The sequence below is a fragment of the Phaethon aethereus genome (assembly GCF_964289735.1).
Source record: "Phaethon aethereus genome assembly, chromosome: 1".
Lineage (NCBI taxonomy): Eukaryota > Metazoa > Chordata > Aves > Phaethontiformes > Phaethontidae > Phaethon > Phaethon aethereus.
Window position 1 is genome coordinate 124199833 of NC_138575.1, and position 144179 is coordinate 124344011.

The 144179-nt window shown below is 43.2% G+C and overlaps 2 protein-coding genes across 2 annotated transcripts; one reads left to right on the plus strand and one right to left on the minus strand.

Moving 5' to 3' along the window:
* Window positions 1–13595: 13595 nt before the first annotated feature.
* LOC309415994 (amine oxidase [flavin-containing] B-like) lies at window positions 13596–65316 on the plus strand (the record flags this gene model as incomplete). Its single annotated transcript, XM_082013732.1, has 15 exons — window positions 13596–14072; window positions 32544–32638; window positions 33610–33747; window positions 46049–46153; window positions 46905–46996; window positions 49880–50021; window positions 52321–52470; window positions 53134–53293; window positions 54771–54867; window positions 55671–55724; window positions 59986–60043; window positions 61847–61944; window positions 62994–63105; window positions 64692–64754; window positions 65161–65316. The coding sequence occupies exons 1-15, from the start codon at window positions 14027–14029 to the stop codon at window positions 65314–65316; spliced, it is 1566 nt and encodes a 521-aa protein (XP_081869858.1). The 5' UTR covers window positions 13596–14026.
* A 13861-nt stretch (window positions 65317–79177) lies between these two features.
* LOC309406579 (amine oxidase [flavin-containing] A-like) lies at window positions 79178–118011 on the minus strand (the record flags this gene model as incomplete). The annotated part of the gene is made up of 15 exons (XM_082001844.1): window positions 79178–79333; window positions 79804–79866; window positions 81309–81420; window positions 82880–82977; window positions 83407–83464; window positions 84383–84436; window positions 87239–87335; window positions 88628–88787; window positions 90115–90264; window positions 92119–92260; window positions 95275–95366; window positions 96642–96746; window positions 103856–103993; window positions 106467–106561; window positions 117933–118011. The coding sequence occupies 15 exons, from the start codon at window positions 118009–118011 to the stop codon at window positions 79178–79180; spliced, it is 1599 nt and encodes a 532-aa protein (XP_081857970.1).
* Window positions 118012–144179: the final 26168 nt, after the last annotated feature.

Consider the following 144179-nt stretch of genomic DNA (forward strand, 5'->3'; position numbering starts at 1 on the left):
GTTACAAATATTTACAAGTAATTCCTCTTGTACAACACTAATAATGTTGAAATACAACTGCAGTTAGAATCATAGAATCATAGAATAGTTTGGGCTGGAAGGGACCTTTAAAGGCCATCTAGTCCAACCCCCCTTCAACCAGATCAGGTTGCTCAGAGCCCCATCCAACTTGACCCTGAATGTTGCCAGGGATGGGGCACCTACCACCTCTCTGAGCAACCTGTGCCAGTGTTTTACCACCCTCAATCTGAAAAACTTCTTCCTTAGATCTAGTCTGAATCTCCCCTCTTTTAGGATAAAACCATTACCCCTTGTCCTATTGCTACAGGCCCTGCTAAAAAGTCTGTCCCCGTCTTTCTCATAAGCCTCCTTTAAGTACTGGAAGGCTGCAATAAGGTTTCTCTGGAACCTTCTCTTCTCCAGGCTGAACAACCCCAACTCTCTCAGCCTGTCCTTGCAGGAGAGGTGTTCCATCCCTCTGATCATTTTGGTGGCCCTCCTCTGGACCTGCTCCAACAGGTCCATGTCTTTCCTGTGCTGAGGGCTCCAGAGCTGGATGCACGACGCCAGGTGTGGTCTCACCAGAGCGGAGCAGAGGGGCAGAATCCCCTCCCTCGACCTGCTGGCCACGCTGCTTTGGATGCAGCCCAGGATAGGGTTGGCCTTCTGGGCTGCTAGCGCACATTGCCGGCTCATGTCCAGCTTCTCACCCACCCGTACCCTCAATCCTTCTCGGCAGGGCTGCTCTGATCCCTTCATTGCCCAGCCTGTACTGATACCAGGGGTTGCCCCAACCCAGGTGCAGGACCCTGCACTTGGCCTTGTTGCACCTCATCAGGTTCACACAGGCCCATTCCTCGAGCTTGTCCAGGTCCCTCTGGATGGCATCCCATCCCTCAGGTGTGTCAGCCGCACCACTCAGCTTGGTGTCATCTGCAAACTTTCTGAGGATGCACTCAATTACACTGTCTATGTCACTGATGAAGATATTAAACAGTACTGGTCCCAGTACTACAGCCTATGACTAATATTACTGCTGGATAGGACGGGACTAATGCTAACTGCAGCATAGATGCAGTGACAGCTCTCTTCTGAAATACACTGTTTGATGCTGTGTGTGGCATGCCTGAATTTTAAGCTATAGCTTGCATCTGAAAGAACTGGAAGTATTTCTTCACAGTAAGACATTCAACTCTTACACTATTTCTAGTGGATAGAACTGAGGAATGAACTTCACATCAGACAGCAAAAGACAGACATTTATTTTACAGAAAAGCCTTCTTTTTTAAAATATCTCTAATCATAATCAAAACAATTCCTCTCAGAAAGAATTTTGTTCCATACTTAGGAATTAACAATATAATTTAAATATTATGCTGTATCATTAAGCTCTCCCCAGACATAAATATTCATTTGTATTTTATTTTCACTCCTCCATAACACCCAGAGGTTACAGAGTCTGGCATTCTTTGCTTGTTGATTTCCAGATTTTTTTATCCCTAAGGCCCATATCACCTCTTAGAATTTCTGTAGCAACTACGCATCTTCAGCACAGTTTTAATTTGAAATACTGCGAAGGTGATGTTAACTCCATGGTCATCTGCAGATCATTTGCCGCAGTGTCACACAACACCATGCTTTGAAGACAATTCCTCAGGATTCGTTTACAGGGTACAAAGAGTAATTTCCTTCAAAATTCAGAATGACAGTATTTGGTAGCTAATAGGCAACACCATTATCTCTGGAACAGGTCCGTGTTCAGGATGCATTTTACAGTTGCTAGAATGATGAAGACCAGCAGGCTATGAATGTTGGAAAACTGTTTTAAAGAAATTACACGGTTATTGCCCATGACATCATATTATCTAACCTTGGTCATTTGGGGAAAGATTATTCTGAATGCACAGTGCCATCTTAAGACATAAACCCCAGAGCCAGGTTCCAATGTTCCCAAGCTTAAAAAGGTCCTCAAATCCAACAGTGAGTGCCCTGGCTACATAACTTACTGTATGCCTGCAAGATTATCCACAGAGGAACCGTGCTCTGGGTCTGCAGAATCCCCGTGCTTACCTTTATTGGAGCATGTCCTACCCACAGGTGCCATACCTGTTTCTGCGATCATTGGTCAACGCTCATCTAGAGCTCAGAACACTTTGCACAGGCTGTTATCACGAATACTTTTCAGAGGGGGTTGAAAACAAATTACAGCTATTTCTAATGGAGAAATCAATTAACATCGAACAGCTCTCATGATCATATTCCATGTCTGGATCAATTAAATGCCACTACATTTACTCCTCTAGAGCACCCATGCCAACATTTGTGCTATCTTAACCTCCTGTCACCATAAAGTCTTTCATCTAAGCTTTATCTGCATTTCACTGTGTGCTGTTTGTTGCCAAAGTCTTGTAACCTCAACCTCTTTTTCAACCACGGCAAACCACTGTGAAAGTAGGTATAGCAACACTGCTATATCGCAGCAAGATGAGAACTAGACACAAAACTTCACAACACAGTTTAGAGGGCATGAACACTGTTTACTTTATAAAGGCTTGTGCAAAGGAGCACATGACATGGAAAATTCCAGGCATGATCTTGGGAGAGAGAAATGAAACTTTTAGATAGAGCAGAGTTCCCTGCCTGAGTCTGTTGTGTTCAGAGTCTGTTGTGGTTTAAGGCATGACTGCCATCTCCCTTTCCATTCAGAGCGGCCAGAAAGACTGTCCAAATGAACAACAGCACTGCTTATTTTGCTGGGTTCCTTTACACTTTCTTTGGCCAAAGTCTCACTATTTCCTCACGTGGATTAGCAATGTGTTCAGGATCAGCACCACCTGAAACAGTGTGAATGCAGCCACCATCCTGGCTTCGGGAGGCCTCTCTGACCCTCCAACACAGAGCTAATGTGAAACCTGCGAGTTAATCTCTGACTTTTTGATCAACCTGAGTAAATACAGACACTACCAGCCATCCCAGCTCTGCAACACAGTTTGCAGTAGTAGGGAACCTAGAAGACAGCTTTATGCATAGTGATCTCCTAGGGACATGAAAATGGTGCTGGCTTTCCCCGGGAGACAGCTCAAGGGCAGAACAGAGGGTTTTAAGAGTTTGACTCCCAGCTATATAATTCAGTGGCTACTGGCTAACTTCTGCAAGATCTCTCACCACTCACCATGGGACCAAGTCTACGGAGCCCAGGCCCCAGCACTGGAGTGCTAATCCATGCTGTGCAACACCTTTTTCAGAGGAAAACCTATACTCATTTCTCAAGGTAATAATATTTTATAATGCAGTGACAGACAGTGTTCATGGGGATATGGCTACTGAGTGCCAGGTTAAAAGGTACAGGTACATCAAAGAATCTCACTTCAGAATACATTCCCTTATTAAGCAAGCCTCATGGTTATTTAATATTTACAGTCCCAGAGCCTCCTATGAAAATGTCAAGATTTTTCTCAGAAATACCATATATATTTGTTAATTAATCATAGCGTGTTTACTTTGCTTATCTCTACTATTTTTATTGGTCAGTCAATCCCAGACAAAATGCTGACTATTCTAATGAACTCAGGGTATTTGAAATCACTAACCAATATTCAAAAGGCCATTTCTTTGCGGTATTGTCTATACATATTGTCCAAGTATGAAATTATGCAAATATACTTTGTTTATTAAAATCTTACATCAGTGCTAAGGCATTTATGACTGTGAATTCATAAGACCTGACTGATGGAATTACTTCAATTGCTTCACTTGACTGACATAACTTAAAAGTCACATTTATTTGCCAGAAGAATTACCAGATGAGATACTTCTTGTACCTTTGTCCAGGTATCTCTAGACAGTTTCCAATTCCAGAAACCTATGTGGTTTAGACAAAAGTCTGTTTAACTTCAGTGAACTTCTTGCACACATGAATGTTCTTTTCATCTAAAATCATGCATGAAAAGCAAACCAGTTTTTTCAAACACAGAAATTTTATAATAGCAATAAAACCCATAACACAGTCTCTCAGAAAACAGCCCCTGACACCAGTATGAATCTCTCCACTGACTCTGACATTCATCAGAACAAGACCACAAAATACACTGGTGATCAGAAATACATCAAGCAAAAAAATGTGGCAGAAGTTGCAGATGGCTACAAACTAGCCCCTCACACCACAGTCTGCAATACTAAAAAAATCCAAACAATGAAACTTATTTTGTGACCTGTCTCCAAACTGGCAGAGAGACAATAGAGGATGAGCCAACCCACAGCTGAACTAGCCATATACACAACATAAACAAGAGCAGTAAGCAGTGCTACCGTATTCAAAAAGAGGTCATAGCAGTTCCCCTGACCATTATGCTTATATCGCAGATACATGCAGGTAATGGGAATAAAGACTGAAGAAGTTAGGTCTTACTGAGTAAGAGTAGAGAATCCCAACAACGGGGAACCAGAAGAAAATAATGCAAAACAAAGAAGACCAAAAGGATATTAGGGGAGCAGGAGAGACTTCAAAAAGAGTATAGACTCAAATCAGTGCATGGTCTGATTCCAGGGCATCATTTGGAGTCCTAATAGAACATTTAAAATAAAAAGATGTCTGTGTGAACAAGCAAAGCAGACAGAAATAGCTTTGCAGAGTACTCCACTGCAAGTGCCTGCATACAATGAGTTACACATCACCATCAGGTATCGACCATGCCCCAGAAGGTCATGAGAGAAAGCAATGGCCACTGCATACAGAAAGGAGGCAATCAATCAAATGCACACCATGGCTCAGGACCAAGATTTTAATCCCAACAGAGAAGATGCAGAAAGCTCACCTTGATTTTGTCTGCCATCCACTGTGAAATGATGATTGCCAGAAGATGAAGAATCACTGCAATTCTTCTCTCAAGCATGCAGAGAGTAGGGTCAAGTATTTGAACATGACAAGCTTCTGTTTTCACACTGCAACTGGACGGTTAATGATATTCTAGATGATATTCTGACTCAATAATCTAGTTCATGAAGATAGAGCCAGGACCTGGTGAGGTAAAATAGCTTAGGTAAATTAGTTAAAGTTGCTCTCAGCCCTGACAATTCCATTCCATGCAGTCACCAGCAACAAGAAACTAGATCTCCTTGAGCTGAGGAATGGGGCAGAGACAAGGTCCCCTGGTGCTGTCCAGCTGGTTGCTCATCTCTGTGAAGTACCAACATTTTAAAATATCCTTTCTAGTACTGACCACCTCTAAAATCTACCTTTTGTGAAACATAACCCACAGTAACAATAACTGCATGCTGGCTACCTCATGAAACCAAAATACTGCTCATGAGAAATGTGAGAGGAGATCAAATAATATTTTTATCTGAAAGTATTTTTCAGTGTCTGTATGTGACAGCAGTTAAAATTCTGATGTATCTAAACTCAAAATATTTTTATTTCTTTGAAACTAGAAGATAGGCTTCTGTAGATCTGTATACATAAAGTGAATGCAGCAGGCTCATTTTGCAGAAAACAAAGAGACTTATGACTGATCCTAGCTGCACTGTAGAGAAGTGCTAATATAAAAAAAACACCTTTGCAAGCTAGGCTTTTTAAAATAACCAAGCATTTCGAAAGAAGCAAGCTATAAAATGGAAGACAATAAGTGAAGACGGACCTAAATACTTAGGGAAACAAAAAATACCATGAAGACAATATGAAAAGCCCTGCTTATTGTTAGACTGAGATTCTATGGGGTTTTAACTATTGTACATCTAGTAAGTGGATGCATATGTATTTTTTTAATTCTCTGGAGGAGGTTTGTCTTTTATGGAAAGTTAAAGGAAGTATACAAAGAAAAGATGATGAGGAGCTGGACTTGGAAATTTATAGAGTAATTAAGGATTTTGGAGAAAGTTTAGGCCTGAAAAGAATGAAAACTGTGTATACAATAGGAAGGAAAAATAACATGAGTATGGAAAATTTACCCCAATCCTCAAAGAACAGGATCAAGTCCTGACCCCAGAGGATTTAGTACAGAAAGATTTGGATTAAACTCAGCACTTTGCAATGCCAAGATTTTGAATGTTTAGAAAACACAGAGTGCAAAGAACAATTATAAGAGAAAAACTTGATTCTGGTCCAGCATACAAGCTAATGCTGTTTGTGTCTGCGGGTGCTTAAAATCTGTGCTATGAGGTTAACAATTAGCAAGGCCCCAGTCTTCTTATGTAAAGGGGTTCTCCGCACCCATTCAGGAAGCTGTATCAGCTTTGCTTCAGGGCACGGAGGGGCACTAATGAACGGCACAGAGGATGAGCAGGACAACACAGGCCTTTGCAGAGGTAGTCCTAGCCTTCACAGAAGAGCAAGGAACCAACTCATCTTGAAGTCACAACCTGCTGCTGCTTCTCAGGAGCAAAGGCAAGATCCTATGGTCTGTACAAAATAATCTGAGTGATAAATTTTCAGGGAAGATCTGTATTAGTTTCTCATCTGGAGACCTCATCTGGAGTATTGTGTCCAGTTCTGGGCTCCCCAGTTCAAGAGAGACAGGGAACTTTTGGAGCGAGACCAATGGAGGGATGATTGAGGTATCAGGAAAGGCTGAGAGCCCTGGGGCTGTTTAGTCTGGAGAAGAGAAGGCTGAGAGGCGACCTCATCAATGTCTACAAATATCTGAAGGGTGGCTGTCAGGAGGATGGAGCCAGTCTCTTTTCAGTAGTGCCCGGTGACAGGACGAGGGGCAATGGGCACAAACTGCAGCACAGGAAGTTCCATCTCAACAAGAGGAAAAACTTCTTTACTGGGAGGGTGACGGAGCACTGGAACAGGCTGCCCAGAGAGGTTGTGGAGTCTCCTTCTCTGGAGACCTTCAAAACCCGACTGGACATGTTCCTGTGCAACCTGCCCTAGGTGATCCTGCCTTGGCAGGGGAGTTGGATCAGATGATCTTCAGAGGTCCCTTCCAACCCCTACCAGTCTGTGATTCTGTGATTCTCTTTTTCTTCTAGGTTAGAAGTATTAGCACTTCTGCCACCTTCACTGAAGAACTCTATGAGTAGCTCTTTGCTCCCTAGGTACATAAATGGAGTGGAACTTAGTTCACTAGTTCTAATCATCTGAAAGTTTATCTAGTCTAAATCAATTAGTTAAGTGTCCTTGGAGAGAGCCAGGCTTCTCAGGAGAAAACTTGTCCCACCTCCCACCCATTGTTCTTGCACCAATGGCTCTGTGTGCTCAGGAGTAATGTGTTTACATTCACTCATTGCTTTTACTAATAGGCTTAATCTTGTAGCTTTTATATTTAATGATCAGTCCTACTTTGAATGGAATCTGACTGATAGAATATTCAATTTTTGCTTATTAGCTCTAGATTAATGTCAGACTGTTGTATGTTGGCTTAAAAACCTTGGCTATTAATGTTTAGCCTCTCGAGTTAACAGTTGCTGCTAATCAAGATACATTTCTGTCATGGCTGATGCTGCTGTAGGGCGAAGGAATGGACTAGACAAACTCCTGAGACTCCTTGCAGCAGTTTTCCTTCATTGGAAAGCCTGGCATGGAGCTTATGCTCATTTAATTGTACAGTATTTCAAAATCACTGACATGTGCTTTCACAATTTCTGCACTGATTGCGTTAGAGAAATTTGAAATTATGTAAAATATATGTTTAAAAATGTATTTAAATCTGCCTGTCTTCTGTAACATCAGTATTCAGCAGACATGAAGGTACTAACCAGAAGAACAGCATGACTTGGTTGCAGACTAGAGAGGTAGCAAGCCATGTTCTCCCTACCTTCAAGGGTTTCTCCACCACAAAACAGTAAGGTACTACATGCACCAAATTCACTAGGTGCCTGAAAGCAACAAGGTCTCAATGTGTGCTCGTGGCTGATGGAAGACACAATCTTGCTCTTCACAGCCAAGCTTTTTGTCATCTTTGCCTTAGCAGTTTCTCTGTATGTGATGGCAATGTCCTAAGGTTGTATCTAGGCTTACCTGTGCTCCTGAGTCTGAACCTCTGACCATCAAACAGCCTAAAACCTGTCAGGTCCTTGTGCCGTGACCCCAATTATGAAGATCTGGGACACACTGTCATGTGCCATGATGTCCACCTAGCCTGTGTGCCCGGGCTTCCTCCCTGTATGGTAGGGGATGGTGGCAGTGGCTGGATGATGGGAGGCAGGACTAATGCCCAGAGCTCACTGCTGTGGACCTGGTGCAGTGGGAGTTTGGATCCAGACCCAGGAATTTAGAAGAATTCCTGGCTCAGATCATATCGCTGTTGCTGAAGCACCCTAGCGATGTAGGTGCTAATATAGCTTGTGGGTAACAGAGGAATCCATTCCGATGCCTTGATTAAAGGTGATGTCAACATGTATTACCTGCCAGCAGGAAATTTCAGAAGTGAAAACTGGCTTGTCCTGAAGCAGAGACTTTCCCATTGAATACGATGAAGAGAGACTGTAACGCGTAACAAACAAAAAGCTGGCTTATTAAATGCACTGCTTTTTAAGGAGCAGAAGCTGAGAGGATGTGTAATTTAAAATGCCGCACTGTGTTTTTACCAGCCACTGACCAGAGAGTCATGAATCACGTGCCTAAATTCTACCTCTTAGTCTTCGTAAATTTGGAGATCTTTGGCTTTGACCCCTACTTCATCTACTTCCCACTAATTTCTCAAAATTTAGTCCAAGGCTGTCAGTACATCATCTACCAGACACTATAGCTATTTATGTCACCACATTGTCACAGTGTTTAAGTGCCTAACAAAATTTATGAAAACAATAGACTTCATCTCAGATGAGTTCTCTTCCAAGGTGAGAAAATGTGGAGGCACTCAGTTGCTCTGTTGTCTCAGAAAGTTTGCTTTGCTTTTAACATTATGCATTCAAAGGATAATGCACCATAAAGGCAGAAGGCTCTTTATCTGTTTAATTAGTTAGAACCACATGGGATGAAAGAAGAAATGAGGCCAATAAAAAAGAGACAAAATCCTAATATAATTAGAAGAGAAGGTTCCAAACAAAAAAAAATCTTTATGCCATTGAAGAGGCTTTATTAGGATTATGTCCTTTATTAGGACCACTTTGGTCATACCTGTTGAAAAGACATACTTTTGGACTGAGACAGGTGTATAAAAGGATAGTTTAGGATTGTTTAGGATCAGCAAATGTGTATCACAGTGTGTGAGGATACTAAAGTGCTTGACAAGCATCAACACTGCAAACAGAAAAGCAGAAAAAGGAACATGGTATCTGTTTAAATGCATCATGGTATAAACATTTTGGAAGCAGAAGCTACTAAGATGAAAAAGATCAACCTTTGAAACAGACTTATTTTGAGAGAGAGGACAGGAAAACTACCGACTTTGCTTTGGGAGAGGTTTGCTTGCTCTAGACAGAGCTAGATTTATTCATTAGAAGGATTGTATAATGTGTCCATGATGATAGAAAAGTAGACTTAATGACACAGATGTTTGCTCTGTTGCATCTCAACAGAAGCCCTTTGAGGGCTTCGTGCTCTCAAACACTCCCATGGACCTTCACGTGCACGTGCCTCCAGGGCATGCACCATGTACCCTCAATTGCAGGCGATACAGCCCTCTGTTTCAAAACACATTAAAAAAAAAAAAAATTGTTCCTTAGAGCCACAGGAGGAAGATAGGTACCAGAGGAATTCCAGGAATAAGTGTTATATATTGTGCACACTGGGAATCTGTGGCACTTGGAATTAAGTACTGTCATGGTTTAGCCCCAGCCGGCAACTAAGCCCCACGCAGCCACTCACTCACTCCCCCACGGTGGGACGGGGGAGAGAATCAGAAGAGTAAAAGTGATGAAAGTCATGGTTTGAGATAAAGACAGTTTAACAGGTAAAGCAAAAGCCACGCACACAAGCAGAGCAGAACAAGGAATTCATTCACTGCTCCCCATGGGCAGGCAGGGGTTCAGCCATCTCCAGGGAAGCAGGGCTCCATCACGCATAATGGTTTCTTGGGAAGACAGACGCCATCACTCTGAACGTCCCTCCACCCCTTCCTCCTTCTTCGTCCCAGCTTTATATACCGAGCATGATGTTATATGGTATGGAATATCCCTTTGGCCAGCCTGGGTCACCTCTCCTGGCTGTGTCCCCTCCCAGCTCCCCGTGCACCCCCAGGCTGCTCGCTGGCAGCCCAGCACGAGAAGCTGGACTGTCCTTGACTGCTCAGCAACAACCCAAAACATCAGCACCTTATCAACATTTTCTCATCCCAAATCCAAAACATAGCCTCACACCAGCCTCTGTGAAGAAAAGTAACTCTACCCTGGCTGAAACCAGGACAAGTACATAGATGTAACCACAGCTACCCTTGCAACAGCCCAAATAAAATTACCCACTTCTGCTTTTGAAATAGCCTTCCCTACCTTTCAGTGTTTCATATGGGGTTTGAAATAATCTCTACAACTATTATTTCTGACAGCCATTTGATAATTGTGTGTGTCTCAGTATGAAGAGGTCGTGGAGTTTGATTTAACCATCCTTGAATCAGATTCTTTTAATCAGAGTAAGAATATGTATTTCTGAGCAGAAAATAAAAAATGGCATCTTCTATCAATTCAGTCTCATCAGTCTCCCAGTAACTTTTTATTCAGGTTCTTTGGAGACACCTCTTTCTCTCTTCTCCATTAGCCACTTCTTTCAAAGATAAGGAATTTCACCCTGTAAATGATCAGCCATGTAGCATTGCTTCCTTCAGGCAGGGCAGGTATCACTCAGATATTTATGACACTTTAATGAGGCAAAGGTTCTTGTCTTCACATATCTTCTAGGTAGAAATGCAATAATAAAAGTAAAAACGTAGATGGCCTCATTAGACTGCTTTCTTTAGTAAGAAGTTGATACATATATGGCCTTCACAAGGAAGATATCACATCTAAAAGTACACAAAAAGGGCAAGCAAGCAGCTAGGCAAAGATCTAGAGAACAGAACTCAGATAAGGAATGAGAGCGATAGAGAAAAACGGGGTAACAGGCAATAAATTTTTTTCACAAATTTTCATAATTTTTTTACGCAAAAGATAAGTTTGATCAAAGCAGACTTCACCAGCACGAAATAGAATCAAATGTCTAAAATTATCTGGAAGTGCAGTTCCAGATACAGTACCTAACCACAGTTACGATATTCATAACTACAGTGATGAAATGAGACCCAAATCTCATATACAATAAAATATCCTAGATGTTAAACATATTAGGTATGGTAATGCAGCTTACTGCTGACCCCATCAAAAGGAATATATGTACTAGCTAACTACTTCTTAGGACTAGCATCCTCAGAAAGAACTCCAGTTCAAGTTCTGAAGTATATTGGTTGATTTCTCACATTCAGAAAATTAAAAGTGAATGAAAAAAAAGTGCACAGACAAAAGACAAATAAATTAGGGCCACTGCCCTCTCCTCTTCCTCGTTTACTCCTTTTTCTTCTCCCCTTATCTACCCTGATCTCTCCTTTTGCCAGCAACCAGCCTGAACTTCAGAAATATAAATGTAGCATTCTGCTAAGCGTATAAAGAAACAGTACCACATGTCCCTTGCCTTGTAATGAATTTCCTTGTACATTCCAAGAGGTGACCTGGTCCTCCAGACGACGGCTCAATCCCTAGCACTCTGATATCCCTTGCCCCTCTGGCATGCCTCCTCCCAGTCAGAACAGAAAATACTCATGATCATAGAGGAATCGCATTCCCAAACAATAAGTGCTGCATGTGTTTTATGGGTAACCACTGCTGCAATTATTAATCTAATAGTCACAAAGTAATAAAGATATCAGGTAAATCAAATGAAAATGTCATACTTCAGATATTGAGAACTGTGATAGGTATTTACTCTTTCTCTAGGTTTTTGGTTTTTGTTTGTTTTTTTAATTTAATTTAATCTTTCCTTTAACCCAAAGTTCCCCTTATGCTGAAATCATGGGGTTTAGTTCACTAGTTCTTCAGGTTCTTCATCCTAAAGGCTGGACTTTATCTGTCAGTTGGCACACAGCTTGGACAAATACTGTGTAAGATACAAGGAGAGGAGGTATCCTGGTGAAAAGGGCTGGAAAAGGAATTAAAAAAAGGGCAGGAGAAGTATGGAGAGCACATCTTTAGGGCATGAGAGATGAAGCAGAGCTGAGGAGGAAAGTGAGGTGGAAGCATATGGAATTTTATTTTAATGGAAGAAATGTTTTATTATAAGGGTGGTGAGACACTGGAACAGGTTGCCCAGAGAAGTTGTGGGTGCCCCATCGCTGGAAGTGTTCAAGGCCAGATTGGATGGGGCTCTGAGCAACATGATCTAGTGAAAGGTGTCCCTGCCCATGGCAGGGGTAGTTGGGCTAAATGATCTTCAAAGGTCCCTTCCAACCTAGACCATTCTGTAAGTCTTACAAAAAATATAAGGGAACAGAGAACGCTTATTAGACAGTATACTTTTAAGATGAAGGGTAGTTCATCCTGGAGTATCATGAAGATGCTAGAGCCTTAGCACTGGACATTAAACTTAGTGCCCACAAACAGTGTCATCCACCGTGCGCGAGATACAGGGTACAGGTCTTCTAGCAAACCAAGCATGCCCAGGACACATGCTCAGGCAGTGCCCTGTGATGACCTTACTGTCCGTTAGCACACCTCCTGGCGCTGTTTGGCCCGGGCCACCTAGCACAGTGGCACACAGTGCCTGGGCAGGACACAGGGAACAGCACAGAGCAGGAACTGCTCCCAGCAGTGAAAGAGAGGATGGGTCCATGAATGATTATTAGCTTTGCAGACAGTTGATCTAGACCTATTTTTATTCTGCTTCCCGACACCTACATTTTCTTCCCTCCCATTCTCCCTAAAAAGGCAGGACTGTACCTACTGTAGTCAATAATTGTGACTTCCATCACAGGTGCCCCTGCCTCTGTACACCATAAACTATCGCTTGAGGAGCTATGGAAGAGGGGCAGGGAACCCTGCCCAGACTCTCATGGCCTGTTTCTTCTGATATACGGCTCCAGGAAATGGAGAATGACACAGACTGAACAAGTATCTTTGGCTCAGAGGACTCTTGGTGCTGAGTACCTTCTTGGTACTTGGAGCCTTGAGCCCGCTGAGCATGGAAGGTCGGGTATGACTGACAGGACTGCTGGATGTGATCTTTACAGATACACCTGACGAAACATATTTGCATGCTTCAACTATCCCCAAAGCCAGTTCTCCTGGGGCCACGCTCATGGTAAAGTAGAAACACAAGCGATGGAAAACCCTGTTCGTGTGTGTAGGGGACCAGCCGAAAGGCTCCAGTTGAATTTGATGACACTCTTGCTTCTGGATGAGCCTGTCCTTCTCCCTGCAAGTGACCCTCTTGGGGGTCTCAGCAGAGTACTCTCAGTGTGGAGGCTGGTCTGGAGGAGCGTTGATGCATGCCACTGTTGCACAGCACAAACTGTCGTTGGTACCCGGCGCTGCCCATTTTAAGGCGTTCTCAAGGAAAGCACTAGCTGGTCCTCCAGAGTCCATACCGCCAGCCTTGGTGGCCACAGGTCCCCGCTGGTGGCCCCAGGGTGGCTGCAGAGAGTGCAGAAGTAGACTCCAACATCTCCATGGCCTATGGAGAGCGGAGGGCTGCGAGCCCACAGCTGCTGTGCCTTGGGGGCTGCGCTCCACAACCAAGGGCACGCTCTCCCCAAACCCTCTGGGAGGTAGGAGAGAAAACACCCAACACTCACGGCTCCGGCTGTGGCTGGGCAGGGCCGATGCGAGAGGCCAGCCATCATCTGGAGGGTCAGTGGACCCTCAGCAGGAGCCCTGTTCGTCACCCCGGGGCGGGCCTGCCGCCCCACGAGGCGGGCCCCCTCACCGGGCAGGCCCCAGCACAGCCGCGGGAGCGCGGCGGGGCGCGTCGCCGCCAGCCCTCGGGCCTCGCACCGGGTAGCGGGAGGCGGTGCCCATCGGCGGGGCGGGGCGGAGCGGGGCGGGGCGGGGCCCGCCCGGGGGACGCCAGAGCCGGGCCGGAGCCGCCGCGGGAGGGAGCAGGTGGCCGGTGCGGGGCAGCGCCATGGCGGAGAGATACGATGTGGTCGTGGTCGGGGGCGGCATCTCAGGTGGGTCCGGCGGCCCGGGGCGGGGGGTATCCTGTCAGCCTCTGAGGCGCCGAGCCCGGCCAGCCGGCCGGCCGCTCGCCGGGCAGGGTGGTGGCCCCCGGGGCGCAGCCTGCTCCGGCGCCGTCGCCCAGCGCCCCGCATAGCCGCTGGCCCGCAGGACTGGGGGGAGGCGGCGGGGGCGGTGGCGGGGGAGCGGCTGCGCCGGTGCTCGCCTCCGCCTCGGCCTGAGCGGGTCTGCTCCGGGAAGCCCGAGGTGCGAGCCATCCCCAGCAGCTCGGTGAGGCTGGCTGAGTCCCCGTTATTCAGGCTGAATGCCACACAGAGTCATTAAGGTTGGAAAAGACACATGGTGCAGGCAGTATTTTAGCATTTGTCATTTCACATTTTAGCATTTGTCATTTTAGCATTTAATTTTTTTTTATGGTTTTTTTTCCACCCCCCCGGGTTCTTCCACTGTCCAGCGCTGGCACCCCCTCAACCTGTGTAATTCTTACTGGAGCCTCTGGAAGTTTTGGGCAGGCGAGGCTACCCTCTGCACTGAGTCCAGGGGTGTAATGCAGAGGCCCTCAGTCACGCATAGCTAATTTAAATCTTGGGGTGCCTTCTGTTTAGAGCACGTAGAAGCATAAAGGAAAAATGCCTGAAATCAGCTGGACCGTTTAGTAAGTTTCTAGTTTCTCATTCAGCACAGATGCAGATTTGGGAGCATGAGCACTCCATCAGAAATGAACAGCAGGCCTGGAAACCTTCTTGAAGTGAGTGGCCATCTGCTGTTTTTAACCTAATCCTGGCTAGAAGACCTCTGTGCCTGCCCAGAGTGAATCTCTCTCTTATGTGTTTTGTTCCTAGATACGCATGCCAAATAAATTGTGTATGTGCAGTAGAATTTTTTTTCTGTGCTTCTGACATATCAAACAGTTGCTTTTTGGCCTGTTAGCACTGGGAGGTGTGCAGTGTGATAGCTCCTGTGCTGTATGTTAATCTCAGTGCATAATGAGTATGCGTACATCCACAGATCCAAGTAGTAGCTCTTGCCAAACTGCAAAGAAATTACTCAAGATGTGCTACAAAACATGATTTCGTTCATCCTTGTTTTACATGGCTTTTAATTTCCACTATTCATTTATATTTAATTCTAGATGTCTGTTTAATCATTATATTAAGGTGTACAGCGTGCAATTTGAACGATATATAAAATGCAGTGAACAAAATCATTGACATTATTTCCTAAGAACGATTCTCTGATAACAAACCGCTGAATAGTTATTGAACATTTCAAGTATGTTTATTCAATTAGCAAAAATTAACCATTGCTTCTCTATAAAGCACAGCTGATTCTGAATACAGTGTTATGGCTAATTTTAAACTTACACAGTGTTTCACAGTGGAAGTCGATTACAGGAAAATTAACAAGTGGTAACTGTCTCTTCATGCCTTTGACACAAAAACATTTCCAGTGCCATGTTTTTGCACAATAGTAGTGCTACAAGTTCCCTCTATTAAGTGAATTGGAGTGAAAGAGTTAGTGTAACAGCTTTTAATATGCCCTTGTTTTTCACAGTTGCCATGGGAATATTTTCATGGCAGGCCTGCACAGCCCACGTATGTTTTTCTGAAAGAGCAGTTGGAACAGAGCAGCAGTGCTATGCTCTATTAAATGGTGTACTTTGCTTTTTGCTACCTGCAGACAGCAGCAAGTGGTGAGGGGTGTAAGGAACGAACCAGTTTTTTATTTACTTCTTTTTACACCAAAGCACTCTGGTTTCATGCTGTAACAACTCTTCTCCTGTCCGCAAACAGAGTCTGGAAAAACATACATGCACAAAAATTACTAATGACTAAGCATGTCTCTTGAGTTACTTTCCTTTAGCTGCTGTGCACCACTCCCGATTCACCTCTGTCTTCTGCCCTACACGCCTCTCTAAAACATTGACCTTGCAGCCAGGTGATGAAGCTGCGGTTTTATACCTCCTTGCTCTGATTAAAAACTCCTGCTGATGTGCCAGACTGTATCGGAGATCTGTCCACTGGAGGATGAAGTATATGACTTTTAAAATGGGTCTCTCCTTGGAGTCCAGGTTTGTTATTCCTCCAGATTTGATGTGCGTTCCTTCAGGAAGTCACTGTTTTTGAGGTGCAGCCGACTGAGACTCTACGGTTACTGCCTGTTGGTGAGGAAGGTATCGGTGCACAGCTTTAAGAAAGCGGAAAGCTGTCCTAACGTTCAATTGTGCTTGAGTAGCAGCTGCTACAGCCCTAAGCAAAGCAGGTAACCACAGAAGAAATGAAGAGTTGCTGTGCCGATGTAAGGATGCGAACAAACGTGTTGCAGAGGTGCCACTCAACTATCTCTTTTCTATTTATTTATTTAGCTTAATGCTAGCTGTCCCTTTGCAGTGCTCCAGCCGTCTTTGGCAGCAGTTCTGCCTATCTTTTTATCCAGATTTAATTAGTAGGGTCTAAAGTTTAAAGAGTAAAAAAACTTGGTAAAGGAATAGCAGTGCAGAGGCCTTCACAGCCCTGGCAGTCACTGTTCTCCTCTGAAGGGGCTGATGTTTTATCTGAAGATACCACTTCCTTCCTTTGCTGTCTTTTATTGCAAGTTTGTTGAAAAGCAAAGAATAAAACTAAAGAACTGGCTATTTTGATTGTTATGTAATGAAAATCTATTAAAAAATTAGTTGTCAATAATTTCTTTTAAGTCTAAAAAAGGTCTGTGGTTTCTCTGAAGATTTCAGATGAACTCAGTATGGTTCATGACAGTGAAGACCTTTGAGGAACAAGAGGATTTACTAAGGAGTAGATTCTGTTCTATGGGTAAAACTTCTGCTGAAGTCTTTGAAATTTTTCTGAATGGTATAGATTAAAAAGGAATATTTTAAAATACAATTTCCCAATGTAAAAATGCATGTATGAAAATGCTTAGCCACACACTGTGTGTAGTATGCTTGGTGCTAAAGAATATTGAGATCAGAAATATAAAAGGTCCTCATAGAGCTGGAACTTGTATCCTGACAGGTTCTTCTGTTTGCTCAGAGCTGTCTCTTTTTCTTTGAAGGGCTCCTTAAGCATGAGGATGAAAACAACTATGAGAAAACTATGAGGTTGTGTCATCAAACTTGCTTATCTTCTTAATTGAAACACCGATGACAGAAAATTTCTTAAAATCAAATATTGGAATCTGTTCAGAGGTTTCATTTAAAAACTTCCTCCACATGTTTTCAAAAGTGCCTTCCTGTCTCTGCTTTTGCCACGGGGACCTCTTTCCTTTCTTTGTTTTCAAAGAAGTTGTCAAAGTTTATCCTAATGTTATGCCCATCCTACTTAAGAAAATGCTTCTCTTATATTTCTGGTGCACAGATTTTACAATCAAAATGAGATTAAGTGATTATTTTTTTTTCCCCTGAAAGGTGAAGCCTTTTCTTAATTATGGTGAATGTTATTTGAAGTATGCTTAGTGTTTTCCTGTTCACAAGTGATCTATTATGTTCCTGTAAGTTTAGAACCAAAACTTACTGTAAGATAAAATATTTTTGTTGAAACATTAGGTTTTTAAAATATTTAGATACCTATTCTTGTGTTACTGAGATACCACTGTGCTCTGTACTCTTCTTCTTAAGCCTTGCTTTGTATTTATATGACAATCTAATACACTGTATAATTACAGTAGCTCTCACTGCATCTGTGAGCAAGTTTCAAATTACTTAAAAACAAAACCCCCAAAAAATCAAAAACAGATCAGGTGTTTTGGGGGATATTATCTGTAGATGTTCAATCTGTTCTAAAATACAGTGAAGCAGAGGGCAAAATTCTTTTTGAAAACGAAACTGGGACATGTTATAAGAAAAGTATATACGACATGCATAACCTCCACTGGTTACTTGTTTCTCTTTGCTCTCTGGTAGTATCGTAATACTCTTCCTTTGAAAAGATAGTTTGCCAAATGAGATGCTATTTTTGGAGAACATTACTAGTCTAGCAGTCCTATACTCGGTGCCCGTTTGGAGAGGAAAAAGTGCCAGACCAAAACAAGATGCAGGCACAGATGAAATAGCATTGCATGATGAAGTGGAACGGATCCATCCGTGGGAGGACTGTGACCCTCTCCGAGGGATACCGCCCTCTCTGGGATGCACTGGGGCAAAGGGAAACCGGATCCTTTCCCGCTCAGTTGACAATGATGAAGCTTTTCGTTCACGTTTTCAGTTGTCCGTCTCTGTATTTGCCATCAGGGGGTTCTTCCTTTCGTACTCAACTACTCTCGTGACTACTGCAAAGGAGTATGAGGCAGTTAGGTGGAGCCTGCCATTTGACTTCTAGATTTTTCACAAAAAAAACTGGCAATACACAGTAAACAGGACAGAAAGCAGTTGCGTAATGTTGTGAAATAGTTTGGTAGCCTAGGCAGCAGGGACAGCCCTTGTAATTCATTGACTGATACCTCCTAATTGGTCTGAAAGTTGATTTAATAAGAAGCTTTCCAATCTACTTGCAGGAGCCATCTCGTCTCCCAAGGCTCAGTGTGATGCATCATTAAGGAAATAAGCTTATTTAACCACTATGAAAGGGTGGTATTAGGGAAAATTCATTCAGTCTGTTCAGCAAAATGTGAAAACCACTCTGGAAGGGGCAAAAGAAGGTAAGTTAGGATGGCAAAACTTTGGGCAAGGGATTCCTGGGTAGCTATTATGGAAATAACTGGTGGAGAATCCAAGTTTGTGTGTAACAGCTGATGTTAGGCTTACAAACTGCAAAGTCCACAGGATTTTCCTATCAGTACTGCTGAATTGCGTATTTTTTTGACAAACAAGATTAGACACAGGAGAGGCTGAAAGTTCATTGTAAGAAAGTTCAGTGCATTGGTTACTTGGACAACCACCTGTCGTGGTGCTTTTAGTTCATTACATTTGTCAGTCTAGTCTAGCACTCCACTAGAACCTAATCATGTTGCAGGTGATGGTGAGTATTCATCTGCACGAGTGTATTGGTTTGGATCAAGTGCGTACCTTGAGCAAATGTCCTGATTGACCCTACTTATTGCTCTACGGTGTGCACCACAGAGCAGCACAGAGCATATGCATTGGATTACTTTTTGCACAAGACCGAGTGGGAGGACAGGCTCTAGGAGCTCACCTTTTGGGCTTCAGCCCCTAATGGGGTGTTCGACCTGTAGGATCATAAAAGAGGTAGTGTGAAATAAAGGCCCTCTCATGCATATAGTATGGATACTGGGTATGTAGGGTACAACTGTTTTACTCTGTGGGTCTTCTGCTGCTCTTCACTAGTGGCTGATGTAGACACTGCAGACTTGCTGTCTTGGGGTACTTTTAGTTTTGGATATCAAAGGTAGTAGCATTGAAAGAGTAAGCATTTCAGTTTTGTGCTCTTCTTCCATGAAGACACAGTTAAAAATAATTTACTTGGTCATCCTGACCACAGATGTGCATCCTCTGTCTCCATCCTCTATGTCGTCTCCTTGCCTACTTTTTTTTCTTTATTTAATTTCTTCTAGCATCAAGAGATTGCCAAAAGATCACATTCTGTGTACTTGTGAATTTTGATTTGCTCATTTCACTCCTTGGCACCATCAAGGATAGAAGTAGTTTTGAAGACAAGCGATTCAGCGTGCTTCCCTGCCCCGTAGTGACTGACCATCGTGTGAGCCTCCGGCAAATAGCAAAATGTCAGTCACCACAGTGATACACGTCTGCATCAGCCGCTGGTATCTGCAGTCCCAGAGGCTCTGAGGAGCAGCCCACCGCTCTGGCTCCATCTTGGGAGTGTTCAGGCTGTCTAACATGATCTCAGGGGTATGCGAGGACTTAAGGGTAACTGGCGAGTGGAGGTAGTCTTATCAAAAGGTGAAGTGTGGCAAAAAGCTAAGCAGGCATGCTTGTACTGCCAAAGTAGGCAGCCTGGGCACTGTGGGCTTACACAGCGTTCATAGTCTCAGAGGGAAACTTCTAGCGCTCCTTGTAGCATCATAAACCAGCAGAGAATTTGCTCTATATTTACATATCTTGCACAGCAGCTAATGACAATGAATTAGGTCTTATGCATAACTTAGTCAACTGAGAAGGCTTTTCTTCTTCAGAAGCTACTATTCTGTATGTAAGCAATCTGGGTGATTTTGGCATGTTTCCTACTGGCACCATTTCCTTCTCTATAGCACAGCAGACAACTGTAGTTAAGTAGTTCTTTTATTTGAAGATAAAAAGCTATATTGTCTCACTGCCCCTTCCCAGAACAGGAGTCGCTTGCCTTTGTGTTTTGTCTCAGTTCTGTAGCAGCTACTTTACAGAGTGCACTGATACAATAGTGAAGTTTACTATGGTTATAAAAGTTTGCTGAGCAATGCCATAGTGGACTGAAGACATACCTTTGGTTTTCCTTTACAGAGAATGTGTCTTGATGCACTTACAAAGCTCTCAGTTATGTTACTCAAATCAGTCATCATTCACAGAATCATAGAGTCATAGAATAGTCTGGGTTGGAAGGGACACTTTAAGGCCATCTAGTCCAACCCCTCTGCAATGAGCAGGGACATCTTCAACCAGATCTGTTTGCTCAGAGCCCCATCCAACCTGACCTTGAATGTTGCCAGGGATGGGGCATCTACCACCCCTCTGGGCAACCTGTGCCAGTGTTTCACCACCCTCATGGTGAAAAATTTCTTCCTTATATCTAGTCTAAATCTACCATCTTCTAGCTTAAAACCGTTACCCCTTGTCCTGTCGCTACAGGCTCTGCTAAAAAGTCTGCCCCCATCTTTCTTATAGGCCCCCTTGAAGTACTGAAAGGCTGCAAGAAGGTCTCCCTGGAGCCTTCTCTTCTCTAGTCTGGACAACCCAAATCTCTCAGCCTGTCCCTACAGGAGAGGTGTTCCACCCCTCTGATCATTTTTGTGGCCCTCCTCCTCTTGAACCTGCTCCAACAGGTCCATGTCTTTCCTGTGCTGAGGACTCCAGAGCTTCAATCAGGCTTCAATTTCTTGAGGAAATTCCATTCATCTCATTCCAGTTTCAATCACTTAATTTTTATATAGCAATTTTTGAACTTAACACGATTTTACTTCTGGGCTCATAACCTATTTAATGCTTGTAAAGTTATGTCAGATATTAAGGTCCTTGCTGCCTTGTGAGATGGTTTGTCAAAATGTGATCATTCATCTAATTGGCTAGCTTTATTTCCTTATGGGCTGATTTGTGTCTAAGGCTTACGATTTTGTGATACTGTATGATCCTTGTTTAAAGTTTTTGGTTTTTCTCATTTCTGTGGTCAATGAGAGTGCACTAGAGCACGTTGGTATTTAAGCCATGGATATCTAGTATTCTTTTAAGTAACCCACCCATGCACTTGTATTTTGCATAACCTTTTCTGTCCTGTCAGTCTTCTGTTCAAACAGCTTGCTTACAACTTGTTTAACTTAACATTTAACTTAATGTCAGTGTGCAGTCTCTTAGAAACTGTATTTGCTCCACTAAGAGTTATGACCAGTATTTGGGGCTGGAGTGCTGTAAGCAAACAGAAAGAGGAAAGGCCATCAATATCTCCGTTGTGGAGACCCTGAGTTCTGGATAAGTTAGCAAAAAAGGAGATGCTGCAAAGTGCCTGTCAAGCCACAGTGGAGTTGCATTGACTTAGTCAAGAGACAGTGATGTTAGTTATGGGAAGAGCAGGCTTCCAAGGAGAAAGAGTGAAATATTTTCAGGGACAAAGCTGCCCAAGGGAATTCAACCCATCCGTTTCTTCTTTCCCATCTCTTCTCTCCCCGTCCTTCTTCGTACTGCCCCCATTGCCAGACAGATGTTCCCACCTCACTAGCAAGTATGTAGGGCTGCTTGTCCCCATGCCACCCACAGCCCCACAGGACTCAGCTGCATGGACTTAGTGTAAGGAGGGATGGGCTCTCGATGGCATCAGGAGCAGCAGCATCTATGGATGGAGAGAAGGAAAATGCTCAAGGAAATGACAGGCGTCAGGACTTTTGTAGGGGGTCTGTGTGTGTTTGTGTAGAAGAAGGGAGGGCAGGGGACAGAATGGGGGAACACCAAAGTGCAGACTATCCCCAGAAGAACAGGTAGTCCAGTCTAGAAAGTTGGAGACCTCACAGGCTACTTCTGGTAACTGGTGTATATAGCAAAATATGTCAGATGCACTAATTTTTAACACTGGCTTAACACTGAGGAGTCTGGCTGTGGTTCATTAGAGCTGCTGACACCTTGCAATTGCAAGGTTTAGGTTATGGTGATGACCACTGTTAGGCACTTCATGTTTCAGGTCATTAAAGAATTCCATGAAGTTTTAATTAATTTGAAACCTGTTCATCTTACAAATATTTGTACTTTTCAACTACTTCACGTTTTCCAGTTTCCACTGTATAACTCAACTGGGAGTGAGGGTGGTGGGGAGGAAAAATGCCTTTGTAGCCTCCTGCCTCCCAGCCAGCTGGTCTTTAAATTGATGGTATAATTCATATATAAAACATTGAATGCAGTCTGTTCGCTTGACTGCACGTGGCAACAGCTGATCAAACAGCCAGTTCATACTATGCATCATGATTACCTGGATAGCTTGCTTATAAACTTGCATCCTGTTTGCTTGAGTGATAGATCTGTGTTTGAATGCATTAAATCTTGGAGCAAGACACATCTTCTGTTCCAAAACCCAAATTTTTTATGAGGCTAGCTTGTCCAGAGGCTCAGTGAGTTATGCTAAATAGTGGGCACAAATGACGAAAGAGTGCAAATTCTTTTATTTTACACCTTAGATACTTCTCTTTTCCTCTCTGCTTCCTTCATCTTTCCCCCCCCCACCCCGTGCATTGTATCAGAATGGTACAAATCTAATGGTAGCATTTTTTTCTTTCATAACACTGATGTTTTTATGAGCTGTTTGGCTCAAACTTTCTCCTGCCTGCACTTAGAGATGGAGGAAAGACTTCTTACTCAGTTGTTCCCTTTTGGGCTTCTCTGGATGACATCTGAGTTAGCCAGGGATTGGTTTGTCCTGAGCTGGCCGTCAAGAAATGAAGTGATCTTTTGGGGCTATCAGCAAAGAGTGGGCTGGCATGTAGAGTGGTTATGTAGGGTGCTCGGAAATGGTGGCGTTCGTCTTCATTTTTCAGTTGTTCAAATAGATAAAATGTTCACAAATCTTTGTAAGCTTTGCAAGCTAGCAGTATCTAGCCTGCATGTGCCTGTGGGTATACACTTACCTACTGTGTGCTGTCACGATGACAGGAATTTCCAGAGAGTCGCTGGGGCATAGCTTGGTGGATATTCAAAAGTGACACTGAGATACGCTCAATATAAATCCATAATTATTAGGTGCAACTTGGTGAAAATCTGAAGCTTGTTTTCACCAAACTTCTTGGTGAAAAGCTGAAGATCAAAGAAAACGTGAAACAAAATGGGTAGCCACGGAATGAGGGTATGGTGGCTCTGCTGGGGGCTTTGCTAGCTGCCATGAGAAGTGAGCTTCTGTAGGTGGGTGCCTGTGAGTCACCAGATACTGAGAAATCTGTGAAATTACATGTTATTCTTTAGTGTCAAGATATGAGAATGATAGTCTGTTTATTTTTTAAGTTCACATTGTCTATGTGATCATGTATTTTGAGCATTTGCTTTTCTCAGGGGACTTAAAAAAAATGAATTCTTTGCTTGAGAACATGCAAGACTTAGTGAAACAGATAAACATTTCTCTTCTGAGGCAATTGCTGCATAATTTTGCAAAATTTTCCAGCTGTAGCTTAGTCTTTTTTTTTTTTTTCCCCGCATTGCTGTGTATGGAAGTCAAAACTCTTTTTCAGTGTAAATCTGGCTGGCATTTTATTTGCTTGTATATCTCTTTGTAATAGTAATGCCTAAAAGGATGCTTTTAGTAAACTACCCCTATAGTGCTTCAGCCAGTTGATTATGCTAAGCTTTGTTTGTTCCAATGCTATGGTACGTTTGTTGTAGTGCTTTCTTGTCTTTCAGTTCTCTTTATCTCCTTTGTTTCTTCCTTCTGTCTGTTGTCTTCTGAGGCAGCCTAGGTTGTAAACTAGCAGAAAGGGATGACCTAAGCCAAAGGAGGCCCTAGGATTGAAAGTGTGAGATAATACTGCAGTACAGATGATAATAATAATAATGCAATTAACTTTAATTCTTCAGTATCTCCTGGGGCCATAACAAAGGACATGCAGAATATGGGGTGTTTGGTTTTTTTTTTTTACCTGACTGGAGCCTAGAAACAGACTCTTCCTTTCCAAGTGTGAGGTGGACATTGAGTAGGTATACTGATCCATGTGTAACACGTGACAATGAAATACTGAGTAAATGATTGATACTAGAAATATTTATCCTTTGAAATGCTGGAATGCCCAGGTTTTTTCTATCTAAAGTTTCATTAGAAACTTCAGTTTAAAAATGCAGTGGAAACTAAAGGGAAGCCCTGGGCAAGGGCGGAACAGCTGTGGCTTCAGGTCTTGAGCCTGGGCACCACTGCACTGAAGGCATTGGGTTTCCACCCAAATGCAACAAGCTGTCTTTATGCTTGGCAGGGCTTGAGCTTAAGGCACCACCACTTTGTGTGTCTCACTCATAACTGCCGGGGCTCTGTGTCTCTTAACCAGATGTGATGCCTGGGACAGATGTAGACTGAATGTTTTTAACGTTGGTTTTAAGAACTCTATTTAATAGATACTGCTCCCTGCGCCATGGATGAATCATCTAGGAGCACTGCCAGGGAGAAGAGATTGCAGAAAGTTGGGACTAGAGCTGGTGTTTACGTAAAGTCACATTAACCCATGGGGATGCTCATACTGACCTTAGTGACAAGGTTACAGAACCAGCTCTCAGACAGAAAAATTCATTGCCTTGGCTAGACAATGAAATGCTAACAGAAATAAATTATATTTGCTAATAGAGTGCGGTATCCTAGGGAGAAATGTTATGTCCTCAGTACAAATATTTTAAGTAAACATACGTTTTAAGCAGATAGGCAGATTGATAATGTCTTTTTTTGCTCCTTGGGGTTTCTGAAACTGTAATTTTATTATTTTTTAAGTTCGCTGATGTTGTAGGTGAGTGATATTCATTGTAATGGCATTCATTGCTGCACAGTGATACAGCTTAGGAAGAGAGAATATCTCCCCCTGTGGTCAAAATACTTGCATCAAAAAAGAGTTGCTTTGATACCTTTCACCGGACAGTTCAGCATGTGAAGGTAACGCATTGAGAATAACCAAGAGTGCCAATTTACAGATATCTGGCTCTACCATGGGTTTAGGTTCTGAACTGTAAGTTTTGTATATTTCTTCAGTGAGATTGAGTCAGATATCTAAAGCACCTTTGTAAAAGTGGCCCAAATTAGAGAAGTTAAAAGGTTACCTTTACCCCGAAAGCATATGGATGTAGGTGAGGGGCTAGGTTAATAAAATGTGTCGTCGGGTTGCAGTATCTTGTCCTTGTAGCTTTTCAGAAGTACTGTCACCTAGACAACTCTTGGAGCAGTACGGATGCTGTGTACCTCGTCTTGCAAAGGACTAAGAAAGCAATGAAGCAGGAGAACTGACTATTGCTCATGCTTACTGTTTTTGATAGCAGCGTGCCAGCCTAATGTGGACTGAGTTTCAGGCGGTGTGTTCCTAGCTATCTCTCTTGTAGCGCTCCTGTTACAATTCTGAGCATGTCCCTTGAATTTATAAAGGGATAGTGCTCTTCACAAGGGCAAAATCCCTTGACCTTTCCATAATGTGAGGAAAGTTACAAAAATATGTCTGTATCACCTGAAGTCACCCAGACCCTGGGCCAATGTTGGGTTTGCTTTTTTTGTTGTTGTTTTATTTTTTGTTTTGCTTACAATCCTTATCTGTAATGCCTTACAGGCATCATTGTCTCAAGCCATTATTTCAATTAAAACATTTTAGCTGGCTAATGATGAGTGACAGAGGTAAAGGTGACCAGCACCAGGTTCCATCTCTCAGTGGCAGAGCAGTAATCGGATTGTGTTCATTAGAGCAGTCAACACAAACAAAACCAATGCTATTAAATTGCCGTTTCTAACACAGTAATGCAATAAAGAAACTGTGGAAGACTTGAAGGAGAAAACCCACTGGTGCAAAATGGCTGCTTAGCTGCAGGTAAGAACATGCCTTTTCTCTGTTTCTGCCCTCCGTCCCTTCAGTATCGCAGCGGTCCGCAAGCTGTGTTACGCTAACAGCACCAAACTAATGGGATGTTTTCAGGACGTCTTTTAAAAGGAGGTCAGAGAATAAACAAGGTCGAGGTCAGTGTATAAACAAGGAGGGGTTTTATGTGGGTTTTAGAGTAATTAGGCCTAAGCAACAGCAAACAGGATTCTTCCATTAACTGATCTCATTTTTAGATGCTAGGAACTTATGCAGAGGGTATTCCTGGTCAAAGGAGTGTTTTCCTGCTTCCCTCGCAATTTACCTCAGCTGCTTGAAGCATATTCCTCCCTAGTTCTTCCTATTGCCCTAGATCAAACACTGCAACTGTGTTGACCACTGGCGAAGGGGTTCTCAAAAGCTCTTCTGCCGTGTTAAGACAGGTGGATTTTGTTTCACTGGGTACAGTGCAGCAGTTTTGGCCAAACTCATTTATTTGCTGTATATATTTTGTACGTATTTCTGAGCATCAGAGGTGGTAGGTACGCGTTGCTGTATGAAGACATCTAATAGTGACGGTCGTGTTTACCATGTGAACCCACAGCAGCACCAGCTTCTAAAAGTTGTTGTAGGTTTTGGCAGATTTGCTGGTTTTTCTTAACATTTCAGCTACTTCAGGTGCCATGATTTTTGTGAGACTCATCACTTTCATTAAGTAGTTAAATTCCTGGCCCCTTTGGCCAAAATGAGACTTGGACTCAAGATCAAGAAGAATATAAATCTTGAGATTTCTAAAATAACAGCTTCGAGATATTAAATGTCCATAGACAAAGGTGGTCTGACTAATATTTTTGAATACTTTGGTTAAGAAATACTTGAGTTCATTTACCTTAGTGACCTTGAACTCAACTTTTATTTGTTTATATATAATCAATTATGGTATGTTTCGTGCTCTGTTCGTTCACCACCCTGGACCCCGTCAAGGTGCTCCGTGCCTGGCTGCGGTGCTGCGGGCTGCTCTGCCCCTTGGCTCTGGGTGAAGGAGCATCTCTTACCCCATGTCTCCGCTGACAGGAGATCTGATCTGTTTCTGATCTACAGGTACAGTCCATGTTTGTGTGCAGAGCCCCAGTGCCTCTGGCTTCTGTTACAAATGTTAAAACTCCCCTGGGCGGTACTTTGTAAGCGTACCTTTGGTGTCAAAATAAATAAATAAAGAGGAGAGAGAAATATCAGCAAACTTCATGGATCTGAGGAAATCCAGGTGTGAGAGGTGTAAGTTCTGCAGTAAGACCTGCAAGTAAGTACGGTATGATGGCAGCCTTTCTTCATGCTCAACTTATAATTTTAGTTGGAGAGAGAAATTTTTAAGGTTATAAAGTAAACAATTTTGTGACAGCCATCTTAGAAGTTACTAAATGAATGCCAGTGGCTTAGAGGCTCTTTCTTTGCTCCCTATGTGAATTAAAATTTAGAATTTGTAGATGATTTTTATAATTGCATATATGAGAGGAAAGATTTTTTTTTTTTTTTTTTTTTGTTCTTAGAAGGGAGATAATAAATATGGGGGAACATGATAAAGTAGTGAATCAGGAACTGCAGGAACGCCTTCAGAAATAAAGTTTGTTTACACCTTTATAATCTATCCCCCTCCAAGGTGCCCTCCCTGTCCCTCATACACTGCAGCGGAACTGGGTGTAGCCTGAAGGAGAAATAAAATCTTGCTGATGGGCTTGCTGTTACTTATTGGTTGTCTAGCCATCCAGAGAGTGACAGAAGTAGCCTATGAAACAAACAAAAAAAACCCAAATGGAAGAAGACACAAGTATCATTTAGAGAGGTACCAGAGATGCAACTTCCAATCATGTCCTTTCTAGTGAATTTTTGTGGAAAAGCTGAGGTTAAAAGGGTATTTCAGTAAATTTGCTGATTCCAGGCAGAATCAGATGGGTGTTACAAAAGTCCAATCAATTTTTAAAAAAAGTATTTTAAAATGTTTTTCAGATACTCAAATGTGTTTGATTGGAGGGCTTCATTGTAATACATACATAACGCATGGGGGTCAGATGAAAAATGTGACTCTTGTCACATTTGTCAATCCAAATGTGAGTTTGGATTCTGCCCTAGCACAGAAATTTAAGATTTTCTCTTTTAAAAAAATTGTTGAAAAATCTGAATTAGTTGTTCTCTTAATATAAGAAAGCTGTTAACGTTAGAAGTGAGGTTATAATGAAGCTGCTCAATCAAATGCTGCAATTTAAGATGTTTAGCAGGTACAGAGATATCAAACAGGAGAGAACTAAGTTGCAACGGAAGACAAAATAATTATCATGATTACTAGCTTTGAGTAAGCACTGTGTGAATGCAGAGTGCTGCACGATGGAGAAACGCATTTTTTTGTGGCTTGAACTTGCATTATAAAATGCTGGGAGAGGCAATCTCTCACCAGTGTCTCCGAGTGGCTGAGGTTGGGTACCGTGTTGCCATGGTAACAGATGAAGGCTTGCCCAGTTCAGCATCCTCTAAGCACAATGGTGTTTTCAGTGTGGGGCTTCAAATAAGACCTATCATCTTTGCTTCTTTGTTGCTTGCGTTAATTATCTGCCTGTCAATTCTCTGAGCAGAACTGCAGGTGTGGCTGCTTAACCATATGGTTTCTGCCATATATACACACATATGGCGCTCTGTTGCCCCTTGAAGAAAGCTGACCTGCGGTGGAAACTGGGCCCAATTACTGTCCTCTGCGAAGTGGTGGCAAAAGTGGTTGAGCTCTTATGTTGCAGTTCAGGTCAGATTTTGTGGAAATGCTCTTGAGGAGGAGGGGAAGGTGCCACTGGGTGATGCAACATTGTGCACAAAATGGGAGTTAAGACAGCATCAGTCACATTTTTGGATGAACTTTAAATTTAAATGTGGCTGTTGCCTCACTTGTGGAGAATGGGGGCAATATTAAAGAACTGCCTTTTGTTAGTGATGTGCAAGAGAGTGAGAGGTAAGCCAGAGCCAGTGCTGAAACGTGAAACTTGTGAAGGGTTAAACTTCTCGGGAGGAGATCTTACCTCATGTATGACAGAATTTTCCAGGCTTTGCCCCACAGGCTTCCTGCACGCTCTGTTTGCGGCAAACGGAGTATTAAGCACAGAGAGGCAACTCTGACTCTTAACCCAGAAAAGAGGTTGTGGTTTGTAGGAGCTTCCTGCAGCAGTTTTTAGTTTCCGAAAAGCAAACCTCAGCCTTGTGCCCTAATATTCAGGTGCTAGTATTAATTTCCATTTTAATGGTTTTGTTGCTGTTCCTGGTGCCTTATCTGTCCTTGTATCGCTTTGGCGTGGAGCTCTCCCTCCCCAGCATCCAGTCATCTTGCTGTTATTATAGCAACAGTTCAAGAGCCCATTTTGGGTCTTGGGTCCACCTCCAGGGGACAGGGACGGGGTGATGTGGCAGTACTGTGGTTCCAGATGCACGAGATACAACATGACAGTGCGGTATTGACAGGTGGGAGTGTTGCTATTTTTGGTATCCGTGACAGCGGTCTTGCCTTGCCCTGTAGTGTGTGTGCTATGAGACCTAATCTGGTCCTTCACGTGCCGTCTGACCCTCCTGAGCCTCTGCCGTTGCTTCTTCCACCTTTTTCCACGGTTAGGTATTTTGCTGAAGGAGAGGAGGAGCCAGAGTTTGGCTGTGTTCCCTGCCTTTGTCAGCAATTATCCGCATAATTTCTTCAGCAGACTTTGGACCACGATAGAGCTGTCGTGTCGGTGAGAGGAAGGGGAGGACCAACAGCCCTTGAAAATAAGTGGTCTGGTGGTGCTTAGTTTGGGAACCCAGGAGACTGCACCTTCCAGTATGGAGTCAAGCCCCACAGACACGTCCCTCCCCCTACAGAGGTCTGGTCTGCTGGGGGGTGGGCATGGGGCAGCGAGATGTTAACGAGCCTGATCCTCCGCTCAACATTGGTTTGGTTTTTTGTGTTTGCTTCAGGAAAGAGTAAACTGCTACCCATCTCTGACAGGTACATCTGCCAATATATGGGGGGGGAAAGGAGGCGCCTGCCCCAAAGTAAAGAGTCGGGAGTAAATAGGAGGTAGGTGCAATAGGATGGGTGAAGGGTGCGTAAGGGAACAAGGAGGTGGCTCTGGGCTGACCAGCACGAATCAGCTCTCTGGACTCGACTGGAACACAGCCATCCTTTCACAAGCTTCTCTATTCAGCTCTTGGGAATAAACTGCCGTTGTTCCCAGCGGTACTGAAACGTTTATTCATCAGATTCTAATAAAGAAAGTAAAATCTCATCTTCCTTAATCAGTGTTGGTAACTGAATATTATTAATTGATTAATCAATACCTGTTAACATGATAAGCCAACGGAAACCTGCAGTGACAACAGCCTTCAGATTATGTATTCATTCTGTGAATTATTAATAACTACTATTGATCCTCTCCCAACTGATTAAATACTTGTCTTTTTTGAAGAGCAACTTTTTTTTACTTTAACTGGTAAGCTTTATTTATTTAGGAGTTTTGTTGCCTGTTTTTCCTTCAGGAGCAAATATCTTTTTGCAGGTCGTTTGAAGGGGTGGTCCGTGTTTGCATGCTATGACTATTTTCTGTATTTTGTTCTTCCTTGGTATCTTCAAATATTTGTGAGCGTAGTCAAGGCCACTGATCCAGCCACATGTTTTTGCAATATAATTTCCTCAATAAGGAAATATGGAAAAACCTTTATCAGTGTCATTACTGGTTTTCTCACTAACACTTCTGTGAAAACCCAAGATAAATATGCCCATGAAGCTAGAAATAAAAGCAGGACAGTATGAACTTTTAATGGAAACATCTGCAGCTTTTCTTCAGAAAATGTCAAATCCTTTAGATACATAGGTCTCTTCTCTTTTTTCTTTTTTCTTTTCTTTTTTTTTTTTAACAGATGAGGAAACAAAGCGCTTAAGTGATTTAACTAGCACAGTGCAGCAGGTTCATTGCAGTGATGGAGACAGGACCTGGTTCTCCTAATCCCAAGCCACTTGTTGATGACCAGAACGTTCTGTAGCACCTTTAGTAGCTATCATTAATATTCTTTCTCTATCTAGGGCTGCTATATTTACTTCATTATCATTTCATTCAGTCCTGCCATGCTAGCTTCGGCCATCTGTTTTTCCTACCAACGTTTTTGCCGTTTCTTCCATGGCTGCCTTATGCTTTGAACAATCTGCTGTGACAACTTCTCAAAAACTACATGTACTAGGACACAGAGGGGAAACTGCCTTCTGTTGGTGACAAGGCAGAGAGCCAGAAAGGATAGCTAAATTCTGAAGTATGAGTGTGTCTTCTAGCCTGGCCTGTGCTGAAGTTTATTCAACACATCCTATCAGTTCAGGAGGATGATGCAGCCCTCTAGAATATAACTTTTGTTGCCCCACTAGAAATTCACTCACATGTGGCCAAAGAAAGAACCTCAGTTTATACAAATCTCAGGTTGCATGCTGAAGTAAAAGGCAGAGATGGTCTTAAGAAGTTGGGAGGTTGCGGACTGTGTTCCTTCCGCATTGTGCACCCTTTCTAGTTCCCTTCATTCCCATAGCAGCTTGACACACTTGCTGCAGGGCCTGATGCTAATATTTTCCTCTGCAATTATGAGGATTTATGGCATCAAAACTAAAATTTGGTGTTCCCTCCTGTATTGCCATTGCTCCCTCTCTTGGTGTCTCAGCTTCAAGAATTGCAAGATAGAAATAAAAGTCCATGAAGAAAATGGATGAGGAATGAAACAATTTTTTGGGGTAGACATACCCATATTTTTTCTTCTTGTTGCCACACACAAGCACACATTCTGTCTCTTCTGAGTCATGTGTTCTTCAGGAGAAGAAACCTGTGACCTGACTGTGTGGGAACTTTGCTAATGTACTTTAAAATATTCAGATCTGGAAAGCAGACACATACAAGCTTCAGGAAAACGTTTGAGACTTAGGACAGTTCTAACAAAACTTCACTTCCTCCTTTTTTTGTTGGGGTTACAAAAGATTATGTGCTGATGTTAGAAAACTGTTCTCCCAAAGTTCTCTGCCTGGCTGGATGACTATCATAACAGGTGCTGGCTTATGCATCGGAAGAGCTGAGCATGTGGTACAAAAGGTGCTCAACACATGTGAAATTTGACCACAAACTGTTTTGATATGTGGCTTCAGTTCCATTTCATTATTGATTTTTTTTTTTAATTCTATCTCACCCTTCTAGCAAAGCGTTTGAATGAAAAATTCAGGGTTTGAATGGATAGCTATATGAGTGTCTTACATGTCAAGTCACAAAAGCCACGGGGTGTATAGACAGAAGTATTCTTTAATTGTTTTTCTTTTTATCTTTTAGGTCTCTCAGCAGCCAAACTGCTGACTGAATCAGGCTTGAATGTGGTGTTGCTGGAAGCCAATGACAGGGTTGGTGGAAGAACTTTCACCGTAAGGGTAATTATCTCCAAACCTATTTATACTACATATACATGCATATAGTATATACTATACATGTGTATAATTAGGCACATATATTTATACTATACATACATCATACACTATACGAATAGTGTATATAAATGTATTTATTTGTCTTTCCTGCTAGAGGACCTACTTGAGGGAAAATTTCTAGTGCACTAGCAGGTGGGAAACTTCCTGATATTGTATCAGCAAGAGTAGGCAAAGACTGGCGTGATGGTGGGGACAGAATATTTCTGTGTGATCTGCAGGCTCTGGAGTCATCAGTCCTTTCCTCTGGGAAGAACAACATGATTAGCTAAGTTTTAAAACGATTTCCCGGAGAGAGACACTGGAGAAATCTCTGTGAAAAAACACCCATAAAGCCAACCACGCCATGAAGAGCCTTGAGCTGAACCATAACAAGCCCCGTGAGGACTGACGTAGGCTAGAGGAATGGCAGGGGTGGCTGGGAACTAGAACCAGCATGTCTCCCTTCCCTCCTTTACCTTCTGCCCTACCTTGACCTGGGAGACCCCCTCCCACTCTGCTCGTTAGAAAATCTTACTTGTGCTACTTCCTAGTACAGTCTGTTTTGAACGAGTCGTTGGCGAGATGCTTGGCTGACCAAGAACCACACGGATGTCTCTGACTCTGTCCTCCGCTCCCTGCCCGTCAGGCTCTTTCCTCTTGTGCTTGTTAAGGCTGTAATGTAACAACAGGGCAGCTAAGCTGGTTATGAACTTCTTATCTGAGACTCTCAGTAACCACCACATCAGAACACTGCCAAAGAATTGAAGTTTTCCATGGGGAGAGGAATCTTGGCCAAAATGCTCTGGGAGTGTTTCATTTAAAGAATTCCTCTGGATTGCTCTTAACTTGTGTGCTATTTAGAAAGGGCTTATCTTTTTTTAATGCTTTTTTTCCCCCCCTCCCCTCCTTTTTGTGTGTTGTGTGTGATAAACTAGAATAAGCAAGTTAAATATGTGGACCTTGGAGGAGCTTACGTGGGGCCAACACAAAATCGTCTCCTGCGGTTATCTAAAGAGTTAGGAATAGAGACATATAAAGTGAATGAAGTTGAGCGCCTGATACACCATGTCAAGGTAAGATGCTCTCAACCATGCTGCTGTAGACAGGCAAGTTGTAGCGATCTCATTTCTCATTGTTTCCCATCCATGCTACAGTAGAGTATACCTGTTTAAGTATGCATCATCCGGGTTTTTGGAGAACAATAAGTATGTTGGTAATGAAGAACTCATCCAAATTACTATATGCATACACATCTACATGTGTACCCTGCAGACACATCCTGTTAGCTGATGCCTTGGTTCAGATCTGAGCTCGTAGTTAAAAGCTCTCAGAAAGCTTCGTTGTTTATGAACAGTAAAACTGTGACTCTTCTGTACAGGTCAGCTCTCATATACACTGCCCAAGGTGTCTGAAAGTCCCTTTCAGAGGTCCTAGAAGTATCTTCAATCAGGCCGACAGTTTCTCAGGATGGGCTTCCTAAACCAGTGGCAATTATTATCCTAATTGAAAGAAACGTGAGAAGTTAAGTCTGGTTTTGCTGATGGACAAACTAACATGCAGAGTAGTAAAAGGCATTGCAGTAGTAATTGCAAAAGGCTCGGGGAGTCAAACGTTCTTGTGGAGGCAGATCCAAACGTTCTGTTCACGATCTGAAACAGGACAGCGATGGCAAAGCTGTTAAAAAGCCCATGTATTCTCAGTATTTGTAACTATGCTTTCTCCAAAAGAGCATCCTTTCTCCTTTCCTGATATAGAGCAGTGTTGCACTCCCACAGCAGGGAAACTCTCTATGTTAGTCCTGAGGAAATTAACATTGGGTTTCATTATGTGCTTATGAAAAGCCATTGTGCAATGTCTGGCAAAATATTTGTTAGGTAGTAGTTGGAGTTTGATCAAAGGTTAAAGAAAACATTGACAGATTTAAAAACAGCACTAGAGAAAAGGTGTTCTGTCATATGTTTTCCAATATTTTTTCCACTCAATTCTTACAAAAAAAGAAGTGTGTTCTCGAAGTAATTTGCTATGGTGACTGTCCACAATTACTTCTGCTGTGGTAGAACTGATGGTTACATCCACACTGTTCTGTTTCATGTGCCTCTGGCATCATCCTCAAAGCCAAATTTTCTGCTTGTTTACACTATTTAGCCTTCAGAGTCTCCTCAATAACAATAGGAGGTCCTGCCATGAGAGCAGACCTTAACGGTAGAAAACAATTGACATGACCAGTCAGGATGACCAGCTGTTAGGACAGCCTTGCTGTCCTACCATGGGGGCATTCCAAAATGCTGCCAGAAGTCACTGAAGCCAAAGCTGAAGCTGACATGTGGGCCTGATTTATTGTCAGCAGCTAGTCAAGCATGGCTGCTTGTTTGGTAAGCCAGACCCCGTTGTCTTTTAGGATCTCTAGCAATCAGCTTGTGGGGTGATACTGGTATTACTATGCTGGTTGAAGTAGTCTTTTTGTTTTCCAACAGCCTTTTAGAGTGAGGGGAAATGGGGTATGGCACAAAAGTAGAAGTTTGAGCTTTTGCCAGGGACAGTCTGTCTTCCCCTTGACCACAAGTGTCTTATGTAAGTTGCCAGAGGTTGTGCATAGCCTTTTAGTGTCATCTACGGGTACCTTTTAGCCCAGGGTGGTGAGTGCTGGTCTGAGTCAAGGCTCTTGGCTTTCCTCCCTACACAGCACTGACAGGACTTGCTGGCAGTCAGGGACGTATCCCAGGCTGGCAGAGAGGGGCATGCCTTGGCTTTGTCTGTATGTTGGGTGAGGGAAGGGTCTTGAATTGGGACACAAAGGCATTGGAACAGAAGTCCAGAGAATCTATACAGTAGTGTGGCCTGTATCCAGATATCCAGAGGTGGAGGAAGCCACTCTGCTCCTGGAGGCATTCAAGCCATCCAAGCCTGGAGATACGGAGTGCTTGCTACTTTGGTTAATGTCTACATCTGTGCAAACAGATCCCAGGGGAGCTGTGAGGAAGGCTGAGGGCCCAGGCTTCCTCTAGCACTCAAGTGCCTGTGGTAAGACCTACTGAGAAGTGCTCATAAATGACAGGTTATGCCCTTACATATGCCAGGGGGATGGAGCATCCATGGCAATTTGATGCAGGCAAGTGGCTCGGTCTGAGTGCTGGGAGGCACGTGCGAGATCAGCACTGTGCCTTGTGCAGAGCCATGGAAAAAGCTGCCCTGGAAGGGACCCTTGGAGGTTCCTACTCCACCCTAGACTTGGAGCAGTGTCTGCTTCCTTGTTAGGTCGGGCTGCTTGGGGCCATTCCTAGGCAAGTGTTGAAAGTCTCCAAGGGGAGAGATCCCACCTGCTGGCTGAGGTGCTCCCAAGGCATGCTAAGAGCCTGCGGGTTGGATTTGGGCAGAATTTGTAGGCTCAGGCTCCCAATGTGGCTGCCCACAGGAGAGCTCTTGAAGAGAGGAGGAAAGAGAAGTGTGTGCCAGGACTCTCTGGTAGCCAAGCAGGAGTTGGAGAGAGGAGATATTCCACAGACAGTAGCACCTCCTTTGAATCTCCTAATTTAGTTCATTTTAAATCTTTTATTTCCTTCTTGCTTCTGTGTTTATACAACTGTGGAAAAGTATTAACGTAGTTGAATTACTCACAGTTAAATAATTGGAACATGAGCACTATATGGTAGGTATATGCATTGTTGTGTGGCCAAATCCATGTAATAATCTTCAGCCTTTGGCATTTCATGTACCTGTAATAAATTTCTTATAGGTCTCTCCCTTTCAGCCATGTGGCTTGCCCATGCTATCCCTGCGAATGGGCAATGCTCTCGTGTGCTCCCTGAAATCTAAGCGGTACTCTCAAGTCATAGTTTGCAAAACAGATTCCAAAATATACAAAGGTCTGTTGCCCCTGTGTGAACTTGAATTCACATGCTGACCCAAGCTTTGTGACTGTGGCCAAATATAATTAAATTCTGGACCACAAAATTCTCTGAACCGAGAGGGGCAATGGAACCTGAAGGTTTCAATTTTTGTCTCACTACATAATCAGGCATCACAGTGCATCTTGTAAAATCAGCTGCTGTTCTTACATATACCCAAAGGCAAAATCAAGTCTTTCATAGTTAATTAAATTCATTTTAGAGTCTTTTTAATACAAGTAATATATGCAGCTTCTTTGTACTACAAAATGAAAAGAATGCATTTTGTTGATCTTTGGGTGGGTCTTTGCTAATTAGGCTTTACCAACTTGATTGGATTGTGTGGTTTTTTTCCTTCTTAATCTTTTTTAATGTCAGGTTCTATTGTGAGTTTATTTTTGGTCTCACTTATATGGTGTGTGACATCTTCACAGAAACTCCAAATTACATTTTTTGCCCTACCTTTTTTTTTTCTTTCCCTCCACTTGTTAAGCAGCCTTTTTCATGGTCTTTGAAAGGAGATTAGTATGTTCTTTTCATTTCTGTAAACACTGGTTCATCAGCCTTAGTCAGAAAATTAGTATAGCTCTCTAAGTAGTATTTGGTAGGCAAATTGCTGCCCGAACAGCATTGCTTTTCAATAGCGTAACTGAAGTTAGGTTCATAAATCCAGATTTAAGAAGCAAAAGCAGAACTATCTGAGAAGTCATCATCTTCTAACAGTCCTCCCATTGGAGTGATAGGCAGATGGAAAACACTTCTTAAAATAGTATATAATTTTTTTAGTTATACTGTTACACAGTATTTAGCTGCCCAAGAGCTATACCTTAGCTAGGTAGATTTGCAACTTTTGACTGGTGGTGTTTATTTCCTCTTCAAAGTGACAGCTTAAGTCTTAGAAAAACAAAGCAAAGTACATATAGTCCAGGTAATTTTTACCTTTGCCATGTAAAAGGTAAAAGAAGTCCCTGGAAAGAAGTGTTGAAATACGAAAACGTGTCAATTACTGTGAGGGTTTAACGATCAATGTATTTTCTTTGTTAGTTCAAATTGCACTTCACTTCTGTGCAGTCCCAATAGCTGTGCAAACTTCCTGCATTTTAAAACACAAATTTACCAATGTTATCAAATATAACGCAGGTTCCTTTGCTAAGTAAGGTAACTGTGGAACTGGTTTAATCTGCTACCCTAAATCCGTGTAAAGAAACATTTCTTTGTATGACTGGTTTACCAAACTATTATTTTTAGAACTTGATTCTTTCATATACAGTAAGGATGATCTACTCTTTGTCCTGCTGTGGTGACAGCTGAACATCCTCTGATCCCTTTTTCACTGGTGGAGGGCTACAAGACTCCTTACTGGCTCCGTCAGACCAGCAAAGCTTGTTTCTCAAAATACAGTCATTTGTCTGTGGTAGCTCCCCCACTGCCATTGATGCTCCTTGTCATTTTTTTTTCCAGATGTTTTTTCCACCGGAACTTTCTATAGGATAATGCCATGATCCTTCCTGGAATTTCCCCAGATCATAGCATCATTGCTAGAGAGTGGTAGTAACACTAACTCCTTTTCATCTCTGTTGTCTCATTGCAGTAGTGCTAACAGCTGGCTGAGGCAGCTGGCCGTTTTGGCAGTGTGTTGCACCTGAAACATTCCTCATGTGGTTATAATTGAGATAAGTCCTGCTGGCTGTTGCCTTAGCACCAAAAGGCACGCTTGGCATCGTGCACACCCGGGGGGGTCTTCCAGGTTTAAAATGGTGGGTGAAACATGAAACGTTCCCTCCCTTGTCGCCGGACGGGTTCTTGACAGCAACTTGCCAGTACCTGATTGCCTCAGTTAAGCTCCCCGTAAGAGGATGGGTTCTTCGTACTCATCCATCTGCCAGCAGCACTGGCTAGTGGTGTCTGAGTGCAATGCCATGCCCTCGTCAGGTTTAGCACCAGTTTCATACCAGTATATACAGTCGGCATCTCTGGGGAGAACGCTAATGCGAACCCTGTCTGCAGCGCGTCACTGAAGGTGAATATTTAGTCTTATACATGCAATACTTTTAACCAGGACCACAAATCTGCACAAATGTTACCGGGTTACATAGTGATTGACAATAGATCTGCAGAAAAAACCTTTACAGCCCTCTTGGGTGTCATTCATTTACAGCACTATTCTGCTTATTAAAATGCAGTTTGCTGTGGTCTTGTTCATAAATAAAAAGTATGATGGTCATGTTGTATTGGGATTTAATTAGCAGCTGGGTAAGCGACTGCTGTATCTAAAGTTATAGAATTTAGTGGTGTTTCTTCAGTGCTATCAGTGATATACGCACTGAAGCTAAGCAATATGATTTGTTTAAGCTTTTGACCTGCTTCTCTGCAAATCTAAGGGCAGTATCTCCTGGCATAGTTTGTAGTATAGAGCATAGCAGCTTAAATGGATTTTTGAATCACTAGATAAAAGTGCTTTCATTTCTCTTTGTATATCTTGATTAGAGTGCGGTCGGAGAATGAAAAGACTGTGAGACTCTCAGTCACCATCAAATTAAGCGAGGCGAAATGGCATCACATCTTTTGTTTTTTCCCCTTTTTGCTGACAATTTGTAACCAAGAACTTGGGAAACTGAGAAGAATACATCTGCATTTTTAAGAAGCTGGGCATCTGGTGTCTTGAAAAGGAAGCCAAGTAAATTCGAAGATGCTTAAATTGCTATGGGGCCTTGGTAGTTTCACGTGTCATTACTGGAATGCAGATCTATGGTATTTTAACTCTTTACTAGATACAAGGATGCAGGCATTCCTGTCACAAGATGCCATGTCATTAATCGCACTCGCTGGTAGCCTCAAGAGCGAGTCTGAGGTTTCAATAGGCTGAGGTTGGTGACAGCATCTTCCAGACTCCGACAAGGCATGGCCTTCCTCCACGCTGTCAATGAAGAGCAGTCATTGGCAGGAGTATAGGGAAGGCTGGTCTTGTTTCGGTCTCATTGTACCTGCCCTGTAAATAAAGGGGCATCTTTCCTTTTTTGTGCCAGCCATCTGGCAGTAATTGCCAGCAGGAAGTTCATAATTAGGCCTTTTTAATTAAAAGGTGGATAATACTTGTATTACAGCAGCCTAAAAGAAGCAAGATCATGTACAGCAAATCTGCCAAGTGATCTCTGTCAAAGGGGACTGTAACGCAAGGTCTTGCAAGGGATGTTTATTGATTGAGAAGATTGACTGGAAGACTGACAGCTGTGACCTAATGGTAGCATGAGGATGAAAGTAGTAAGAAAAATGAACTGGAAATAAAGTATGCATTTCTTAATTAAATCTGAATGGAAAGAAACTTCCTTAGTCTTAGTCCTCCCAGACTCCAGGGTCTGTTCCCTAGGAGATAAGGAAAAGGAGCTGTGCTCCAACCTAGCTTATTTAATGTGGGCTGCTGAGAGAAAACCTTCAACTGCATCTGATTGTAAGAACTGATTTTTGTTCCCTTTGAGGAGTTGATTGAGGTCTACAGAAAAACAGAATTAGAGAAATGTGTATTTCATACAGGAATAGCTGGCTGAGCATACTGGCTTTCACACGTCTGTAAAATTCGATGAAAGGTTTAATTATTTTTTTTTTAAGGTAAGAAATTTAATAACCTGGAGTATCTCCGAAACAAAACTAGTGAGCCCAATGTTACCTTCTACTCTAAAGATGGTCCTTTACTTGTGAGAGAGCATGTGTGCCCTGTGTGCTTGGTTATGTTATCTGTGGGCAGAGCTCATGTGATGGCTTTCTCCCAAATGAAACTCCTCTTTTCTCCTGTTTTCATTTATTTTTGCCCATTTATCTGCTTTTGGGAGAGGAAGGAGGGTTTTTTTTAAAGACTAATTTTAGAAATACTGAAAAGTTTTCTATTGATTTTATCCACTTTGGCAGGTTTAATTCAGGTGTTGAAAGACGTGCACAGGCCCAGTTTCAAAGATTATTTAGAACCACAGTCCCTATAAATCTGTGCTTCATAAGACACCTGAATGCTTTTTGTAAAGGTGTTTTTTATTGTCTAAAACCAAAAAATCCCGTTCTAGTAGGAAGGAGACTTAGTTAACTCTTTTTCTCAGCTGATTGGAAAAAATAGTTATATTTGCTTTTAAATTCAGAGCAGAACCTCAATTTCCCTTTCTAAATCAGTTCAGTGTTGCTGTTTTTCTCATTCTGCCTTTTTGCAAATAAGACAAGTATTCCAGTGATTGTATGACTGATGTGGCAGAGTGGAGATGGACTTCGTTTCTATAATATGGCAGAAACAAATTGCTCCCAATTAGCTCCTTTCCTTTTCAGGATGCATGTTTCAAGCCAATGTGTCTGGCTATGCTACGCTTAAAATGGAATTACTTTTGCTGACCAAATTTCACAAAACACTTTGGCATCCACAGCTGATGATTTCAAACTAGATATTGAAAAATATTGGGAGGATATTTTGGCATGTCTTAATATTGTAGCTTTGCACCATTAGTTATCCAGGTTTTCTTGTGCTGCATTTAAATTTTCTAACCTATAGATCTTTTCACCTTTAGGATATCTGTTAGTATAGTAAACAGCTGAGCATATGAGCTCCTGAATAGTTTCTCAAAGAAGGGAACTTCAGTGAAGCTCAACACTGTTAACAGTTTTCTAAGTAAGCCTGTATACCCCTTTCAGCTTGGTCCAGCTAGTTGTCATGTTTTACTGAGAATTATGATTACACAAGAGGCTTAGTCCCAAAGACACATATTGTTAGATGCTATGGATTAAAAAGAAACCCAAAAAACACCCCCACAAACCAAGCCAAAAGCAGTTTTCCACAGGGAAGCAGATGAGAAACTGAGTATCTGAGGCAGGTACTGAGTTACACCCTGAAGTGGTGCTTTTCCGTTTGTCGTTTTTCCTTCTCACGACGTTGCGTCTTACTGTTTCTGTGCTTTATACGGATGGCGTTACTAGGATTTTAAGTTGAGAGAACAAGGTGTATGTGATGTACCAGTACTGTGAATCAGCAGAGGGCACTACGTGCCTATAAATCCGTATAACTGAATTAACATGCAAAGTGACATCTTGGTGAAGTTAGCATCAATTACTCCAAGGCTTAGACGATTTAGCTGAGGGAGTATCTGTGCTCATTCAGTGATGCACAGAATGCACCGCACCATCTCGTTTCTTCCAGTGAAAGCTGATTGTATTTATAAGATATTTATACTGTTCTATAAAAAAATGCATGGATCGTTGGCACCAGGGGCTTCAGTTCACAATGTTGCATCCCACTTGGGCGCTACCTGGGTACGTAATGCTTAGGGGAGCATGAAGGTGTCTTGTGCCTGCAAAAGCAGACCTTCTCCTGACATCCCACTCTGCCTTGAGATACCGATGATATGTCCTGGCAGAGCGTCTCCTTTCTCAGCCAACCATTCGCTCACTCTCACCCTCCCAGGAGAAAGTGTGTGGGATCCGGTCCCCGTGCCCTCCCAGCTGATATTCAAGGGGCTGCTGATAGTTGCCATGCTGTGGTTTTTTCCCCCAGTAATAACCCACTTCTTTATGTCAGCTATTGGACCTGAAACAGAGCTGATATATGCAGAAAGTTTATTTCTCTACTACTTATATTACACAGGTCCAGTGTAACTAAGCCAAATGTTGGTTGATGTGAAACAGATGGATGAGAAAATCTATTGGCAATTGTAATATTTGTGACAAACACTGGATTTCTCATTTCCCTGTTTGTTTATTCCTGAGACAGCTGGGTTACTTGAATTTCCTCCCTGTAGTTTCAGCTGTTTCAGTATGCCTTAGCCCATACTGCAGCAACAACCTTTCTAAGCAGCAAGGGACTCGCACGATAGCAGGTAGACCTCCAGTCGCTGATGCTGATGTTCTGCTTTTGGAAGCATTGCAAGTGGCATCATGAAACAGTTCATAAAAATATATGTATGTCTGTATTAAATACCACTAAGCCCTTAAAAAAAGTAGGAAATACTTCTGAGCATTATAGTACTGGCATTGAAATATGTCAAATGATCAGAACGAGTGGTTATTATTGCTGGTTTTATACTGCTTTGATTTAGATATAAAAATATTTGAAAAGGAAATGTTTTGTGCATATTTGGCTCATGCTTTTCATCTACGTCTTGTTTTTCTTTAGAGATTATACAGCTCCAGGAGGTATGGAGAATGCTATTCCCATCAATACGATAGAAATAGGCAAATTTTGCCTCAATATCAATAAGGTGGTTGTTTTTGCAAAAGTACAAGTTCATCAGAAGTAGAACTGAAATGCTTCAGTTTGTTGGAAACTACTCAAGAGCTCTGCACAGTTCTTCTTTAGTGTTTCTATTTTTGTTTCTGTGTAGAGCTCAGTCTTGCAGTTTTTTCTCAAGCAAAATTCTGGTTGACAGCTTCTGGAGTTTTGTCTGTGTAGGAAATAAGGATCAGGCCTTAGGTAATGTCTTAGGAGCTCTTGAAATAACTTTCACAGGAAACTCCCTCACTTTTATGATTGTTTTTTCCAGGTTGAAGTTTGTTCTTGTGCTTTATGAAACTTGTCACCCCAGATTTCTGCACAAGAGTCGTACCCAAGTATTCCCTTTCAGCAGTTCAAATGCAGTGAAATAGAAGAATACTAAAACAAAGATACATTTTGTGTGTCTCAGCCGTGCACTCATGAGGAAGCACCACAGGGAATTCATAAGACTCGAGTTAACTCAGAGGGGATAACTCAGTTAGGATTGCCTCTGGCAGAGCAGGAAGCTCAGAACAAAATCAATAATTGGAATAACCGATTCTGATGCTGTCCTGGTTTTCTTGAGCACAGCAGCATACATGTTTCATAAATCTAAATCTGGGAAGTGCTAGGGACTTAAAACCAAACCGATGGGCTCCATCTCTGGAATACCAACACGGTGTTTGCCCTAGTGAAGGGTGACTCCAGTGTTCAGAAGAAGGCACAGTAAAACTGACTTCTTGCTGCCATAGGAGTTATTTATGGGACTTTAATGTGCCCAAAAAGGCACATTACCAACAAGGTTCAGATGTTACCAGCTGGGACAGGAAGGTACTCAGTCTGAGAGCTTTTGCTGCTCTTTCACAGCCCTTTTGCAGTGGAGTACAAAAGTGTGCCCCAGTTTGAATTAATTTCATGTTAAGAGGTTCCGTAGTAGTACCTAAATGTCCATGTTGGAACCAAATGCTTCTGATGAACCAAACTTGCTGAGTTCATCTGCATCTACAGGGATATGTTTTCCTGATTCCAGTTTAACATACTTTCATATGGTTGAGTACAAGAGCTGTAGAAATGTGCTTTTGTTCCATGCTGGATGAAAAAACCCTACCCCCTCCATTTTCTGGAGTATTTGTGAACATGTGATGTAATGTTCATTCTTAAATTAGAAATGCTAAGTTTTCAACCTTGGTACCTCTGGCTGATGAAGTGACTGGGGATCTAGTCTGGCTGTGACAAAACTTATGACTGAAATTTTTTTTTATGTTCTGGCATTTTACAATGCATAATCTCTCCTCAAAAGCACTGCAAAATGAAATTGTTGTTTTGTAGCTACTTCTTCATATGTCCATGTACCAAAGAATCGATTTCTTTCCTCCCACACTTCGGTTTCTTCCTGACTTTCATTGCCTTGGTGTTTCTGACAAGGATTCTGTGAGAGTCCTGTGTCTGTACACAGACTAGGTGAAAAAAACCAGTTGTTTCTTCACTTTCTCTAACCTCTTGGGGTTTTTCTGTAAACTAATTTTCTCTTATTCTTGTCCTTTGGTTTGATTTTTGGCCTGACTGCTTTCTAACTATCTCTCACTTTGAATCAGAAGTCCTCAAAGTTACTAGCCAGCCTTTTTCAAGTTTATATCTCATTTTTTTATTTCCGGACCAAGTTTTGAGTTTTTCAGGATCCCTTCGTCCCCTTTTGCTGTCTCTTCTGGTGCTTGCAAACACCTGCAAATTTGGATAATGTGTTCTCTGGCCCTTCTTTCACATCATTAATAAAGAGGCTAAATCAAATCAAGCCTGACACTTCTTTGAGTAAGTGGTCTTTGGATACTTCTCGTCAACAAGACCCAGTGTTGTTGTTGTTACCTGGTTCTAAATATGAAATCTTGATGCAATATATCTTTTGGAGCCAGTGTAAATATATTTTGTAATGATGGATTGATGTGTCACTGCATCAAATACCTATTAAAAGTTAGTACTTCTACCAATTGACATTCATTCTGATGCAGTGCCCACTTAAATACATAATTTAATATAAGCTTTGAAGAATCAGATGTGACACACAAGATGGCCTTTATTGTTTATCTATTTTATGGAGTCCAGACTGCATTGTGAAAAAATGAGTAACCACATAATGCTAATGAGCATTTCTTTATGGATTTTTAAAGCTGTTAAACTGCCGTCCATATTGTCAGCCAGGGAAATCCCATGTAAATAAAAAAGCTCTACAAATTACCTGTCTTCCACTCTTAATTCAGCTAGACTTTCTGAATATCTAGTAGTGGAGATAGAGATATAGAAAATCTAACTATTAAATATATAATGATGTAATTAGAACATTTGTATTGGCCACACTATCACTCTCTGGAATTTATGGCCAGAGGTGTTGGATTGGAAGAATAAATCATTATTAGGAAATGCTACATTTTCTACAGGGCTGGGGATTTTTAGGTTAGCTGGAACCACTTTTTTCCAGGAAGGTCGCCTGAGCTATGATTGTAGTGTATAATAAAGCTCATCACAGCTGCTTTTGTCTGATTTTTGAAAGACACCTCCCCTCCCAACTAAATGTAACTAACAGTTCAGTCTTTTCATGAACATTTAGGAGAAAAAAAGGTAACATGTTTCTCTTTCTGTAACAAATAGACAGTTTTTCATCTCAGTTGAGCCAGGGCTGTTCTATCTCATTTTTTTGGTCCAACCTTAGTGACTCTACTGCAGGGTGTTAGTGTTGGCTGGGAGTGCCCAGTGTATCTTCAGCTTTGAAGATACAGGGCAGTATCCGTTCTGCACACAACTGACTGAATTTAACTGTGTATCACACTTAAATTGCACATGTAGAATAATAGGAACACAGAATGGTTAAGGTTGGAAGGGACCTCTGGAGGTCATCTCGTTCAACCCTCCTGCTCAAGCAGGGCCACCTAGAGCCAGTTGCCCAGGACTCTGTCCAGGTGGCTTTTGAATATCTCCAAGGATGGAGACTGCACTATCTCTCAGGGCTACCTGTGCCAGTGCTTGGTCACCCTCACAATGAAAGTGTTTCCTGGTGTTCATACGGAAGCTCCTGTGTTTCATTTTGTACCCATGGGTTCTTGTTCTATGTGTGCACACAGACATGATCTGTCAGAAGCTGTCACATGTATTTGTTAAATTTGTGCTTTCTTCCAGTGAACACTTAACCATTTGATGCAGCTTCCCCCCCACACACATAGAAGCCATGATTATGGTTGTATTTAGTTTTTATGATGTTTTTGTTTGTTTTTCATCTTGTAGGGTAAGTCTTACCCCTTTAAAGGTCCATTCCCTCCTATGTGGAATCCGCTGGTCTACCTGGACTACAACAACCTGTGGAGGACCATGGATGAAATGGGAAAGGAGGTATGGTATGAAGAATTGCAGCTGACCAGCTCAGCTCAGCTTTGTCTCTATAAGGGGCAGAGTGAAGATGGGTCTAGGATGTAGATAGGCCAAGCTGCTTTAGCTTGAACAAACCTGGTGCTGGCAAGAGCAGCATCGTGCCATGCATTTTGGTAGGCACTGATGGTCAGAGCACATGTTATATGGGGCATCTTGGCAAACTTTTCTTAAGGCTGTGCTGCCAGGCTGTCTGCATTCATACCTTCATTTTTCTGAATATATGAACATTAGGATTTATGCATGTAATTTTTAGCACTTCGCCTGACGATTGGGTAAGCGATATTTTAAGTGGCTTGTAGACCTCAAACGTGCACCCTTCTCCACCCTCAAATTCCGCTCAACCATTTTAGTTTGTTACCAGTAGTGTGTGTTTTCCACTGACTGAGCTACAAGACTTTGAGAAGAGGTTGCAGTTACTTGGATAGATGAATGGGCGAGATACGGAATAACTCAGAGACATTCTGCAGCACTGTACTTTGCCTTTCTAGGCAATGTTCTTAACTCTAAAATTATTCTCTATTCTTAAATCTAAAAGAAAAAATCTTAAACAACAAAAAACTAAAAGCATTCTCTGTTAAGTTCACTGTACTACCTGCCAGGAATTTGTAGGCTGAATTACCGTGTAGAGTTGAGATTGTGTTGTTTGTGTGTGTTGTCTCTTTCTAATGCCACTCATTCATTTGCTGATGAATGCTCTTTTATGTCTCCTTAGATTCCCAGTGAAGCCCCATGGAAGGCTCCACATGCGGAAGAATGGGACAAAATGACTATGCAAGATTTCATAGATAAAATTTGCTGGACAAAGTAAGAAACTCTTTAATATGAAATATAATAGCTTATACTTGTATACCTTGGAGCTCCAAACAGGTGTTACTGCTTTGCAAACAGATATAACTATCTCTAGACTATAGCCTTTTTAAAGAAACGGAGTGAGAAAATCTTGTAATAATGGGCCACAACACCTGTCAGCACACGCAGTACATTCTGTTATATTTCCGTAACTTTTTAGCCTAAAATAAAGATAAAAGGAAAATGTATTTGGGGTGGGTTACTTCTGAAGACATAGGTAGTGCCTTTATCTGTTATATGCGTTTTCCCTCTCTTTACTGTGTCTTTAACTTTTAAGAGAAAAATGCTCTGGCTATAGCAGGTTTTTGAATCAAACTTTTAATGGAACAACACACATTTATTCTGTGCTGGACCAGCTGATTTTACCAAAGTGCTATAAAAATAACATTTGTCTTGAAATAGCACTAAATCACTTTAACACCCACCATGCTGTTGTTTAACTGCTGCACTGTATACCACCCAGGGAAACTGAAAATGCTTCCTGTTTTTATGTATACATCAAAGCAGTTTTTCTTTACTTGCCGTTCAACAATAGCTTGATTGGTTTTCTTCACACTGAAGCAAAAAAAAACCCAACATTAATCCTGCCTTGCTGTAAAGCAGATTGAATTCTACAGCAGCCTCTTCAGAACCGCTAAAGCACCCGACACGTGGCTGCAGCGAGCCTGCATGAGCTTGGTGCAGAAGCCTGTTAGCACCCACTCAAGCTGGGACTGTCGTGGACAAGGGGCATTTTTCCAGTTTCAGCCAGCCTCTAGAGAGCAACATGGTCATTGTTAATGGACAGGAGGTTCTTGTACAAAAAATTCTAGTCTTCTGGCTGTTTTGCTTCAACAAGAGTGACAGTTACACAAAAGCATATAGAAAGCCTTTCTCATTTGTATTGCCGTCCCCGTTCAGTAAAACCAAATAGAAATGTATGCTGGTGGTTCTGCTGACCATTTGAACCACTGTGTTGGTAAGGGACTATACAAGTTAGGAAAACACCATGCAGTGGTAGTCATTCAATATCCAATAGCTCATGTAACTACAGTCATGTTTTTTCAAACTCTGATGGAATAAGACTTGACATTTTACCTGAGTGTTGGCATAACTGTCAGCCTCCCTTAATTCCAAGATGCTTTTCGGATTTTATGTGTGCATCTGGGCTTGATTTGCCCAGTTGTTCAAGGTTTGGGTAACCTGCCATAGAAACTTCCAACCCTGGAAGGTATTGATCCAGAAGGGTAATCTTCTACTATTTCCTCTCACCTAACAGACTGTACAGATTTGCTTTTAGCTAGAGTTGCATGCTGGAAATACCCCGAGTGCTCTTGGCTGAAATCATACTGCCATTTTTAGGTAAAACACCAGGAGAAACTGGGGAACTGAAATGCTGGAAAGCAATGGGAGAAGGCAGCAGAAACTAGGAGAGTTTAACTATTATCTAATAGCTTCTGCTTATGAAATATTAACAAATATATATACTAATTCTCTCATTAGACAAATTATCTCTCAGTTGATCATATTTTACAGTATGTAAATTTTACAGCCAAAAATTGATAAATATTTTCTGTATTATTTTTGACTGTCAAGAATGGAGCCAGAATGCACCCATATTTCAGAAAACGGATCAGCTTTTTACTTCAGTGAGACTTTGCATTTTTAGAAAGGACAGAAAATGCCTTTTTTCTATATCGATCTACAACTGTTTGAAGCAGTATGTTTGAGTTACGCTTTTCACTGTTTGTATTTTTTTTTTTTTTTTTTTTTTAAAGTTCGAAGACTGAAACAGGAAAGAAGCAACTAGAAGTGGATTTTGTACTGGCTCTGCAGTTATCGATTACCTGATGCCTGGTGTATGAAATACCTATAGAATCTCAGTCCCTGTCAATCACAATTCAGTTAAACTGAGCATCTCCTGGTCCTGTCCATGTCCCTTTGAAGCTCTCCTCACAGTGAGGGCAGAGGAAGCATTTACTTCTAGCAGGAGAAATGTTTCCCTGAGCCTTAATTAACTGTCTGAGTGCACCCGAAAATCTTGTACAGGTTTATACAGTAATTTTCAGTAGAGCTGTTGTGAAAGCACCAACCGAAGGACGTAAAGCAGTGACCCTTTTTCAGACACAGGCCACTTTTCCACTTCTGTGTTCATCACCACTGGCTATGAGACCACTGTTTAAAATACTGAGTTGAGCAACCAAAATCCACCCTTTTCTTGCCAGACTTTTGCATGAATGTGTATATGCTGTCCCTTCACTTAAGGGTTCCTACTTACGTTTCTTTCCTTGCTGTGTTCCAGCTGCAGCAGCCTCCCTGAGCACAGTGAGGGGACACTAACTAATCCAGAGAGTTTAGATAATTAGCTTAGACAAGATCCCTAGCTTTTTTTATGGCAAGTGTTGAATAATCTCAATGCTGGGTGCTTGAGGAACAGGCATTCATCAGGTGCGGAGCTGCAGAACTTGTATGTAACCCAGGAACCATGGGAGGATGTGGTGGTTCTGGAGTCCAGTGAAGACAGGAGAGCTTGCTTCCCTTAATCCCGAGTCTATGATGACAAGATAACTTTGCATTAGTAGCATAAATTGACATAAGCTTTCATGGGCTCTTGTGTCTCCTGTAGCCCTAATTTGGCTGCAACACAGCAGTGCTTGATTAACTTTTTTTTTTTTGCAGGGTTACTTGAAAAATGTTGCATAAAAGGAATTGATAGTTTCCTACTTCACCTGAAATTAAGCAATCCTTTGCCCTCAGTGAAAGAAAAGGTTGCCAAAGACAGTCTCTCCACTACTAAAGAACAATCTTGTCACCCTTCTTCAGTTTTTAAATTAACGCATTTTCTTGTCTTTGTTGCAGTGCTGCCAAGAGTTTTGCAACTCTGTTTGTGAATGTGGATGTCACTTCTGAACCCCACGAGGTTTCTGCCCTTTGGTTTTTGTGGTATGTGAAGCAGTGTGGAGGGACAGCAAGAATATTCTCAACGACCAACGGAGGACAGGTGCTGTCAGCCATCACCTTCTGCAGCTTGTGGCAGGCCCTGTTTTAACTTCACTCTTTGGCTTGTTTATTTTAGTTCAGAGGGCCAACTGAGACGTCCGTGATTTTGAGCCAGTAGAATATTGATAACTAGTTCTATTCTTTTATATGTTTATCTGGATCTTGCAAAAGTAGTGTTGAAGGCTGTTCCTGTGCTGAAGGCATTGGCCCAGGTATCAGTAGATTTGTATCTGTTCCTGACTCTGGCTTCTTTTTGGGCTCTGGTTAGAACACGTACTTTGCTTATCCATTTTGAAAAAAGAAAGTTTTACTTAAGCTTATTTCTGTCATGAGTCTGAAGCAAGTCTTACCGCTTCAGAAGAACTTAATGGAGATGACAGTGCTAGCTGCACGAGTGTGTAGAGCGCCCCAAATTAATGCTGAAATTGTAGGCCAGAGCTGGATTCCTAAAGACACAAGTTTCCAAGGATTAAAACAGTGAAGAATTTAGAATCAGTCTGAAGACTCCAGCTGGCGGCCGGTCACAAGTGGTGTTCCCCATGGCTCGGTCTGGGGCCGGTCTTGTTCAATATTTTTATTGATGACTTGGATGAGGGGATCAAGTGCTCCCTCAGTAAGTTTGCAGATGACACCAAGCTGGGTGGGAGTGTTGATCTGCTGGAGGGTAGGAGGGCTCTGCAGAGAGATCTGGACAGGCTGGATCGATGGGCTGAGATCAACTGTATGAGGTTTAATAAGGCCAAGTGCCAGGTCCTGCACTTGGGTCACAACAACCCCACGCAACGCTACAGGCTTGGGGAAGAGTGGCTGGAGGCTGCCTGGTGGAAAGGGACCTCGGGTTGCTGGTTGACAGCCGGCTGAACATGAGCCGGCAGTGTGCCCAGGTGGCCAAGAAGGCCAACAGCATCCTGGCCTGTATCAGGAATAGTGTGGCCAGCAGGAGTAGGGAAGTGATCGTGCCCCTGTACTCGGCACTGGTGAGGCCGCAGCTTGAATCCTGTGTTCAGTTTTGGGCCTCTCAGGACAAGAAGGATGCTGAGGTGCTGGAGCGTGTCCAGAGAAGGGCAACGAAGCTGGTGAGGGGTCTGGAGCACAAGTCTTATGAGGAGCGGCTGAGGGAACTGGGGTTGTTCAGTCTGGAGAAGAGGAGGCTGAGGGGAGACCTTATCGCTCTCTACAACTACCTGAAACGGGGTTGTGGTGACGAGGGCGCTGGTCTCTTCTCCCAAGTAACCAGCGATAAGACGAGAGGAAATGGCCTCAAGTTGCGCCAGGGGAGGTTTAGATTGGATATTAGGAAAAATTTCTTCACTGAGAGGGTGGTCAGTCGTTGGAACAGGCTGCCCAGGGAGGTGGTGGAGTCACCATCACTGGAAGTGTTCAAAAAACTTGTGGATGTGGTGCTTCGGGACATGGTTGAGGGGACATGGGGGTGTTGGGTTAACAGTTGGACATGATCTTGAAGGTCCTTTCCAACCTTAACGATTCTGTGATTCTGTGAAAATGAACACCCCTGCTTAAATATGGTATTGCTCTGAAATATTTGAAATCTGGTGCATTAATGCTGCTTCTGCATTTCAAGAAAATAAAGACTCTGCCAATGGTCTTCTACTTGAGAACTGCAAATTTTACTAATTGTGTTAGAATTATATTTTTAGAACTGCAAATTATTTAATCATAAATAAATAACTGAAATACAAATACATTAAAACATGCTAAAATCCATAAATATGCATAGGTGAGCAATAATTTTAGATAATTTAACTGCAAATACATTGAGTACAATATTATTTGGATTTTGTATTATGTCAGAGGTGGTTTGAGTTTAAGTTAGGTTGGATTATATGCAGGAGACTTTTGGAGTGAGGTGTGTCACTTCTTATACCTTGTTATTTATTATGAGGAACAAGGTTCCTACTTCTGATACACAGACCTCTGCAGGGATAAGAGTGAGCTCAGGAAAGTTTTTAAAAGTTTACGCGCTTTTCAGAAATCTTGCTGCTTCACACAGGTCTGTGGAATCCATTTAGAGACCACATCAGAAGGCATTTTCTCATGAGGTTACTGGTGCTTCTACTTTGGCTGGTGGTCAAATATGGGAAGTACTTGAGTTCAGTGAGGGAGAAAGTATTGTGGATAAGTTTTCCAGGTGAGGCTGCCAAACTTCCCAAAACAGTTTTGATAGCAGCAGAGAATGGGGTTTGTTTTGAATGCCAAGCAAAATGTTTGTCATGATACAGACTTCACGAGCAGCGCTGTGCTGAGTCCGCTTTGCCGAGTTGTTGTTTCCTGTGTTTTAGGAGAGGAAGTTTGTTGGGGGCTCTGGCCAGATCAGTGAGAAAATAATGGAGCGCCTGGGAGGCCGGGTGAAGCTGAGGAAGCCCGTCGTCCGCATCGACCAGTCGGGTGAAAGTGTCATAGTGGAAACCTTAGATCATGAACTATATGAGGTAATCAAACCTCTAACATTTAAGCAACTGTTTGTGCTGGGATGGCTAGAAAGCCTTTTGCTTTTCCTTTTTCCAAAATCCTGTACCAAAAATGTGGCAGAGATTTAAGTGACTCTGACAGAAAGTCACACTTTCTGATTGTCCCGAAGTAATAGCAATGATAGAGCTTTGAAGTGATGCCTGAAAAGCAAAGCGTGTATTCAAGCTCTTCCTTTGCTAACATCTCTTCTTTGTGTTCAGTTACCTTCCGAATTAAAGGATAATTGTAAGATGAGCACAAAAACATAGCTTGGTAATAAGCTTTCTGTGAAAAACATTGCAGGCTTTGCTTCCAGGTTGTAACGGAGGAGTCCAGATGGAAGGGAGACTAATGGACTCTTACAACACAGGTTTTTTTTGTTTTTTTTTTTTTTTTTTTAAAGCGCTGGGGAAAGAGCAGCTGCCCATCATTTGAACAGATGGCTGTTTATATAATGCTTGCTTGTTGTTTAACAAGCAGGATTTTGTGAGGGTTCGGTTTTGCAATTCTTATGCTAAATGGCAGAATTGCTTCAGAAGATACACCCTGCAGCCTCCCCAGATGTCTACCAAGATCATTAGAGCAATATAATTAGGATGAAGTAGTGGAGAATGTATTTGGCTTATGTATAATTTCTTTTCCAGGGCAAGTATGTGATCAGTGCCATTCCCCCAGCTCTTGGTTTGAAGATTCATTTCAACCCACCTTTGCCCTCAATGAGAAACCAGCTCATCAACCGAATCCCCATGGGCTCGGTCATCAAGTGCATTGTGTACTATAAGGAAACTTTCTGGAGGAAGAAGGGTATTACATTTTAGTTGAAAGGAATAATAGTGACAGAGAGAGGGAAGAGGGTACATGATAATGGAGTAGACTTTGTGTTGAGAGGATGTTAGACCTTAGAAGGAGACTTAATACACTTCTATGCCATTTTTGCCTTCCCCTGTTTGAGAAACTTGAGAGATCAGTTGGGAAGAGAGGGTGGATGGGGGAATAAAAAGAAGGAGGTGGGCATGAAGGGAGAACTCATGCCTGCTGCTTATGTTGTTCTTTGTTGTCCTCTCTTTTCGTTCAGTGGCACCTAGGTATGTGATGAATCTCCCACTTTTACAGTAATGTAAAGGTACAAGTGATGTGTGATGGAAAGAGGTTTTATCCCATCATTTATCAGCTTGCAAAAATTCTGCCTTCTGAATGCACTGGGCAGGATTAATTGAAGGTGTCTTCATATAAACATCTCCATCTGGGCTAGTCATCCTGGACTCCCTTTACATGCTGAGTACTTCCTTTGTGACTCCACAGCTCTCTTTTAGAACTTACCGAATCTAAGACAAACTGCAATGTAATAGCACCTATTTCTCATCACTGGTTGTAATGAGTCCACATCTGTGTTTGTCTACAAATGCCATCCACCCTTCATCTTTGTGAATGATTTTAAGAGTTCTGGATCCTGGCTATTCTGGCTATTAGGTTTGGGATGGATTGGCAAGAAGTGACTCCTATTTCCTGATAGAACCCATAGTTTGCGTACTGTGCTTTGCTAACGCCATTGTTCTTCTTTTAAGAACAAACTATTTTCTTCAAACCTTTCTTTTAAGAACAATTGTGTTTTCAAAACAATGAGCGAATATCTCCTGTCAGACATAAATGTCATATATGGAAACTACTGTGGTAGAGGCACTTAAACATCTTCAGTATCTGAGAGCAATCTGTTTCCGTGCAATTAATAATTAGCTTGCTAACTGGATTGCAGAATACTTTATTTTTCTATCATGAATTCAACAATAGGAGATTCCTTTATTGACTTTCTGGTTTAAAGATGCTTGAAATGGATTGTTAATTGTCAGCACATCTCAGATCTAAGCTTTCTTTTCTAGAGAGGATGTAGCACTTCTGACTCACGCAAACACTACACTACACTGCCTCGCAGATCAGCAAGGGCCCTGTGTGCTTATCTTTGTCATTTGATGGGGATCACTTTACTTGTGTGTTTTATTCTCCTTTCCTTTGTTTTCATATGTCCCTGTATTAGAATCATAGAATCAGGGAATGATAGAGATTGGGAGGGGCCTCTGGGTGTCATCTAGTCCCATGACCTCTGGATGTCATCTAGTCGTCTTGCTCAAAGCAGGGTGAATTTAGATCAGGTTGTTTAGGGCTTTTTCCAGTCACGTTCTGAGTATTTCACAACTTCTTGGAAGCTCATTCCTGTGTTTGGATACATGGATCCTAACCTTTTTTCTTTTCTTTTTTTTTTTCTTTTCCACCTTGTGCTTAACAGGGTATTGTGGTACCATGATCATTGAAGATGAGGATGCTGCAATTGGTTTAACCCTTGACGATACTAAGCCTGATGGCAGTTTTCCTGCCATAATAGGGTAAGAGACAAAGAAAGTGTCTAGTTGATGCTTTTTTAATTTTCTCTTAGAGGCAACAATTAAAACAGAAAACCTGCTACTTTTGAAGGGAAATACTTTAAAATAGTTAAAGAGTTGAGTTTCTCAGTGTGTGGTGAATATGTTCTATGATTATTTTTTTTTTCAGAAAAAGTTCTGTCTGTGACTTAACTGCTGATTTAAAAAAAATGAAATTCTGTTTTTCTTGGTTTTCTCACTGTCATCTGTTGTCTTTTTGTGTGTCAAAGTACAAAATTGGAGAAGAGGAAAGAAAGAAGAATCAAAAAGGGAGAGATTGCAGAAATGTAAAGTTTTCTCCAAATGTTTTGCTTCCCTCAAGTCTTCCAGTTCTTTAAATGAAAATTTTTTTTCTAGAATTATATTTTGATTTGTTCTGGGGGTTTTTTTGTTTTTTTTTTTTTTAAACAGCCAGAGAGAATGTTCAGTCTTAAAAGCTTATTAAACAGTAATTTCCAGTTCAACTACAGGCTTCACCTCTTGTTGCTATATGCCTGCACCCACTGCTGTATAAAATTAAGGTCATTGGGAGACAGCTCATACAAATATTCTAACCTGAATCTCAGAGTGGTTCCTTCCACAGTGAGTCCTGCAAGCAGCAGGCAGAGCATATAACATTATGCAGAGAGGTGAAATGGACATTTTGGATAGAGACCTGAAAGCTAATACTATGAATCACAGCGTCCCACCATAAAGTATTGGCATTTTAAATAATGCAGGAAGTGTAGTAACATAATGGAAGTAAATTGTTTGTGGTCTTCCTACAGCTTCATTCTTGCTCGGAAGTGTAGAAGACTGACAGGTCTCACAAAAGAAGAAAGGTAAGTACAAATACTGGAGATCTATGTGGAATCTGAGTCAAAATTTTGTTATAAATGACCAGAGCAGGAAAAAAATGCCCCAGTTTGGAGGAAGTTGTCTGTAACCTTGTAGGCAGGCATGTCACTAAGGAGGAAGATCTCTTACTTGGTTTTGGATGAGGGCCCCACAGAATTCCCATAAACCATCAGCAGATGTGGTAGCTAGCCCCTGCCCTTTAGAAACCTTCTGGTCCCGGTTCTCATTTTCCAGCAGGGTTGCTCTGCTTACGTGACTGTAGCAAAAGAACTGCTCTAAGCTGCTGGATATGAAAGTAGTGTAGACATTCTGCTGCGCTCACTGGAAGGGGTACAGGGCCAGCCTCATTCCCCTGCACTGCTACCTCTCTGGCTTCCTGCAAGCGCACCAAGCTCTTTGAAAGCTTCTCAGAAGAGACAGGTTTGGCCACTGTGCTTGATTCCTTCCCCTCGCCCCCCCCCCCCCCTCCCCCAATCAGCCTGGAGGGTCATTTCCATGTCTGTAACTTAGTGCAACCTTGAAGCTGCTGTAGCTGCCATGAACGAGACCTCAGCACCGTGAGGGGGTCAAAAAGCTGCCTCCAGCTCTCCACTGTCACTTAAGGGAAAAAAGTGCCCTTCAGGCACAGATGAAGGTCTTTTTTACTGTCGTCTTGAACCAAATCTCTGCTCTTTGGTTTAGTACTAAAATAGAATTTACAAAGTAATGATTTTTTTCCATCATACTGATTCACAGTATCTGATCAAATTAAAGCTACAAGTAGAGGGCGCGAATATGAGAAGAACCTTATTTTGATATGGAGAAAATACATTTGTTTCTAAAGCATGCCACAAGGAATACTGTGTCCAAGTAAACATTTTTACAGGAAGTCTAACTAGAGAAGATATAGTCATCTCTGATTAGCTTTGCAGGTGGTCTGGCAGTCTGTGGATGATGGGTCTAAATGGGGCTGTTAATGTCCCAGTCTCTTCAAATGACAGCCTGGTACCATAGAGTACTTTTAACTTTGGCAGGAATGGACAAGGCAGCCTTTTCCTTAGCACTCAGGCTTTGAGACAGACCCTCAGCAGGTGACTGACAATAAAAGTAGCATAGGTATTCTGAAATCCAGTGTGCCCAGCATTTTAAGCCACCATAAACACTAAATGGTGTCTTATGCTGTGTGTCAATATACTAGATACAACTGAGTATTTGCCGTATTTGAGAACAGCTTCTCTTTCTGTGGAATGAAGGGCTGTCCTGCCTTTTGCAAGGCACCATGAAGAAAACGTTGCTTTCCCCTGGGCGTTAAAAGCATTAGCACAGTTACCTGACTGCTGGTGCCTACGGCCAAGTTTTAAACAAAAAGATTTTGAACTCTTATCTTTTGAGGAATAAGCCTTAGACCAGGAAGGACTTTGCTTTGGTAAAGAATGCTTAAGAAATATGGTTGGGCTGGTAGCTGGTAGATGTACCCTGGTGCGGGGGCACCTCTCTGGCTGCCGCAGTCCTGGCCACAGCCAGCCAAGGCAGGAAGCCACTGAGCTGCACTGCAGCTCCTCTCCTGCCCATGAGTACGAGTCTCCTTCCAGTGGAAATTGGGGTCCAGAAGGCAGAGCGTGAACCCGGACCTTCTCCCAGTGTACACTCAGGGCGCAACCAGTTTGCGTCATTTAGATGGGGGCTATGGTGTTTGCAGGGAGGCATCTCTTCTGAGGAAAGGCTTCTTGTGGTACCCTACGGAGGATGCGTCTGGCTGAGGTGCCATGCTCGCCTACCAACAGAAGCTGGGCTCTCCCTTTATCACGCTGATGACAGGGTAAAGGTTTTCCGTAATGAAGAGTAGGATGTAGAGTCCGTGGCACCTATCCTAAATCATGTCTGGGAACAGTGGCTGTGGGAGGGGATGGACACTGTTTTACAACCTAAGCCAGACTGAAGGGAGTAAAACTCAGTGCTGCCTTCCAGCTGGTCTTCCTAGGCCAGGTGCCAATGAGTAATTACAGTGCTTAGGTTGTGCCCTACCTTTCACAGCTGTGCGATGAAGGTGATGGCATCGCACGCTGCCGTGGAAGAAGAGGCCAGGGAAAGAGCTGAGTGTCTGCATGTGCACTTCTTCCACACCAGGCACAGTGTAACTCTCAACAGGACCCTAACTAGGTAGCTCCAGGCACAACATTCCACAACATTTCTCTTATTTAGTGCTGCTGGCAATTTCACAGCTGAGTCCAAAGCTAAGAACTAAGGATTTTACTCACTGCATATTCCGTATGTTCCATGCTAGCATTAACCATAAATCCATAAATAAGTATTTATTTAAACTGTTCAAGGACAAAAAGTGCAGGTGTTGCAGAGAGACCAGCACATCTGCAAGGACTGATCTTATTAGGGGGAATGTCCTCAGTGATAGATTACTGTTGGTACAATTCAATCCTTTAGAAACTGCTTTTCTGTGCTTTTTCTGTCAAGTAATACCTTACTATTGATGAATAATTTCTTAAGAGTCTGAAGATGCCCTTGACCCGAAGCTTAATATGTCCTTTTCTGTGGCTATCTTGCAGTATCTGTGTTTATCTGTATTTGCAATGTAGTTGGCAAACAGCAGTGAACTCGCACCTTCTTGGGGCCCTGCAGTTGGCCGTATGTGAGAATCCCTACCAGCTTCTGGTATGCCATTTCCAGGCTCCCTGGAGTGTCTGCAAGTCACGTGTGGAAAAAGGGCAGGGCAGAGGCAGATCTAGAGCGGTCCCTCTCATCCCTGTCGTGGTGCTGGGATGAGCAGAAGCAGATGGTCCCAAGGTGATAACTTGCTCTCCTGTGGAGCCCCACGGTGTTACTGACCTGCCCTGAGAGCAGGAGCTGGTGGGCGTTTGTGAGAGGTGATGGGCAGACCTCAGCAGAGGCTTTGCTGGATCATGCTGTTAAAGCGGCTTTGTTCTGTTCAGACCCTGGGTGGGTGCTGGCGGTCCGCAGGGCACGGCTGTCGCCTCACCTGGGGAGGGACGGGGAGAGAGGTGGAGGAAACGATCCCTTTTGTTACGGCTATTGCTGGATTCACGTCACCCCCTGACCGCGGAAGGACGTTCGTATGTAGAGCCTGCAGCTTTCTGAACTCTCCTGGCCAGTTATGGGTCACCATGCATTTCTGCTTCTGGAGCAGGCTGGCCCGTCTCCTCTGCCCTGGGGCGCAAGGGAGGAGCTGCTTCCTTCCCCTCCGCTGCTGCGGGGCTTGACACCTGCCAGCAGCAAAATCGCCCCAGGGCCACGGCGCTTCCTGAACTGTAGCAGCCTTCACTTCCCTGCTCGAGCCCCGACCTGCACAGGAGGACACATTCTTCAAGGCCCTTCAGGTCTTCCTGTCTGGGGTTCTTTTTGTTGGGTGTTTGGGGTTTTTTTTTTTTTGGTTATTGTGTTTGGTTGGGTTTTTTTTTTTCCTCCTCATCCCCTTTCTATAGCATTCTTTGAGTTCAGCTGCTCATGGCTGATTTCAGCTGGGTTCCTGTACAGCCAGATTGCTTCATACAGCAGTACAGATACGGTTTCCTCACATACGTATATAGCTGCAAGTGTAGCCCATACAGCTAAAGATACTGCTGTATTTCTGTGCCCGGCATGGCTTTCTGTGGAGCACAGGATTTGTAATTGTCTTTCCAGCGTTGTGTTTGCGTATTTGCTTTTCATAATTGTTAACTATTATTTCATCTTGATCTTGTGTTTGGGAATAGGTGCAGTGCAGCTAACAGTAAGCCCTAAGACCCAAAAGCTTGTGGAAACAAACTTAATTGCACTTGGGGTTTGCTACAGAATGAAGTTTATTCATGGATTTATAGACTCAAACTAAAAGAGGAGGAAATTTTACAGATGCAGAAACACAGTACTGATTCCCTGAGAGGCTCAGGCTATCAATGCCTGCATCTTTGCAGGAGCAAACCATGAGTTAGACTATGTGCCAAGACAAAAAAGTGCAATGCCTTACTACTTTCTTTTCCTGACAGCCTTTGGATAATGTATGGATTTGGGCTGCCGGAGGTATCTTAAGGGAACAGCTTGCATAACTGCTGGTAAAACCGGCACTTGTGCAGCACAGGAGTTTGAGTGAGTTATTTCTGGTGATCCAGAGTGTGACCAACCAGGATAGATCCCAAAAAGCTGGAATGGGAAGATCAAGCAGATACTAATACTTGCTCTCTTGAAACTAAGACATATTAGAGGTGGTTTGTTTTCTCTTTCCTCACACAGAAGTCTTCTGTCGCTTTTCTATTGCAGGAAGACGAGGCTGTGTGAGCTCTATGCAAAGGTGCTGGGATCAGAGGAAGCTTTACATGTAAGCACAAAATCTAAACCACGGTGTGTCTTGTCAGACTTGCTGAGCTGGGGAAGGGCGGAACGAAAGCAGAATGCAGCAGTGCTCTGGCACAGTGCTGCGTAGCGTTTTGGAAGAGGCACCTGCTACGGGAGCACTTCCTGCCCTCTGTAGAGGGCAAGTCTTGGGTTGTGTTTGACAGTGAGGATAAGAATGAGCTTATGAAACAGTTAAAAGGCAGATATGTTCTTGTCCAGCTTCGTGGGTAGCATTCACAGTGCTCACCACCATATGTCTCTACTGTTTTCAGATGTGATAGGCTTGCCTTTCTCTCTCGGTCTATGTTGAGCATAATGTTTCTTCTCTCTTACTAGTTGCTAAGAATCATTGCTGCATGTGGTTTGGGGTTTTTTTGTCTTTCCCTTGCCTTCTCTTCCCTGTAATGGTAAATAACTGATTGGATTTGTGTCATCTCACACTTAGTTTATGTGATCAATGCCGTTTATCCTTTAAGGGCAATTTTACGCAAGTTAAAAGTTGTAGACACCAGTCTCAAGGTTACATCATTTTAAACACAACAATATTTCACGCAGAACCAGGCAGGTGCCACACTTTGCCTTTTTAACAGTATATATTAAACTAATGTAATGAATGCTTATAAGAAATTTGTTCTAGTGCACTGTGGTCATTTGTCATTATCTTTTTTTATCAAAATGTTCCCAGGCACAGCAGAGTAAGATGCACTAGACTCTAATATACAGTAAGGAAAGAAAGCCCCATGGCAAGCACAGGAGCCTGTCAGTTAATAGCTAAACAGCAATAACAGCTATAAATTTGATGTGGCACATTCCAATCAAATCTGTCGTTATCTCAAACCCTCTGAGCCCCACATTGGGCACCATGAAAGACTGTGATGGTTTAACCCCAGCTGGTGACTGAGCCCCACACAGCTGCTCACTCCCCACAATGGGACGGGGGAGAGAATCAGAAGAGTAAAAACGAGGAAACTCATGGTTTGAGATAAAGACAGTTTAATAGGGAAAGCAAAAGCCACGCACAGAAGCAAAGCAAAAAAAGGAATCCATTCACCACTCCCCATGGGCAGGCAGGAGTTCAGCCATCTCCAGGGAAGCAGGGCTGCATCACGCGTAATGGTTACTTGGGAAGACAGACGCCATCACTCCAAATGTCCCCCCCTTCCTCCTCCTTCCCCCAGCTTTATATGCTGCGTATGACATCATATGGTATGGGGTACCCCTTTGGTCGGTTGGGGTCAGCTGTCCCAGCTGTGTCCCCTCCCAACTTCTTGTGTCCCCCCAACCTTCTTGCTGGTTGGGGTGGTGTGAGAGGCAGAAAAGGCCCTGACTCTGTGTAAGCCCTGCTCAGCAGTAACAAAAACATCCCAGTGTTATCAACGTTATTCTCATCCTAAATCCAAAATGCAGCACTATACCAGCTACTAGGAAGAAAATTAACTCTATCCCAGCCAAAACCAGGACACCAATGTACGTATTACAAGTATTGTACACCAGAGGCTAATTTTGCTTTACATGGCTCAAAGCATAAATTTACGTTGACAGATTAAGCGGATTATGTTCTACAGTGGCGAGATTAGGTAGTTTTTTTAAAAATAGCTAGCAGTGTCTAAAATTAAGGCTTATTGTGTCAGTTCCATGTTGCATTAAGAGACTTGTTAAATGTGCTCTTTTTGTCGTTGACATGCAACAAATCATAAGCTGTTCCTCTCTGCTGTCTCCTCAGTTCTTTTATTAGCTTCCTCGGGACTTTGTCCTTTTCTTGAGTGAATTAATCTCTGTTTTACAGCCAGTGCATTATGAAGAGAAGAACTGGTGTGAAGAACAGTATTCTGGGGGCTGCTACACAGCCTACTTCCCACCAGGCATAATGACTCAATATGGAAGGTACGGTGTCTATTTATAGTGGGTTTCGGAGTAGTAAGATAAGACCAAGTCAATAAATATCTTCAGAAAGGGTCATAAATCCTCTGTCACTGTTCACTTTATACCTTTAAGATCACTGGAGAATATTTTAAACAGATAAAATCTTCCACTTGTCTCAGCTGGGCTTTATGATGGATGAGTACAGTATCATTAGGGGTTTTTATTCACTTCTGTTATTCAGTGAATACCGCTGAGTAGGTTTTTGGAAGGGAGTTGGGAAGCTTTCACAATCTATTTACAAAACTGACTTTGGTGTTACTGTTTCTAGCACATCTTTAGCAGGTATTTTACAAATACTGGCAGAGAGTGAATTCTTGTCAATGTTGACAGTAATGAGTGATTTCTTTGGACTGTTCCTTTCCTTTTAGCACTAATCAGTGTGCCGACATAAATTTTTGCATGAAAATAAGATTGACCAAAAAGAAAAAGGCTTACTGGCCAGACCGGTGATTGGATTCAGGTACACAGTTTTTAATGTGGTGGCATAGCCCTACTTTTGGAGTACAGGTTTTCACAATTTAAAAAGAACTTAGAGCAATAAAGCAGTTGTAATGAAGAGCATGTGGAGGCCTTAGTATTTAAAGTAGTTTTAATGAAAATTATTGCAAATTCTGGCAAAAATAGAGTAAAAAAAAATCCTTTTTATTTTTTTTATTTGCTTGTTACTTTACATATCGTGAGGATGTACTTCAGAATGCTACACTGTGCCAGTAATGCCTAGCGTTGGCATTTATGACACTGGCTAAAATCATGAGAGAGAATAAGTCCCATCTCAAACTAGTTGTCCTTTACACCTATGAGCAGTGTAAACATTTAGAAAATATGAACACTAGTGTGCTTATGTAAGAAGTGAAATGCAAAGCAAGCTCCCCCTCCAGCTCAACTCACCCAAAGTTACTATCTTTAAGTGCTCGCTGTTATTTAAAGCACTCTTATTCTAATATTTACCCAAGGATTTTAGTTGCCTTTCCTGATATGGCTGATGTGACTTTCTCCTTGTCCCCCTCCAGGATTATTCGGCAGCCTGTTGGCAGGATCTATTTTGCTGGCACAGAGACAGCCACAGAGTGGAGTGGATACATGGAGGGGGCTGTACAGGCTGGAGAAAGAGCAGCCAGAGAGGTAGAGACACAAGCCCAAAACAGGGGCACTGTCAAATATCCTGTGGAAAATGAAAGATCTTCTGGTTGAAGGTGAAATGGGAACTGAGTGTTGACAGCCTTAGGCATTCTGAAATATTGATGCAAATCCATGCGAAGGCGATAGACTTCAAAAAGGATGAAGGTTTTGCACTTGCATTTGGAATGCTTAGGAAGGGCTTTGGCTACTTCATCAAACTCTTCTCTTTTTCCAGGAATGAGATCCTTTCTTCTTTAACAGAAACCCTAAATTCTCACCTAGTCATTTTTTCCCCCAAATGGGCACTTTGTTAGTCATCGTACTGAGGGATCATGGCCATTAGCCTCACTAGGAACAGCTCAGTTCTGCAGCTCTGCTCACCAAGCCAGTCCCTTCCTCAGCTGTTTCCAACACAGCGATATACTGTTGAGACAGCCTTGCATAAAGTCATTAAACAAGGATAGAAATATTTTGCTTCTGAGAAAATGCCAATTCCTCAAGTATCCTCAGGAATATTACAGTTTATTGAGCAGCAGAAGAAATTTCATCTTTGTTTTATGGGGTGAAGGGAACCTTGTGGCCAAAAACTACAGTCGTGGAACAGAAACTGGCCTGGAAGGGATCTGGAGAGTTTGTCTAGCCCATACCCCTACCCCAAAAGACAGGGATCAACTCTCCCTAAACTGTCTCATTTGTGAAGGTTATGCCTAGCCTGTTCTGAAAACCTTCAGGCAGTGCCTCATGGCCTTGCTAATGTAAGGACATTACAGCAACAACCTCCATAGGCCTCAGCAGAGAAGTTGGCAAGTGAGCTTGTAAAAATGGTGATGTTTTCCTTTCCTTGTTTCCTTGTGAGACGAAAATATGTTTAAAATCTAGTGCAAGAATGTTTCTCACTCTCCCGTATTGAAAAGTCAGCGGGGTCCATGAACCTTGTCTAGAATAAAAGCCCATTGTAAAAGACTGCAAATCTTAAATCTGTAAGTGCCTGGAAAAACATTAATATCACCGTCTCCATTTTATTTTCCTGTAGAAGTTAATGCTGCTGTCTTTCATGACTATCACTTCAGATAATCTTTGCTTTGAATGGTTACTTTTCCATTGTAAAGGTTTTCTTTTTAGTCTTGCTTTTCTCTGGCTGAAAGTGGTGGTCTGTCATCACTCACAGGATTCTGTTCCTCTTCCTACATCACGGTAAATTTTTGCAAAACAAGCTACTCCTGGCTATATAGTTTGCCTATGCCATTAGCTGGTTTATGCACGCCTCACTTAACTCTTAGTCATATTCGTATTACCCTGTTCCCCTGGGACTAGTCAAATTCCGATACCTTGCATGGACTAACTAAGCAGAGAGAGGTTTTTCTGTTACTGTTTCTATTTTCCACTAGGAGGAGCGTCTTACTAAATATCAAGCCTCCCCAGACATGAGTTGTACAAAGGTCGAGTTTTCTTTTAAAATTTGAATACACAGAGATTTATGTGCTCAGTTCTTACCCTCATCATGCCAATTTAAAACAAAAATTGAGCCAGCTCTTGTACCATTCATTCTTTGAAAGTGTAATTTACTAGAGAATGTTACTTATTTTCAGATACTGTTTGCTATGAGGAAAATCCCAGACAGTGAAATTTGGAAGCCAGAACCTGAATCAATTGTAAGTGTTTCTGATTTTTTTTCTTTCCTGCAGTTTTGCTGATGACATAAAATTCTGTTGGCTGTTTTTATTTAAGTTCACTAAGTCAAAGCCACAATGAACTTTCCCTTACTCACCAAAACTGCCCTTCTCTAAACAGGAACGTGATAGAAACTCAGAGAGGGCACCCATCTGACAGCTCTGTAACACAGGATCAGAAAGAACTGCACTTTTTAACCGGGCTAAGAATCCTTTCCATCTGTTTCTTCTTCTTCCCTTTAACTGAGCAGAACATTTTGATACACTCTACTCCTTGATAACCTGAACTGAGTCAACCCAGTTCTATTTCAGCCACGAGAATCTCGTGATTTACTTCCTGCCCCTCGCAGTGGAGATGTTATATTGATAACGGATGTTCTCCCCACAGGATGTTCCAGCTCTGCCCATTGCTACAACCTTCTGGGAGAGGAACTTGCCGTCTGTGCCGGGACTGCTAAAGCTGATGGCATTTTCCACTTTCTTCACCGCTGTGGCTGCAGCTGGGTTATTTGCCTACAAAAAGGGACTTCTAGTTCGAAACTGAAAAAGGTGCCAATGCAAAGCCTCACACTTGAGTGGTTTTCTTTTTTTCGGGAGATTTTTTTTGGCATGTACTTCCCTGTCTCCAAAATCAGATCAGGACTGGGGAAGAGGAGAAAACAGTAGTGAGAAGAGGCTGCAGGGGAGGGATAAAGGAAGGGGATCCATGTTGAAAAAGAGCCCCTTGAATCCAGGCCTACTTCTAGCAGTAACTTTTTGGTTGCTGAATTTCTAGGATACCCTGCCAAGCGTTACCACCTTGAGGTTTTTATCCAGATCTCAGAACAGAAGCAACAAAGTACCTCTATAAAGCCTGTTCTAGTGATATTTCCAGTTGTTTTTACACTTATATCTGAACCAGACCCTGAACCCCAAGTCTTCACAGGCACTTCCATCTCTAGTTGTAAACAAAGGATTTCTGCCTTCCTGCGTGGTGAACTGAGAAAAGAAATCCATAGCTTAAAGAATAATTAACTAGTTCATGCAAATTGCTGGTGAGGATCTTTTTCAGTGTTTTTTATTTTTCATCCAGATGCCCAGAGCCCAGGCAGCACCTAAGGCACAAGTCAAGCTAAATTTATCCATCCGAACTATGCAAGTGTGGCCATAGGTTGTTGGCATTTCCAGTGGCATATTCATCCTGCAGCCAGTTAAAGGACAGTGTTTTTACTGCCTTGGGCAATGTGGTTGAATTTCAGGCTCCCTAGGTGTGTTCACGCTGCCTGGAATGGCAGAGCTCGTGTGTCCCACTCGAGTCCATCCCTGCGTGGGATCGGATCCCCCCTGCCTGGAAAACTGGCAAGCCCCAGGCTATAGCTGACGCGTACAGCAGTATGACAGATCAGGCTGCTGGACCTGAGTGCGAATGGAGAGCCTTGTGCTAATGCACAGACACAGACACAGCCTTTCGAACCTTTTTCACCCTGTCTGACATCTCTTTGCCTCCAAGATCCTCTTTTAGCTCCCTAGGTTGCTGCAAGATAGCAAGAGAACAAATGAACCTCTGCTTACCCCAGGAACTTGTAAAGCTGTCCATAAAAAAACCTTCTACATATTTTTTGTTATCTCCTTCCCTTCTTTCATCTGCTTAAATTTATATTTCTAACACCTTGAGGCTGTCTCTTGCCTGGTAGGCCACAGTGGGTTTGAAAATGTAGTGTTAGCATGAAAAAAAACAACAACAACAAAGAAACCTGCCCCCCAACACTCCCTTCATGCTGAGTGCACCTTAGCTGATTCAGAGCATCAGTCTCTCTGAACAATCATATTGATGGGATTAGCACTTCCACTTCTGCCTGCTGTTCTGTGCTGTCTGTTCTGGCTGTGCACTTTGGGTAACTAATCACGGATCTAAATGATAAAGAGATCAAAGAGAACCAGGATAGGGTAGTCATGTGCAAGTGCTTCTGCCCTCCCTAGCTTTGGTACCTTTCAAACAACGTAAAAAAAAAAAAAAAAAGAAAAACAGAAACCAAAAAACCCCAACCACTGAAACCTTACACGCCTACCTGTCAATGCGTACCTTGGTCTAGGTATTTTGCTGTTTTACATCTGCACAACACAAAACAGGAAGACACAAGTATAACTTTGTGCACACGAAGTCTGAGATGTCTGGAATTTTTCTGAGCCTGTTTGCTACCTTCAACCAGTGCCAATTTATATGTTAAAAATTACATTGCAATAAAAAGCCATGGAAGGAAGTATAATAACATATTCAGCAACTAGTGTGAGCAGACAGTAGAGGAACTATATCACCAGTCTCAGGCAGACCTTTTGGGCTAGCATCTGATCTTGCTTGTGCAGAGGAGTACTTCATTCTCCAAGTATTCCCGTGGAAATCCACTGAGCTACTTATAAAGCTGTAATAGTTGTGAGCAGCATATCAGTTTCCCTTGGGTTTCATTCTTTTTAACTTGATGTGCCAGTTAAAAAAATCTCCTTGTAGTGGCAGCCTGGATTTTATTGCAAATGAATATCCTCATAACAGCCTTTTAAAATGCATAGGGAACTTTTCAGACCTAAAGATCTTTAAGCCAGAAGAACAGTGCAGCAGTGTACATATGGCCTTTCTCATTGTACCACATAGAGCACTAATTGGCTGGGACATTTGCCTACCACAAAGTGCTTCTACGTGGCTTTCTCTCTGTGTGATTTATTTACTAAATGACTTGGGAACCGAAAGCTGAATGGGAACTGTGTAAGTTCAGAGCTTGTGCAAGTCAGACAATTCTCAGGCCAGAAATAAACATAGGAACCTAAATTTGGGAAGACATTTTTAAAGTCTTGGCCCAATATTTGTGTGCTAGACGGTGAATACATGCTTAACATATAAAGAACTGCTGCATTTGCAGTTGATTTCTCTGCCAAAACTGTTTGGAATTCAAGTCCTGCTTCTGCCGTAGAAATACTCTGCAGGTCTCTAAAGGGGAGCAGATCCATGAGACTAATGAGGGTAAGTCGAGTTTGTTCACGTCCAAAATGTATCTCTCTTTTCTTTGCTTCTGAATCTGGCAGAGGTTTTTTTCCAGTCTAACAAGAAAATGTTGTGTGCCACAGCGGCAGAAAATCCAAGGAAAAACAGAAGTTAGGTATAGTTAGAACTGAATGGAATCATAACCAAAGCTTTTCATGAGATTGGTCAATTTGGGGAAAAAAAAAAAGTAGATAGTGATAAGCCTTCCTTATCCTTAGTTTCAAAATGAAACAAAAATGGAAAAAACCCACAAAGTATTTTTCATGTTATTCTGCCACAGCTGTAAGTAGGTGTGACTTGAAGTCTCAAATTAAGTTTGGATCCCATGAGATTTCTAGCCAAATCTGATGGAGCTGGGAGGTCTGAATTGCAACATCTGTATTAGCTCTCAAAAGTCTGTCGTCTTCCTTCCAGACTGCCAAAGCGTTAGGAATGCTCTCTTTGTCTTTACAGCTGTGTCTTGCAACAACTATGCTGTGGAGCTTATCACCACTATGGGATTAAAAAGAAGGATTTGCTGCTGTTTTCTCGACATCTTCCACATCAAAAGAATATATGGCACTTTGTGTATCTGGATGGCAGTGTGATGAGAAAATTGACAAAAGTAGGTAGAAAATCAAGTTGCTTCCCCGTGGGTAGAGGGAACGGTTAGCACTGGCTTGTATTTTTAAAATTCCTTCGTGCCAACCCTTCAAAGAGGGGAATGAAGTCTGGTTTGATGGGTAACCAGTCATGCTATATTCTTAATTTATTAACATCTTTGATGAGAAATCTGCTATCAGGAAAGTTCTAGCAGTTTACCAGCTTCGTAAAATGTATTATAGGAACAACCATGAAAATAATTGTATTTGTCTCTTATGAACTGATTTGTGTTATCATGCATATTTTGTAAGGCTCTTAAGAGTTTGCAAAAAAAGAGCTTTACTTGTTTGTACGCTGTTCTGATAGCAACTGTATATTGCAAAGAATGTCGGGTCATGGCATGAAAATCTGTGTTAACCAAAGTACTTGAAAGCTAATTGTATAAACTACTCAACAATAACAAGGAAGTGAGCAATCTGAGGCAGCCCCTTGTCTTTCCTTTAACTAGTGCATTTTTTTTACTTAATGCAGATCATGATTCCAAATAGCACATCTGCTGTCAATACAACAAAAACTTTAATCACAATTTAGTGTATGTCTGAGCATTGTTCATCACTAGAACCCAAGGCCTGGAGGAGAAGCTAGGGACTTCTATTAAAAAAATCTTCCTGTGTCCTCAGTGGGTCTATTGTCTTTCTGAGGTAGACTTTACAGAATTGCAGAAATTTTAAGATTTTTTTTTTTTGAGACGTGAAAGAAAAATATTTTTGCGGAAGAAGGAATTGTATGTCCTCCAAAAGTACTTGGATGCAAAAGGGAGCCAGGATTACATGACAACAGATCTGCCACTACTCTCAGGCAAGAAGCAAACCCACTTAAATCCGGATTACAAATGCTCACAAATAAATGTGACCTGTGTTTAAATGGACTAGTGTTCTCTCTCCCATCTCCACCACCTTAAGATCACCTCGATCTACAATCTGTTCTTCAAAATAAAGTTAAAAATGAGATAGCCAAAGCAGTCTTACTTTCAGAGTATCTCTACGGTCAAATCGTTTAGGCGTTGTCATAGACTGCTGCTTATAGCGTGTCTCCTGTGGTCATGTACAGGTCAGTGTTCAGTGACGCCTGCCTCTGTGTTTTGGAAAAAAAGAGTGACTTCATTTTGCAGGAATATATATGCTGTGTGTTTGATGAATTTGTGCCTTTTATAACTGTAGCATTTTCTCAAGTGCCTCTGTGGTGACTGTCTCCCTTGGTTTCCTTCTTAAGTTCCCTTTTCAGTAGGCTCTGCAGATATTTTTATCTGACAGCTGTGAACTTTTTTTAACCTTAATTAGAATCAATAAATATTGTCATGTCACATTTACTGTTTGAGGCTTTTCTTTTGTGGAAGTCCCTTTTGACTTGGTTGTGATAGTGCGTATTACTTGGTAACACAACATTTTGCATTTCATGCTGAAGCCAGTGAGGTATCCAGCTTTTCTCAGTAAAGAAAGCTCTGTAAAGAAGGAGAGAAGGATAAAATCCCCAAACAAACCCCCAAAAAGCCAGAAAACCCTTAACACCCCCCCCCCCAAAAAAAAAACCCAACCAAACACTAAAAAAATCAAACCACGTTTGGTAATAATTCTTCCTAACATATAGATGGCCAATTTCCTGAGAATTAGTTTTTATTGCTGTAGGTGGATTTAGAGTGTCCCCGTCATGAACATCTCTCTCTCCCAGCACCTTGTTTACCAGAACACATATGGGTAGGGACATGTGTTATAGCGGCTCATAAGAGTCAAGGGCAGGTGCTATGCAGCATCACACGGGAAGAAACAGACCTTGTACCACATACTGCGTGGTGTAAATGTAAAAAACCTGGAAGAAAAAGAGACAAAAATCACTGGTTTAATTTCATCCAGCAGCTCAGTGTTAGTGCCAGAGAGATAATGTAACCGAAGAACAAATTTGGCCGTGGGAAGGGACCTGTGTTTCACAAAAACATAGTCTATGAATACTGGAGAAAGCGTAACCAACCCACGTCAAAAGCATGCAGGGCTCTTTGTATAGGCTTAACTTTCAGTATTACAAGTTATAAAGGAGCACAAATACCATGAAAGCAAATATCCCCAACTAATCCCTTGCACGCTCTGTGGAGCATCCGTGCCCTAAGAAACTTAGGAGAACCAGCAACGCATTTCACAGGCCCTCACAGCAGCTCCCAAGTAGTTACGACACTTACACGTTGCTGCCTTGGCTCAGATTTGAGTTACCTCTTCAACCCTTTGTGCAGACATATCCTGTGGCATCCCAGAGAAAGTACTGAAATGGTATTATTCTTAATTAGCTTGTTAGTTACAAAGTTTTCAATGTGCATGCCAAAGAGACTATGCCGGCCAGGGGACATTTCGTTATTTCCAGCAGCCCAGTGTACAGAAAATTAATTTGGACAGATTAATACAGGAGAAATGCATTTTGTATAACAGCTATAGAAGATACTAATATGATTTCCTGGGAAACCAATTAGAAATCCCACTCATCGTTTAGGAGAGGATAGGACGTGTTATTTGGCTAAATCATACAAAAGTCACTTCTAGTATGAGAACTGAGGACCATTTTTTCCTCTCACCTTGTATAATTATCCCAATCTACTCCAAATTCCAAAGTATTTGTGGGACTGCTGAGTTTTGCCTTCTGGCTGAAGGCAGGATGAATTCCCCTTGGGCCTGTAGAGTTGCCTCGGAAAAAAAGCATCCAAGAACGAAAGGCAAAACCGGCCTCAGATTGTACAGAACCGAGGTGCAGTTTGGTATCTGCTGGAAACAAGGGGAGACTTTCTGCTTAATTTAGACCAATGCATTAAGGCCCGTGTTTTTGCCACCTCGTTTGAGGTGGTTCCGTCAACGGGGATGCCGAGACACAGTTCTTGCCCGGCTGGTCCTCCTCTGCGCGGGGAGCGAGGGGCTCCTCGCCTGGTGGCTCAGCCCACGCAGGACTGGAGAAGTCCTACGGACACGCCCTTCTCTCTTGCTCTCCGTGTAGGAGGATACCTAAATTGATGGGGTTTCTAACTTCAGTATTTCAGTTACATTCTTCAAATACTAACTCCTAACGAGTTTAACTCCCAATCTATAAGATTAACTCGTATGTAATGCATGCGTTTCACTTGTTCTGCAAAGACATCGATAGCAAAGTGAGATGCGTTCAAAGAGCACATGATATTTACCCACCTAGAGGGCAATTCAGGAGCCAAAACACAGTCGCCTTGTGCCTTTCAGACGTCTGAGGGCACCTTGTCCAGCCTCCAGCTGCTGCTCCGAAAGGCAGCAGCTCTTCCAGAAGTGTGTCCTAAACCAGCCCTGCGCAGGTGGCACAGACGCTCTTTGGTGTGGGACTAGGCAGCTTCTACCTCTCACCAACTGCTGATGGCAATTAGGTACTTAAGTGCTTCCTTGGGGTATTTGGCTTTGGAGAAATGCAAACAGGGATAACACAGGCCCTGTGAATCTAACGTGATGCAAGTTAATAAACTGCATGTTAACAGGTAGCTGCACATAATAGTATGTTAATACATAGCTGCCCTTCATGTGGGCAGGCTATACAATGATTTTGTTGGTCATTGGAAAGAAAAAAACAAAGGCATGATACTCTAGTCAGAGTATTAGTGGTGTTTGCTAGAAAAGCCTTCAATTAGCAGTTAGTGACAAGTTAAGCTGTAAAAAAAAGACACCTGAGCAAGAGGGTTTGTAAGTTGGTTTTAGTTTGCGTGATTCGTACAGTCAGCACCAATAGGCTATTCTGAAGCTAGGCTAGAAAAAGCTCCAAAATGAAGTTTAACTGGCTGTGATAAGCTGTGAAATGCACGGTAAGGGTCTTGTCCACTGGGTCTTGACCCAGTGCCATAATGGTTCATCCCCATCTTCCATTCTTCCTAGCCTTTCTGAAAGAGGCAAACAAAGTTGTTCTGAGTTTTTTACATCCATTGTAGGTCAAACACAGTCTCGTTCTGTGTTTTGACAGAATATGAGAGATACCTTTTCTAATTTAGAAGTAAAGGGTTATGAGCTTTTACCCAGGGTTGGTTTTTGCTATGTGCACAGGGAATTTTCTGCTAGCAATTTTTACAATCCCTCCTTAGTGGAATGGCCCTAAAAAAATAATCAATATCCATCCAGCTCCACTTACTCCAACATCTACAGGCTCTGTAGACTCCCTCCCGCCACCCCTGCAACTTCAAGGGGGGAAAAAAGCCTCATCCAGATCGAAGCGATCCGTTCATCTGACCTACAGCAGAAAGGGTCTGGGCAAACACAGACCAGCCTCACCTGCCCAAGGGCATAATGCCATGGAAATCCAGTGGCAACTGGGGGGGAGGTCTCACCGAGTGCCATTTCCCTGCGGTAGCAGAGACTTGTTGAAGAAGCGCTCGAGGAAGCGGTACCCAGCAGAAACACCAGCCTTTGGCTGACTGGGTTTGTCAAACGGCTGGGCTCGCTCCTGCACCGCCGTCTGATGGGATGCAACACTCACTGGAGTATGCTCTGACGCTTGGGTGGGAAGGAGGGGAGAAGAGGAAGCGTATTAATAACGCACTGAGGCATCCTTGTCAGCTCTCAAGCTGTTCGCTCCCAATTTGTATATGCTCCAAGTTGTAAGGAAAGCACTTTGCACAGCAGTGTTGCATTTAGCAGAAATTACATTATAATTTCAGATGTGGAAACTTCTCTTCCAGGTCTGAGGCAGTGAGATGTCCCATCGGGCCGTGCAGTCGTTACCTTAAACAATTGAAATGCATGCTTGCGCTTAATCAAAATCAAGGGGAGATGGTACTCCAGCCTCTGCTTGCCAATTCAGCCCAAAGTAGAACAAGAATATTAAACTAAATGAGAAACTATGTTATTTCCCAATAATTTCTTTATGAGCTGGAGTTTGGCCAGAGTGCTTTTTCAGAGGTTGCATATCTGAGCCAACACCTCAACCTCTCTCTGTAAAGCAAACTGCCTCCAGAGAAACCCCCTTCTCAGAGGAGGGGAGTGTTCGGGCGCGTTTAGGATCTGCGCTCGTGCTTTTCTTCCACCTCCTTCATCCCACCGAGCTTCAGAAAAGACTTCAGCTGCCCGTCGGAGGAACTCTTGCTGTGCTGGCAGAGAGGACGTGCAGCAGCCGTTTCATTGCCCCGATTTCTGCCGGGGACTGGCCCTGCTTTCCTCTGCTTCCTCCAGTGTGGCATATCGGAGCGTGCAGGTGGCTGAGAACCGGGGCTTGAAGCTGGGCACTTGCCTCGCTTTCTTTTCGCGTGTCTCCATCCCCGAGTTCGGTATTTTGGGTACCTGGCAGGAACGGTACGCGCCAGCGCAGACATACCCACTGAGACCTTTCTGCAAATCCAAGTGTTAAGCTTCTGCCTCATTTTTTGTTTGCAAGGCGATAAAATAACGCTCTTGTGTAGCCAGAGGATGGCAGCCTTTACTCCAGCCGCGGGCCCCGCTGTGCCGTGCTGCTCTGCGGGTTAGGCGGCCGGCCACGCTTCAGCACCGCTGTCTGCAGCCGGTCTCAACTAACAGCAGCCCTCCCAAAATGCTGGGCTCTGCCTTTTGTAATTCGGCCAGACAGCCTGGATTTAACCAACGTTTTGATGAAAATTATGGCGCTCAGGCTCTAATCCAAGGAGTTTTTAAGTGAATAGCCTGGCCATGAAGGTCCAAATGCCAACACAAGCAGTAATTACGTCCTCCTTTGCTTCATTTTCAACCCCGTCTCGAGCAGAAGCTGTCTTCTTGTACTGTGAGCGGCAGCAGAGCTCACACTTACATCTCGTAGAGAAAGAGTTAACAGTGGGAGGATAGAGATAGGGCGCAAAGGGCGCCTGTCTTCTGTTGTCTTGTGCTTGGTAAGGTCATAGGCAGTGCAAACCCACACCCCTTGTCTGATCTCTTCATGGTTACAGGCCAGGGCACATCACACCTCCCGGGACCCCCGGGAGAGGAGACGGGCAGCTCGGAGGCGCCGCTGACCTCCTCCGGCACCCAGCGAGCCGCCAGCACCGCTCTGCCAAAGCTCCCCTTCCCTCTCACGAGTAATGCGTTCTTGCTTGGGAAACTTTTTTCTCTGCTCCTTCTGTGTGTCCTGGGTTATTATGTCTCTGTTACGTAAGATGAGGCAAAAAAAACCCCCAAAACCCACTAACCCTGAGGATAGCAAAAAACAGGGAACAGAAACTGGGAAGCCAAGCGCTACAAATAAAGAGCAGAACAGGAATTGCAACTGGAGCCCGAAGCATTGACTGCCAAGTGCAGGAGCTGAATGAGAAAAGAAAAAGTTACAGTTCACCAACAAAGAGCACATTTAATTTCCCCTTCTGGATTTTCACCAAGACAAAATTTGCTTTCTCTCTGTGTGTGGAAAGCAATGGTTGCAAGGAACATCTACAAGGCAAAACTGTTTGTTTCCAACTGCTCCGTGGAAAGCCCAAAAGGAAAAGAACTGACTAAAATCACGTTGCCACAGAAGAGGACTCTCTAGATTTGTCAATTTTTCTATTTCTTGAAGCTGCTGTCAGGACCTGGGAGCTGAGCTCTGTGCAGAGAACTTGAGAGCAGCCTCCAGCTTGTTCCCGGCGTGGTTTCTGGCCAGGGAAAGCCCTTGCTGTCAGGCAGGAGAACCTGGTCAACGGGAACCGACGGGTGGGAAACCTGCGCGATACGGCCCGTCAGCCTGCGCAATGTTGGCACATCCCCCTGGGTGGTATTTTTATTCAGATATGCAATGCTAATTTGTGCCGGTGGTTGGGGGTACGTTTGAGCCTGGGAAAAGAGATCCAGAACCAGAAAGTATTGCAGGTGAATGACTATCGAAGAGACCAGGTGCAGGCTGCAATCACTTGCTTGCCCAGAGTGGATTTTGAGGCTGGATGTACCTTCAGCACCCCGGGTGAATCTGGTCAGACCCCCCCTTTGCCCCGCACGAAGAGCATGGCTGGAGGGACTCTGCCTGACCTGGGGGAGGTTCATGTCCACCGCACTAAAGCATGCACTCATGCAACCCAGCACTTCATCCTCATGATGGTGGCCCCTTCCCGGACCTCTCAAATGGTGGGTTTCCAGCCAGAGGGGTTTGGGTTATCAGTGCCTGCACCAAGCGTTTTGGAGGTTGCGTGATGGGCAGGTGATGAGGGAAGGAAAGTCTCGTTGGGCTGATACTGCAAAAAACCAGCCAGCGCCGCTCCTCCAGCACCTCCTGCCCGCCCAGCTCCTGGTGGCCCAGCAGCCCGTCCTGTTTCAAGGTCCCCGACCCCACGGGGCTGGTTGATGGCAGCCAGGGAGGGGCAGCGGTGCCACCTTGCACAGGCAGGAGCTACAGCTGAGGGAAGCGGGTAGAAAGGAGGTGCGAAGCATGAGTCTCACAGGAGTGTTTTTCCAACCCGGGTGCCGATTTCTGTGGCTCTCAAAGGTGTTGAAAGGCTAATTATGTGACATGCTGTGAGGGGCTTAGGCACAGCTGCTGTGGTATCTTGTAAGCAAACCCAGCAATTTACTTAAAAAAGAGGCAGGTTGTCTCGCATGCATCATCTCTGCTTGCTTATTTCAGACTGCCTGATCTATCTCCTCTGTGGTGCTTCTTATTTCACTGCTAGCATGGAGAATTAGTCTATTTTTTTTCTCTCTTTCCCCTCTGCTGCTCCTTCTGCCAGTGCTTGCTCCAGTCTTTGCTTTATTTGCAAGCATCAAACAGCAGCCTTTTCACTTGAGGCTTTCCCAGTTCCCAGACACGTCAATGCAATTCGGTTCCCAGCCTGGTGCTGATGGACTTGGTGCGGATCTTGGCCTCTCCTGTCTCCCCTCACTTTTGAGAGATCAGAGCATCTCCCACCTCTGCCATGGGAGTGCAGGGCTCTTCCTCCAAAAACTGGGGCACTGAGCACCCCTGGTTAGGGGAGGTGACCAAAGGCTTTCCCACTCCACGGTCCGGGTGAGGACAACGCTCGGTTCCCAGCAGAGAGCGGCGTTTCTGCCGTGCTTCAGCCTCACAGTGTTCGTGACAGCAGCAGCTCGCCTGGAGAGTTGTCAGCGGTGATAAACTCAGTCCCGTTCTGTTTCAAAATTGGTTTAAGAAAGATGCCTGGCTGTTTAATATTTAAGCTAAATGTTTAATGTTTAAACAGGGAAATTGTTCTGATTGTCAGAAAGGGCATTAAAGCAGGATGGAAACTGGTCTATAATCTCTGACAAAGGCTGCCCTTTCTCTGCAGCAGCGTGATGCCTGGGAGCCGCAGGGATTTCAGAAATGCCAATTTTAATCAACCTCTTTCATTTCATTTGCCACTTACCACTCCCACAGCAGTGAGACGTGCTTTTTCCCTGCAAAGTGAGGAACATTGTACCCGACCCTGTTTAACAGTTTGAGACTAGTTCAGCTGAATTGAACTTGCACTTTAAAATCCAAACAAATTGCAATAGAAATGTGTGTGGATAAGATGAAAAGCGAAGCTGGATGGTGTCATGGGTGTATTCCAGATGATTTGGGGTCCCTTTTGCACATGCACACAAAAAGTTGTGAAATTCAGATGTCAAGTGTGAAGTCAGCAGACAAATGAATGGCTCGAATTGCCACAAATACATGTACAGATGAGTATTTGTAAACAGATACGGACAGTGTTTTTCAGGCAGTGGAAATATGTCCCTGGGGGAAGCGTGCAACAGTTTTGTGCCACAAAAGGCTTGTCAGGAGCAAGCCTGTGCTCCCTCCCTGAGCCCTTGGGCATTGTGGCTGTGCCTGGCTGCGTGCCCTGGGTAGTCCTCGCGCACAGGAATCGCTGCTCGGTAATGGCTGGAGCTGGGGAGAACATATTCAGCAGGGTAGGCCCTCAAGTCAAACAGCAATTCATGTTAGTCACTTTTCCCTCCTTAACATGTTTTTAAGGTGGATGCTAAACCGACCTGCCAAAAGTCCTTTAAAAAAAGCTGTGAGTACTACAATTTAGTGTGTTCAAAATCCAACATCGCTGCTTCCTACTGAGACTGTTCTCTCCTTTCTAGTGAGGGTAATTTGAAATGTATGTGTAAGTTCAAGGTAGATGGGAAAGTTGAAGCTGAAAATGTAGATAGTCTTCTTATAAATAATCTGTTCAGGCTTTTTTTTTCTCCCCTAGAGAAACCTGTAGTGGCTGGCTGATCCTCGCACAGAATGGCTGCGAACAAAGTAGCTCAGGAGACATGTACTGTCTGTACAACCTCTTCTGTGCGGTGCGTAACACTGGCACCGTGGGCGCCTGCTCACATTTGATGACAAGGGGTTGCCTCAAGCATCCCTTCCCTCTGCAAATAGCTTCTGGTTTGGAGCCCCCCAGCACCCGGGCTGAGATTGGTCTGCACTTACGGTGTCTACAAGGCTTTTGTATGAAAAACTGAGAGGACATATGAATGTGGTTGAAGCAGAGGCCAGGAGTGAGGTCATCTTGCGTAGGTAGGTAGGTATTTCTGTTGACGTATACATATGGCTAATATTGAGCAGAGCAATGGTTTGGTGGCTGCTGCATGTGAGGCGCCTAGTCATCTAACATGCTAGAGAAACACCATCTTCCACAAACTCACAAAAAAGGACGCAAGAAAGAATCTGAAGAAAACTTTATAGAAGAGCTCCTCTTATCAAGGTTTCAGGACTATTGAAAGGCACATTTCACCCATGTTGAATGACAGTTGAGTTCATGGACACATACAATGCTTACATTTCATGGCAAAAAGAATGCATAATGACAGTATATTGTGAAACATATATTCCAGACTTCAGTTAAATACTAAAGTGATTATTTTAAGTGTGTCATGTACATAAGATTGGAACAGGCAGATGCATCCAATTACTGTAATTTACGAGGCAGTAATTCAGCCCCAAATATATTTCTTCTTATTTGAGGAAGGAGGTACAGATTATAAGCAAAACGAGGGGCAGTGAATTCACAGGGAGCCAGGAAGCTGCTGCCATTTAAAAAATAACTGCTAGCATCTGCCACAAGTCGGGGGGGAGGCTTTAACTTTGCTAAGTCATTTCACTCTGCTTCAACAATGAATGGCTGGTCCAGATCGGATGCTCTTGGGCCGGGAAGCTACTGAGAGCCACGGCGTGGCCGTGCTGCACTGACGCAGGCGCCCTGCAGAACAGATAAGCATGGATGTTTGCTTAGTAGCAGGCAGAATAAAGTCCACTTGCGCTTCCTCTCTAACCGTTTAGTGAGCTGCTTCGTGCTAATTACCTCTTTCCATCTACCTCGTGGTTAAGTTTCACGTTGCAATGATTAATAATTAATCAAATGCATTTGAAAATTAATTTGGCAATTCTACATCTGATTGGCATGCTAATCTCTTCCGTGGAGAGGGGATGTTATGGGAATAACCTTGGCTATTCCAAGCTGCTAACCGAGGTGAATACATAAAGGCATTTATTATCTCATGTAGTAAAAAAAATAAAGCAGTGAGTGGAAATGAATGCATTCTCCAAGGCCTCTTTGCCTTTCAGGAAAGGTGTGATCTGCATTTTGCCGTGCCCGTGTTAGGAATATACCATCAGTATTATCATGTCTGATCAAAACAAATGGACAAGGAAAGGGCAAATTTGAAAAACACCCCCACAGTTGATTTATTTCTGTTCAGCTGGTAGCAACTGCAGTAGATTTGATGCATTAATTATGGTACTAAAAAGAAAAATCACAAGGAGAACAACTTTTGCCCTTTCCAGCTGTCCATGCCACTTGTCTCCAAAAATAACACTCATCTGGTAAAAGAGAAGAAGAAGAGGGAGTATGCAGCTTCCACTGGACGTCTGATCCCCACTAGTTTCGAATTAGTAGTCCCTTTTTATAGGCAAACAGCCCCGCAGCAGCAACAGAGGTGAAACACACAGTAGAGCTAAGCAGGCACAGCAGTCCTGGCACGGACGGCAGGTTCCTCTCCCAGAAGCTGGTGGTGAACGGTCGGGCTGGGACATCCTGGGGGAGAGAGGAGATGGTACCACCACGGGGCCTCCCTCACTGCGTGAGCAGGGAGGCGGCAAACATCCGCCACTAGTCTGGGGCGATCACAGGCTTTCCCGAGGACCAGATCGGGCTGGGGGGAAGGAGGGTCAGGGCTGTGAAACATGTATTTTCCGTTGTCCACAGGAGAGTGAAGGTGGAGTTACTTCCGATTGGAAGGAGGTTATATTTGGCTTAAAACTGTGGCCTGGGACTGGGCAGTACTAGGCTGGTTTCCTGCATTTTGCCACCCCCCAGACTCTGAGATATTTGTCCCTGGCTCTTGGCCATCCACCCCTCCAACAGGGGTAACAATATTCCTCACATGAGTCAAAGAAAAGAATACCATCAGCATGTGAGGTAACCAAAACCTTGCCAAAGCAGGGACCACAGCCTCAGTGAGGGGTCCACGCCTCATCAGATGACAATGAGAAAGTCTGGCTTACCTTTGACTCTGGCTCTGGCATCCAAATTTCATTCTCTGAGATCCTTCCCATCCTGTGTAATATCTAGAAGAAAAAATTGTTTGTACCGCATGAGAAAAAATTAAAACACACACCATTTTCAGTTTTGGAAAAGCAGAGCAAGTCAGAGCAAGGTGACATTGATAAAAGGCATAACTAGGACTAGCAGAAAATTTATAGTGATTTCTCTGTTTATATCAGCAGAGAAGGAGGCGAGAGTTTTGGTAGTTTGTGTAAATATATAACAGCTGGTCATCAAACAGTTGTGTGCCTAACCAGTTTTAAGTATAAAAGGACAGTTTCACAGAGTCATTTGTAAAAAGTAGGACTTCACTCAGAAATCCACACGAACTACAGCTTCTCCAGATGTTTGTTTTAAATTGTTTTCTGAGTACAAGTAAAAATGTTTTTTCACATGGCAGTTTGAGAAACAGCAAGGTGAGGTTACTGCCATGCAGTTGGGACACAAAGCCTGTTAGGAGTGATGCTGCTTGGATCACAAACTACGAATAGGAGAGATACAACTCTGAGGCTTTCAAAGCATACAATTACGAAGTTATCTCTTGGCTATTCAGGCAGTACAAAGTTTATCAAGGATTTTTCTTGAGAATAAACTGATTGTAACAATCATGGAGGTTCGTAGGGGCAAATGAATGTCTCCAGAAGAGACAGTTCACCACCTTTGTAACTACTGCTCACAAGTATGGAGAAAAGAGAAATTATGAAATAGAGCAAGTAATAAGGATTACAAGGCAAATAGGACGTTCTGTCAAATGGAAGCAAAGAGCTGATTTTCCCTTAAATAACAGCTCCATGGCTCTGCCATACAGCAGTTGTAACTGTAATGTACGCTCTTTAATGTTTTTTTTCCCTCCCTCCAGACTGCTGTAAAGGGATTTCACTGTGACTGGGAACCCAGCCCAGAGCGTGTCATTCTGAGGAGATTTAGACATTATCAGAGCTGCCCATTACAAATTCATAAAGCCAAGCTAACAGTACTCTTGTAAAAGGAGAAGCAAAAGGGATAGATCAAAAATTAGAACAATGCTGAGATTTCTAGATTGTTGCATAGGAAATAGCTGCGAGCATTTGAAATGACAGAAATTACTTAAAAACATACAGTGATTGATTTGTTAGAAATCATAGTAGTATATCTAAGGGCAGCATCAGGTTGGAGGGTTTTTTCCTCTAGATGTGAGGTATACTGCATGAGTTTAATTTTAAGTCTCCAGTGCAGCAACACACTGCATAATGTTCTGATTTGGGTGAGAGTCTTGGCTTCACTTTATTCAATAACAAACTAAGTAAAGTTTAAAAAAAAAGAAAAAAGGCTTTGGTTGACATCCTTTTCTGGGATTCTTCCCCATCAATTCTAGGAGCCTCTGCACAATTACAAGGTGTGATGCACGGAATCAGACTCTCCAAGTTGTATTTAATCCTTTTTAATCTTTTGATAGAGATGTTGAAAGCAAACCAATGGTCTGTACCTCTCTGGCTGCTCGCTCTCCTGCCTGTACGGCCCCCTCCATGTATCCACTCCATTGGGTAGCTGTCTCCGTGCCAGCAAAGTAGATTCTGTCAATGGGCTGACGAATGATCCTTCAAAATAAATGGAGAATGTCAGATGACAGGTAACAGGAAGGTGATGATCCTTCTAAAAGCAATTTATGGGCTTTGATGGAGCGCTCAACTTCAGCTGTCCAGGATTCCTGCAGGCCTGAGCTGAGGAGCATGGTGCAATAAGTTGTCCCCGCAGGACCACCTACTTGCTCCTGTACACAAAACTCAAGATCTGAGAGAGAGAAAATCTAAGGCATAAATCAGTGTGCTCAGCTTCTGTGCAAAATAGTACGAGCCTTATTTTAGTACTGGGATAAGGGATAATCCTAACAGCCTCCAGAAATGCAGTGCAGCTGATAGATTTATGTCTTCTGCATAGCAGCTTTGTTGTTATCCTGCCATTACAATGGGATGTGAGTGATGTTTTTGCAGTGACAGGTCACTAACACCAGCTTCTGTTTGGAAGCTGGACTTGCCTGGCTGCACGTCCTGCCAAAAGGGGATGGCAGCTGAAGGCCTCAGCATTCAGGGAGTTGTATTCACCCCATAGGGTCATGTAAGCCAGTTCTTCAGCTGTGCAAAGCTGCACAAGCATCCCAGTCAACCCAGCCATAGGCAATGAGCTGTCTTTCCCGTAGAGAGATGTGCTTGCTTCCATCCAACTGCCTGATTAGGTTTTCCCTGTCTGCCTGACACCAGCTTCCCCAGGTCAAAGGCCTTACCCATCACCACCCAGGTGTTCAGATAAATTACAACAGAAGAGTCTGTGCATGAGATGACTTCTTCCCACACACATCATGGCACAGAGGCAGTGTATAGCTCCATGATGGACATGCTAAGGAGCTCACGCTGTGATGTGCTACATGGTTTGTCTGGTCTTTGGCTACGGATACAAGATTTGCCTGGCTGTTCCTATTACATGCTGAGCTGTGCCTTACACACACTTCTCGGTGATATACCTAGTATTAATCAATATTACCTAACACATTCCTTTAGGAATACAGCAATTCTGCGTGGCAAGGGCATGGGAGGCTTTGCTGGGTGGGAGGAGAGAATGGGTTTTCAGGTAAGGGTTTTGTGTCTTCCCCTCATGATGTGACTCAATGGGCTTCACCAGAACCTGATGCTCCACCTACACAGTCAGTGGAGACTCTTCATCTGTCCAAGATGTGTGCCCTCAAGGTCTTAGAAAGTGTTAAAGGGATCTGTTGCAAACACTGTGTAGTGGCAAATACTGTAAGTAACCTAGCAGGGAAAGGTTTCCTGGCTCTAGCAGGTCCCTGTCTGACTGTGCTTTGTTTCCTTGAAACTTTGGAAGTGAAACTTTGCTCTTACTAAAGTCAATAGCAAGATCCTCGTTAGCTGGGGTGTAGGGGAGTGGAAAGAGGGTTGGAGTTACCCCAATAAGCTACATATGCCATAAGTTTGTTGCATAAGGTATATCATTGTACATGAGGTAAGAAATGTAAATTAGAAAGCAAAGCATTCTCTGGTTTACCTTCCATAAGAATACATTATGCCTGGTGGGAAGTAGGCTGTGTAACAACCCCCTGAATATTGCTCCATGCTCCAGTTCTTTTCTTCATAATGCACGGGCTGTAAGCATTAGCAAATGTTAGAGTGAAACAGTGGCAGAGAAATTGGAAATAAAAGCCAAATTTCCTTTGAAGAGGGAAAGAACAGGCTAAGGATACCTGTCAAAGGAGTGCTATGTCATCTGGCTAATGCTATCCATCTGCACTAAACAAATCTTTTCACTTCCACAGAAGCACTAACCTCCCATGGGGAAATGACAGGACAAATTAAACCATGCACTGCCTTCTCTTTTCTTGTAAAGAGTGAGACTGGCAGCTCTTTTCTTCTTGTACTAGATGCTGCTGCCCTCTCCTTGGGAGTACAGATTGTCTGGCACAACATGCAATTTTAGGTACACATTCTAGGTACCAGCAATTTTGGCTTCATCTTCCAGAACAAAGGAACAACACTACTGTACAATAGAGGTGAAAACAGGCATTCATTTCTTACATGTAAAGCCTCTTCCATCCCCATTGCCTTGGCATATGCCTCACAGATCTTCTTCTTCCTATATGAAAATAAAATCAGAGTCAGAAAAAAAGGTGGAAAAACACCTCTCAGCTATTGCTTTTCTTATTAAAAAAAAAAAATCACACTTATTGCAATACATTAGAAAGAAAGTTGGCTTTGGCTTTGTTTTTAAGTCTGATTTCAAGTTCTTATCTTAACATACATATTTCAGATGCTGGTGCCTAAATGTGACATCCAAAATGGACCCAGGGAATGGGAAATGAAGGTTGATTTTGGCAATGAGCTCCAAAAAATATAAATCTTTGTATAGTTATTTTAGGATGCAGAGCCAATTCATGCTCATGTTCACTGGTGTAAAACCAGAAGAGAAGCAATATAAATCAATGAAATCCCTACAGATTTACTATAGCTGAGAACAAAATATGAGCCGGAGAATACTACTCACATTCCTAAGCAGAACTCCTCTTTCACTTGCATGTGTACCAAAAATTGCATTTAGAAAGTACTGTTTGTTCATTTCACAGACTAATGGAGAAATCATACAGTTGTAAACATGGAGGTTTAAAAATTTTATTACCCAGTCTGAATGGGAAGGACACCCAAAACTATGCATGGCAGCACTCCCTGAGGGTGAAGCATCATTCAGTGGGGATGCAGTCTGGGAATGTCTTTGGAAAAATCTTCTCAGTTCACGTAGTGAAACAGAGTTGATAAGTCATAACATGGAAGAGTGGGCAGGACTTGGAAACCCAGAAACATCCATAACAGGATGGATATTAGCATTAAGTCTTGGCCTGTTTACGCTAAAAACTTTACCTCCTTTTCAGTATTGGTAACTGCACGGAGCATGTATATACGTGCATATGCACACACATAGCCACAGACAAATTTCTGTGGGGAAGCATCCCAGAGAACTGACTTATTTCTGAAATACTTAAAGTTTCTGAATTCTTACCTCTCTTCCTTACTGAGATGGGCCAGTTTAACAGCCTTTCTGGTAAGGATGAAACTGAAAAGAAATACATGGCATATAAATATCACGCAGTGTCAACACCCCAGCTGATTCACATGCTCTTGCTTGAAATGACTCTAAAAAAAGACAGGCAAAAAGAACTTTACCGGTATGTAACGGGCTTGACATTTTTTCATCATACCTCATCGCTTAATAATTACAGGCCACATGGGTGAAAAGGCCTATGTGGGGTACCCTATGGAGTTAATTGAAAGGGAGAACATGCATTCCCAGGGGGCAGGGGCAGAGGACTGCCTGGCAGCTACCAGATGAGAAAGTTGCAGACTGCAAGTGGGTTTTCAAAGTTGCCAGCACTGGCCTCATTTTGCTCTGTGGGAATGAACTTGCCATCCTGACTGATTCAGGAGAGAAAAGTTATACCCAAAGTGGGCAGAGAGACAACAGTGTCCAGCAAATCAGCTTGCACTCCCTACACCCTCTTATACCTAGGTCTTATACAAAAGGACTGAGACCCTCAGTTTTCTTGAGCTTTTGAAGTCTCGCAGACAGCTGACCACTGCCCACATCATTTGGTATTAATAAGTGATGGGAACTTGCTGCTCTGACAAGCACTGCACAGTGTCATGGACCAGTCCTGTAAAAAGTGGGATTAATATTTATTCAGCTTGAAGGAAACATATTTGGTGATTAGTTTACCTGACCCTAGTGGAGATACCTGGGGGATGAAGTATGTTCCTGCACACTTTTAGAATCACAGAATCGCTAGGTTGGAAAGGACCTTCAAGATCAAGTCCAACCATTAATCCAGTGCCACCATGTCCCCTAAACCATGCCCCGAAGCACCACATCCACAAGTTTTTTGAACACTTCCAGTGATGGTGACTCCACCACCTCCCTGGGCAGCCTGTTCCAACGACTGACCACCCTCTCAGTGAAGAAATTTTTCCTAATATCCAATCTAAACCTCCCCTGGCGCAACTTGAGGCCATTTCCTCTCGTCTTATCGCTGGTTACTTGGGAGAAGAGACCAGCGCCCTCGTCACCACAACCCCGTTTCAGGTAGTTGTAGAGAGCGATAAGGTCTCCCCTCAGCCTCCTCTTCTCCAGAATGAACAACCCCAGTTCCCTCAGCCGCTCCTCATAAGACTTGTGCTCCAGACCCCTCACCAGCTTCGTTGCCCTTCTCTGGACACGCTCCAGCACCTCAACGTCCTTCTTGTAGTGAGGGGCCCAAAACTGAACACAGGATTCAAGCTGCGGCCTCACCAGTACCGAGTACAGGGGCACCATCACTTCCCTACTCCTGCTGCCCACACTATTTCTGATACAGGCCAGGACGCTGTTGGCCTTCTTGGCCACCTGGGCACACTGCCGGCTCATGTTCAGCTGGCTGTCAACCAGCAACCCCAGGTCCCTTTCTGCCGGGCAGCCTCCAGCCACTCCTCCCCAAGCCTGTAGCGTTGTATGGGGTTGTTGTGGCCAAAGTGCAGGACCCTGCACTTGGCCTTATTAAACCTCATACAGTTGACCTCTGCCCATCGATCCAGCCTGTCCAGATCCCTCTGCAGAGCCCTCCTACCCTCCAGCAGATCAACACTTCCACCCAACTTGGTGTCATCTGCAAACTTACTGAGGGAGCACTCGATTCCCTCATCTAGATCATCTATAAAGATATTGAACAAGACCAGCCCCAGAACCGAGCCCTGGGGAACACCACTTGTGACCGGCCGCCAGCCAGGTTTAACGCCGTTCACCACAACTCTCTGGGCTCAGCCATCCAGCCAGTTCCTCACCCAGCAAAGAGTAAACATGTCTAAGCCACGAGCCGCCAGTTTCTCCAGGAGAATGCTGTGGGAGACGCTGTCAAAGGCTTTACTAAAGTCCAGGTAGACAACATCCACAGTCTTTCCCTCATCCACTAGGCGTGTCACCTGGTCATAGAAGGAGATCAGGCTGGTCAAGCAGGACCTGCCTTTCATGAACCCATGCTTGCTGGGTTGCATAAATCCTCAAGGAGAAAGCAGGAAACTGTTTGCCATATGGGATTTGGAGGAAGCTTATTACTCTCAGGTCATGGAAGTTTTTAAGCCTTGAACATGCCCATAAACATGTACAGTTCAGTAGAAGTGGGAAACTTTCCTTCCCAGATACTTAAGGAGTAGTTGCCTGACATTTATATTGGCCTTTTTTTGGCAGTCTCACCTCAGATTACTGTGGAACCATTTGTAAAGATTGCTTGTTCATATTGGCTTAACCTATTTTAAAAGCTGGTCAATGGTGTTACATATTTTCCCATCTGTTTGTCTAAACTCAACTTTTTTACTTGGCAGTTTCTTCAGAATCCTGAATTTTATGACAAATCCTGCTCAACCACTAGCTGATGTTCATTGTCCTGCTTCAGCTCAATGGGGAGAGGAGGCAAATGAGAATTCCTTGGACAACAGCATTTTCATTTTGGCCCAGGCACTAAATACAAGGCCCGACATAAGCCAAATACAGGCTCACAAAGCTAGGTATGAAAGGGATTTATTTCTAAACCTACTCCACAGCAAAAAACCCCCAACCCAAACCAAAACTGAATGCCTAACACAAACTACAGCTGAATTCAGCAACTCCTTCCCAGCCATCTCCTTTGTATTAGGCTATTTGCAGCAGAAGCTTCACCTAAAAGCTTATACAGACTAGAGAGGCACAAGAGGCTTGTCAGAAGTGCTGTCCTCCATCTATGAAGACTGTGGGAGTGGGCACCACTGATGTAACCTGGTCATTTCCCCTCTTCCTCCTCCTCCCACTCCTTCATACAAAAAGAAATACACATCTTGGCTAGAAGCTCCTAACCCCATAATGGCAGGGAAAGTTCCATCAGGTTTTGTGTCATCTAAAGTTATTCCAATTGGAGACTCTTCATCCTCAATGATGAAGGAACCGCAATAATCTAAGGGAGGAAAAGAAAACAAAATGATTGTCAGAGAAATTTGTTGAAGATCATTGTTTCTGATAGTAATGAGCAAGGAAAATTATCCATAAAAGGAATTGTACAGTAATTCCTTCATCACTATTAATACCTACATGTCTGAAGTGTTTTTGTAACAGTCTTTCTCCTCTCTTCCCTCTGACTCTGGGAAATTTTGTAAGTTTATAAAACCCATATTTAAATTCCATTATTACTTAGCAAGGAATTTCTGTAGATTGTTGCAAGTCCCTTTGGCTTTCTACATTTGGGGGAATAAAAATTAAAAATAAACAGATCTATCAAGAACTATGATGGTTCATTCCATGAGTAACTTTGGCCAAAACAACAGCAGCAGCAACAAAACCCAGTGTAATGCCATCTGGTCACTGCAGGCTCAAATTTACACCCTGTATTGATTTTGATGATGATAAGACTGTCAGGAATGTTGCCCTGTAACAGTAATGCATCAGAAACATGGGCTGTATAATCTAGTATCACATCAGTACGTGTCAGAGGAACATGCAAAAAATCCCATATAGATAACAATGTATAAACCTACCTACATTTCGTTCTAATCCCAATGGCTGGTTTATGCTCTGAAACATGCAAAATTATATTCTTCTGATTAAGAAATATTCTTGCCCAGTGCAACTCTCGGTATCATTACATAGGAAGTGGAAACTAATCTGTTCATACAAATAGTTCTGGAAATGGTATCAGTTAAACCTGAGAAACACATGATGTTGCAGCACATGGAAAAAAAAATCTTGAGTTAAACAAAAAGCTAACCTACTTTTTCCTGTCCTCTGAGAGACCAAGTCTGTAGAACAGAGGATTAAAAACAGGGAAAGGTCTTGCTTAGACCTTAAGCTCTCCTTGTCATCTGCTGTAAATTCTCTTTAGCTGTCCTAACTCTGCTCGCAGGGAGAAGCAGGGACCTGCTGCTGCAGTGTCACTGCTTGTGTGCATTGCAGGTTTCAGCAATGCTTCCCAGGGAAACATTGCTTACTCCCTCAGTCGTCCCTCCTCATCTAGCAACAATGAGATTTGGGATCCTATTTGGGTCCGGGCTCATCTTTGGGACAAAGCGTGCACTCAAGCTTGGAGGAAGAGCTCTCCTTTCTAAGGAGCTTTACTTTTCACTTTTCTGTGTGTTTGGTTTGGGGGGGTTTCACATTTACCCCCCCCGCCCTTGGATTTATTTATTGATTGACAGCAGAGCTTCGAAATTTGCATTGCATGGGGCACCCAAGTCCTTCACTTTCCCCACATACCCTTCTTCTCCCAGAAGGCTTCCCTGTAGTACACCATGCATTTTATGACACATCCCATAGGCAAACGCTGAATTAACTGGTTTCTCTTTGGGGGCAGTTCAGGCTTGTAATGAATCTTCGTTGTCAGGATCGGAGGGATAGCACTGATCACATACTTGCCCTGAAACATGAAACACAGTCAGTACAGACAAGGTGCTGCCTCTCACTGAGCTTGCCCTGCAGGACACATTTGAAAGACGCTCTTTCTTATTAGTTGCTTACAGCTTTCCCACACCTGATATTGCTGCTTGGCTTTCCCACACAGATATTTCTAGGTAACCAAAATAATTCTGCCATTCAGAAAAAGGAGCTGGGAAAAACGTGTTGTTTTGTGGTTAGATGATTCTTGACAGCGATTCTTGACAGCTTTCCAGACACTACAGGACCAGAGTTGAAACTTGGCTGGAGACAGGTGTGGAAATGGGACAAGCTAGATCTTAGGGCATGGGTAAAAAGTCCTTTTATCATCCCCAGGAAAATATGACCTACATTTGTCCAAATTATAAGCTGTTAAAAAAAATAAATCACTTTTGTGCATGTTCACAGGATACTACTTCGGGACAAGCAACACTGGTGGTGATTTCAGCTTTCCTGAACACGTCCCATCCCTCTCACAGGTCTGGTGTCTGACCACAGCTATGAAGGATGCTCTGCTTTGGGGCTCAGGATGACACTATATCACAACAGACACTGCTGCTCTCAGTCACTCTCACGCTGCTGGGGCTGCTGACTGCAGGAAGCCTGTCTCCTCCGATTTGGCTGCTGCTCAGTCACCATTGAGGAATAAGCTTGTGGTTGAACTCCAGGGTTTAAAAACCCCTGAGGAAGGGAGAGTCCCTCCTCCAGGACACCTTTGGACTGGCTTCTCTGCCAAACAGCCCCTTCCCTTTCTCCTAGCTTTCTCTAAATACCCTCCAAACACTAACACTGGTGAGATGGGGGTCTTGCAGATTGTGATGGTCCTGCACAAACCCCCGTGGCAGGCTGGGCTCTGCATGCAGAAGAGAGCTGCTGCCCTGTGGGTGCCATCTGCAGGTAATCAAGTACTGATAGAGCATTTCACAGCACCACTGCACAGAGGCAAAATCTTACTAAAAGCATTTGAAAAGCCTTTTTTTTTGTTCTGCAAACCACAAACTTAGATACAAACAGGAATATTATTTTTCTTTTCTTTGAAATAGTCTCAATGAAGAACTAAAATGTAAAAATATATAGTCACAGAAAAAGTTAAGGCAGAAAAGGCAGAGTAATGACAGAAACTAACTAGCAGAACACCAAGAAGAGACCCAGTCATAAATAAATCCAAAAAGCAGGTTTCACAGAGTATCAGGGTGGTCTGAGAAATAGACACACACAAATGGGTACTTCCTGATTATATCTGGCTAAAAGCTGCAGCAGATGTATTCCTCCACAAAATGAACACTCTACTTTTATTCTGATCAAATTACCTCATATATCTCATGGTTTAGAGTCTCCACAATGACATTATCACCTGTCTGATCAATAAGGACCACAGGTTGCTCCAGTTTAACTCTTCCTTTGAGGCGTTCCATTATTTTCTCTGATATCTGCGCAGAACCTCCTTTAAACTTCCTCTCCTAAAAAAACAAACAGAAAAGAAACACAAACAAAAAATCACCAGCATTAATCACAATGACACTGAATATGACTTCTGCTCATAACCAAGAAACTCCAGGCCAAATGTGCAAGTCCTAAGGGTGCATAAAGAGGCCCAGACTTTCAGAAGAGTGAAGGCATAAACCTGAGCCTCAGTGGGGATTGCTGCCTAAACCATTTTTCACAATGGCTTCCACAATTAGCTGGCTTAAAGACTCTTGAAGCCTGGAGAATAAGCAAATAGAATGCAGGTATTCTAGCTAGTATAAACATACCACTTCATTAAAAAGAGGTTTTGAGTATTTTACCGATCACTATGCTACCAAAACCCTCATGTGTGACAAAACCACCAACTTGCATCTGTACAGCAAAAGCCTGCACCAGCCCAGAAGCAAAACAGATCTTTAACTGTTCTGGCCTCGAGTGCAGCAGGCAATGAGCTTTATCTGTCCCTGGGAAGACACAAAGACATTGCTGTCCGGAAAAAAGCACAATCATCTGTGACACATCCTTGCGATGTCTGTGCAGAGGCTCAGAGGAAGCACTAACCCTCTTTTATCTACCAGCCACCAGCGTTATAGCAAGCAGCTCACTTTTACATATAAGATCCTGGTACTAGCAGGGAGGAAAGGATCCACAAAGTTTTGTGCTGAAAGACTGCAACGGCTGCCTGAAGAAGTTTTAGAAGACTCGTCATGGGCGCTAAGTCAGAAACCCTTAGTGTTTTTGCTCAACTGATTTTGATTGGGGTGAGGGGAGAGGGAACAATGGTAGAAACCAAAGACAGCTTGCCCCACCCAGGCACAAAGAAAAGGAAGTGCTCTTCCCAGGCTAGCTTTCCCCTCTCCAAGTGTCTTGTTTAGCTATGAGTATCTTGGGATTAATTTTATTTTTGATTCTTGCTGCAACATCTAGCAATTGCTGACGTGGGACAGCAAATATGGCTGAGGGGCTCCTGAGGAGGAAGGCTTCTGGGTCTTGCTCCTACCTCAGGGCAGCTCTACTTACATCCTTTCTGACACATGGTTGTCTATTCTTACCCCAATGGACAGATGTTGATGGAGACTTCGCACCTCTCCAAGCAACTTCTCTTAATGTTTCCCTATCTTGGCACACTTGGAAGGGTGTGGTATTGTCTCCATTTTTGCTGTTCATAGCTTAAATCTGAAATGCTGTGTGTGCTTTCTGAGGCTGCGTTAACTGACATAATAGGCTAGTAAAGGGTGCCGACATACCACATCCAAATTATTTTGACAGCCCCCTCTCCCCTTTTCTGAAACTTCATCCAGAGCAAACACATGAAAACCATGATGTTCTGCAGGCAACCAGGCACCTGCAACAACCAAGGTGAGAAACAGTCTGAAGTAGCTCATAAAATATGCTACCATGTGAGCTGTCCCAAGAAGGAAGGGCCTTTTGCTATCTACTTCCAACTCTTGTCATTAGAGCCTTCAATGCCAAAAAAAGTATTTCACTCTGAAGTACAGTTGCTTTGAGCTCTTGAAAACATTCAAATGTGCTAAGTAACCCATAGAAAACAAACTGGCAAAAAAGCAACAAAAGAGCAACAAAAGGACTGTGCTGAAGCGAATGCACAGGAAAAAACAATCGATTAAATTGTCCCAATTTATCCCAAAGCCTAGCTAATAAAATTTGTCATTGTACAGAGTTAGCTGAGAGAGCTGTTCCACCCCATGAGAACATAATTGTCTCCGGTGTCACATGAACTTGGTGTTTCATACTCTTTTCATTAATTGCAGGGCTTTGATGGCTAAAACACTCCACTTGCTCTTTATGGTTTCAAGAGAGGAGGAAGAGTATGAGACATTTTGTACCTGGCCCCCATTGGTGATGGAGAAAATCCTGGCTGTGCCCCCACACTGCCTCACATACCACAGGAACCAGAGCGCAGAGACTTCATGAGGCTCAGATGTGACATTGACATTCACAAACAAGGTGGCAAATTCTTTAGCAGCTCTGCATAAGACACAGAGGCAGAAACAGGCAGTGAGTAGATGTGACTTCCTGACTGCTTTCAGGATTTTCTTTGGTATTCTCGATAAGGGTTGCTTTCCCAAAGTCAGAAAAGCCAAGATGATTTATATCTCTTTTTTAGTCTGTAGCGAAACTGTTTCAGTAGGTTTATATCAGCACCTCCCTCCCAAAGCACTTACCCTTTTAGTTAGAAATCCCACTGATTTCACCTTAGTTATTTCTTCAAACAGTTTCCCAGCTGCTGTTCCTTTCATCAGAACAAATATTTTTCTCAACAGGAGAATGCATTTGGTAACCAGCTAGTGAAATTCTTCTGCATTTCTCCTCCATGGGGAGCTCATCAGGCACATAATTTCCAAGGTCTGATGGGTCCCGAGGGACTCAACTAGCCATGCAGCTAAGACATTCCCCATCTCCCACGTAATACTGCTGCACAGACCTTTTGTGAAACCAAGAACCAGACATGGTAGATAACCCAGAGAAACCAAATTGGCAGTCATTGCTAGAGAGGGTCAGCTGTCTACCATAATAAGTACTGTGAATGTAAACAGAATTACAGCAACAGGAGATGAGGACCTGGCTATTCACATTTCTTTCATTTGGGGCTACAGATTGCTAAGAGAATGGAGATCATTTTGCAAAGAAGGTGAAAGGACTTTGACTTGGATGAAGTTTCATAAAACAACATAAATTTATAATCATCTGCTAAGGGAAGGAACTTTGCAAGTTATCTGGGCTAAAATATGTAACTTACAAACTTTTATAACCTCGTTTCCCCGGGTATGATGAAGCCCAGACACCTCTATTTCATTAGCCAGGATATGAAAACATCCTGCATGCAAGAACCCTCTGCAACAATCCTGAAACCACTAAGACACTAAACAGTTGCAGCAGGTCACGCTTGAGAAATGTGAAGAGTCTCTCCAGGATCAGTAGATGCTGATTTGTGACACACGACAAACAAATCTTCTTTTATAATCTTGACCCAAGTCATATAGAAAATGCTGCAGAAGAGCTTTTCTGTCTAGGGCACTACAGTTTTTAACTATGTGTAGAAAAACACATAGCTTGAAGATCTAAAATGACTTTTTACTGAATTTTTGAATGTGCTTCAGCTAAACACATCCATTAAAACTGGAGTGCCACAAAACCCTTGGCAGTAGAAGCAGTCTTGCAGAGAAGCATGTTACAGGAGAGATCACTATAAACCCAGTTCTGCTTATACTCCATTGGCTCCCTGACTAAGGGGAACAGTAAAATCTAGAAAAGGAAGAGCCAGTGCACTTGCAACAGAAAGAGTAGTTCAAAAGTGACCGAGTTTGCAGGCAAATGGCTCATAAAACTAATTGTAAAGAAAACTACAATGCCACAGAGAGCAAAAGAAAGTCCAAATGGCTGTACCTTGTATCACATGGAGCTGGAGCAAAATTTAAGCTGGTCAGATCATTTCAAATGGAAAATTTTGATCAGGAAGCTGCAGGCACGGTGCTTAACCACAGTCAGAGTGAAAGGGCAAACAGAGCAGAGCCACACAAATAAAAGACACTGAATGCAAGGGAGGAGAGCATTACAGAATAGCACAGGGGCCAGCACAGCAAGGGGGGATACAAGTGCTCGTATGAGCACACTTCTCTTTGCCTTATAAAGAGAATTAATTGAAAAAAAGAGAAGGAAGAAGAGAGTATTTCCAGTTGTCATCACCCCATATTGAACATTGTGCCTTTTTTATTCGCACAGTGTCATCCCTCATAGACATATAAAACACACTGGCCATTTTCTAGGCAATATATCACCTCGGGCCCTCATCCTACCAGCTAGGGTTGATACACTAGGACCTGCTACTCACAAACAAGGAAGATCTGTTGGATGCTGCAAAGATGATGGGCAGCCTTGATTGCAGTGGCCATGAGACTGTGGAATTTAAGATCCTGAGAGGAGTAAGACAGCAGAACTGCAACCCTTGATTTTAGAAGAGCGGATTTTATCCTCCCTGAAGGACCTGCTTGGCAGCACCTCATGGGAAACTGCCCTGCAGGGCAGAGAGGCCCAGGATAGCTGGCTGGCATTCAAGGACAGCTTCCCAGGAGCAGAGGGAGAGTGCACTGCAATGGGCAATGGGAAAACTGAGCAAGCGCAGCAACAGGCTTGCTGAGACAAACATGGAGGTCCCAACCGGGCTCAGGCACTAACCAGCCAGGGAGGTGAAAGGTAACAAGAAAGTTGCCTCAGCTTCCTTGTTTCCCTCCAAGGGTTTTGGAGGCCCAGCAGGCACTACTACTGAAACAAGAAGCAGCACTTGAACATCTCCAGAGTTTCCAGAGCCAACAGCAGCTCACCCCCCGCTCCTCGGGTCTCGCACTGCCCCATCCATTGAGCAACCACTGGAAAACAGCTGCCCTCTGGCACAGCATGCTGCTCTCTGATGTGCCAGCGGCATCCGCCTGCTCCGCGCTACACACGATGCAGCTCACGCAGTAAAAGCAGACACATATGATAACTGCACAGGAGAGGTCATAGCTGAGTCAGAGGACATCACTCCTCAGCTCCTAGCCTACCACAGGGCTGAGGAAGTCCCCTCACCTCCTTCTGCCTTCATTTCTGTCAAGTAACCTTTATTCATACCTACAAAGCAGAGTTTTGTCTACATGTTGCTTTTCCTAAAGACAAAGGCACATGTTCTCCAAATGAGTGAAGTGAAAGTATAGTTAGAAGAGCCCATGCTGTCACTCTTGTGTGCGTGGGCCTGCTGAGGCAAACCCCAGGTTTCCCCAGCACCTTTAATCCCATCTGCCAGCCAACACAAGCTCTGAATACCACTTCATCCTCCACAGGCCCTCACCCACCACCTGACAACAGCCCAAAGACCAGCCTCATCTCAAACACCTTCTGCTCTCTCACCACCTATACTCCAGCTGTATGTAGCTGTACCCCAGAATTTTCCAGGGAGCCACTATCATTCTGCAGCTGCATTTCAAAGTGAATAAAGAATTATATACTTGGTCCAGCAAATCTTATTTATCAGCTCTTTCATGGTCATTTTGTCCCATTCTTCAGCATGTGGCGCATCCCATGGTGCTTCAAGAGGAATCTGGAGACAGAGGCAAAATATTCAAGAAGTTATTCAGTACTATATCATTGCCTGGTCATAGCTAGTTAGTAGCACAGAGTTGATTGATATGTTGGCCAGGAGTTGCTTTTTGTCCCCTGCACATGGCTGTAAATTTGGAATAAATTCACTAAACGGCATAGTTTCCATTCACACCTTTGGGCATGAATTGTACCATGACCACCAAATCTGGCTTTGTCTGACCAATGAGCTATATCCATATGTCGGGACTCATCTGGCCTTTAGTCGTCCAAAGGTAAGGTGTCGATTCTAACTGAGTCATCTTGGTGTCCTCTAACACCTGAGGGAAAAACTCTTTCTCCAGTCAGAGATTCAGTCAGTTACAAGAAGGTATCTCAAGGCCCCTATGTCTTTCTGTTAACTACAGAAGGAGCAAAAATGTCTAGATACTATTAAATTATTTTTAGACAGTTTAATTCTTTATAATAATAATCCATTGCATGTAAGTACCATAACACGTGAGGAAACTATCGTACATCTGAATCTTTTAAAAAGATATATTATTTGACAAAAAAATGTGTAGTATCATGCACAAATTGGATTCTTCAAAACCACATAAACCCGATGCACTTTGTAGGAATACAACTAGTTATGCCTGAAGGTTATTGTAAGATAGGGCCACTGGTTTGCAGCCAAATTATAAGGCAACTGTTAAATATTTGAAAGACAGCATGAAGCTCCAGGGGCTACTTTTTGCACACAGGAAGATCTGCAGTTGTACTGCTTGGATTTTGAAGGTGTTTACTGTTTAAGAATTTTAGAAATAAAATTACTATGAAGCCAAACTGGAGCCCATCTTAGGCAGCTACAAAAAAGAATCATCCTTACTCAAAAAGGCTCTCACAGGGGAAGGGGAAAAACCCTTCTCATGTCCCAGCTCGTGTAACGGCTTTCCCTGGCATGAGAAAGTACATACACTGAGATTCAACCCCATTTTTTTCAGCTATCTTAGACATCTCCAGATCTTTTTGTATCCTCTCATAGAATCATAGAATGGTTTGGGTTGGAAGGGACCTTTAAAGGTCATCTAGTCCAAACCCCTCTCAGTGAGGAAGCCGTGTTATTCCCGATAGTTCCTGAGCAACATAGATATCTTTCCTGATGGATGTTTGTTTGTTTGTTTTTTTATGTTAAAGAAGCAATGAAAAAGCCTGCCAGAAACAACACAAAACAAAACCAGACTTACTTGTGGCGACATGAGCATTGTAGGAAACAGATGCAATTTACATCGCTTACCTCTTTTCCCAGCTTGTCCATGGTCCTCCAGAAGTTATTGTAATCCAGATAAACTAAGGGATTCCATGTTGAAGGGGAAATATTTGTGACATAGTTTGACTTTCCCTAAAATACACATAAGAACATAAGCAACTGAAACACAATGGAGCATATCTTCATTACTCATGAAAACAAAATTCTCTCATCATCACATGGTTGACCTTTTGCCCCAAAAGACCTAGCTTTTTTTTTTTTTTACCCTGCATATGCATGTAAGCATGGAATGCATGAAGCTAAGTATGAGGGGAAAAAACAGTTAGGATGACATTAAAAAGGTCAATAACACTTTTTTTTATTCACAAGGGATGGGGAGGGGTACATTTGTTCTGAGCAGGTTGTCAAATTCTGGGCTAAGGAGACTCAAGCAATGGACAAGGAGGTAATAATCCTTGTTCCTAGGCATTCTTCATTATTACATATGAATGAATCAAATGTCCTCCTACCTGCTGAAATTTGCATCCTAAAAATCGATGGGTCTAAAATTGCATGCATTTTAAACTTTTAAACTATCTAAGCACCTTTATGGTACACCTCACCCATAAAAAGCAAACATACCTCTCTATTCTGCCAAGTACCTTGGGAGAAACCTAGCCTAAAAAAAAAAAAATTGCCAAAAAGAAAGTTACAGGAAGAAAAATTTCGTACACTTGCAAAAATGGTATCAGTACTTACAATGTGTATGACACATAGCTGCAACAGGAACACGGACTGTTTCAGATATCTTGTGATATAATGATAAACGAAACAGTCTAACAGGAGCTGGTTCTTTGTGATAATTTTAATCTGAAAGAGGACTGGAGGAGCAGGCAACATTTTCTCTTATTAAATTGCTTTGAATCTTTCCTCACAGAAGTCAATGGCAATTTTCTCATCAGACCTCTTAAATGTTTGCTCTTCTAGGTGTGTTAAAAGTTTGCATGAGGTCACATGGCAGGATGCAGTGAACACACTGGACCATGATAGGTAGGAGCTGTGATGCTAAACTGTGTGCAATACACTTTTCAGGGCATGTATGCCATGCCAGCCCGTTGCACCTGGCAGGTGGGAGTCATGGACCAAGCGAGAGGCTGCAGTGCTGCAAATGCATGAGATGGTGATCCAGGGACAGGGAGACACAAAGCAGAGCCAAATGCCCCTTTCCCCACCTCATCGAGAGGAGAATTTATGAGTCTTCCCCACTGATAACTATATGTGTGTAAATACATATGGATTTCTCATGTTCTTCAGAGCATTTTTCTGCAAAGACCATAACAAAAATAAAAGGTGCAAGATGAAACTCGGAGAGCATAGTGAGCTTTCAGACTTGGAAAAAGCAGTAAAAAAGCCAAAATGACGTGTTTTGGTCAACTTTTGTCATCCCCAGGGTAGGTATAACGGAATCCTCTGCATGACACTGCCTCTTCCTTTTCCTTCAGCACAATTTCTCACTGCCAGTTTGGAGCACTGTGTGTTCAGCCACAGAAAAGAAAACCAAAAAAACACATGCAAAGTGATACACTGTGTGCTACAACTTTTACTGTCATAAACCAATACTGTACCAAACAAGGAAATCCTAATACAAAGCAGTAATAAATTGCTAACCATTTTCTTATTATTGCACAACGTTTTGTTTTTCAAAAAGATCATCAAATCTTGCTCCTTCAAAGTTCATTTATTGCTAGACTTATTATTCTGGTCAGGAATGCAGTGCCATCAACATGTCTTCCTTGATGTGCTTTAACACCAATAATCCTGCCCTTAAGCAGAGATGAGGTACAATGTTGTCAGGCCACCCAACAACAGGTGAAGATAAGTTATTACTGAAGTTCTGTCATGTCCATATTGCTAGGGGACAAAGGGAAAAGATAAGCCTGCCATTCAGGAGTAGCAGGGAACACTTCCCAAAGTTTTTGACCATTCAGTAAGACCTCTTTTCACACAGCTTTTCGATAAGTTACTGAGCTTTTACTGAGTGCTGTAACTTGCAAATACCTATACTTAGCTTACTTGACTCAAAAAAAGAAACAATTATTTTAAAAGAAAGTCAAAAAAGTAACTTCTTCTAGGGCTCATCTCCTCCTCTTGTTATCAGCCAAACCTATTCCTTATATCGCTGGAAACAACAACCCAAGAAAATTCTCGCTTAGTAACTCTGTGATGAGGTTTGTGCCAAAACAGCTTTTCTAAGTCCCAGTATTAACTCTACTGTGTTCAGTAGCTACAGGTTCAGAAACTTCCAAACTATCCTGATTGCTGCAGATGTGGCAGTTGGTGAGAGAACCTGCCCACTGCTTGGCTACCTAATATTTTTCTCCAAATTTTCCACCTTTATACTAGCTGTAGCCCACCTCACAAACTGCTGAAGACTGATCAAGAAATCTTACGACCTCAGCTACTGGTATGACATGTATCACACTGCATCTTATCTGGATCTTATCACTTATCTGCTATTTGAAAAAAGAACTACCCTCTCACTACTGATCTGAAAATATTATTATCCCCACATCTTTAGTCAATGGCCTAGCCCAGCAAGATCAATGGGAAAACACATTTTATCCCCTGAGAACTATGACATGCCAACTGATAACTAACACAGCCTAAAGTTGCAGTACTTGCTGCTCTCTTTTGCATGTAAAAAAACATCACTTCAGTAAGACTGGAGGGAGACCAAGGGCAGGAAAAGCTGGAAAAATAAAATTTTTTAAGTTGTATTTTGTCCAATACAATTACAAAGTCCAGTGCTAAGAGACCTGGAAGAGGCTGAGATTGAATTCAGGAGCCTGAAATAGTTCACAGGCACACTAACTCCTTGTGCAGGGGGCCTGGACCTGTCAGAGGTGGGAGCTGATCAGAGAAAAGCCCAATGCTAACAAATTCCAGGGGAGAAATCCCCACTGCCCATCATAGAAAGCACACCAAACAGCCTTATCCCCATCAGTTTTTCAACCCTCTCTCTTGCACAAGTATCTCCACAGCAGGGAGCAAATCTAGCCCAAATGACCTGGAGCTGGTAAGTTATTAATTTGTTTTTAATACTAGTTTCCCGACTAGGCAGAGGAGCTCTGGCTGCATGTTTCACAGAGGAGCTCACGGCAAGCAGGCAAGGTCTTGCAATATTCCATTTTTAAACAAGTTTATAGTGTTCTGGGTGTATTATTTTGAGATCTACTGTTGCCTTAACAGAAAGGCAAATAACCTACTGGCTTTGTTCCCATGCTAACACAAGGCTGCTTGACTGACCCACAGGGTTTATCTAACTTCTTTTTTCATTTCCTGGTGTGTTGAATGCTTTCCTGCAGACCTCAGATTTGAGTCCTGCTGCCTGCCTGGATTAGTTACCCCACGCCAATTCAAAGGAAACAATATCCCTAAGCACCCTAGTTCAGTGGTTAGAAAGAAGGCAGCAGAGAGAGGTGTGCTCTGCAAGGTCTGTCTTTTCCCTGCCCAGGGCTATGCTGTGGCTTGTAGCCGTAACTACAGGAATTAAGCCCAAGCCACCTCACTGTGACACCACCCTGTTTCAAAGAGGAGCAGGCAACTTTGCTGGTCTTGAGAAAGGCAAGTCTGGCTCCTGTCCTCTGTGCTGAGATGAGCTACAGGTCAGGAAGCACAGGAGGAGCATCCCTTGTGCCCCAGGGCAGGGATGGCTATCACCCTTGGGCCGTGCACACCGCACGCAGGCAGATAGAGCATCGGCTCCCCAGGGTGTGAGCCCTCAGGTGGGCATCCTTCCCTGCTCAGGATCTCCAGAAGGTCTAGCCTTGCAAGCACTGCGATGCCTTGGACTGTCTGCAATTCCCATGTCTGAACTGCAGATTTATGGCGATCTGCACAGACTTAGTCACAGACTTACTTGCTGCACCCTAATCTCTTAAAGTTAGATGAAGGAAAGACTAGATGGCCAATGTGAAGAATTTCATACAAATGCTCATCTTTTGTCAAGTGTTACCTTGCTCTGAAAATCAAAAGCAAACAAATAAGCAAAACCAGTCCTTATTTACTAATATTACATATACCAGAGCTGGGTGATGCAGCCAGGTATTAGAGGACCGCAGTTGCATGAGAAGGTTAATACCACACCAAGGCCCTAATGCCTTTACCTTTTAGGGTCTTCTACTAAACAGAAGGTGAAAACAGAGCACAGTGTGACCTTCAAGGACCTCTGTAAAAATAAAAAGCTATCTGCCTCTTCTGGGAAGGAAGAACTCCAGCACATCTGCCTATTCTCAGTCCTAAAGCATTCTTGATGAATTACGGGACAGTAGCCACAGAGCAATTTGGCTGGAAAGAAAGTCTGGGGCTCATAAGAAAATCCTGGAAATTTGAAGTTACAGATTTATGATGACAGGATACAAACAAATTCCTGATTGATATCAAAGCAGTCCGCATTATCAAGCTAACTGAAGAGAAAGAATGAACAAACAAACAAAAAAGATAAACAATAGTTACATATTTGAATTTTTCAAATAAACTGTAACTACAAAGGAAACCTGTCCACACAAAGCAACGTAGTTTTTAAAGTTTGCAATATATGGAATTTTTCCACACACATATGGGAAAAATTCCTTTCAGAGCAAAGAAGCTCATGAAATCCCTCCAGGGATTTCCACTCTCCCTTGGCTGCTTCAGCTGCTAGGATAAACCATTTCCCCACTTTCCCTTATTAAATCCAAGCATATCCTGGAAAACTTCAGAAAAAGCCAAACTTAACTGATTACTATGGCAAACAAAAGACTAAAAATTTCTTAATCTGGAGATGCTGGGGATTATATATGGTTGAATGACTGTCACAACAAAATCTAAAGCCACGTTTAGTCATTCCTCTAAACACTCTCCCTCTCACCTTTGACAAAACCACACAGCATTGCAGACTTTGGAGACATGCCCTTGGGAAGAGACTATCCTATCTGGTCCCGGCTACACGCTCCCCAACAGCCATCAACTGGCAGAAATAGCAGATATGACACACAGACAAAAGTTTTAGTCATAGTTTTCAAACCTGAAAGGCAGCAGCTGGCCCACTGCTGACAACATATTAGCCCAAGAAGCTGAACACATCCATCTTTCCAATTAATATTTAATTTCTGAGACAATGATCCTTTAATATCAAATCAGCTCTTTGCCAACACATTTTCTATCATCTAGGAAATACCCCAGGTGCTTGGGATCCTGGAGCATCTTTAATGAATAGGAGGGACGCACCTATAGCCAGGAGAGCACAATCCCTACCTGGCCAACTCACCATCACAGCATGATAACTGTGTAAAATGTGCAAGCCCTGAGGTCCCTGAGCACTCACCAACCCAGTCAATAGCCAGGACTGCACAGTTTGTTTTCAAGGGGATTCTTGTAGATGTGGGATGTAAGAGAGGGTTCAACAACAGATCCCTAAAACAAAGGGCATGGTGACTGCACAAGGTCTCAAGAAAAACGCAAGGAGAAAAAGTGGTGGAATACCATAGGGAAAGAGAAGAAAACAAAAGGCCTTCCATTCGTGGGAAGAGGATGTGGGAGGAATGAGACCAACTGGAGGAAATGCATCATTATTATTTATCCAGCACTTAAGTCTGTCCACTCTGGGAGACCTTAAAGCTCCTTTGCTGTCACCATGTTCCAAAAACTATGCCTCCCTTGGGGACCTTGGTTAGCTCAGCAGGACCATGATGTCAAATCTATAATTGATCCACAGCCTGTGATCCAGCTGAATAGCTCATAATGCTGCCTCTTGCTTAGGAACATGCTTTCATTTCAAAGAAAACTTACAAAATTACATGGTCATTAGCAAGGACATGCATAATGTAATGCAGAACCAAAAAAAAGCTGCAGCTTCAGTGTCAAAATGGATTAAAGGCTCAAATTCATGTAACCCATTAGAGCCTTTTATTTAACATACAGAAGATAAGTGCCTTTTAAGACATTAAGAGATCCATGTCTGAGCTTAAATGGAGTGGGCCAAACATCCAGCTGGTACAAATCAGCCCAGTCCACTTGCTGTAGAATTATGCCGATTTTACAGCAGGTGGTGCAAATTTTTTTTTTTTCTTTTTTTATTAGAGAGTGGTTATGCAATTATTTAAGATGTGGCTATTTTATGAGCATGGCATGAATCTGCCCAATAAGGACAGGTTATAGAACCAGATGATAAAACTTCACAGCATGAACGCATTGCTCTAATTCTCAGAAGAAAAAGTGAGAAGGTAATAGAAATGAAACCAGTTAAGGATCCATCACATAGCCTTGCCTCTACCAAGTATGTCAACTCTGACTCATACAGGCTTCAAGCCTTGTTCTGCCAGAGTCTGGAAAGTATCAAAATTAAAGGCTATTAAAAAAAAAAATTAAAGTGATGGTATTTGGAAAATAAAGTAGTTTGTGAGTTATGAAGATGGATGCTTGTACCTCATACCTATGGATCTTAGGCCTCTCTTTGTCCCTTTCCGTACCACTCTTCCCCTGCACTGGTTTTGGCAGTAGGTCCTGAAATAGGATCTCAGCAAAAATTTGGTGGGCTAAAGATCTAAGACAAGGGCTGCTCTGAAGACAGGTTTCGTTGCAGTTCACTTTGGCCACACCATCACCTACTCAGTAGTGGCCATCTGGACTCCCGCTGCCCACATCTCAAGACATGAAGTTTATAGCGAGCCTTGGGCTCCGTTAGTTAGAGAGGGAATCTCTATGAGTCTCAAATTACATGTCCAACTTCCATTTGTAAGTAAGATGAATCCCACGCTAACGGACTGGGAGGGATCTCACGTGAATCTAATAACGTAAGTGGGGCAAATATGTTATACTACTCCCAGACGAGTCCCATAACACTGTTGCATAATATTGTCATTCAGTAGCATTCAACAGTATTATGTTTTTTCTTATTTAAATTTGACTTGTATTTCAGAACTAAAATTTTCTGAAATTTCAGGCAAAAATTCTTTAGACAATATGTTAAAAGACAATCAGGTGCTGAATGTATCCCAAATATTTTAACTGCTGTCAGTCCCATTTTCTGAACACTTTTCAAAAGAAAACAAGAACCACTGATTCCACTGCCAATAAATTAAAATAGAATAGCAACACTTCAAACATGTGTTTACTGGATTACTAAAAGCAAGCTTTAAATGAAACCTCCTTAATAACTGTCAGTAATTTCCAAATATCAATGTTATTGTTAGGTATCTGAACATGAAAGACGCAATACTTACACCCTTATAATGGATGGTATGGCCCTTGACATTCACTTTATAGGTCTCAATACCCAGCTCTTTTGCCAGTCGGAGAATCCGGTTTTGGGTAGGTCCCACATACGATCCACCAACATCTACGTAATTAACTTGATTGTTCTGTCAAAAGAAAGAATACGGGAATCAGAAGCTGTGCAGGAAGTTTCTCAATACAAACATTTAGAAGTAGGAAGAATTATTCCATACTGGCTAGCACTGCAACTATATGCACAGGAGAAAATGACTTAATGACTGACTTAATTTAGGCAGTATTGAGCTCTGTAATGACAGGCACACAGAGATCACAGTATCTTCACTCCATGTGTGCAACTGGGTTTAACTCGTTTAAATTTCACTGTAGCTTTCAGTATTGGCTTTTTAGTCTCACAAAAGACATAATAATATGAAGAAATACACAACCAAATCAATACTTTGGTTAAAAGTCTAACCCCACTTTTTCACAATTCATTCATGCTACTTTTCTTGTCATTGCAAAACCTTTCTCAAATTCAAAAATATCTCCAGTGTTGTTTTCTCTCTGTAGTTATCTGCTTAGGCTTAATGCTGTAGATGCTGAGCCCTGCACTTCAGTATTCAAGGAGAGTAATCTCCTTTCCAGCATGGCACACCTTGGCTCTAGCCCAGTGCACTCTGGCTAGCAGCCCCCAGCCATGCCTGCCACCCAAGGTGCTCCACACACCCCTCAGATCAGCATCACGAGCACTTGGGAGGAAGGAAGAAAGCAAAAAGTTGCAGGGACGCATACCATTAAAAGCAGGCTGATTTCACAAGAGAGTAACTCTTTTTAACACTGTTTATAGTGAGCATTTTAAGCTAGGCATTCTCAGTGTCACAGAAGGATGGTGTTTATGCTTCATGTTTCACGTACAATGATTTCTGCTGAAACACCCCTGTTTATCTCTGGCTCCCCAGCAATGGCATCTGACATAATTTAAACCTTCCTTACTTGCAGGGTGGGAAGCAGAGGTAACATCTGTATTACATTACCCTGCGCCACAGGTGACTCATAATTTCTTTCATTTTCTTTTTAATGGCAATCAAGATGCAGTCCATTTTTAGAAGCAGGAGTGTTATTTCAGATAATGTAAGCTGTGTTAAAATGTATATCTGAGCTGTAATGATGTCTGGCCCTGCTCAGGCTGCTTCTTATAGGGCTCTTAGTTATCATGCCTGTTAGAGTATGCAAAGTGAGATGGGAATGAGGAGAAATGCTTTGACGCCCAGAGTCTCAGATGATAGTTTCCCTCTGTAATGTTAAAGGCAGAGCAGATCCTGCCATGGACAAAGGGTATGGGCTATGTGGGTGGAATTCAGTTACCTTAATACAGATGTTTAACATCACTTTAGACAGACCAAGGTATCCAAGACTTCTGTTCAAGGCTGACAAATTTGACACACAACCCACAAAAGACCTGCAGCTGGAGGCCAGGCAAGGTATCCTAGGGCAGCTAAAATGGCACTACACACTTCTGGTTAGGCCATTTGGTGGCTCTCAGAGTCATATATAGCTGACTGGCATATATTGCAATGCAACCTGTCCAAACAGAGTTCTATTACTTGACAAAAGGGGTGGCAACCTGAGACATCTGTCTTCTCTGGGAACTCTACTCCCCCCTGCCCCCTGGCTAATGATGTCAAACCCAACAGAATCACAGAATGACTGAGGCTGAGAGGTCCAACCTCTCCTACTCCGGAAAGGTCCCTAGAGCTGGTTGCCCAGGACAATGTCCAGAAAGCTTCTGAATATCTCCAAGGAGGGAGACTCCACAACCGCCCAGGGCAACCTGTGCCAGTGCTCAGTAACCCTCACAGTAAAAAAGTGTTTCCTCATGTTCAGGTATTTTGAATCTCCTGTGTTTCAGTTTTTGCCCATTGCCTCTTGTCCTGCCACTGGGCACCACTGAAAAGAGCCTGGCTCCACGCTCTACACACCCTCCCTTCCCTCCCCTCTATACATTGATGAGATCCCCCCTGAGCCTTCTTTTCTCCAGGCTAAACAGCCCCAGCTCTCTGCCATATAAGAGATGCTCCAGTCCCTTCATCATGCAGATCATTAATGAAGCTATTGAACAGGATCAGACCCAGTATTGACCACTGGGGTATACTGCAAGTTACTAGCCTCCAACTAGACTTTGTACCACTGATCATCACCCTCTCAACCTGTCTGTTCAGCTAGTTTTCAGTCCACCTCACTGTCTGCTCAACCAGTCCATACTTCATCAGCTTGTCTATGAGGATCTTATGGGAGACGATGTTGAATCACTGAAGTCTAGGCAGACAATATCCACTGTTCTTCCCTCATCTACCAAGGCAGTCATTTCATTGCAGAAGGTTATGGGTTGGTCAAACATGACTTCCTCTTGGTGTATCCATGCTGGCTGATGACTTTCTTGTCTTTTATGTGCCTGGAAATGGTGTCCAGGATTAGTTGAACCTTCCCAGGGACTGAGTTCAGGTTGATCAGCCTGTAGTTCCCTGGGTCCTCCTTCATGCCCTTCTCGAAGATAGAAGTGACATTTGCAACATCGTAGACCAGCACAAGTGAGAGTCAGGCATCTCATAAAGCACCTACCCTGACAGTGAATGTCCTTCCTCCAACTCTGTTCCGGGCCTCGAGAACCACCACGTTAACCCCAGACTCAGACAGCAATTTGGCGGCTGACAAACCTGCCAGAAAAAGAGAAAGAGTGTTTTAAAGCAAGAGGCAGCAGCCAGCCACATTAATGGTCAAAAACTGAAACAAAGCTTGAAGGTCAGAGATTTCAATACTGTTTTCAAAAATTCCTGAGAGAAGTCTGAAACTTTTCATGGTGTCTTACCACAGAAATCATGTAGCTGCTGCTTAGTTCATGTTATAACCATGGCCATAAGTAGCATTCACAGAATTAATTTTCCTCCTTCAGGTTATCATTTTGCCATTTTAAAAGCAGTAAAATCTCAGTCAAGGAACACACATCTTACACCTCATTGGTGCAGTGCACAGAAAGGCAGAACCCACCTTATGAGGCTTACAGCGCTAAAGTGATAGGAATAATAATAAATAGGCATGTTGCAGCAAGGTAGGCTTCCAACTTCTTCTCTCACTCAACAACTCTCCACTCTATTGCTATCCACTGTCCTCATTCACATGCAGAAAGAAAGTCTGCTTCACTGTCAAGACTCATTTTAAGCAACGGAGTTTGACCATGGCAATCAAACAGGCTGTATGTAGATACTTTATAAAAGGACTTCTCATCTCAGCAAAAATCATCTAATTATGGGACTCTGTGATGGAGGCACTAGAGACAACTGAAAATTCAATAGGACAGGACTCCTCTTTGCTTTTGACAGATGCGAGCTGAAATTGTAAAAAGCAACCATGAGTTTGTGAAATCAGATTATCTCATTGCCCTGCAGGCCAATTTGGCACTGAAGCATTGTTTCATTGGAGTTGTTTCCCCTCCTTAAGTATACAAAAGCCAGCCTTATTGATCAGAACTTCCAAGATACCCTGCAGTAAGGAATAATAATATTATATTCATGTTTATTACACTACCTCAAAATGTGATTAAAAGCAACTGTTTGTGAGCCTACAAAGAACGCATGTCTGAAAAGACCAGAGGAGAGGAATCGTTCTGGGCAGGATTAAGTGTACTCATTTATTTTGAGGACAATACAGAATAGCCCATAAACTTCTGTGCACATAATCTTTTAATGGGGAAGTGGAACACCATTCACTGGAAACCAGAACTGAGGAAGTTCAAATGTCTTATATTGACAAAAATTATATATATGATTTCCATACTTATCTAAAAATAACTTTACATCCTTGCACCATATTATTTAGAATGCTGCAGGAGCAGAATTATACTTAATTCTTCCATCTATTTAATATTCTAATTTTTAAAAATGCGAGCCATTCATCAGTGGAGTGAACATCTTATAAATTGATCTCATTTCTTTCAGTAGCTTTTGATTCTTTTTGTCCTGCATGAAAGTCTATAGAGAACATTTTATAATTTTTTTAGAGTTAATTCTTTAATCCTTTTGGTGATGTTGTTCTCTTCTTCCTTAACACAGAAGACACAAGTCTATAATGTTGGAAACACAAACTGCAGCATTTTCTTACAAATATTTATATTTTTTATGTGAGGAAAAATGATTATTCAAAATATACAGTGGTTTTTGTCACAGAAAAGTGGATTTCCTACATATATAGAATAAAAGGTTGAATTTCTCTATTCTGCATAAATACCACTGGCCACTCAGGCTTGAGTGGGTAACTCTTTTGTAAGAAAGTTTACTGTAGATATACAAGTCTTGAAAAAATGCACAGCACATTCATGTGTTACCCTATGGAACATGAAACAGTGAAAAATCTGGCCTAGGTACGAAGAAAACAGTTGTATGCAAATCCTCAGTGCCTAAGACCATCCTTTCATGCTGTATACGATAGCTATATTCATGCCACAGCGGTTTAGGAAGAATAATGGTTGCACTGGTATGGGTTGGAAGTGAAGCTTAATGCTGGATTATAGCTTAATTATATGATATACCCAAATAAAGAAGGACAGCTAAAGGATGAAGGACAGGTGGCAATAAGACTGAGGTTCTCTAACCTGTTTGCTTGTTAAACTGTAATGCTTGCACTCCAGCTTCACAGGTTTTTAGTTTCATTATTGTTAACCCGAGTGTCACCACAGATATTGACACCCCCCCTCCCCGCCCCCCCCCAAGAAAAAAAGGCTTCAGAGCTACACAGGTGGGGAAAGGGCAAGAGATACATTGGGACAGCGATGGTTTACTGGCAGCTGGGAGAGGGCCCGACTCAGAAATAAAACCAATGCAAAATACGTTGATTAAAGATTGTTATTATACATTTATTTGTTTAAAGCATGGAAACAATCTTCTTTTAAAATGGAGGACGAGCAACAACACCCACACACGGGGTGCCTCCATGTAGCTGTCTATTGAACCCTGCTTCCACAGGCATGTCTTAAGTATCCCAGAGGCCATGAAGCCTATGTGCTTTTGATACACGATTAACCTCAAAACAGATTGCGTATTTTCCCTTTATCTTTTCCATAACTTGAATGTTCAGGGCTTTTGTTGCTGTTCCAGTACCCTCTACAGGCCTGGACACCAGAGAGTGACCGCTTATTTCTGTTTGATCCATGGGGTGAGAATGAGAGAGAGACCTTCTCCCTTCCGGCTCCTCGCCCCGCCCCTGCCCGCTCAGCACCCCTCAGGCCACACGGAGCTACCCTCTCATCTCCTCTCCCACATCTCCGCTGCTTCCCCAGAGGACATAGAGCACCTTCCAGGAGCTGCCGAGGGGGAGGGCAGGGCCTTCATTACGCAGAGGCCTCCTGCAACATGAGCGCTGCTCTAGAGCCATGGCCTGTGGCCACACGCGGGCTCTGGTGCCAGCCACAATGCCCTGGGATATTGCAGATACCCAGTGTGTCCTGCCATACTGGGCCAAACCGAGCGCTGGGCCGCGACCGCACAGGCCTTACACGAGGCATTTTAAAAAACACCTGGGTACGGCTGGGTGACTGCGGCACAGACGTGCCCGTCACGGCCGAGGCCGCTGCTGTGCCCCATTGCCTCCTCCACCTCCGCCAAAGTGCAGCCTAGAGAGAAAGCCGTAAACCACCCCAAATCACTGGCCATGCTCCTTCCAGAGAGCACTCTAATTCCATGAATTAGAAATCAACTACTTGCCTCAGAAAGATGAAAGGAGCCTGCCAAAACCATGCCTCATTTTCAGTATCTGGCTGTAGAAATAAACGAGGCAGGATGACTTCTACATCCCCCACAAGGGTCTCTGTAGCAATCTCCCACCAAGCTCCCCCCGTCCGAAGACGCCATGCAGGAAAGCTCTATTCCTGTTGATTTTGCAGCACTGTTAAGGACTCAGAATTGCTGTTGCCACAGATCATACTGCTTCTGCTTTCATTTCGGAAAATTGTCATAATCCTATCAAGCAAAGTAGTTTCCAGTGCATCAAAACGCTTGATATAGTTCAAAAAACAAACAAACAAACAAACAAACAAACAAACAAACAAACAAACCTAAGATGAATTTATGCCAATCTGCAGACTACCAGACATACACCATGGCTGAAAAATGGAGATGCTGAACATTACTGAATTTTGTATGTAGCCTGATGGAAAATAGAACAAAGCATATCTCTACCTCGTAGGAGAGAAACTACAGGTAGTAGTTTCAACTACTGTAGTGTTCAACTACAGGTAGTGCACGAGACCGGGACTTAAGAGACTTGAGCTTGATTCCCATAATGTGGGAAATGTCGCCCTATTTTGTAGGGACGTGTTTATAAGGGTAGCGTTTATGAGAATAATTCCAAGTTGCCTCAAAACGGGGGTTGACACAGGGTGTATGAGCAGCTGTGAGTTCTGTAACACAAATGATGGGAGTTTTTAAGACGTTACTTTACTGGAAATGTGATAGTAATTCTATAGTAATAGTATAGTAACTCTACTTTTCAAAATCCAGGACCTGTAAATCCACAATATCAAACAGATTCACTGATACACCATGATCGGAAGCAAAAATCACAAGCACCTTTCCCAGAGAAAGCACTTCTTAGGTGATGTACACTGAACATGCCAAAAACATTCAAGGGCACTGAAGGGGAGTGATGACAGTCTGATACCATTAACCTTTTAACTTTCCAAAGTGAGGCCACTACATATGTGCCATACTGAGCACACCAAAACAAAGGCAGAGAAAGTTACCTCGTACTATTGAAAAAGTAACTGCTGGTTTTCTAGATGTATTGTTTGCCTACTTGCTAGCTTCTTTGACAAAGCGCATTTGCCTTTTATGGATCCACTATCAGGATGAAAGTTTACCAAAACCAACCTAATATAAGATTCCTACGTAAAATCCTTGTTAATCCACCCTACTGTACATGGAGTGGGAAAATTACATTGTGTGAAAGATAACTAACCCATTACTGTAGTGTTCCAGCAGGCTCTAATTGAGTATCATATGGAAAAAATCTTTCTGGAAAATCTCTACATGTTTCTGATCTTAAGCAGGGGAATAATTTTAAAACTTTTTTGCTCATTATTCTAATATGCATTGTCAGTGTATCCTCACTAAAGTTCCACTGTAACGGCATACTCATGCTGTCATTATTTTTACTGTTTCACTGATGGAAAACCTAACTTTGTCCAAACACAAATGAGTAATTAAATATGGCAATGGCCACCTTAGAATCATTATTCAGCTAGAAGTCTCTTTGCCAAGTAAACATGAACCTGCCAATAAGAGACACCATGACCGTAGGGTAAATTCTCACTTCCTCACCTCCTCCTTCTCCCCCCTCCCTCATTCTTTTTTCATTGGAATTTTTGTGCACACCATGGTATTTAAATAAGTTTTAAAACACAGTTAAAATGTACTCAGTTATGTCAGACTGACCAGAGAAATCACTAATGGGCAACAACATATAGAAGGCTGAGAATGAAAGAACTGTTTTCTTTCACAGACTAAGGATCTGAAGATTTAAAATTGCCACTGAAAATGAGAAAACACCCACCTTACTAATTAAATTACAGCCCCTTAAATTTGCACAAAACAGCAAGAATACACAGTGTGGACCACAAGTCTACATTCATTTCTTCTTCAGTGTTGCCTAATACCATAACATCACTAACTTTCTGTTTGTCAGAAACTGAATTTTATCTTTCCATATGTTCTTTCACAATCTTTGAGGTGGAATACTTGATACTGGGGATGAAGTTGTGTTTAGTTATTTTGCCATTTTCAGGTAAATGTTTTTCATTTCTTTTTCATAAAATTTTTTTCCCCTCTAGCAAGAATAATCTGGTTGATTCAGCAAAGATTTAAACCAAAAGAGAATAAATATTTTCTATTACAGAGTACATTGTCCAACTGAGACGAAGCCACTCTAACTACTTTCAATAGGGCTACTATGTAAATGCTTTAAACAGATGGAAGCCTTGTTCTGAAGGGTACAAAGACAGTTTCTCATGGACAGTGTTAACAGAAACACAGTGGGCAGGAAGGGGGAATTTTATCCTCAGGATGACTCCACTCCTCTGTACACACCCACTGGGATTTTCAAGTCTAAAACCCATGGCAGTAAATATTTCTTCCCCAGAATAACTCTCTCCTCCTCCCCTCAAAACAAAGGCAGAAAAAAAGTCAACTAGTGTAAGCGTAGGGTTAGAAACAGAGCATTCTCCTTCCCCTTATATATTAAAATGAGCAGCACCAGTTAAAATTTAGTGGTTTGATTCCATCCAGTTTATGGAAACACCTACGGTAATCATGCACATTTTCCAACTACTGATAATTGGTTTGGTCTGTATGCAGAACAAATTTCTGTCAGTTAATCAATGATCTTCAGCTAAATACGCATGTGAAAAAATGCTGCTGCAAAACTATGATCAACATCATTACCACAAATATCACAAACATCAGCATTAGTATTCCTGGGAAAGACATAGTGCCTGTCCCATGCCCACTTCTGTTATGCTAGGATATTTAGAGATGTGCCCTAACTACTTGGCTATTTCTTTTGCTTGCTGAAGTAAATAACATTCTTAAGACTTCAGACCTACCTAGCTAACAGGAATACCCTTTGCTACCTTTCAACACCTTCCACCTAAGCCTGAGGCAAAACCTACTCCTTCAGGGCAAACCAGAGGTTTACAGAGCTCTCTTAGGCGCTCTGATTTTGCTATCCTATGAATCACGCTGGTGTACGTTTTTTTTTTTTTCCTGGAAACAAATCTGATGATACATTCTTCATGCAGGGGCAGAACTAGCTGTGACTACTCAGGTTACTCCCTGGGTTGGACAGTGTTCATAGATGATGCATTTACCATAGAAAACCACATGAAGAATACGATAAAAGATGAAGGAAATAATAATAATATTTCTATATGTGGTTATATAATGAACATATCACCACTGTATTTTGGCCAAAACTAAACATCTAGCACTGAGCATAACACAAATGTCTTAACCAAAACTCATGCCCCATGTCATAAGGTTTTGCATCTTTAGTAGCAAAACATTAGAACACATTATGAAGGAGGCAAACAGAAACTGGTATTTCTGCTTATTTGCAAGTATGGTACCTAACATCCATTACACTTTATATGGGGGTCTGATTGTTTTGCTCCTGCTGTAAATTTTTCTCATAATGGCAGTCAGCTTGCTAGCAGTACATGGGGAACTGAGAGCTCTGTGAAACATTGCTATTTATTTCTGCATCCAAAAAAATGGCTTTTAGGAATTTCTGGTACCAAGTGACAATATTATCACCAATTATCAGCTTTCCTGTTGGATCCAGAAAGAAAGTGGGAAGGAACTGAATAGCCAAAGCCCAGCACAAGGTAGATGTAAAGACGTGAACACAGGATACGTTTTAGGAACCAGCTATTGCATTCCTACAGGTCAAATTCTGGGTAAATTTACAAGTAACACTGAAAAGAAAAATCGACTGAAAACTACTCCAGATTTACACAGGTGGAACTGATTATATCTTCTACCAGTAACTGTGTATTTGACAGTTTATCTGACACTACCACCCACCAGCAGCTTGGCATGCTGTCAAAACAAACTGAGCAGTATACAACATAAGTTGTGCTGCCATTATAGCAAGCAAGGAAAATCTGCATTTCCTCATTATTCAATATTTCACTCAGAGACCGCAGCCAATGCGTAGGTAGCTCAAGTGGTAAGGTTGTCGATCACGCACCGTGGAGCAGGAGGTGCCAATGCATAGTGCTCTTCCATGGAGAGCGAAAAAAAGCCTTAATAGTGCATCATATGTTATATTTCAATATCAAGGTTAATTACTGCTTTTTTTACGGCCCAGCTTCTCCTACAATCTGTGGCCCTTGGACCCCTCCATAAGTGCAATAGAAAACACTGCTGTTTCCTGCACACGGTTGGCAAACCTAAGCGTCTGTTCTGTTGAGCCATGTGATCTCCTTGTTTCTAGCTAAGAACAAATGTGGGTTTAGTTGGAAATAACAACTATCCATGACAAAGAATGATAATCATCAGCGTAATTTTCAATTATGGCTGTGTTTCCCTTGTGTTTTGTTCTTGTAACACGATGTGCTGAAATTTCTTCCAAAAGATATTTGCATACAGGTTCTCTTGTACTTGCCTGCTTCTGGACATACTTCTCTGTATCTGATGCGTGTCTGGTTTGCATTACGTAGACAAACATTCTTAATTCTTCATGCCTTCTTTTGATAAACTGGGACTTCCAGTGTCCAAAACTCACATGTAAGATGAGGCTGCCATACGAATGTACTCCGAACTTCCCACTGAAAAAGTTGGGGTGTTTTGCTTACACTCTTTTTTTGCCAAATGTTGAACTATTTAAGATTAAATTGTCAGACTCTGTTTTCCAGGCTGATTATTTTTTGCTGGAAAATCTTGGTCAAAATTGGCTGGCTATTTCTAAACCTCCAGGAAACAAACGTTCTTCTTTGATTTTGAAAACTGATGGCTTCTTTTTTTTCCTATTTTGGAAGTTCTAGTGGCAACTTGAAATTTGGCAAGGAGGTAGCCTTTGAGTCAACATAGCACATTTTGTTCACCATGTGAAAATATGTCCCAATAAGGTCAGTTAGAAAGTTTTGAGGAATTGCATGTCACACATAGGCAGTAGTCATTTTCTAGATTGGAAATGCTGAAATATCTGAGATATCTGTCAAAACTCTCCAAGCACTTCATGCTGTCCAGTCGTTAATGAGCCATCCCCAAGGAGTGACTGAGCAACCCGGATCTCCTTACAACCCATCTCATATCTCAGAGCAACTGTGCACACTACATCCCAGGGCTATGGAGCCAAAATCTGAATTTCCCTTAAGTGTGGCCTTTGTTTGTGGAGCAGATAATGGAGCTGGGGTGGACAGGATATGTATGGCAGTGACGTGTTGCATAAAAGGGACAACTTCTGGAAGCAGTCAATACAGTAGTTAGTCCACACAGAGGATGACAATCACCTAGTCCTCAGCAAGTGTAGCCCCTTAACTCAAGTGACAGAGGACTCTCTGATGCGATATCAGAGTTACAATCCTGCCGATTAATCAGCCACGCACCCATGGCACGTCACGTGCTGTCAGATTGCTGTGTTTAACAAATGAGGAGATTACACAGCCTAAAACAAAATGCACAAGGAAAAGGTCAAAATCAATCCAAACCAGACCACCCTCTTCAGTAGAAAAACCCTACAAATGGAAAAGGGAAGCAATATTCAAGGCATATAAATAAGAACTCCCCGTGGGTATGGGGAAAGTCTTTAACTTCAGGCATCAGTTTATTTAATATTCTTGAGTATAAAATCTTATCATTATTATTAACTGTATTACAGGGGACACTATTCATTAAGAATGACACAAACATGCGCCTGGGGCCTTTCCTGGCCACCATCCATATCTTTAACATGCACAGCAATGTGAAAAGAGGAATCTAGCCCAAGATCTGCAGCTCCCTCTCTTGTAGGGGTCCAAATGTAGTTGCTGATGCAGTCTGGACAGTGCAAACATTATTCAACAGGTACAGCAGGAAAATCTCAGTGGTAGAGGCCACCAGAGCTGAGTTTGTCTTCCAAGAGCTTCCCCACTGTGAAGGACTCTTTGCAGAAGCTCCCTCCATCCCTAGATTGCAGCTCCTTACAGGCAGAGCGGATTCTGCGTCCCTGTGAATGACCACGTACAGAGGTGTGCATTTAGGAGCATGGACAAGAAGTCTGGTTGCACAGAAAGCAGCTCTCAAGACCACGCTTCACTTTTTCACAAATAGATATCTCCAGAGGTGCCAGTTAGCATTTGAGATTCATGTTGCAAATATTGTATGAATATTTTAAAAAGCCACAATCTCACTGCTGGGAAGCTCACAATATAACAAGCAACTTTCTTATGTAAGGTATATATTTAATGTATTTCTAGAAAAGAACTAGTTTATCCCAAAGTTTCCTATCCTTCCTTGCAAGCATCAGGTAGTGACTATTTCAGATATAGTAGGAGAGAGAAGACAGCAATCTTATCAGATGAGGCAATTCCAAATATATCTTGAGAGAAATAAGCAGCACCAAGTCAAGACTGGAGTCAGAGAAATGTAGAGGATGAAACCCTGTCCATGTTTTACTATTTGTCTCACCAGAACCAAAATTCTAGATACAGATTACTTTTTCTAAGACCAGAAAGCAGTGCTGCCTAACCTCTTACAAAACTGAGGTGTAGGGATATTGGTACAGGAATGGTAGCGACAGAACTGCTGTGTGAAAAACAAAAAAAAGCAAGAGCTGATAGGACTTACAAAGGTGGATTAATTATGAAATAAAGCATTTCTTTTTCATCTTTTAAGGCTGCTTTCTTAAAATGATGCCTGTTATAATTTGTAACAGTCAAACACCAATTTCTATGCCACTGGCATGACATAAGGGTTTCCATTGGCAAGAAAATTGTTCCTGTACCCCAAGAGTGCTGTGACATGTTTATTTGTCTTATTAATGCCACTGACAAATTTTCAGGGACTGTAACGCCTTGAACTTTCCTGCTTGGCTCCATTTCAGGCTCCACACCAGGCTTTAGTCCAAGGCATAAGCATTCTGAAGTAACTTACTGATTCTTGTACAACTGAAGCAAGATACTGCTTAGAAATGCTCGATGCATTTTCCAAAACACTGCTACAGGTTGGAAAGCTGGAGGAGCAAGGTATCCTCAAGGGAAGAAGAGCTTCTCAGAGCCCTAAAAACCATATCAAGACCCTGTCGCCATCAGCTGCACACAGTACGGGTGATAATTCCCTAAGGGCGCTCTGTGCATTACAGGAACCTTAAGGATGAAGACCAAATAACTTGTGCTAGCAGGAAAATACCCAGGCATCTGGTAAAACTAAAAAGCAAGCAAAACTAAGTTCAAAATCTTTCTTTCTGTTCGGTGATACTACAGATTATTTACATAATTACATGGTCACAAATAATTCTTTAAACAATTACTGTGGTTTTAGCAAATGCAATAATGTAATTAAGTCAACAACCAGCTGTTTCATGCATTAATTCACTGCAGATTAAAGAAAGGAAAGCCTCTGACTCCTTCTCAATTCTAATAAAAAATAATTTTACCTATAGCAAGAATGGTTGTAGTATCACTGAAATCACTTAGTCACATAACTCACCTTTTCTGAATCATTAGTGAAGTAAAGACTCCCTGAAAACTGAAACCTGGCCAAAGCTGCTCACAGAGTCTTTCTCTGATGGACACACCAAATACAGATTTTCTCCAACATAGCAACATTCTCATCTTAGGTACCATCAGGTGCCATATAAATACTTACTATTTTTTTAAGCATGAGGATCAGGGGCCACAATGCACTTGCTAGTGTTAAAGTAGATCTGAAGAGCACTTTGGGAAGCATTTCCTAGTAAAGTGTGAAGACTCGATCGCACTGGGGCAATTTGGCTGGCTGTAGTACAGCTCTCCTCATAGTAACAAAACCTAACCTGTTTTTAGAGATCTTCCCAGATGTCTTTCTGCAGTATTTATCAAAAGAATACAATTGCCAGCACTGCGAGACACCTAAAACCCACAACTTCACCATACCATCTTTCTCAGGATGCAGAAATCCCAGCCTGTATCCCTGCATTCTCCTGCACCTGTGGACATCTCTACAAAGTCAGTTTGCCTACAGACTATGTTCTGACGAGCACGAAGGACAAACCAACACAAGCAGCAGCAAATACAACCTAAAACAGCGACCTGAGTAATTTTCCCCCAACTTTATCTGAAGCCCCTGGAGATCTGACGCTCTGCTTAACCATGGCCCAAGCCTTAATGCCAGTCGTGGGGACGAGCCACCCCTGGACTCGCCGCTCGCAGGCCCCGCTCCGCCCAGCCGGGCGCACCCCGGCCCCGAGCACTCGTGCCCCGCCGCCGCCGGCAGCGCAGAACGTGCTCCGGGACCGCTCCCGGGGTGATGCCCCAGGGGAGGCCGGCGGATGCGCGGTGGCCGCGCCGCTCCCCGGACCCACCTGAGATGCCGCCCCCGACCACGACCACGTCGTATTTCTCGGCCATGTCGCTGCCCCCTGTCCCGGCTGCTGCCTCCATCCCGCCCTCCCGCGGCAGCGGCGGCAGCTCCGACCCGGCTCTGGCGGGCGGACAGCGCCGCGCCGTCCCGCCCGCCCCGGACCCGCCCCTGGGCGGCACTCCGTTGCTTCCAACCAGTGGAAAACGACCAGAGGCGGGGTCTCGCCTAGCCACGCCCCTCCCCGCTGCTACTCGTCTGCTCGGGCCCTGCTCGGGCCCGGCGCGGCCCGACGGGGCTCGGCGGAGCGGGAGGGCGGTGGCGGCCCCTCGGGGAAACCGCTGCCCAGCGCTGCCTCCGGGTGAACGTTTTGTCTGGGCTCGGCTCGGCACCGGCTCAGTTTTGGACCAGCCCGTCCCGGGTGCACCAGGAGGAAGTGCAGGGCTGGAGGCAGATAGCGACAGCGTGCCTGCTGCAGGGTGCAAGGCTCTAGCAGCGTATGCTGACTAAGCCCTTTTTATATACTAAAATTTAGAAAGTACGCTAGCAGTGAGTGTGGGAGAGGAGGAGACCCATGGGGCTCCAGTGTCACAGGTTACAGCAGTATAAAAGCCTCACCTTGTACCAGAATCAAATAGCACTCGGTCCATGAGCCAGGGAATGAAGGGTTAACCTTTGCACGACAGTAGCTCCCCAAAGACAATGCCTGAAATAATAACTGCTTGCCAAAATACCAATGTTGTTTGTACTTCTACTATTACGTCTCAGAAATGCATGATGGTTGTGATTTTTTCATGCATTTTACAGCTCGTACAATTTTTATTGCCAAAGTGTAAATGTCACCTCTGTGAAGCTAAGTAGAAAAAATAGAGAGGCTGTCCATCCCCTTCCAAGTAAGCACAGAAGACCTTTACAATTCACATAATTACAGAAAACCCTAATAACACTTTATGTTAAATATTGACATAAGTTCTGAGAGTTGCCCAATTCTTCAATCATATTCCATACCCGGGTATGACCAAAGCATTGAATGAGAGTGCAATACTACACAGTCACTGTCCTCAGAAATGCCTTGATTTTCTTACAATGGGAAAAATTAGGACTTTTGGGTTGTGCTAACTGTGCCAAAACAACAAGACATGGACCTGCTGGAGTGGGTCCAGAGGAGGGCCACAAAAATGGTCAGAGGGATGGAACACCTTGCCTATGAGGACAGACTGAGAGAGTTGGAGTTGTTCAGCCTGGAGAAGAGAAGGCTCCGGGGAGACCTTATTGCAGCCTTCCAGTACTTAACAGGGGCTCATAAGAAAGATGGGGACAGACTTTTTAGCAGGGCCTGTTGCAATAGGACATGGGGTAATGGTTTTAAACTAAAAGAGGGGAGATATAGACTAGATCTGAGGAATACATTTTTCATGAGGAGGGTTGTGAAACATAGTATGGTGCTCTAGAGAGGTGGTAGATGCCCCATCCCTGGAAACATTCCAGGTCAGGGACGGGGCTCTGAGAAACCTGCTCTAGTTGAAGATGTCCCTGCTCATTGCAGGGGGGTTGGACTAGATGACCTTTAAAGGTCCCTTCCAACCCAAACTGTTCTATGATTCTATGACAACAGTGACTGAATGCAGAAACATCTATGAAATCACAAAGCTTCACATGGATCAACAATACGAGAGACACAATAATGGATCTTCTTCCAAAGGAAAAGCAGGCACTTTACAAAGTAAAGTAGATGCGCAGTGCTAATTAAGTGTGTTTCACCAGCTGCAGACACACAAGTGCCAGGTGCTCTAGCAAAGAAGAACAAGGTCCCTACTGCCCTGAGAGATCATCTGCTGATGCAGAAGCTCATTATCACGGAGCTTGCTGCTGCTTGCATACCAGAGTAAAGTGAGCAAAAAGGGGACAGTCTGAGACTGTGAGAGTGATGTGTATTCTGAAACAGAAAATGCAATGTACGGACATCTGTCTGTGCTTACTGGGGAAAAACGTCTTTGCTTCTTGAGGGTGATAAGGATACCTGCTCTCACAGTTCAGCTGGGCCCAGCAAGCAGGTCACAGAGAATCTAACGAATAAAAAGCTTCACCAAGTGGCACCTCCCATATAATCCAGAAGCCAAGTTTGGAGGAAAACAACAAAAACATCCTCTATGATAAGAACAGGAAACTTGTGTGTATCTAGATAACTTGCTCATAGATAAGATTGCCAAAAATTCTCTAGTGCTGAAAAGTAGCTGCAACAGGCTTGTGAAAGAGCAATGGAGATTGAAGTGGTTTTACCTGGAGCAGCTCTAACAATTCAAAGTGTGAATTGTACACATTGTGGTTGCCTCAACCCTTGGAGTAAAGACAGAAAAAATATTTAAGGGTCTACCAAGGATTATCTCGAGCATTAGCAGCCTCCAGGGGTAGCAATGGCTGTCAGAACCAGGAAACTGCTAAGCCCTTGGCATCTCTATGATACAAATAAGAGGCCTTGAAATAATTCTACCTTAACTCATATAGATCTGCAGACATCTAGGATTTGGAAAAAAACCCAAACCAAAACAAAACCAAGCAGATGCTGAAGCCTTGCTTGAGAACAAAAGGATGAAACCAATGGGAGATGATCAAGGAGATCTTGTCAACCTCACAGCTGGGTCCATCAGAGTTTGCTGAGGACTTGCTGAAAATGCAAGAAGCAGGGAAGGAAACAGATGATGTGTCATATTAAGAGTGATCCTCCTTTCAGGAATGTTATGACCACATTTTCAAAGAGAAATTTGGAATATGCTCAGAAATCAGCAGAAAATAAAAGGATTGCTTTACAGAAAGGAAAGTTTATTCCAACCAGATAAAATTTTATTTGGAAAAAAGTTAACTGTTGCTGAGAACAGAGAATTGAATAATAAAGAAATGCTTGCCAATGTGCCCTATACAAACCATAAAAAAACAGAGAGCAGCTCTGAAGGGTGAACATAGAAAGCTACTGTTGCTGAAACAATTTCCTAGCAATCTACCTGGTTGATTTATGGTCTGCTTCAGTGAATGAGTTGTAGTAATAATTTGCTGAGTTTTCAGAATGTGAAGGTATAGCAAGTCACAGCACTGACATAGACTTTCACGTTTACCAGGAAAAAACCCCGAAAGTTGCTGAGAAATACAGTGGAGCATCCAAAGCAAGGCTTTCACTTGAGATCACAGCTGTATCAGCAACAATAAAAAAATGTCAGGTAGCCCCAAGAATAGGCAAAAATTCATCAATTTCTTGATCAAAGAACATGAAGATAAGTATCCAAAGATAAGTGTCATCACTAAGTACTTTATTATACCACAAGTGCTTTGCTTTCAGTTTTGCCAGCTACTGATGTGAGGAAGTCAAACTGGCACACTCCCACAAACCTGCCAAGGCCAGTGCCACGTGCTTACAATGGTGGAAGCAATCACCAGATGTTTGGAAACATATCCCATGCCCCATGCTACTGCCTGGAACTCTATCCCGGGCCTTGAAAAGCAAGTCTTATGGTGTCATGGCACCCCAGAAAGAAACGAGTCAGACAACAGGACTCATTTTCAGAAACAACCTCATAGACATCTGGGCCAAGGAGCATGGCACTGAGTGGGTATACCACATCCCCTACCATGCACCAACTTCAGGGAAAATCAAATGACACAATGGACTGTTAAAGACTACACTGAGAGCAATGCGTGGTGGGACCTTCAAACACTGGGACACACATTTAGGAAAAGCTGCCTAGTTACTCAACACTAGGGGATCTGCCAATCGAGCTGGCCCTGCCCAATCAAAACATTTACATACTGTAGAAGGAGATAAAGTCCCTGTGCTGCACGTAAAAAGTGTGCTGGGGAAGACAGTCTGGGTTACTCCTGCCTTTGGGCAAAGGCAAACCCGTTCGTGGGGTTGATTTTCCTCAGGGACCTGGGTGCACTTGCTAAGTAATGTGGAAGGATGTACAAGTCCAACGTGTACCTCAAGGGGGTTTGATTTTGGGTGAGAATAGACAATGATTTGACTTGTACGATGTTAATTGCTACATAATACTGTATGTCTTCTCTACTATGGTTGCTATATGCCATATCAATGGTATTACAGTAAGAATCACCCAGATTCATGAGGAATAAACTTTAATGAAACTGAGTAAAGTGCAGCAGTGATGGAACCAGAACTGGCTTCAGCAACTTGCACCCAGCAACTTCCTCGAGATTAACATCTTCAAGCCACAGATTGTGGGCATGGGCTGCACCAGGTACACTGCCTACAAGCTCCAGACGTAGCATGCAAATATCCAACACCACACGCCATCTCCCCTGCCCTGAGAGACTGTGACAGATGGAGCCCAAAATCATGGATCAAATGAACTCAACGGACATTTTAGAGGAATGGCCCATAGACTAAGGGAATGTTATCTGTGTGTATATATCAAAAGACAGGAAGAGTGGCGATGATTAGTTGGAATGTCTTGGAAAGTGTAGGACCTGAGCGTGATGAAGATGGTATAGCATAAGGGGTGGATACTGTCCTGGTTTTGGCTGGGATAGAATTATTTTTTTTCCTAAGAGCTGATACAGTGCTGTGTTTTGGATTTAGTATGAGAATAATGTTGATAACACACTGATGTTTTCAGCTATTTCTAAGTAGTTGTAGTGCTTATAGTAAGTCAAGGACTTCTCAGCTTCCAATGCTCTGCCAGTGGGGAGGTGCACAAGGAGCTGGGAGGGGGCACAGCCAGGACAGCTGACCCAGACCAGCCAAAGGGATATTCATTACCATATAACGCCATGCTCAGTATCTAAACTGGGAGTTGGCCAGAGGGTGGGAATCACTGTTCGGGGACAGGCTGTAGTAGATCACCAGGTGGTGAGCAATTGCTGCATTGTGTATCACTTGTTCTTATATATTCCTTTACTATTATTATTATTATTATTATTATTATTATTATTATTATTATTAACATTAACATTAACATTAACATTAACATTAACATTATTTCCTTTTCCTTTTCCTTTTCCTTTGCTGTTTTATTAAACTGTTTCTACCTCAACCCACGAGGTTTTTTTTCCTGATTCTCTCCCCCATCCTACCTGTGGGGGGAAGGTGAGTGAACGGCCATGTGGTGATTAGTTGCCAGCTGGGGTTAAACCATGACAACATGTCATCGGTAGTCACAGTTACATGTTATTTTACATCTGCTCAGTACCCCAAATGATGAGTAAAATCAGTCACAGTTGTTGTGAAAGACGTAGATGTTTTGAATTTCTTCCTGATTTCACTGTTACTTTATTTTGCCAATGTGAAAATTAGAACACAAATGTAAGGAAAATCCTTGGCATTAAAATACTATGTTTCCGTCAAAATAAAAAACATTACCTATTGTACATTCATGTATGCAGTATAATTTTTTAGTTCTTTATTTGTTTTATGAATGTCTTTTGACATGTAAATAGAATCTAAGTGCTGTAAGGCAAGAGTGCATTATCACTAGAAAACTGATTGCCATTATTAAGATCATAATTACCACCACTTAGCCACCTCTGAAGTCATGTAATTCTTGTATCTTAATGATATCAACAGAACTTATCTGAAATATCCTAGAACATGCCATCTTAACTGTTACCGCCAGCTGAAATTTCTGCCATTAACTCATCATCTGTGTTGATTAGCACTCTGCTCTGCAGGCACAAAGATGAGCTTTCCAGAGAGTATCAGAGCCTTTTGCAAAGCTTGATTCACATAAATTTACATTCACAAACATTTTAATTCTGGTAATTATATGGTTAGTACTCTGAGTTGCACCAAGCTGAAATATGAAAAACTGTGAAAAGTAACCCAAACTCTTCTAAACGTCAGACTCAGTAGTTCTGTTGGGAGTCCATTTGTTAAGCAACAATGTGCATAGTATGGAGTAACTTCACGCCTCAGCTGTAGGTGATATTGTTTATTCTAAGGACAGTTTTCTTTTTTGGAACAGTATCAGACTATCTTACGCTAAATTTGGGGTCATCATTTAATTCATAGTGCTAATGATGTTTACAGTGTTGTTGATGCTGTTTTCCAAGGACTTTATCAGTAAGGGAAATTATAAAAGGCAACATATCACATATAAGTACACAATGTTGTACACCACGAGTAGGAAAAAAAAATAAAATATTGTTTTATAAAATGTTTCAAACTTTAGAGCACTTTTCTCTGAAACAAACAAAATTCAAACGAACAGCAATAGAGCGAAGTGTCTCCAAGGGTTTTATGAAAGGGGAAAGAGAGAAAACACCTATTCCCAAATAGCAAGAAAGGTGTAGTCCAGCCATCTGCCCAAAACAGATCCAAGGCTTGTCCAGTTTGAGTGCATTCAGGGGTGGAGATTCCATAACCTCTCTGGGCTTCAGGGTCTAATCACCCTCGCAGTGCACTCTTTTTTCCCCGTGGAATTTCCCATGTCTCCAGGTTGTGCCGGTTGCCCCTGTCCCATCGCAGGGTGCCCTGGGTGCTTTCCTGTTTTGGAACAGATCTTTCTCACCCTCTTCTGTTGGAGGTATTTCAAGAAGCATTAAAAACATGACACTATATAGTAGGTCTTGAACATAAACCATCATGATCCCATGTCCTCAGTGAGTCCCCAAGGGGATGTTCATATAATCTCTCTGCCTCAATCTGGTCCATCAAATAGGTAGTTATCTAGACCAACTGGAATGGCCCCAGCAGGGGATTTGTAAAGAGATTGTGCAACATGTTGGTAAAAATTGGTAAGAATCAAATTGGTAACCTGTGAATGGTATTGTAGAGTACCAATGGACATTTTTATTGACTAGGATGTATATTCTTAGCTTTTCAAGTCCACTTTCTTACTTAGGTGTGTATTCAAAACCATGAGAAACCAATCACTAGTCTGATATTGTAAAATACCAGTCTTTGCTGGTATGAAAAATGCTTTTGTACACAAAGATGGCTGTGACACGTTTATTCATCACTGTTCCTTTTGACTGGCGTGTTTTCAACTACTATAGCAAATTCATGTTTCCTGGCTAGCTCTATTTCAGGCACCGCGCTAAACTCTAATCAATGAATAAGCACCTTGAAGCAAATTATCATTGCTCATGGCTGTTAACATCCGATTAGTTCATTTTACCTTACAATCACAACCAGGAGTCTCCTGAAGAATAAACAGAGGCAATAAAAATTCAGTGCTCACTCTCTCTTTGACCCGTGTTTCCCACTCCCACCCAACAGATGTTCTAGTGAGGTGCCTGTCCTGAGTGCAAGATGGTGGCAGTGGGACACGGAGGGGCACGTGGGGCTGTGGGAAGTGGGGTTGCTCTGAGCCAGCCCCCATCACTGGCAGAGTTTCTTGCTCTTCAGCAACCGATGGGCACCAGACCTACTTATCCGCTTTCCACCCCCTGCAGCGCTCCAGAGACCTCGGTCGCCTCCGCAGGGCTGGATGCAGAAGGCATCACCCGCGTGACTGCACTGCATTTGGCGGCCTGGAAGATTTCGGTGGGGATGGGGAAAATAGGCAACTGCATGTAAGGAGTTTTCTTAAAGCCGTGAGGAAAAGGTCAACTACTATGACTTTAATGTCCCTAGGTAGATCTACTAGAATGTATTTAAAACAGTCATCCAAATTTCAAAGTGCTCCTCTACAGCTGGGAACAGAAAAACAAAATACAAGCTGAGACTTACGCCCTGAAAAGGGGAATGCCCTCAGATACACACAGTGGAGTTTTCTGTTCCCTCTGAGAATCGTGTTACATACTCACTGGGTAAAGTCTCACTACCTCAGGCCACCAAAAGATATTTTGACTTCACAGGAATGTGGAATAAAATTTTAAGTATTTTTAGCCACCAAAGAGTTAGGTGAATGTTTTCTTTCTGTGCTAGGATACCATCAATAATTGCATTTTGTAAAATATTTCCAACTCTTTATTTCATTTTATAATATAACATACTTAGGCATGTGGGGTACAAAAATTCAGAAGATAGTTTGGGAAGGAAACTGAATTACCTCCTTAAAAGTTTTTGAAGCAACTTCCTTGCATGATTGTTGATTGTGCAGTCTGACTAAGGTTTTTATTGCTCTTTTAACAGCATCAAACTCTCCTCTTTGTCTAAGTCTCAAAAGTGTCAAATACTGTTAAATGAAGTAGATCGTGAAAATCTGAGCATCGTATTAAATGAAGCAGGCTTCATCAGTGGGTGAAGTGAAGCACAAACCAGAAGTCAGATGTGCCCAGGCAGCTCTCGCACAAAGACGGGGTTGTTCAGTATGGCCACCGGCAGAGCGAGGAGAGTTCGCTTCCTGGTATTACAGAACACGTACTCAAGTGCTTCAGGAAGAAGTAGGTGTAGTGTGATAAGCCCATTTTTTCTCAGGACTCAGCCTTCTCCCATACACAACCTTCTGAAAGAAAGCAACAATTTTTAGATATCTTCGTAGTTTCACAGCTAGCTAAGTTCCACTACAGTGGCACCAGCAGATTCCAGACAACCTCTTGATAAACATCTTCTGGGGGCTGTACTAGGTGGTCACAAAATATTATTGTCGCCTTTAAAAATTTACCATCCCCGTGTGTGGTTTGGGTTTTTTTTATACAAGCCATGAAGGAAACACAGTTTCAGATATGTGACTCATGCTAACAAAACAAATAGAGGCAATGCAAGTTCAAGTCAGTATGTGTGACTAAAAAGATTATGCTGGTAACTCATTTTTAATCTCTTTATCTCACTAGCCTTTGTCTTTAATTATGTGCTTTAGTTCAACCACTAGTCTTAAGACAGACATGAAGTCTGTCCCTTTCTCTCTAATTTATCTTCATGACTCATTTGCCTATAAAGTGAGTTTATTTTAATAACTGTGAGATTAAATATATTCACTGACTGTAGCAATAAGGATCTCAAAAATGTGTATATGTCTGTCTTTGCTTTCAAATAAAAGAAGCCCTGAAATTATTTCAACAAGCTGAAATCAAATAAATTATTCTGGATACTTAGGTCTACTAATACTTTCAGCTCAAATATATAAGCTCCACTAAGAAGTCAGTAGGTGGGAGAGACTGCAAGGAAGGTCTAAAAGACGGGCTCCAGATACTGCTCAGACCTCTGAAGCTCCTTCTTCCCATCTTCACCGGGGAAGAACTTGCTGGGCAGCACGTGTGGTGCTTCCACTGCACAACAGAGGGAGCAAAATGGAGGCAAAGTGGCCACGAGGTGGTTCAGAGCGTGGGGTCGTGTTTGAAGGGAGCTGCCAAAACAGCTGCCAGCGGGAGATGTCTGCGAGGGCGTTGGCCAAGCGGCACACAAAGACGCCAAGCAGGCATGTGGGTGACGGCAAGGAGCAGCCGTGGCAGAGCAGCCTGCGCCTCCGGGCACGAGGAGAGGTTTCTGAGCCTTCCCTCCCGGACTCAGCCCCTCAGCAGGCATGGGTTTAATGTTCAAACTGTACATTTCAGGCCTCTGACTCCGTCACCGTGTACCAGGCTTACACCACTATGTTTCTGAGAGTGTATTAAATTGACTTAATTCCATTCTTAGTTTAGCAGCTCCTGCTGATTCGCCCAGGCTCACTTTTCAGGCGTTAGATACCGTGTAAGTGCCGGTGCCTTCTGACCTTTGGAGGGGAGATGCTGGTGTTGCACAAGGTAGGCTCCAGCTAGTGGGTAGGAGTTTATGTGAAAAGCTCATGTTTCAAGCACGTGAAACAGATTTATACCGTGCAGTGTCATTGCTGCTATCAAGTTTTCTATGTGCCCTTCACCACCATCACACTATCAGTTCATTTTTATGCATCGGGTTTTACAACGCACTTCCAGTGATATCAACAAAATCTTCCTTTAATTACCAGCTCCATAGAAAAGTGGTTTGTGTATAGCTCATGGATTGCTGGTATCATTTGAGATGAGGTCAAAGCTTGTATAAGAGATAACAACAATCGGAACATGGTAGTGTATTCGGAGAACAAGCATTGGTTATAGATCAAAAACCCCACCTGCAGTTTGAACCGAATTTTAGCAGTAGCGCAGCCATTATAGGAATATGGGGAGATCAGTGGAGATTTTTAATGGATGCAGTTAAATACCAACAAAGATTTGGTCTGAGAGTAGAAAAAGCCGGGTGGAGACAGCAGCCGGAATAAAGAATCCAGTTAGAACCATTGAACTCCAGCCTTTGATACAACAGCAAAAAAAAAAATCAAACAGCTTTGCCAAAAGTAGGTCAGAGAAATCTGTCGTGCCCTTTCACTGTCTATCAGGTAAAATAGCATTGGAAACCTATAAAAGCATCCAAAAAGAAGTAAAGCTGTTCTCCTCTGCAGATCCTATATAGGATGTAGTCAGCTGAAGCCATGTGGACAGCTTCACCACTATTCTAGACTAATGGCTGAATACTTACAACCCTCAGCACTCCTCCTGAGAAGCAAATTTACTGCAGGGATTTGGGAGCTTAACAACCCTTTCCGCCAGCCCTCCTCTCCCTGTGCAGTGACCCCAGGCCTTTGCAATTGGACCCAGCCCTAAGTAGCACCAGGTAGAAATCAGTCACACAGGCACATCTCCCCGTCTCCGTCAGGTAGCTGAACTGAGAAGGACAGAAAGGCTGATTTCCAAGGTGGCATTTCTTCTTTCCTTTAAAGTCCTTGACTGGAAGTTACCCTGTAGATTCAGCGCTCTTTCTGGTGTGACCCAAGGAATCACATTTTTCTATTGAGTAAATAATGTTAATTGTGTGTTTTCCTTTTTGCAAACCCAAATAAAGAATCTCAGATCAAGTGATGATTTAAGGTGTTAAAACAAACCCTGGAAAGAACATCATGCTCATTCCTAAGACTGACTCAGAGAGAAGACCGACTGTCATCCTTTTCCCTTGTACAATTACTTAAATTCAGATAATAAATTATTAGAAATTGGCCAAAGGAAAAAATTATCAGATTTTGTAGTTAAGAACTGTAAATAAATTATTGTTTAAAGTTAAAATCATGAGAATTGTTTTATAATTTTTATTGACCTTTGGTATAACTATATGATCTCAGCAGTATTTATGATAGTCACTATTGCTTATCTAGTGATATCAAAACATGGTCTAGAATACTACAGGTTACTTCTGCTCCATGCAACTTAGTAACATATTAAACTTCTTGACTGCTTCAGAGAAAAAATGTCTCTAGATTTAAAAAAAAAAAGAAAACCCAAACTGAAATTAATCGCTGCTCAAGCTAAGTCTGGCGATGTGCTTCCAGTAAAAAGAAAGAACCCCTGACCGTCCCCCATGATGATATCCACCGACACCACCTTACGCGGTTTGTGGGAGCCCCGCTTATCGGCGGTCACTGCCAGCTTCAAAAAAGTGGAAGTAGAAGTGCCTGGCTCCGCGTACCTTCTCGGTGAACAGGTAGGCATTCAGCTGTGCACAGCAAGCCGCGCCGCTGCAGGGCCTCGCAGGGTTCTAGGTGACACAGACAGGGCACAGCAATTAAAGGTCCGTTTGCAGTGTCAGGGCAACAGAGAGGAAGGACAGGAAAACCGTTCTCAAATGTGAGCTGCTTGCTGCTTGCCTTAGCGGCGCTGGTCTACCTAGAGCCAAAACGCCGAGCCCAGATGTAAGTATAATTTACAGCAGCAGGCGGTAGCTGTATTTATATTCTGCTTACGCCTTTGGCACACGCTGCAAGCACAGTGCAGAACTTCCAGTGCCAGCGCAGGTGCCTGGTCGGGGTGGCAACGTCCTTGCTGTCACCGTATGAGCAGACCATGACGCTGTGCATCCCTCCATAGAGTTGGAAATGAGGGGTGCAGCAGCAAGTAGCTTTGCAGGTACCTTGTGCTCCTGAGTCACTAGAAAAATCCATTGCCTGTTGTCTCTTTTCTTAATGAGTTGCTTAAGACATAGGGCAATCGGTGCAATTTCCTAAATACTTCGGGGTATTTCTTAAGGAACTGTAAAAGTGGTTTTCATTCTTTTGAGCAGTATTATGAGATACAGGCATCACTATGAGTTCATGAGTTGCTAACTGTACCCTGGGCTGCATCCAAAGCAGTGTGGCCAGCAGGTCGAGGGAGGGGATTCTGCCCCTCTGCTCCGCTCTGGTGAGACCCCACCTGGAGTCCTGCGTCCAGCTCTGGAGCCCTCAGCACAGGAAAGACATGGGCCTGTTGGAGTGGGTCCAGAGGAGGGCCACAAAAATGGTCAGAGGGATGGAACACCTCGCCTATGAGGACAGACTGAAAGAGTTGGGGTTGTTCAGCTTGGAGAAGAGAAGGCTCCAGAGAGACCTTGTTGCAGCCTTCCAGTACTTCAAGGGGGCTTATAAGGAAGATGAGGACAGACTTTTTAGCAGGGCCTGTTGCGGCAGAACAAGGGGTAATGGTTTTAAACTAAAGAGGGTAGATTCAGACTAGATATAAGGAAGAAATTTTTCACAACAGGGGTGGTGAAGCACTGGCATGGGTTGCCCAGAGAGGTGGCAGATGCCCCATCCCTGGCAACATTCAAGGTCAAGTTGAATGGGGCTCAGAGCAACCTGATATGGTTGAAAATGTCCCTGCTCATCGCAGGGGAGTTGGACTAGATGGCCTTTAAAGGTCCCTTCCAATCCAAAGATTCTATGGTTCTATGATTCAGCCTTCATCTTAACACCTGTCAAAAGAGGACTAAGGGAAAACCACACGTGGGAGTGTATGTTTACTTTTTGCTCACAACGGGAGAGAAAAAGTCACCCGATTCTAGTCTGGACAGGCATGGGCATGGCTCCATCAGCAGTGTCCGCCGGGGCTACCTCTCATGGTGAAACCCTCTGCCCACCAGTCTGGGTAGCCAGTGCCAGGGGAGGCAGCAGGGACAGGGGACTGCACCATCAGCCCAGGGCTATGCCAGGGTTTGGAAGTGGAGGCATCTGGCCAGGAACAGTAATTCACAGCACCTTTGCTTGTGCATTTGCAATGCATTAAAAAGGCACTGGAAGAAAGATGGTGCCACCAAAGACTGATTTCTGCCCCTTCTGAGGAAGCTTGTCACTTCTCAGCAGGTTGCAGAGTCTGTCTGAGGACAACAGCACAGGCCAAAGTACCCGGCCAAGCCAGGAGGTGAAAGCACCATTAGTGAGCAGTCTGACTGTGGATCTCACTTCGTGTTTTTCCGTACCCTAATTTCCCTTTCTGGACTTTTTCTCTTGTCTACATGACAGAGCCACCTGAGACCAGCTCCTGCAGCTTTGACACACTGGAAAAGTGGGGTGCGCACACTGGAGCCGCTTGCCTTACCTAATGCAATACCTCCGCGTAAAGAGGTGTTTCTGTGTGTCAACTGTACAATGCTTAAGTAAGCATATATCTTATTTGGTGCCCTTTGGATTTTAACTTCTGGCAGGTTCTAGTTTTACTACCTGGAATGTTATAGAGCTATTAAAAGGAGCCTACAGCAATAAACAATTCAGTGTGTTTGCTTTTTAGTGTAAAAGTATGATTTCTGAACTGTGAGAACCTCCTGTGTGTGAGGTTTTATATCTGCCTGAACTTTTTACCTGCAGGACGTTTTGCGTTTGCAGGTGTTGAAAGTCACACAGTGGTGAATCACTGACTCTTTTGAAAGAGAATTTTGCCTCCTCTGCAATTTGACTGGCCTTCAAATATACTTCTAAGGAGATAATACCCAGTTATAATTTTTTTCCTGAAAAAACATTTATGTGATGAGGGAGTGACTGTCGACGGGAGGTTCCTGGAAAGAGAAGGAATAAACAAAACCACCATGAAGTATTAGGTCTACAATTTCTGTGTATTTGTGGGCTAGGACATGGGCATTAGTAGGACATGGGAGTGGTGTGAGCCACTCCCAGAACCCTTTGTTATAATATATTCTGTGCCTGTGAATCACAACTTTGTGAAAGAGTCGAGCCTGTTTTCATTTCAATGCCTACTCTTTTCTAGCTCATGCGTGCCATCTCCTCAGACTCCTTGTTTTTCTGAGGTGTGCTGATGACATTCAGATCCCTTGGTGACTAATCTGATTGGAAGCAATCCCATTTACTAAATATCCATCTATCATCAGAACTATGCTAGATCTTTTTATCTTATTTTTCACAGAAGAAAAATATCTGTTCATGTATTATGCTGTGTAATTCAGATACTTATGGAGTAAAACATGTTGATTATGTGCATGTGGGTTGTTTTTGTATATATTATTCAGTGGTATGCAATCAAGTAGATACCAAAGCTTTGGTTATCCTGCCTGCTGCAGTCAATGGTCAGTGCAGATGCAGAGCTGACAGGTTAATATTGTCCGAGAACAAACGGCCATTTGGGTGGAGCAGCCTTGACTTGGTGATTTGGGAAACACGTTGCGGTGATCGTCGGCAGCCAGGGAACAGGAGGGGGAATTTTGGCCATCCAGGATGGCTGCGCAGGGGCAGGCTGTGCTGGGAAACTCGAGCAGAGGAGCGACTTCCAGGTGCAAGGACTGAGGCACTCTTCCTCGCCGTCCATTGCCGCGGCGCCGCGCGATGTTTATGGTCCTCCTGGCTGCCCAGCTGGGCAGCCGGGCCGCTTGCTCCCGGTCAACTTGCTGCAGACCTGGACCAATGCGGTCACAAGCTCCGCGGAGCTGCCGCAGCATGGGGGTGATAATCTGGTTGCCCCTGTCCCCAGCACCTTGCGGCAGCTGTGTCCCCTGCCAGCGACCCAGAAACCCCCCGCAGGGAGGACCCAGGCCTTCAGCCCACCCTTAGTGTGGGGTTTCCAAGGGGAAAAAAGCCACGGTCTGGTAGTCAAGGACAAGCAAAACAGGCTGCAGGCAAGTGCGATGGAACCATTGCCGACCAAAAGACCTGAGGGGCATGCTGGTGGCCGGTCTTCTCCTCCCCAAGCCTGGAGAAGAAGTTGGATCTTCTGCTTGCATAGCTTCTGCTTAAGCAGCCAGGTGGACTACACAGTTTCAAGCCTCTTGTACGTAAAAAGAGATTACTAATGTATTTCTAGGACACCCATAACCAAAAGCGTCCCTTATTGTCAGGTCAAATGAGACAATGACTTCGAGTACAATTCATCCCTCCTGATTTCATCTAACAAGAAGACCTCTAGGTTATCTGTACAGTTCATAGAGAGAGGGGTGTATTTCATAGACACAATTTGTCCTGCCTAAATTGTACTTACAGGTAAATGTGTGACAGCAGTAGGCAATATAAATACATTCTTGCAAAGAAAATAAAGATTCTTCCAAAAAAATAAAAACTTTCCTTCCAGCATCAACTAGAACTGCAAAGGAAATTACATGGACCAGACGAGTCCCTGCACAGCATGTAGGGATGCCGCCTTCAGGTTCACTGTCACATTGGGCATGTAGAATGATGAGATGCACAAGCTCAAGAGGCAGGATCAGGGCTCCTACTTATATTTTCGTGCACTTCAGTGATGCTTTGACAGGGCCAAGACTGGAAAGGGACGTGCTGAGATCCCAAGAGAAAAGTTTCCTGTTCTATCATCCCCGAGGCGAATGTGTTGACTTTATTCTGCTCCCTCTGGGAGATTTCTTATTGACCCTACCACCAAGTTTGCCTAAATAAATGTAGACAGACTGGTTTTTAGTTAGAGATCTTTGGACAGCTCAGGTAACTATCCAGTTTTCATGCTTCTAGTTTTACCTGCATTTTGATAGTTGTCAGCCATCAACCCGTTAATATTGCAGCACAAAATCCTTCCGACAAGAGTATGTCTAGCAAACACTCGCCAGTAATGACTGTCGCCAAAATCTCATTCTTGTTCCAGATCCTTGTAGCAGAGGAACTGTGTGTGCTTAAAGTTTTTTATTCACACATACATGTGTACACACACAAGCCCACAAAATCCATAAGGTTCAAGCACACATTAGCCTCCTCTCAACGCTAGTCTGAAAGAATTTAGAATAAACAAAGTCCACATGCTAAGATTACTTCCACAGTCCATTACACCAGAAGCTGACAAAGCTTTTAAAAATGAAAACACTCATGCAGAAAAGGAAAAGTCTATTATAAAGAAACCAATGCATTGAGAAACAGAATATTTAGGTAGTTAACAGATGTGTTTTCTGGCTATCTAGCAGAAATCTGTTCCAGAAGGCAGCAGGTATTTTTAAGCACCTGTAAAAAAAAAGAAAAAAAAAAAGGAGTGAGGATGCTTTTCTCTTGTCTAGAATTGCAGCTGTGGTGGCGTGAATGTACAAAACATCAAAATCCTACAGTTTCTGTTAAACATTTTATTAGCTGATAATTTAATTTCCTAAAAGTAATTGATTTCTGATTTTTTTGTTAGCGGCTTCTGAACTTCTTTTAGTACAGATAATGTAGTAGTTAGCTGAACTTTTCTCTCATTTCCATGAATAGCAGGTGGGTGCCTGCAACACCTACTGTAAAAGCAGGCGAGCAAGAAAAAAATTATTTTTCTTAACCTTCCTGATTTCTGAAGATTGCATGGGCACGGGCAGGGCTAAAATCTAATCATCAAACTGGCGATGCAAAGCTGCAATTCAAAGGGTGCAGTGCCATAAGGCAGCACCTCTTCTCGTCCAATTTGGCGTACGCGGTTCATGGCATAGGCTTTTTTCTACTGCCAGAAGAACGGGGCTGAGGCGCAGGCAGCCTGCGGCCGCGGCTGTGACTGCACGCCGCCGCACTCACGGCGGCTGTTGCAGAAGCAGATGTGCGGCTCTCATGCACGTGCGGGCAAAACGCCGCTGAGGAATCTGTTCAAACTTCCACACAGCCAGACTTTATGGAAATTTCAGCCTTTGATGCTGACAAAGGGCCATAGTTCTCCCTGATTATTTTGCATTTTCATGCATCTCTGGCCATGCTCCGTCTGATTGAGACGGGATATAAAAGCTGAGATACTACGAAGATGGCTCTTCTCACAGGAACCAACGTGGACTTTCCCTTCCAGAAGCTTAGCAGCTCTAAGCAATGAGTTTGGTCCCACTGTGAGCTCGGGAGGAAGATATGGATGGCCATCAGCAAGACCTCACGCCTTAGAGACACTCTGCATCCTCTCATACCTCTTTCTCATCATGCTCTGGAAGTGTTTGGAGCACCTTTGAAGCCCATAGATGTGACATTCTCCTTGCCCAACAACTCCAGCCCATCTGACAGTTGGTAAGCTGTGAGAAATGACCTCTGCATAGCTAAGCAGTCACTCTCCAGCTACCCATCAAGGCAAGGCTGAAGCCATCTGTTGATGTATAAAGCCTGATGACCAGAGTTATAGGCAGGTGACAGAAGGGAACCTCATGGGCAGTGGCTGCCCCCAAATCATGGTTTTATTTTAAACTGTATTTTAAACCATACACGTGGTTTTATTCTCACAAAGTTTCCGGGATTGTGGGTGGCGTATGTCCAAGCACCATCAGACAGGTCCTGCTAAATTACAAAATGGGCTTAAAACTGTTGAGGTTTAGGAAAAAAGGAAAAACCCAGAAAGAAAAAAGATATTTCTAGTATTTCTTTTGCATTGTTAGCTTATACCAAAGCTGTAGCTGCACCTTCTTCTCTGCAGCTATAGACAGTAGAAGCTCACTTCTTTAAAAACAGCGCAGTCCAAGATATTCATATAATCATAGGAACCTGTAATCCAGAGCTTTATAGACCAAGTCTCATAACCACAAGATTCTTGGTGGAGTCAGAAGAATTGGCAGTAATTCATGAGCATCTCAGTTGTGTGGAGAATCCAACAACTGTAGTAACTTTGAGAAAACACCCCAAATTTTTGGCACAGCTCTTAGGAGAGAAATCCTGAGCTTTCAAATGTTGTTTTGTTTATTCCTATTTCTCTACAGTCAGGCCTGAGGCAGCTGGTACAAAGTTACAGCATTTCCAGTAGTGCAATTATGATTTCTGTCCAAGCATAATGATTTATATAAAAATGTATGGCACCCTCAGGAACAAGCTTCTGGAGACAAGATGTTTTACAACAATTAGGAAGATCTCCTTCCATACTTATCGACAGTGCTTGTACTAATACTCAGCTGTAATAAATGCTTTCCTACTTTCTTTCCAGACCAAAACACAGGCTGGATGACATATGAAGCATTTATACAGTATTTCCAAATATGTTATGCAAAATCCATTCAATGCATGGTGTTGGCACTATAAGACAGGTAGTATTCAACCAGGTGTTGCTTTCCAGGCAGGGACAGACACAGGTGGCACAACAAATGGCAGGTTATCTCCCAGGGACTGCAGTGAGAGCAGGCTCCCAGGCCACCTGGATGCTGTGTTCACTTACCTCCTTGTCCCTTATCTGCTCCTCGCACAGTGCTGGTGGATGGGAGCCTGGCCCTGCCACCCCTGCCAGGTTCCATACTCCCAGGGCACCGTGATGGAGGCCGAGAATGGGATAGAGGACATGCTCACCTACACTGACATTACCCCCTGAAGTGCTCTTGCCATGGGTTGGACCCCACTCTGCCATGGGACTCCCCTTCCCAAGCCTTACGAGCCGTGTGTAGACCCAAAGAGGAAAGTCACGCAGCCACCAGGGTCCCTTTCTCAAGGTTCTTCAGCATTCAGGACAGGGGTGGTGGCCCAGGCGTAGGAGGAGTGCTGCTGGGAGAAGTGAGCCAGAGGTGGAGTTTCACATCTGTTTCTGTTTAAATTCATTGAACACTAAGATCCACGGAAGTGGAACAAGTCTTCTGAGGCTGCTGATCTCACCGGCAGCAGAGCGCGTTGCTGGTCTTTTTAATTGAAATAGCAATGTTCACCTTTGTTTTGGTGGTATTTAACAGACATTTTGAAAACACGGCAATGAGCAGAAATGTGACAGACTTCATATTCTTAAACATATTGGAAAGGGTTGTCTTTACATTATGCAGCATCATGACATTTCCCAAGGGAGTTTACAACCTCAGCTGTATCTGGAGAGAGAAAGACAACAGAGCATGTGCTTGTGTTGCAGCCACCATGGCAGTTGAGACACCAGTGGCTTATATGTAGATATTCAAGGATAAGATCATAAGCTGTCTAAGCTTAACCTAAAGAATTAACATCAGGGGCTACAGGTGCTCGTTATAACAGACCTTGAATAGTGGTTTACAGGTATCTCATGGGCTAAGGAAAAAACATTCCTGTGGTCCAACATAGCTGGCTTGAATCTGTTCTCCTGCTCCCAGAACACGAATAAAAACCTCAGTGGTAAACCCTAGCCACTAATTAACAGTAAGGAAGATATCTAAGCCAAACTAGTGACAATAAAGAGTTTTGGAGTCATACGCAGTCACTCTATTGCCTCTTTCCCTCCAGCTCCTGGTACTTAACCCCCACATCAGCCTGGACTGGTCAACTTGCCAACTTGGCGGGTAATCAGTTACATCCTGGGATTGCCCTGCTTGCCTAGGGGCAGGCACGCAAAGTAGATGCCAGCTCTGCTGAGGTGGGATACCTCTGGAGAAGTAAAAGATACCTCCTATTTTTCAGTGTCGAGTGAGTTCTTTTTAAAAGCAGTAAAGTGAAAAGAAAATATGGGCAGGAAAAGGAAAAGGAAAAGGAAAAGGAAAAGGAAAAGGAAAAGGAAAAGGAAAAGGAAAAGGAAAAGGAAAAGGAAAAGGAAAAGGAAAAGGAAAAGGAAAAGGAAAAGGAAAAGGAAAAGGAAAAGGAAAAGGAAAAGGAGGAAGCAAAGGATCCTGGTTTTTGGTGGTAACTTAATTTTCATTGAGTATTTCACTCTCTGGGGGAGGCATCTGAGGTGCAAGATGGAAAGGCAACATTTTCGATTATTCTCCCAGCCTTGGAGCTTCTCTGACCCTACCTTCCATTTTACCAGAGCTTCCTTCCGGCTTACATAGCCGGTCTGCCGTTCGAAGCAGACTTAGGCTCCTTCAGCAGGGGTAAGCACTGTACCTGCACCTCAGCAGCCTCCCCGTCCCGCCCTGCCTCTTGCTTCTCCCCGAGACACCTGCAACATGCTCACAGTGACTCCTCTGGGAGCAGCTATCTTCCTTTCCTTGGGAAGGGTACCTTCTTGGGTATCTCCCCTTCCCTCTTCCCCTCCTCCCCTCCTCACACACCTTTTGTCAGACTGATCTGGGGGGGGCTTTTTGTGATCGGTGGGTTTTGGTAGTGTGTTACCTTCGCAAACTAGATCAAGGATGGATTAGACCATCCCCACTCCCCCTGAGCAGACTCTTTGAATAGCCTTAGGGGTGTAATTTGTCGAGATAATTTTGTAAGCTGTGAGCAAGGAGGGCACTGTCCCAGATGGGAGGAGAGCCCATGGGGTGCCCTGGGTGCTCTTCCTCCAAACCACGTGGGTGAAAGCCGCTCCAAGGAAAGCAGCTGAGTTGGGTTTCAGGCCCCATGCTGCCTCTGACAAGCTGGCTGGAAAAGCCAAGGCATTTGCTTTCCTGATGGGTCACTTCTCAGCTGTGAAAGATGCTCTCCGGCATAGGAGCACGCGGTCCCTTGGCTGGTGGATAAGGAGCGGGGCTTTATAATGAGGCTTTTAGAAAGCCTGTCACTCTCTGCTGCTGCAATACCCTTTGCTACCTGATGTCTTGTATTTCCCGTTTTCAGGAGATGAAATGTGATTCTCTGAAAGCTTCAGTAAAGGCATCAGCATCTTCTTTCACGCTTGGCTTCCTGCCAGAAGACCAAAAATCCAGAGATGTACTGCGTTTTAACAACACTCCTAGTCATTAACACAAATTAAGACTTTAGACATTAGCAGATGTGATTTTTTTTCTTTGCTTCTTTTTTTCCCCCTGGTTATACTGTTAACATACTCAAACTCCCTTCCAAAGTGCGCTCTTGCACAGAATCAAATCAGATAGATAAGCAATAATGAAACACAAAGTGTCATAAACTCTTTCAAAAGATATCATAACTCCTGATGCCACAAGAACTTTGGAAGCACTTACGTCTTTTGAAAGATCTGATGATCTTTTCTCTCTTGGACAGTCTCTGGGAACCTGTATTTTCTAGACTCCTACCGGGCAACTCTCTTTGGAGACAGCAGAAGCTGCTCTGGTGGCATTTCTTAGTCCTGTGTCCCACCTAGACCATGGTCTGCACCACCTTGAAGCAGAATATTCTCTCAAAGGTTGGGCCTGGCCAGCCTCCAATAGCATTGACTCAACACCTCAACTCTATTTTAATTGCATATTTAATTCCTGTAGATAAAAAAATGTTGTTTCTGCATTGGGCATTATTTTACCACTTCGATGTGCTCTAAGAAGAACCCCAAGCAACATGTCTAATATTGATAAACGTTGTCTAGGGATATTTTAGGCTGATGCCGTGAGATTTGCACACTCCTTCTAATTGATGCTCCAGGGCCATGAATGCTGCAGACAAGAAGCCATTAACTGGGTTTGTCTGGAGCTGGGCTCTGGCCCTGAGCCGCCCCACTCCCGCTTGCCAGGGGAAGCGTGGGGGTCCGGGCAGGGGACCAGGCGTGGCCCAGCACCGGATGCTGCAGCGCTGCAGAGCCCGGGGCAGGGTGTCAGAAGCGAGTGGAGGGAGACAAGGGGAAGGAGAGGGGTCTGGAGAGAGTTGTGGGCAGGCACTGGAAGCTGCCTGGTCATTTCTGCCTCTTCAGCTTTCAGTGCTGAGAGAAATTAGCCACTCCCCCAGGGAGGGAACAAAGAACTACTTTTCTCCCCAACATTTCTGTATTTCATGCATGGTATTATCTTACACGGTCTAATCTCATGTTTTAAGGTTCTCGGTAATATTTGTTTTGTGTGAAGAGCTCTATTTGGGGTTATCAGGTGTAAGCATTAAAAATGGGCAGTTTTCTAACATGTACTTCGTGGTTTCACCTGCACACTGCTGCAGAGTGGCCAGCTAAGTATGCTAGGTGATGCTAAATCAAGCTACTAGCTAAGTGAGAATAAGTTTGCTATGAACCAAAATTCAGTTCTACGTTTCCAACAGAGCAAGTTGTTCATGCAAGAGGACAGCAAGATGATAGAGCTTGGTTAAAGAAAAGCAGCCTGCTGGGGAAGAGTTTAGAGAAAGCACTGGCACATTAGCTGGTGTGCACATCTCAAATGCTTCAGCACTCTTGAAGCAGTTCTGCAAATAGTTGTTGTCATATCTGTTGAACTGAAGGAAAGCGGAGTCCTCTCATCTTCTTGGCTTCACCACTGGGCATGAAAATTGGGCTGTGCTGACCTGTGAGCCTGGGGGGATGCCTCTACTGAAGGTCAAGGCGCAGCTGAGCATCTGCGTTGAGTCCCCACACAGTAAACCTTGGGACGTCTCTGGGGTTACTTACTAGCTCATGAGAACCCAAGGTAAAGAAGGACAAGGAGAGAAGTGCCCAGGATGACCTGGGTTAGATGTAGTGCTCATCAATGAGTGAAGTGACGGTTGTGTAGCAATGCTGTCATTAATGTAGGTTCAGGTTCTGCGCATGCCCTCTCCTCCTCAGCTCTTCTGGTTTGTGCTCTCATGTGGGGCAGTACCCCCCGTGCTGCCAGAGCTACACCCTGAGATGACTTGTTTGGTGGGCTGCACAGAAAGTTAACTGATTGCTGTAGTGAAAAACGCCTGTATTCAGCTAATGAATTGCTGAACTAAAAAGGCTTGAACTCCAGGATTTGGATCACTGTCCACTATTAATTCATCAGTGGACACCACTGATCATTTCAAGCTTGATTACACTTGTAACCCTTACTTCTCATGCATGACTTGGATTACCAAGAAAAAAGAGTAATGTAGAAAAACCCCAAACCTCTGACTGACTTTTCTCAGAGCCCCAATGTCTATGTGGCAAATGAATGTAGAGATCAATAAAATATTCTACTTCTGATAATAGCTTTCACTTCGGTGCATCTTATTTAAGTCTACCTGACAGCACTGTCTGGAAGAAATATCCAATGGATACCGAAAAGAGTCTGAAGAACACCTGAGATGAGGAACCCACACTGTCCCTTCTCAAATACTGATAAGCAGAAAGCTGTACGGCCTTTTAGCGGGTTAGACAGTTGCTGAAAAAAAATTAAGCACCCATCTGAGAAAAGCCACTGGACCAGATCTAGGTGACATGGCCTGGGCCTGGCTGTAGAGGAGTGATGCTCACTGGTACCAGTGAGAATATGGCACTGAACCTGGAAGCTGCTGACAAAGCAAGAATGTGAGTAACCTCCATTGCGGTCTGCTCCCAAGGGTTGGAAACTATACCTCTGAAGAAGCCATTTTAGGATTATGCTCTTACAAAAAAAGAGCCAGGTTTATCACTTAGGCTTTGGTTTCTCTCAGACTGATAAATATGCTATAGGCTTTCTATTGTGTTATGGTTTTGTTCTTCTCATTTGCAACAAATGCTCTGTTTCAGTGGTTGGTTCCAGTGCATGGTTCCAGTTAGAGATCGTAGTCAAGCTGGGGCTCCAGATAACAGCAAAAGTACTGAAAATTGAGATTCCTTGTTTAATCAATTGAGTGCAATGTAATGACCAGAAACCCCAACAAAAATTACACCAGCATCAATAAGTGTAGAGGTGCTTTGTGTTGGCCAGATGAAGACCACTACGTTTCTTGCAGATGGTCTATTCCTGTAAGGACACAGACCAAAGGTTAGTCAGTCTTGTCTGATGGTTGCCTCCTATTGGAAGGAGTCGTGAGGGGAGAAATTAAGACAGGTCAGAGTTAAAGGGTGGAAAGAGCTCTAGAGAGACAGTTAGCTTATGTAAAATTTGTTTGGCATTACTTTCTGAATTTTTTTGTTGGTATTAATAAGCTGGACTCCGACAGAAAGGCTCGGTCTTCCTTAAAGAAGCAGCAGACCACATGTGGCTGGTACGTGCGTGGAAATAGAGGAAAAATAAACCAGGTCAAGAGGTCATGGTCTGACAGGATTGTTACTGGAGTCCTTTTTGTTCCTACGATAAGAAGGAACACGGTGAGACATTTTATCTGTGATAGTAGAAGACATGCTAAGCAGGTAAAACAAGATCAGCTAGTACCTCTCCAGAGCCACACAGTGTGTTGGCAAAGAGGCCTAAAGCAATCTGTTAAAGCTAATGGCTGGCCTCAGAGACCTTCGTCGGGAAGGCGTGATGTGATGAAGCTGAGAAGCTGACCTGAGGCCGTCTTTTGGCTTTTGCCAATGATTGGCCAAATGACTGTTTTGGTATTTTAGCTACTGCAACCTCTGCAGAGGTCTGTTGTGTGCTATTAAAGCCCCCGTGTTGGGGAGGGTAGGAGGACAGGAGCTCACACCTCCATTACAGGAGGCAGACAACCGTTGCTGTCTTCTGGGATTTTGCTATGGATGTCACACCGGTCCAAGGAAGTACTGGCCCAGAGCTCTCCAGAAAAATTTCCTCAAGGTAAGTTATTTAGGGAAAGTTAGAGATAACAGCTTGTTGGTAAATATCTCTTACTGAGGTCTTCAGGTGGGTAAAAGAATTAAATTTCCTTCAATGCATCTGAGGCTCAGCACACAAACATGCCTTTAACATGGACCAGGCAATACCAGGATCCCACTTACTTGCTTGCTTTAACCTCGGATTTGAAGCTCTGCGGGGCTTTTGTGACTGGTGGCTCTCAGGGCTCCTGGGCACTGGATGCAGTTGGAACAACGGGCACAGATCAGAGAGCTGGATGATCTGAAAAGCCCATTTCTAAGATGCTGAGGCATGCTGAGCCTTTTTTGGACCACACGGTGCCCACAGAAACAGAATAACTTAAAATTAGATGTCTTTTTAATGCCAAATTTCATTGTTTCAGGTGGATGTTTAGTAACTTATGTTTAATGTCATTAACGATATGAAAAAGTAAACCACCTGTGCAATATGCATACAAATACCTAAACAAAGTCAGGATGATCTGATTTAAAAAAAAAAAAAAAATTCAGGCCTGCCAAGTCTTTCATCCCTTTGTCATGTTATCTTTCTCATGGTGACCTCCCAAGCCTCCCTTTCTCTCCTGTTGTTTTGTGTTTTCACTTAAAGTTCAGATCCTGGCACTGAGTTTATGAAAGAAGATGGGGAAAACAGCTGTGCTTCACACTTTGTAGATACAAATTGTGGCAAAGGGCCATTTTTAAGGGGAGGAGACGGTTACAGGCCTACATTAAATGCAAGTAAATGAATTCTTACAAAGATTTGGAGCAAAATTGGAAGGACTGAGTCAGCAAACGGTCACTAGTGCAGATGCCCTTAACTTTGCTTTTCCTTCCCTGAAATCAACAGAAGCATGCGTAAGCCGAAAGCACTTTGCCGCACCGAGCCTGTTAAAGGAACCACAAAGTGTCCAAGCCTACGTCACTGCATCAAGCAGAAGAAAGGGAAAGCAATAACAAACACCAAAGAGACTGAGATGGAGCAAATATAATGTAAACGTTCATATAGATGTGATTAGTAGCCTGCTGCTCCCTCCATTCATCCAGAAAATATGAAAACTATGGATAATCATGTGTGCATTTGCTCTCTTGTTTCCCTAAGACACCAAAGTGTGCTACAAATGAGAATAGATAGCAATAATTACATCCACACTGGGCTGAAAAGCAGAGGCTTTTTAACCACGCACAACAGTAAAGCTGCAGGGGAGATTTCAGTTTGGAGGCAGGACCAGGCAGCGCCCAGAGGAGTGTGGTGAGTAAACGATGGTAGCTGGTTATTTTGTGACCACAGATGCCTGGGACATCTCTTCTACTTTTCGTCCAAAATCTTGCCTCTTCTATATGGTTTGGATCCCTTCCTCTAAAATGGATGCAGCCCAAATGCACCCAAGTGCATTCTCTGGACTCAGCAGAATGAAATGTTAGTGCTTTTCAACCTGGTGAAAAACTGACAAACATGTCGCTGAAGATTTGAGAGCGTGAGAAAAAATACTCAGAAGCCCCCAAAAGTGTCTTAGAGAAACCACATGATGTGATGGTAAAGCTCAATGCACAAGACTGCCTGTTTGTTTGTTTATTTATGTATATACACGATTTATAGCCACACTGATGATCTCTTGTTTAGCTGTGACTGCTTATACAATGATTTGGCAGAGCAATAGATTTCAACCAGAGTGTCAGCTTGGGTCTTTCATACCTCTGTTTGGCTATTATACCTAACAATGAAGACACTGAAATAAATTGTTATTGCCTATGATAAACAACAAAGTCCCAGGAAGGAGCCTCCACACTTGTGGAGGGTTTTCAGCACTGGCCAGTGAGTGTTTTTTATACTGGAGTTGTTTCTGTGGTGCCTCCTTACCCTTGACATTTGGGCTACATTTACTCCTGTGGAAAAATAACTCAGTGTAAAACGCTTACAGGTCCCTCTAGTGCCATGGCTGTATCCTCCAGACCTTTT